The following is a 139,455-nucleotide window of genomic DNA, read 5'->3' on the forward strand; positions in this document are numbered from 1 at the left end:
ATTTAACCACTTCTGCCTACAAATATTTTCTTACTCTTTGTGCTTCATTTAAGCGTAGTTTCCCGCTTGAAAGTTAGGTCATTTCATACAAATATGAAAATAGATTGCCTTAAAACTTATAACCGAAATTCACCAATGATATTTATGAAGTAAGCACTGGAGCAAATTTTACAGTTTAACATGTGCAGACCTCTGAACAACATTTCGGAGAAATGCAGAAATTTGACAGAATGACATCCAGAATTAGTCTCTCTCTGCGTTATTGATATTGAACGGATGCAATTTTATTAAGCTGGAATATTTTCCGTATTTTCGTTTACGCTATTCGTTTCTTCCCATCTACTTCCTAAAGTAAAACAATTTTAACTAGGGAAAATGATCCTTTAAAATCTCTAAAATTTCACGGCCAATCTAGCTTCATTGATTTAAAATTTACTGACGGTCGTTCCAAGACATCTGACTAGCAATTACGTTAAGTCCAGATCGTTAATATTGGCGTAGGAACTGTTTGGATTTAAGATGTTTGATCGGAGGTGAAGTTAATTACCGATGCTGTCTGACACTGAGGGTACATAGCCATTACGGAAATATTCTTATAGCTGTTCAAGAAAGATCGGAAACCTGAAAATACAGATTTACATTCCTTGTGTCTGCGAACAGGAGTTGTTAATATATTAACATCTCTTGCCCTCAGTTCAACACACGCAGCTGCGAATCTGAGCCTTAAGCGAAATTATAAAAGATTGCTCTAATGCAATGGATAAAGTGATTATGATGATGTGCTATCCATTCTCGAGCATTATCTGTATTTCTTCTAATGTCTTCCCATTTGTTTCTGGAACAAAGAAGTAAACGTAGAGTGATGCGAGCAGAGAACATAACGAGAACACGAAGAACGCTCCGTAGTTTCCAAGGGCATCTGTGATGTCTCCGAAAAATCTGGTGACCAGGAAGGACATGAACCACGACACGAAGGCAGCCATCGGCATTGCGACGGCCTTCAAATTCGGAGCGAACACTTCACCCGCTACGGTGAAAGGCAGTCCTCCGTAGCCTGGAACAGGCGACGGGCGTCGATAAATAAGACATAATGCGTTAAACACCCAGCTTCTCAATGGGAAACGAGCCAATAAATATATCTACAGTAGCTGGGAGTAATCTGTCTTACTGAAGTAAAAATTAAGCTACACAATGACAAACACACAACCGAAACAGAGTATGCTCAAACCAACACACTAACAGCAACACACAAGATCTGAAGCTGACAGGGGGTGTAAACAGAATGGCGTTCAGTAAAAAAGTACCAATCCTTACACATTCCGACTAATTCATTACAATACCCTATTTATGCTTATATTGTTCCTATTGGTCCTATTGGTTTGTCACACTGCTCCTAGTCGTCTCCCTGAAAATTGTCCTATTAATATAAACATCTCCCTGGGTACGGTTTCCTCACTCAAATTTCCCAGCATATTTAATACTTTGTTTCTTACCTGTGGCCATCTGTTGACCAACACATGTAGAATCGAATTTCAAATATTTTTGATGAAAAATAGGTCGTTTCAGATCACCCAAAAGCTACCGATAGACTTCTATTGACTGTAGTCTCCGATCAAATTATATTTGAGTATCTATAGTTTACTGTAAGTAGTTTACTGTAAGCATTTTACTGTAAGCATTCTACCGATTTTTGCTGCAGTAAATAGCTTTAAATGCACTTAGAGATAATAGAAAGAAGCAGGAAAAGAGAAGAAAGAAAGAAAGAAGCAGGAAAAGAGAAGAAAGAAAGAAAGAAGCAGGAAAAGAGAAGAAAGAAAGAAAGAAGCAGGAAAAGAGAAGAAAGAAAGAAAGAAGCAGGAAAAGAGAAGAAAGAAGCAGGAAAAGAGAAGAAAGAAGCAGGAAAAGAGAAGAAAGAAGCAGGAAAAGAGAAGAAAGAAGCAGGAAAAGAGAAGAAAGAAGCAGGAAAAGAGAAGAAAGAAGCAGGAAAAGAGAAGAAAGAAGCAGGAAAAGAGAAGAAAGAAGCAGGAAAAGAGAAGAAAGAAGCAGGAAAAGAGAAGAAAGAAGCAGGAAAAGAGAAGAAAGAAGCAGGAAAAGAGAAGAAAGAAGCAGGAAAAGAGAAGAAAGAAGCAGGAAAAGAGAAGAAAGAAGCAGGAAAAGAAGAAAGGAAAAAGAAAAAACAGTGATGGCCTCATGAACTTGTGCAGTTTTTATGAGGTAACATGCTAGTGATAAGGAGTAACAGAAGGTTGGAATTTAACGCCAAGTTGACATCAAGGACACTGACAAGTCTCCACTTGAGTTGGATGGAAAGCTTATTGAAAACGATCTATTGAAGAAACACTGGCATTTCTTTAGAGAAATTTGAGGTAATGACGGAAAACAAATCTGGATGACCGGACGAACCGCAGAACTCCACTCCGTGCAGAGGGCTGTGTGTTCCATTACGTAAGACTGAATAGTTGCGTTTACGTTATCTATCTACAGGTGTAGGTTGGCTATCATTTTAAATATCCAATAATGTCAACTTGCATACTACCGAACACATTCTCCTACAGACAAACTTTAATAATCCTGCGTAAGCTGCGAATATGCTGAATTATTTTTCAACGGATACGCCGGTACTGACCTGGAGTATAGACGAAGATGTAGAAAACAAGGGCAGTCAGAGGAAGCCAGCCGATGTCCTCAGTGTTGTGGCCCGCTTCGCTGAGGTAGAAGAAAGCCCCAAAAACTGCCTGCAACATTTCCTTCGGCAATGTTATCAGTCTCTAGAATAAAACTTGGGGAGGGAACAATTAAAGTTCTTATTACGATACAGCTGGACTTAGTACCTCGAAAAATAAACATCACGACGTTATGATGACTAGACGACTTTGGTAGCGACAGCAATTAACCTGCGAATTTAATGAATGACTTATTTCAGTGAATTCTAAGAAATTTATTAAAATTGAATAACGTAGAAAGACTGAGGAACAAAACTGGCGATACATTATTAGAGCCATACGTGTTAACACAGGGATCAACTGGGGCTAGTTATCACCGCTTTCTGAAGCACGTACTGCCTATCTTGCTGGAGGATTTGCCATGTCAGGACTAGATTGTCACCTGTGCTTGCTTACTGTCTAGTCACAAAATGACTACCTGTAGAAAGCCTGAATAATCACCTTTTGCGAGATATTCAAGGAGAGAGTAATGAGGTTTGCATAGTACCGACAGGTGTGTAGAGCCAAGACGACTCCCGTGTCATGGCCAGCTGGGCTTGGATCCTCTGTTTAGAATCGATGGCGCGAACAGCCCGATCGATCGGTCCCACAGATTGACTGTGTGAGTCTGAGGGATTCCGTTATCTGGGAATTAATGTAAACTGATCCTGGTGCTCTTAAAGCACACATGTTCGCTGCGAGCTGAGATACGTTGCGTTGTATTGCTGGTATATGGCACTGTGCCGAGGAATAAACTGCATGTAGGGGTAGACACGGTCCGCAAGTATAGATGCATACTTGCGTTTATCCACTGTGCCATCCAGAATAAGTAGACCCGAGAAATATCTTCCAGCCTAGACGCTTTCGACTACTGTTGCAAGGTGTTTGCTTTCAGACTTTTCACGCCATACACGTCAACGGCCATGTGTCCAATGGCGCCTAAAACGATTCGTCTGGAAAGACCACCTGTCGCCAATCAGTGGGCGTCGAGTTGCGGTACTGGCGTGCATATTCCAGCTTTCGTCGCCGATTGACATCAGTCAGCATGAACCAGGTGCCTGGTGTGGAGACCCATACACAACAACGTTTGCCGAACGGTCGTTGAGGAGACACTTGGTAGCGCCTTTGTTTATCTAGGCGGTATCTTGATCAACTGTAGCACGTCTACTCGCCTGTACACATCTGATGCCATCGTTCACCCTGTCATCTATGGCCCGTGTTGCACTATTTTGCCTCGGCAACGAGTTTTCGTTAGTGTCATTTTGCCTTGCGTTGTATGCTTCAATTACTGTGGCATATTAACAGTTTACAGACTTAGCCGTTTCGGAAACGCTTCCACCCTTGTCCCGAAAGCCGATGGTCATGTTTTGAACGTCTGATCACACTGTTTCCGCATAACAACAGCGACTGCACTGTTTTCCGCACCCCCTCCACACGCTTTATACAGGGTGTTACAAAAAGGTACGGCTAAACTTTCAGGAAACATTCCTCACACACAAAGAAACAAAATGTTATGTGGACATGTGTCCGGAAACGCTTACTTTCCATGTTAGAGCTCATTTTATTACTTCTCCTCAAATCGCATTGATCGTGGAATGGAAACACACAGCAACAGAACGTACCAGCGTGACTTCAAACACTTTGTTACAGGAAATGTTCAAAATGTCCTCCGTTGGCGAGGATACATGCATCCACCCTCCGTCGCATGGAATCCCCGATGCGCTGATGCAGCCCTGGAGGATGGCGTATTGTATCACAGCCGTCCACAATACGAGCACGAAGTCTCTACTTTTAGTACCGGGGTTGCGTAGACAAGAGCTTTCAAATGCCCCCATAAATGAAAGTCAAGAGGGTTGAGGTCAGGAGAGCGTGGAGGCCATGGAATTGGTCCGCCTCTACCAATCCATCGGTCACCGAATCTGTTGTTGAGAAGCGTACGAACACTTCGACTGAAATGTGCAGGAGCTCCATCGTGCATGAACCACATGTTGTGTGGTACTTGTAAAGGCACATGTTCTAGCAGCACAGGTAGAGTATCCCGTATGAAATCATGATAACGTGCTCCATTTAGCGTAGGTGGAAGAACATGGGGCGCAATCAAGACATCACCAACAATGCCTGCCCAAACGCTCACAGAAAATATGGATTGCACAAATGCGTGCGGATTCTCGTCAGTCCACACATGTTGATTGTGAAGATTTACAATTTGATCGCGTTGGAATGAAGCCTCATCCGTAAAGAGAACATTTGCACTGAAATGAGGATTGACACATTGTTGGATGAACCATTCGCAGAAGTGTACCCGTGGAGGCCAATCAGCTGCTGATAGTGCCTGCACACGTTGTACATGATACGGAAACAACTGGTTCTCCCGTAGCACACTCCATACAGTGACGTGGTCAACGTTACCTTGTACAGCAGCAACTTCTCAGACGCTGACATTAGGGTTATTGTCAACTGCACGAAGAATTGCCTCGTCCATTGCAGGTGTCCTCGTCGTTCTAGGTCTTCCACAGTCGCGAGTCATAGGCTGGAATGTTCCGTGCTCCCTAAGACGCCGATCAATTGCTTCGAACGTCTTCCTGTCGGGGCACCTTCGTTCTGGAAATCTGTCTCGATACAAACGTACCGCGCCACGGCTATTGCTCCGTGCTAATCCATACATAAAATGGGCATCTGCCAACTCCGCATTTGTAAACATTGCACTGACTGCAAAACCACGTTCGTGATGAACACTAACCCGTTGATGCTACGTACTGATGTGCTTGATGCTAGTACTGTAGAGCAATGAGTCGCATGTCAACACAAGCACCGAAGTCAACATTACCTTTCTTCAATTGAGTCAGCTGGCGGTGAATCGAGGAAGTACAGTACATACCGACGAAACTAAAATGAGCTCTAACATGGAGATTAAGCGTTTCCGGACACAGGTCCACATAATATCTTTTCTTTATTCGTGTGTGAGGAAAGTTTCCTGAAAGTTTGGCCGTACCTTTTTGTAACACCCTGTATACCCTCCACTGTTGGTGCTGCCATCTGTGAGTGGTTATTGCATGTTAACGTGTAACATAGGCGGTTGTCACGTTAATGTTACTGGGCGGTATAATTACTTTGTTGTATGTGTAAGAAGCTTTTGTATTAGCCGGCGCGTTGGAATCTTCGTCAATTTCTTGCTTGAAGAGTAGTGTTAGTTTTATACCCTTTTCGCTTTAACAAATTGTTTAGGAGGGTTTCGTTATCAGGAGAGTCGTTACTGTGGAGTCAAAGTTTGGCAAAGGTACCATCATCTCTTCGTATGCAAACTACAATTATTTTTGTTCGATGTTGGTGTTCTTTGGGTGGCTTGTGCAGCACACTCTTTTCTCATACTGTCTGGAAAGTTCAGCTTTAGGGAACAGTACAGATATTTGGTTAGTTTGCTTCCTAATACACGCGCTGGCTATGTTGAGGGCAGAGAGCGGCTGGCGGCAGTGTGGCAAAATATTTTCACCTCCACTCAAGAAGAGGAACCAGTAACGACGAAGCCACCAACCACAGCCACCAGCCTGAATAACTGATGAAACTGTTTTCTATAATTCACGAACAGAATTGTTATTTACGGGAGTCAAAGCTGTCTGACGTGCGAATCAATAGTGCAGAGAGTAGTGAGTGATTTTCTCATACAGGCACTCCGATTGTGAAACCAATAAATTCTGTCTGTGGTGGTAGCAGTGGCGGATACAGAAAACCTCAAGGAAAGGACGCTAAAGATGTCTCTTAACAATATTTTTACTGAGAAATTACTACTATTAATACTTAATCAACTGGTCACTGTCGACTAATCTTCGCACTTGCACTTGCTACAACTAGGACTTTTTACTCATTCATTCTTCAGTCTTAATTTTCTGCTTCTGAATGCAAACTAGCTTCCTATTCGACGAATAGTCCGTATTTATAACGCTACTTATGGAAGGTTCTCTGTGCAAGAAAATAGAATATTCGCGACTTTTCCCGACGAAATGCCAGACAGAATAACGTATCGATATCACTGAAATGGCCGCGACTTTTCTCGTAGGTATACGTTAGCTATCTATGTGCCAGACAGAAACGTGTAAAATATGATAACGCGGACACGCGTACTACATAGGAAAGTACAACTACACGATAACTCTATTCAGTAGAGTTGACTGACGAAACGAACGAATAGCGTGCGGGCTGACTAGCCAGGGCGGCGCGGGTGGCTACGCGATCGGCCACACGAAGAGACACAGAGGGGTGGAGGGGGGGGGGGGCAGAAGGCGCGCGCGTCCCGTGCGGCCCCGATATTTGTCCGCCACTGGGTAGTCCTACCACAAAAGTCAGTGGGGGTGGGGGGGGGTGGGGTGAAAAGTATCAATGATGGCCCCTTGACGCGTTGCGCAACTTCCAATGATGTAATCGCATTTTTTGAAATAATGGAACGTAAGTTCCAGTAATTTATTTCCAAGTAAACAATCTGGTATAAATGTTGGCTTTTAAGCTTCATGGATTAACGTGTGACATAACGGATTGTAAGCTCTGCGGTTTATATGTTGAGAAGTTATTCTATTCTCTGATGTTCTGAAAGTTAATAGCTATGGTAGAAGCAGATGAGTTGCCAACGTGAAAATATAGTTTGTCGAAAGGGAATATTGGCCTGCTTTGACTAAGATTTAACTGAAGTCTGGAAACGTGTCTATAAAAATAAAAACTGACAATTTATCATGTGGCGAAAATTATACCAACCGACTGCAATGACAGAATTTGGTAGTAGTAGTTGTGGTCTTCAGTCAGGAGACTGGTTTGATGCAGCTCTCCATGCTACCCTATCCTGTGCAAGCTGCTTCATCTCCCAGTACTTACTGCAACCTGCATCCTTCTGAATCTGCTTAGCGTATTCATTTCTTGGTCTCCCTCTACGATTTTTACCCTCCACGCTGCCCTCCAATGCTAAATTTGTGATCACCTGATGCCTCAGAATATGTCCTACCAACCGGTCCCTCTTCCTTGTCAAGTTGTGCCACAAACTCCACTTCTTCCCAATCCTATTCAATACTTCCTCATTAGTTATGTGATCTACCCATCTAATCTTCAGCATTCTTCTGTAGCACCACATTTCGAAAGCTTCTATTCTCTTCTTGTCCAAACTATTTATCGTAAATGTTTCACTTCCATACACGGCTGCACTCCATACAAATACTTTCAGAAACGACTTCCTGACACTTAAATCTATACTAGATGTTAAACTTTTGTTCAGAAACGCTTTCCTTGCCATTGCCAGTCTACATTTTATATATTCTCTACTTCGACCATCAGTTATTTTGCTCCCCAAATAGCAAAACTCCTTTACTACTTTAAGTGTCATTTCCCCATCTAATTCCCTCAGCATCACCCGATTTAATTCGACTACATTTAATTATCCTCGTTTTGCTTTTGTTGATGTTCATCTTATACCCACCTTTCAAGCCACTGTCCATTCCGTTCAGCAGCTCTTCTAGGTCCTTTGCTGTCTGACAGAATTACAATGTCACCGGCGAACATCGAAGTTTTTATTTCTTCTCCATGGATTTTAATACCTACTCCGAATTTTTCTTTTGTTTCCTTTACTTCTCGCTCAATATACATATTGAATAACGTCGAGGAAAGGCTACAACCCTGTCTCACTCCCTTCTCACCCACTGCTTCCCTTTCATGCCCCTCGACTCTTAACTGCCATCTGGTTTCTGTACAAATTAAAAATAGCCTTTCGCTCCCTGTATTTTACCCCTGCCACCTTTAGAATTTGGAAGAGAGTATTCCAGTCAACATTGTCAAAAGCTTTCTGTGAGTCTACAAAAGTTAGATACGTAGGTTTGCGTTGCCTTAATCTAGCTTCTAAGATAAGTCGTAAGGTCAGTATTGCCTCAAGTGTTCCAATATTTCTACGGAATCCAAACTCATCTTCCCAGAGGTCGGCTTCTACCAGTTTTTCCATTCGTCTGTAAGGAATTCGCGTTAGTATTTTGCAGCTGTGACTTATTAAACTGATAGTACGGTAATTTTCACATCTGTCAACAGAATTTGACAATTATTCCATTTTTAAACTTGCCAGCGTCGAAGTGCTAATTGTTATAGCAACATTATTGCACTCTAGAGGCGCTGTTCCCTTGTCGCAAGCTGTGTAGTGTCGTCTGACGAGTCTATTTTCTCAAATGATGCACGCTGTCGAATGCGCGGATGGTTCATGAGGCGTTGAATACGCGGTATGTGGGAGATGTAAATGGCTCTGAGCACTATGGGACTTAACATCTGAGGTCATCAGTCCCTTTTTTTTTATCAGTCTGACTGACTGGTTTGATGCGGCCCGCCACGAATTCCTTTCCTGTGCTAACCTCTTCATCTCAGAGTAGCACTTGCAACCTACGTCCTCAATTATTTGCTTGACGTATTCCAATCTCTGTCTTCCTCTACAGTTTTTGCCCTCTACAGTTCCGTCTAGTACCGTGGAAGTCATTCCCTCATGTCTTAGCAGATGTCCTATCATCCTGTCCCTTCTCCTTAACAGTGTTTTCCACATATTCCTTTCCTCTCCGATTCTGCGTAGAACCTCATTTCTTATTAGTCAACCTAATTTTCAACATTCGTCTATAGCACCACAGCTCAAATGCTTCGATTCTCTTCTGTTCCGGTTTTCCCACAGTCCATGTTTCACTACCATACAATGCTGTACTCCAGACGTACATCCTCAGAAATTTCTTCCTCAAATTAAGGCCGGTATTTGATATTAGTAGACTTCTCTTGGCCAGAAATGCCTTTTTTGCCATAGCGAGTCTGCTTTTGATGTCCTCCTCGCTCCGTCCGTCATTGGTTATTTTACTGCCTAGGTAGCAAAATTCCTTAACTTCATTGACTTCGTGACCATCAATCCTGATGTTAAGTTTCTCGCTGTTCTCATTTCTACTACTTCTCATTGCCTTCGTCTTTCTCCGATTTACGCTCAAACCATACTGTGTACTCATTAGACTGTTCATTCCGTTCAGCAGATCATTTAATTCTTCTTCACTTTCACTCAGGATAGCAATGTCATCAGCAAATCTTATCATTGATATCCTTTCACCTTGTATTTTAATTCCACTCCTGAACCTTTCTTTTATTTCCATCATTGTTTCCTCGATGTACTGATTGAAGAGCAGGGGCGAAAGGCTACAGCCTTGTCTTACACCCATCTTAATACGAGCAGTTCGTTCTTGATCGTCCACTCTTATTATTCCCTCTTGGTTGCTGTACATATTGTATATGACCCGTCTCTCCCTATAGCTTACCCCTACTTTTTTCAGAATCTCGAACAGCTTGCACCATTTTATAGCCAAACTGGTCTTCACCTAGCGCATTCTCAATTTTCTTTTCCATTCTTCTGTATGTTATTCTTGTAAGCAGCTTCGATGCATGAGCTGTTAAGCTGACTGTGCGATAATTCTCGCACTTGTCAGCTCTTGCCGTCTTCGGAATCATGTGAATGATGCTTTTCCGAAAGTTAGATGGTATATCGCCAGACTCATATGCTACACACCAACGTGAATAGTCGTTTTGTTGCCACTTCCCCAATGATTTTAGAAATTCTGATGGAATGTTATCTATTCCTTCTGCCTTATTTGACCTACGTCCTCCAAAGCTCTTTTAAATTCCGATTCTAATACTGGATCCCCTATCTCTTCTAAATCGACTCCTGTTTCTTCTTCTATCACATCAGACAAATCTTCACCCTCATAGAGGCTTTCAATGTATTCTTTCCACCTATCTGCTCTCTCCTCTGCATTTAACAGTGGAATTCCCGTTGCACTCTTAATGTTACCACCGTTGCTTTTAATGTCACCAAAGGTTGTTTTGACTTTCCTGTATGCTGAGTCTGTCCTTCCGACAATCATATCTTTTTCGATGTCTTCACATTTTTCCTGCAGCCATTTCGTCTTAGCTTCCCTGCACTTCCTATTTATTTCATTCCTCAGCGACTTGTAGTTCTGTATTCCTGATTTTCCCGGAACATGTTTGTACTTCCTTCTTTCATCAATCAACTGAAGTATTTCTTCTGTTACCCATGGTTTCTTCGCAGCTACCTTCTTTGTACCTATGTTTTCCATCCCAACTTCTGTGATGGCCCTTTTTAGAGATGGCCATTCCTCTTCAACTGTACTGCCTACTGCGCTATTCCTTATTGCTGTATCTATAGCGTTAGAGAACTTCAAACGTATCTCGTAATTCCTTAGTACTTCCGTATCCCACTTCTTTGCGTATTGATTCTTCCTGACTAATGTCTTGAACTTCAGCCTAGTCTTCATCACTACTATATTGTGATCTGAGTCTATATCTGCTACTGGGTACGCCTTACAATCCAGTATCTGGTTTCGGAATCTGTCTGACCATGATGTAATCTAATTGAAATCTTCCCGTATCTCCCGGCTTTTTCCAAGTATACCTCCTCCTCTTGTTATTCTTGAACAGGGTATTCGCTATTACTAGCTGAAACTTGTTACGGAACTCAATTAGTCTTTCTCCTCTTTCATTCCTTGTCCCAAGCCCATTTTCTCCTGTAACCTTTTCTTCTACTCCTTCCGCTAGAACTGCATTCCAGTCGCCCATGACTATTAGATTTTCGTCCCCCTTTACATACTGCATTACCCTTTCAATATTCTCATACACTTTATCTGTTCATCTTCAGCTTGCGACGTCGGCATGTATACCCGAACTATCGTTGTCGGTGTTGGTCTGCTGTCGATTCTGATTAGAACAACCCGGTCACTGAACGGTTCACAGTAACACACCCTCTGCCCTACCTTCCTATTCATAACGAATCCTACACCTGTTACACCATTTTCTGCTGCTGTTGATATTACCCGATACTCATCTGACCAGAAATCCTTGTCTTCCTTCCACTTCACTGACCCCTACTATATCTAGATTGAGCCTTTGCATTTCCCTTTTCACATTTTCTAGCTTCCCTACCACGTTCAAGCTTCTGACATTTCACGCCCCGACTCGTAGAACGTTATCCTTTCGTTGATTATTCAATCTTTTTCTCATGGTAACCTCCCCCTTGGCAGTCCCCTCCCGGAGATCCGAATGGGGGACTATTCCGGAATCTTTTTCCAATGGAGAGACCATCATGACACTTCTTCCATTACAGGCCACATGTCCTGCGGATACACGTTACGTGACTTTAATGCAGTCGTTTCCATTGCCTTCTGCATCCTGATGTCGTTGATCATTGCTGATTCTTCCACCTTTAGGGGCAATTTCCCACCCCTAGGACAAGAGAGTGCCCTGAACCTCTATCCGCTCCGCCGCCCTCTTTGACAAGGCCATTGGCAGAATGAGGCTGACTTCTTATGCCGGAAGTCTTCAGCCATCAATGCTGATTATTTATCAAAATTTAGGCAGTGGCGGGGATCGAACCCGGGACCGAAGACGTTTTTATTATGAATCAAAGACGCTACCCCTAGACCACGGGCTACAACCTCATCAGTCCCATAGAACTTACAAGGGAACTTCCCCATCGCACCCCCCTCAGATTTAGTTATAACTTGGCACAGTGGATAGGCCTTGATAAACTGAACACAGATCAATTGAGAAAACAGGAAGAAGTTGTGTGGAACTGTGAAAAAATAAGCAAAATATGCAAACTGAGTAGTCCATGGGCCACATAAGCAATATCATAGACAACGTGTGCTTAGAAGCGCCGTGGTCCAGTGGTAGCGTGAGCAACTGCTGAACGAAAGATCCTTGGTTCAAATCTTCCCTCGACTGAAAATTTTACTTTATTTTTGCATAGTTATTATCTGTCCGTTCGTTCATTGACATCTCTCTTCACTGTAATAAGTTTAGTGTCTGTGTTTTGCGACCGCACTGCAAAACCGTGCGATTAGTAGACGAAAGGACGTGCCTCTCCAATGGGAACAGAAAATATTTGATCGTAAGGTCATAGGTCAACCGATTCCTCCACAGGGAAACGCATCTGATATATTCTATACGACACTGGTGACGGCATGTGCGTCACATGACAGGAATATGTTGTCGACCCACCTAACTTGTACACTTGGCGAATGGGTAAAAAGATTCTTCTACCTTGCCCGATTTAGGTTTTCTCGTGGATGTGATAATCACTCCCAAAAAAGTGATGAAAACAGAGTGTCACATAAACTGAAAATAAATTAAAAAATACACTTGTTTGAAGATTTGAACCTAGGACCTTTCGTTCCGCAGCTGCTCACATTACCACAAGACCACGGCGCTCCTGCGTTCCTATCGTCTTTAGTGTTGCTTATCTTCCCTTGAACTACTCAGTTTGTATATTTTGTTTATTTTTTCACAGTTCTACACAACTTCTTCCTGTTTTCTCAATTGATCTGTGTTCAGTTTTTCAAGGCCTATCCACTGTGCCAACTTACCGCTAAATCTGAGGGGGGTGCGATGGGGAGGTTCCCTTGTTAGAAGTACTTAAAGCTAACTAACCTAAGGACATCACACACATCCATGTCCGAGGCAGGATTCGAACCTGCGACTGTAGCGCCTAGAGCCGCTAGGCCACTCCGGCCGGCGTGGGAGATGTATGAGCTGGAAAAGGCTTGGTATGTTCTCCGTACCATGACTCGGGGCAACTTATTTACGTTATCGAGAACATGAAATGACATTTTTTATGTCAGCATTCTTGGTGACTAAGTGTTGCCGATTTTTATACTTTATGGTGAGTATGTTGACAACATTTCAATCTTCCAAAATAACAGATGCGTTCATAGGGCTGCACACATACATTCCAGGTGCAACGAATCATACCGCAACTCAAAGGGTCCGCTAATTCAACAGATGTTCATCCCACATAAAATATCTGGGGGCTCTTTGGGACAGTGAGTGAAAATAGCGATAAATATCGGTGCAGTTTCGGAGCTATAAATGATTAGTCTCAATGAGTGGCTTAAGATGGACGTGGCATATCTAAAGAAACATGTTAGCTCTCACCATTTTGGGAGGAGGGGGGGGGGGGGAGGGTAGTGTTAGGTGTTAATCTTTTGCTTGTGTCTTGTACTTAGGAGTATATCTTTCTTAGATCACTGAAATGTGCAAGACGAAACGCATCAGGCATGTTATGCGACAAAAGTAGTATCGAAACTTGAGACTAATTTGTATTCTAAGTTAGAGCAGCCAGCGTTAATCATGCTGAAGTATAGCCAGTTAGCATCCAGGAAGCGCAAATATTTCAAGACTGTTCTTGGGTCAGGAGGACAGCCGCCTAGGCACTCTTACGAGAGAGGGCGAGCCTGGTTTGAACAGTGCAGACCGAATCACCTTTGTTACTCCCGTAACTTTTTCGCGACAGACATTGGGTAGGACGCAACAACATCTGGCAGGAGTTTGACAAAGCTGTGAGGGCCCTCTGACTAATGTCTTAAGCAAACGCAGCGGAACTGAAGACCGCTGATGACTCGGGAAGAGCAGAATCAGTTCGGTCATTGCTAATGCCACAGAGCAGAGCCTCTCCTCGGTGACAGGTACTCCTCCACCAGTAGTTTTCTGTACTACAGGGTTATTACAAATGATTGAAGCGATTTCACAGCTCTACAATAACTATTATTTGAGATATTTTCACAATGATTTGCACACACATACAAAAACTCAAAAAGTTTTTTTAGGCATTCACAAATGTTCGATATGTGCCCCTTTAGTGATTCGGCAGACATCAAGCCGATAATCAAGTTCCTCCCACACTCGGCGCAGCATGTCCCCATGTTCGAAAGCATCGTTGATGCGAGCTCGCAGTTCTGTCACGTTTCTTAGTAGAGGAGGTTTAAACACTGAATCTTTCACATAACCCTACAGAAAGAAATCGCATGGGGTTAAGTCGGGAGAGCGTGGAGGCCATGACATGAATTGCTGATCATGATCTCCACCACGACCGATCCATCGGTTTTCCAGTCTCCTGTTTAAGAAATGCCGAACATCATGATGGAAGTGCGGTGGAGCACCATCCTGTTGAAAGATGAAGTCGGCGCTGTCGATCTCCAGTTGTGGCATGAGCCAATTTTCCAACATGTCCAGATACACGTGCCCTGTAACGTTTTTATCGCAGAAGAAAAAGGGGCCGTAAACTTTAAACCGTGAGATTGCACAAAACACGTTAACTTTTGGTGAATTGCGAATTTGCTGCACGAATGCGTGAGGATTCTCTACCGCCCAGATTCGCACATTGTGTCTGTTCACTTCAACATTAAGAAAAAATGTTGCTTCATCACTGAAAACAAGTTTCGCACTGAACGCATCCTCTTCCATGAGCTGCTGCAATCGCGCCGAAAATTCAAAGCGTTTGACTTTGTCATCGGGTGTCAGGGCTTGTAGCAATTGTAAACGGTAAGGCTTCTGCCTTAGCCTTTTCCGTAAGATTTTCCAAACCGTCGGCTGTGGTACGTTTAGCTCCCTGCTTGCTTTATTCGTCGACTTCCGCGGGCTACGCGTGAAACTTGCCCGCACGCGTTCAACAGTTTCTTCGCTCACTGCAGGCCGACCCGTTGATTTCCCCTTACAGAGGCATCCAGAAGCTTTAAACTGCGCATACCATCGCCGAATGGAGTTAGCAGTTGGTGGATCTTTGTTGAACTTCGTCCTGAAGTGTGGTTGCACTGTTACGACTGACTGATGTGAGTGCATTTCAAGCACGACATACGCTTTCTCGGCTCCTGTCGCTATTTTGTCTCACTGCGCTCTCGAGCGCTCTGGCGGCAGAAACCTGAAGTGCGGCTTCAGCCGAACAAAACTTTATGAGTTTTTCTACGTATCTGTAGTGTGTCGTGACCATATGTCAATGAATGGAGCTACAGCGAATTTATGAAATCGCTTCAATCATTTGTAATAGCCCTGTATCACTAGGATCGATAGCGTTCATGTCTTACACAAGTGATTCTCTGGTTACGGTATGGTAACCCTTTGTGTGAGAGATTGTTCTATTGTTGGTCTTGTGCTTGCTGCCACACGATACGATTAGCGATCCGAAACCACGGTTGATGGAGTCCAGCATCCAGTACTGATGCACAGCAGCCAAACCTGATGGACATTCCGGGGCTCTACTAACACGACTGCGGTCCAGAGCAGAAGCTGCCCTACACTGCGGCGACGCACAGGTCTGAAGGCCTACCGTAGGGATGGGCCAGGTTCAGCATTTAGCACGACTACACAGCATCCGACACTGCGGTCCACCTGCGAGCACAACGCAGGCAGTGACCTGGGAGGAACTGAGTACTCCTCGGTGTGTGAATAAAAAGCACACACGTCTTGGTCACCACTGTGTCCAAGCCCCGTTACCGACGGGGCGTCCATACCTCGCCAGTGGGGAGCTGAACAGCCAAAGCAGTGTGTCATCGATTTCCACTCTGCGCTGATGCAGGTTTCTCCGCAGCCGTGAGTCCGCAAATGGATTCAGCGGGTTCTTCTCTGGATCGCGTAACCGCCAGTCGAAGCGGAAGAATCAGCAACGCCTTTCATTTTTAGTAATAAATGTACTGTTTTATTGCGTGTAACGACGCCGCAAAGGTCCTCAAGTTACCAGTTCGGTAGAGGGCGGCCCCTACAGGCAAAAAATAAAACTACGCTTTATCGATTGCTCATAACGTAAGGAACGTTGTACTTTTGTCATGGGACGATTAGGTGTTATAGTACGACAATCACTGCGAATTCTGGCAGTGAATTTATCGAAAAATTGTCGAGTAAGTGTTCTAAATGATAGGTCGAAGTAGAGCTCTGGGCATACCAGTAGTTGCGACCACGCTGCAAATGTAACACTGCAGTTTGAGATGTTGCTGCTAAGTGCCGACAGTCGTGGCGTTCCTCTTCAGGCCAACACGCAGCCATTTTTACAGTTTATTTCAAGAACTGACGGGTGCAAAAGCATTATAACCTTTGAAAGGCCCTCCAAACGCTTTAAAAGAAGCCCACCACCCCTTTAAAACACTAAAGTTTTCATTCATTTTTGTCAGGTGAATTAAGAACCAAATGGCAGTAGCTTCGCCCCCTTCATGCTTGTGGAAAATATTGTGTCGATGTATCTGTTTACGGAGCGTATGGCGTGCTTGGAGCACAGAGAGGAGGAGGAGGAGGAGGAGGAGAAGAAGAAGCAAATAGACTAACAGGTGAAAACATTATGACCATTTGCTTGACACTTTGCCGTCCGCACGTCTCGGCAGCGCTAATTCGGAATACTTGGCTTGTCGCCGGCCACTTGTCACCTTTCCGTTGATGACTAGCTTCAGACACATTGACTTTTGCGCGCTTTAATTTTTCCGGAAATCCTTTATTTTGCCGAGTCGTTCCACAAACTCTAATTTTCTTTCCAAGTAACTTCTCTGCAAGTTCAACTCTGTTCTAATAATTATCCATGTGGAGGTGATGCCACTTTCCATAAGAATGTGTCAATAGTTCCATAACTGTTTTTGCTAAAGGTTGTCCAGCACCGGAATATATCTTGAATGAGGAAATGTATCCCGTACTCTAATCACACAGAATCCGAATGAGTGTACCATATTTCGTAATTTTCGACGGATTGTAAACTTTAAAATTTAACTGTCCACACCACGGTATCGTTCCTTCATCAAATGAAATGTTTTAACTTAGATTAAACGTTTCTTTAAACTTTTTGGAAAAATGAATTACGAATTGCTCTTTGAAAAGCCGGTCGGCATTATCCGGTTAATTGTTGTCGGAAAAAATTATAATATTTGTCTGAATCGGTTGCGAGACATCGTTTTGCGAAATATCCGTATATCAACGGATTCGTTGACCAATAATCATCGATCCTTGCTTTTTTACAGTTCCCGTAAGGATAGTAACCCCATACCATTTTCTATGTTCGGGTCTCGTAACGGCGACAAATTTGGCATTTTTTAAAATCCAGTTTCCTTCTATTGCCATTTTGTCTATTATACTCGTTGGTTTCGTTGCTAATATATTCAAATAGATAGTTTCCAATTTATAATTCTACGATATCCGCGACGCTCTATGTATCTTCGAGAAATGTGTGGGTACTCTGAGATCCTTCAAATTTATTATTGGTCCTCAGTAAATCATTATCTTCTTCGTCTGATTCATCCGAATCAGTTGGCAACCGTAGCGTTCGCCGAATTCTTCTTGGACGTATTTAACTAGCTTCCGACAATTCTGCTTCACTTTCATTTTTTATATCCGATGTCTTCTTCGCAATCGGCCAAGTCGTCAAGAACGTCAGACAAGATTTCCGCTCATTAATCGTAAATAATTGTATCGTCTCTTTCGTCTGCCATGATGAAAGCGCACAGGTACTTATAAAAACAAAACAAAAAAAACTTGTAGACGTGTGTAACTTCTTGTTACCTAAACAAAACAACAGAATGAGAAAGATACTATAGTGCTGTCGCCGGCCACTGAGCGATACTATGCAGACGACACCACTGTGGTGTCGCTGGCCGTTAACCGCTATTTCGCGCACACCACCACTGTGGTGTCGCCGGACGGCAAACTTAATTCTGTTGGTACAACTTGGGAAAGCAAAACTCAACAGTTCTGCGTGGCCCTATTTCAACAGTTCCTCGCTAGGTTTCTGGAGGTGTGTGAAACCAGATGTCTACGAACTTTAAGGCCTGTGGTTTGTAGGCGATTAGCTGCCTCGCGATTGCGTCTGTGTTTCACAGGGTTCGCCAGTTTGCTGGCTAGGATATCCACGTTAGTTCATTATCGCGCTCCTCTATCACTGTAGCTTTATTCCAGCCATCTAAGCGGACAGTTATCCTGCTGGAAGATGCCATAGACGTTGAGAGATATATCAGGCATGAAGGAGTGCTGGTGGTTCACAATATTGATTACGTAGAGAACATTTGTCATTGTGCCTTCCATTATTACAGATACTGTGGAAGCGCAAGTAAGTATCTCCACAGCTTAGCACTGCCATAGTGGTCTGCATCCGTGACCATGCGTATTTCGTACCCTGTTCAGACCTTTTTATACCTGTGTAACTACTTCATAGTAAAGGCGGCATTGTAGCACACACGATTCTGAGAAGAGAAGGGTACCGGCCGAGCCGCCTCCGATCGTTTCCGATGGAGGAAGGCAGGGTGATAGTGTGATGAGCTCGAAATGTCCGAAAAAAAAAAAATGTCGGCCCAAGGCGATGGAGATAGCAATAGGGTCCACGATGACATCCTCTGCAACTGTCAGGCGGGGAACTGTCTAACGGATCTTTTTCTCAGAGATCCATCTAAGGTTGGCCCACACGACAGAGGAAGGGGTGGAGCTGCTGAAAGAACTAGTGAATGAAATCCAGCTAGCTTTTTTTGCTATCCCTAAGAACGCGACGACACTTCTCACGCATCTGTTTATAATGAAAGCAGTTAGCCATTGTAGGAAGGCGGTTAAAAACGTGGAGAGCACGTCTCCAGGCGCGAATTGCGTCGCGGCATGTCTCGGTCCACCAAGGGACTGGGACACGGCGTCGTAAAGAGGAAGTGCGAGCAATGGAACGCTCTGTAGCAGTAAGGATAACGTTGGTGAGATTTCACCTGGTCATCACAACTGGGGAAATCTTGTTCTTCGAAGGTCGCCAGGGAGGAGTAAAGCTGCCAGTCAGTAATCTGCCATTTGGGTGTGCACGCAGGTGGAGTAGGTGTCAGGAAACTGATAGCACACGGTAAATAGTCACTCGAGTGGGTGTCAGAACGACCACTCAAGACGATGGGAAAGCTGGGCAGTACAGAAGGGTAGGTCCAGATGAGAAAAGGTGTGCGAGGAGTCAAAGGAATGTGGGTGCTCCAGTGTTACGACAGAAGATGTTGAGTTGATTAAAAAGATCAGCCAAGAGGGCATCTCTGACAGATTCTGCGAGAATCCCAAAGGGAATTATGTGCATAAAAGTCACCAAGTAGCAGAAATGGGGGAGGTAGCTGCCCAATAAGCTGGACGAAGTCAACACTTGTGACATCGAATGACAGACACATAAATGGTATAGAGGGAGAAAGTGAGAGGAGGGAAAAGGCGAACTTCAACAGCTTGATAACGGTTTGTCTATGAACGTTATCCCGTATGAGCACAATGACACCCCCATGAGATGGAATGCTGACCACAGGGGGAAGATCAAAACGAACTGGGAAGAAATGCAGAGGGTCAAAGTGGTCGTGAGGACAATTTTGTTTCCTGGAAGAAGAGTGTAAGGGGACGCTGTGATGCTAAAAGCAGCTGAAAATCCTCTTTGTGTGCCCGAAGACCGCAAACGTTCCATTGGAGGAGAGTCACGAAGAAATGAAGGAGGTGTCACCTAAGCGGCTGCCGACTGGCAGCCTGCGTAGACTCGCTGTTAAAGGGCATAGAAACAGGAGGATCCTGCTCCATGAGGCCCACACAAGCATCGGCTTTCTTGTGCTGTCGGTCTGTGGAGTCCAACGCAGAAAAACTGTTGGTGGTGCGCACCGGCGACACAGAGGGGCTGGGCTAAGGTATCACGTGGCAACACCGCAAAAGAGGATATTTGAGTTGCCTTTCCAATTAGTAGAGGAAGACACGGGAGGGACATAGGAAGTCTACACGTGAGTACTACTACTGTTCTTTCCGGGCTATCAGTTTTGTAGCTGGTGGCTTCGCCTCTTGAGGCGAGAGTTTGATCGATTGTTGCACAGCTGGACGGGTGGATGGCGATGCTACCTTGACACTGGACGATTTCACAACCTCAGAGCGGAATTTGAGGTCTTATGTCTCCGTGGCCATGTCTTTCATGGATCGAGAGGTAACAAGAACAGAACTGCAAGTGCCAGACGGGAGAACACAGGGTTTGGGATTAGCCAATAACGTTGCGAGCGACTGGGTAAGGGGGTTTTTCCTTTACCCAGATCTCTTGGATAGGCTGCTCATCAAGATACATGGGACAGTCCCGAAAGTTGATATAGCGAGGAGGAGGAGGAGGAGGAGGAGGAGGAGGAGGCGGCGGCGGCGGCGGCGGCGGCGGCGGCCAATCGCCCTCGTGTGCATGCCTACCACAGGTGATACATTTGGCTGCGTGTCCACAAGACGTTCTAGTGTGGCTGAAACGGTGACACTGGTAGGGCTTTCGGTTCGGTATGTAGGCCTACAGTTTGACTGTGAGACTTTCGGAGCCTACTTTTATCTTTGACAGAAGCACCACTCTATCCAAGGCGAGAAAAAGAGTGGGTGGGCATTAAGGAGGAATCTACCTTCATCACCTGATGGACGATAATCACACCCTGATCGGAGAGGTAAGACTATATGTCGGTCTCAGTCAGACTGCTGAGCAGCCTAGTGTAAATAACACCATGGGAAGAATTCAGATGTCTGAGGGCCTAGACACGAACAGGCTAGCAGTGGAGAAGCGAGGTGGCAAGCAGTTGTTGTGATTGAGAATCAGCAGTAGTCCCCAAAAGCGAAGTGCCATTCCATAAACGAGAGCAGTATTTCACAGGACCGGCAATAGCATGAACACCTTTCTGAATATTACACGGATTTACCGTTGTAAAGGACTGACTGTCTTCAGTATATGAAACCATGAGGAACCGTGGTGCAGCTGGAAGGATCTTTGAATCTTTAGACTCATTCCGTTTACATTTCGTAGACGTTGATTGTGAAGATAATTGGCTCATTGTGAGAATATCCCCATGGCTGCCAGTGTGTCTGATGGTACACTCCTTCCAACTGGGGGGCCACTTCCCAAGGGGTGCACCATCCTTAGGTGGTCGTTCACATCTCAGATCACACCACCTCAACACCTGACAGAGGGGCCAATCGGCAATTTGGGGAGGTAGCAACTCGGGCAATCACCCCTCCCTGGGCCTGGCCCAGTGTGTGCAAACTCTGCCTGTCGACACTGGGCTGGGAATTACGTGTTACCCAGTCACCTGTTACACGTCGGATGGGTGGGCCGGTCGTCAGGAGCGCACAGAGAGGAAGAACAAAAAGAGCAACCTCAAACGCCGAAGCGGAGGAACGCGAGGAGAAGGGGAACAAAGAAAGGAAAAGGGAACGAAAAACAGTGGTGAGACTGACTGCATGTCAGCTACAGACAATGAGGATTATTCCCAAGAACACCCCAGACATGTTCCCCAAGGGAGGGGAAAAAGAATAACAAGAGCATAGACATGCAGAACGGAAGAGAAAAGATGCTACAGAGACCGGGGCCCTATGGCAGCCAAGCACGAACCTGCCGAAGAGTGGCGAGCCCCATGGGGGAGTTCCTTAGTTATTTTATCTACCCATGTAACCTTCAGTGCTCTTCAGTGGCATCACATTTCAAGAACTACTTTTCTTCATTAAAATTATTTGCCACGTTTCACTTCCGTGCTGGGTTACATTCGATACAAATACTTTTGGAAGAGACTTCCTAACAGGTAAATTTATATTTAACGTTAGCGAATGTCTACTCTTCAGAAATTATTTTCTTGCAGTTTTCAGTCTACATTTTTTTGTCATCTTCACTTCAACCTTCGTCATTCTGCTACTCAAACAGCGAAATCAATCGGTTAGTTGTAGTATCATTTCCTAATCTAATTCCCTTAATGTCACCCGATTTGATTCGACCACATCCCATCACCATTATTTTATTTTGGTTCATGTTCATTTATCAATCTTTTTATAAACACTATCCCATTCAACTGCTCTTTTATGTCCTTTTCTGCCTGACAGAATTACCATATCATCGACGAACCTCGAAGTTTTTATTTCTTCTCACTGAACCTTTATTCCCTTTCCAAATCTCTCTTTTCATTAATGCTTGCTAAATACACAGATTGAACGCCATCAGGGATAGGCTACAATCATGTCTCACTTCCTTCTCAACCACTGTTTGCCTTCCATGTCCTTTGATGCACAGCTTAAATATTTGTCGATAAAAAGCAGCAATCAGTTCCACGAAAGAACATTTACTGCTTTACGGGTTTCAGGCACCTTGTGCCATTTTTCAGAATGTGCGAATGATCGCTAGTAACGCCCTTCTAGGTGCCTGAATCCGGTAAAGCCATAAAAACTTTGTGGTACTGGTTGCTGATTTTTTAAAAATACTTACAGTTGCAGAAGACGGACAAAGTTGTAAATAGTCTTTCGCTCTCTAGTTTCGCCCTACTACCTCCATAATTCGGAGTGTATTCCAATCGATATTATCAAAAGCTTTCTCCAAATCTTCAAAAGCTTAAACTTAGGTTTGTCTTTCTTTAACCTATGTTCTAAAACAAGTCGTAGGGTCTGTATACCCTCGCGTGTTTTAACGTTTGCCCAGAAGTCAAAATGATCTTCTCGAAGGTCGGAATCAATCAGTTTTTCTATTACTCTGAAAATAATTCGTATTAGTATTTTGTAACCATACCTTATTAAACTGATAGTTCGCTAATATTCACATCTATCAGCACCAACCTTCTTTGGAATTTGAATTATTAAATTCTTATTAAAATCAAAGTATTTCCTCTGCCCCTTGTCTTACACACCAGATGAAGTAATTTTGTAATAGCTGGCTCCTCCCACAAAATCAGCAGGTCTGAGGAAATATAGCCTGTTCCAGGGCCCTGTTTCGGGTTAGGTCTTTTAGTGTTCTTTCGAAACCTACTCGCAGTGTTTCCCATGTCATATTCACTCTTTCTTCTCTTTCGATAATACTGTCAATATGTGAAACCTATCCATCTCACTAGTTTCCCTCAGTCATTATTTAATGCTCTTGAAACTGTCGACAACCTCCAGTTCTTTCAACTTATGCAAGTGCCATCTCCTACATTTGCAACTGTTTCAGTTTTAACACCCAATTAACCATCGATAAATTATGACCAAAGTCAAAATCTGCCTGTGGTAATGTTTTGCTCTTCAAAATGTGGTTTTGAAGTATCTGCCATACCTATGTAATCATTGCGACACATTTCAGTTTCTCCAGGTCCCTTCCACGTACAGAATCTTCTTACATGATAGTTAAACCGAATGTTATCGATACTTAAATTATAATCCGTGCAAAATTTTACCAGCTGGGCCCGTTCCTTCCTCCCCCCCCTCCCCTCCCCCCCCCCCCCCACCGTCCACACACGCGTGTTTACTTCTCTATTCGTTTTCCTACTATCTAATTCCAGTCCATTGTCACAAAATTTCTTCTTAATTATGTGAATAATTTCTTTTATCTCATCATACATTCCATCAGCCTCTGCATGTTCGAACACGAACTCTGGCTGCTGTTTGTTCCTTGGGTAACTTGTCTACGACTAAGTGCTGACTATGGTTTCATAGAACCTTACCCACGTCGCTCTTTTCTTATTCCTATTTAATTTTTGTAACTCTCCTCTCTTTCTCCCCCCCGTGCTTACCTACCTAACCACAAGTAGACTAGATGCTTAATCAACGCTTCTTCTCATACTGTAGTATTCGAGCATTATATGAATTTTTTTCCTATTTATCTTCATTAACGAAGAATTTCCAGCATTAGGGCAAGATGCCATATATCACTTCAAACGAACTGGACACTTTCTGTATCAACTTTCAGTGGCTCAATTATGACGCTTTCATGTACACTACAGCATCATTAGCTGACACGCAGATTGTTGCACTCTACATGTCAGATGGTTTATGTATAGGAAGGATAGAAGCAGTCCTATTACACTTCCCTGGGACACCACTGATAGTATCCTTGTCTGAGGAATACTCACCCTCTAAGACAATGTACTGGGTTCTTTTATTTGAAAGGTCTTCATGCGACTCATTTCTGAACCTGTTGCATATGTTCAGGACTTTGTCAATTGAGTGCTGTACGGCACTGCACTAAACGCTTTCTGGAAATTTAAGACTATGGATTATGGCCATAGCCCTTCATGATTCGTGTGAGGAAGGGAAGTTGAGTTTCACACCAGAAATGCTAGGTTATGATGACAGTGGTGGTATTGTAACGCTCTAGGACCGGTGGCTTACCAGGGCGAGAGACATGCCCGTGGAGGAGAAGATGAGCAGGAACTTGCGGCCGAGGCGGTCCACCAGGAAGGGCACCAGGCACGACACGAGCAGCATGACGCCGCTGACGATGATGGGCGCCACCCGGCTGTCCACGTCGCCGCCCGCGGCGTCGAAGATGCTCTGCGTGTAGAAGAGCACCGCATTGATGCCCGCCAGCTGCTCGGCGCATACCACGCCCAGCGAGATGGCCAGCGCGCGGCGCGACCGCCGCGTCCGGAACACAGCCAGCAGAGAGCCCTCCGACAGCCGAGACTCTTCCACGGCTTTCTGCAATGGGACCACCAGTGTTATAGGCTGCAATGGTGGCAACTTGAAGGCCAGTGGAGCTGCAGATCCTTTTATAACAGTCAGTTCACCCCCCTTTCTCTCATGCAAACCCCAACTACGCGCGCGCCCAACTACGCGCGCGCCCAACTACGCGCGCGCCCAACTACGCGCGCGCCCAACTACGCGCGCGCCCAACTACGCGCGCGCCCAACTACGCGCGCGCCCAACTACGCGCGCGCCCAACTACGCGCGCGCCCAACTACGCGCGCGCCCAACTACGCGCGCGCCCAACTACGCGCGCGCCCAACTACGCGCGCGCCCAACTACGCGCGCGCCCAACTACGCGCGCGCCCAACTACGCGCGCGCCCAACTACGCGCGCGCCCAACTACGCGCGCGCCCAACTACGCGCGCGCCCAACTACGCGCGCGCCCAACTACGCGCGCGCCCAACTACGCGCGCGCCCAACTACGCGCGCGCCCAACTACGCGCGCGCCCAACTACGCGCGCACCCAACTACGCGCGCACCCAACTACGCGCGCACCCAACTACGCGCGCACCCAACTACGCGCGCACCCAACTACGCGCGCCGACTGAAGCGAGAAATGAAAATTTGTACCAAAGCTGTTCCAACCTGGGTCTCCCACTCACTAGGCAGATGCTCTAACGACTTCGCCACGTTGGCACAATGGCTCTGGACAGCTGCACAGACTATGCCAGCACACCTCCCTCAATCCAAATTCACGTTCACACCTCAATCCAGCTGGTATTCTCCCTAAACTCTAACAGCATTTCAGGGGCTCTGGAACTGGATTGGGTTTCAGACAGGAAACTCCGCTTCCTTCGATGCTCAGGTGCTATGCCAATAAGTTTGAGAGCATGTGCAATGCTATTCTGGTTTAGTGGGCCGTGGCCTGAATGGGAATTGGGACTCAGCATGGAGGCATACTATTGTAAGTAGGTGCAGTTGTGGAAAGCCACTGAACCATGGTGGTATAGTGGTCAGCACCTGTGCCTAGTGAGCTGGTGACCAGAGTTAAAATTGGCGTTGGTTCAAACACTCATTCGTCGCTTCGATCTGCGTATGTACACCTTTCTGAATTTGCCATCACCTTACGTTTACAGCACACTTAGAAACAACAACAACAACGAGACCGAAGCCTTACTCATAATAAATAATTAAAGTAGACCGCCAAAAAGGCGTTATACATAGCTAAACATCGGCATCAGAAGGAATTATAAAAACCATGTAATAATCGTATTTAATTACTAGATTACACTGTTTACGCGATCACACACTGCATATTTACCTTAACATCGTGGTGTTTTACGTGTTTAAACAAAGTTTTAAACAGAATGCTTGACAAACGAAAAATTATCGAACGTGATGAACAACTGCTTAATGATAGTGGCATGGCACAGCAAAGGTGGCGGGCGGCAGAAGGTATAGGTGGTTGCAAGGACGCTAGACAGGGATGATGTGAGAGCTTGAGGCGTATGAGATGTTTTATTGTGTTGGCGTAGGTGGGCTGCCAAAGTTTACATTTATTCAGTATTTGAATGCACCGACGAGCTGTTGGTACTTGATACCAAATATGTTCCAGTTGTTAGTAAATTCCTGGTATCTGGTACAGATCTAGTTTTCCTGATACTTTTGGGCAAAATTTTTTAATGGGGCTGTTTTGGTGAGTTATTTTTATCCCTTGTCTTCTGACAATATTTGAAATTTCTTACATTTGTGTTAACAAAAGAGAGCGACTTCAAAAACACACAAACCTCATAACCTTTAACTATTGATACAACGGAAAAGGTGCAACTATTAAATGGGCAAACAAATGAGTAACCACATCCTTTTGAGGTTAATGTAACGTGAGATAGAATGGTAAATTACCCATAGAATGCTGCTAGTCTTATGTAAGAGACATGTTGACTACCACGGAGAGATTTTCTAATTCAGAAATTGTACGTTCCTTTGAGTCAGGTAACATTACTTCCACATATACACAGCGAAATGAAAATGCGCGTGCGAAAAATCTGAAATTGATGGCCTTTCAACACCCGCATAGTTCATAAATCAGACACTCCGTTGCTCACCTTAAGGTGGATTGCAGAGAGTGTACGCAGAGCGCCAGCGACGGAAGCTTATGACTGCTGTCAAGAATGAACACGTCGACCGTGACATCTCCGGACTGTAGCCAGTGCTTACAGCCAGCGTCCAGTGCCGAACTTCACGTTGTCCCCACTCAGCAAGGCCTGCTTACACGTATTACCTGCCGCGGATGGGAATTCTACAAGAATGTATTAATCCAAGTCATCCTGAGGCCATAAAATAATCTACTACTCACTATATTCGAGTAAATATATATGACAAAATGTAGGCTGCTCGGCTATAGGCAACTTATTATCCAGTTGTAACGCCAATACAGTGTCAAAATTTTTTTTTTTCTCAAGTCAGATTTAGCGTTTCCTCTACATTTTCGATGAAGTGCATCTTAACCCTCGAAATACGAATGGGAGGGTTAACTTTGTGCTCGCCTTTTGAAATATTGTAAACTAGTTACGAGGGTAATCCCAAAATAAGGTTTCCTGTTTATTTCTACTATGGTTTACAGCTTGAACATTTAGCTAGTTTTCTCCTATTTTTTATAAGTACAGAACTCTGTGTAGCATTTGGTCACACTGTTATGAAGAGTGCTTCACGCACTGTGTGTAAACATGTACACGCCGCTCTGAGGCGCTCAGTCTTAGCTTGGCAGCCGTTGAGAATTTCTGTCGATGCATTTTTGTAGATGCTGTGGCAGTTTTTCCTGTACGTTATACCAGCTCGCCGCCATGCTGTTCAGAAAGTTATGAACCTCTTCTTTCACATCGTCGTCCGAGCTGAATCGCTTTCCGGCCAAATGTTCTTTTAACTTAGGGAACAGGTGATAGTCACTGGGCGCCAAATCAGGGCTACAGGGTGGGTGATTATGTTGCACTGGAACTGTTGCAGGAGAGCAACGGTTTGCCGAGCGATGTGTGGGCGAGCGTTGTCATGGAGAAAGTGTACGCCCTTGCTTAACATTCCTCTTCTCCGATTCTGAATTGCCCGTTGAGTTTTTTCAGAGTCTCTCAGTACCTGTCAGCGCTAATTGTGGTCCCAGTGGGTATGGAGTCGACCAACAATACGCCTTTCCTATCCCAAAAAACGATTGTCATGATTTTACCGACAGACTGTGTTTGTTTGAATTTCCTCGGCTTTGGTGAAGGAGGATGCCGCCACTGCCGTGATTGTTGCATGGTCTCAGGTGTAAAGTGGTTTGCCCAGGTTTCATCACCCGTGATAATTGAGTCCAGAAAGTTGTCCTGCTCGGCTGCAAGGCGGTAAAGAAATGCGCGGGAAGCATCAACTCGTTGCCGCATGTGGTCCTCAGTCAGCATGCGTGGCACCCATCTTGCGCACACCTTCCGGTAGTTCAATGTTTCCGTGAAAATTCAGTGAGCGGTGCTCTGGGGAAACCTGAGGAACTAACGTGCTTTGCTCAACCTTTAACACTGTCTCAGATATTGACGGTCCCCCGCTGCTTTGTTCGTCCTGTATTTCTGTCCGACCAGCTGCAAACACTCTACATCTACATCTACATCTATACTCCGCGAGCCACCTTACGGTGTGTGGCGGAGGGTCCTTATTGTACCACTATCTGATCCCCCCTTCCCTGTTCCATTCACGAATTGTGCGTGGAAAGAACGACTGCTTGTAAGTCTCCGTATTTGCTCTAATTTCTCGGATCTTTTCGTTGTGATCATTACGCGAGATATATGTGGGCGGTAGTAATATGTTGCCCATCTCTTCCCGGAATGTGCTCTCTCGTAATTTCGATAATAAACCTCTCCGTATTGCGTAACGCCTTTCTTGAAGTGTCCGCCACTGGAGCTTGTTCAGCATCTCCGTAACGCTCTCGCGCTGACTAAATGTCCCCATGACGAATCGCGCTGCTTTTCGCTGGATCATGTCTATCTCTTCTATTAATCCAACCTGGTAAGGGTCCCATACTGATGAGCAATACTCAAGAATCGGACGAACAAGCGTTTTGTAAGCTACTTCTTTCGTCGATGAGTCACATTTTCTTAGAATTCTTCCTATGAATCTCAACCTGGCGCCTGCTTTTCCCACTATTTGTTTTATGTGATCATTCCACTTCAGATCGCTCCGGATAGTAACTCCTAAGTATTTTACGGTCGTTACCGCTTCCAATGATTTACCACCTATGGCATAATCGTACTGGAATGGATTTCTGCCCCTATGTATGCGCATTATATTACATTTATCTACGTTTAGGGAAAGCTGCCAGCTGTCGCACCATGCATTAATCCTCTGCAGGTCCTCCTGGAGTACGTACGAGTCTTCTGATGTTGCTACTTTCTTGTAGACAACCGTGTCATCTGCAAATAGCCTCACGGAGCTACCGATGTTGTCAACTAAGTCATTTATGTATATTGTAAACAATAAAGGTCCTATCACGCTTCCCTGCGGTACTCCCGAAATTACCTCTACATCTGCAGATTTTGAACCGTTAAGAATGACATGTTGTGTTCTTTCTTCTAGGAAATCCTGAATCCAATCACAAACCTGGTCCGATATTCCGTAAGCTCGTATTTTTTTCACTAAACGTAAGTGCGGAACCGTATCAAATGCCTTCCTGACGTCCAGGAATACGGCATCAATCTGCTCGCCAGTGTCTACGGCACTGTGAATTTCTTGGGCAAATAGGGCGAGCTGAGTTTCACATGATCTCTGTTTGCGGAATCCATGTTGGTTATGATGAAGGAGATTTGTATTATCTAAGAACGTCATAATACGAGAACACAAAACATGTTCCATTATTCTACAACAGATTGACGTAAGCGAAATAGGCCTATAATTATTCGCATCTGATTTATGACCCTTCTTGAAAATGGGAACGACCTGCGCTTTCTTCCAGTCGCTAGGTACTTTACGTTCTTCCAGCGATCTACGATAAATTGCTGATAGAAAGGGGGCAAGTTCTTTAGCATAATCACTGTAGAATCTTAAGGGTATCTCGTCTGGTACGGATGCTTTTCCGCTACTAAGTGATAGCAGTTGTTTTTCAATTCCGATATCGTTTATTTCAATATTTTCCATTTTGGCGTCCGTGCGACGGCTGAAGTCAGGGACCGTGTTACGATTTTCCGCAGTGAAACAGTTTCGGAACACTGAATTCAGTATTTCTGCCTTTCTTCGGTCGTCCTCTGTTTCGGTGCCATCGTGGTCAACGAGTGACTGAATAGGGGATTTAGATCCGCTTACCGATTTTACATATGACCAAAACTTTTTAGGGTTCTTGTTTAGATTGTTTGCCAATGTTTTATGTTCGAATTCGTTGAATGCTTCTCTCATTGCTCTCTTTACGCTCTTTTTCGCTTCGTTCAGCTTTTCCTTATCAGCTATGATTCGACTACTCTTAAACCTATGATGAAGCTTTCTTTGTTTCCGTAGTACCTTTCGTACATGATTGTTATACCACGGTGGATCTTTCCCCTCGCTTTGGACCTTAGTAGGTACGAACTTATCTAAGGCGTACTGGACGATGTTTCTGAATTTTTTCCATTTTTGTTCCACATCCTCTTCCTCAGAAATGAACGTTTGATGGTGGTCACTCAGATATTCTGCGATTTGTGCCCTATCACTCTTGTTAAGCAAATATATTTTCCTTCCTTTCTTGGCATTTCTTATTACACTTGTAGTCATTGATGCAACCACTGACTTATGATCACTGATACCCTCTTCTACATTCACGGAGTCGAAAAGTTCCGGTCTATTTGTTGCTATGAGGTCTAAAACGTTAGCTTCACGAGTTGGTTCTCTAACTATCTGCTCGAAGTAATTCTCGGACAAGGCAGTCAGGATAATGTCACAAGAGTCTCTGTCCCTGGCTCCAGTTCTGATTGTGTGACTATCCCATTCTATACCTGGTAGATTGAAGTCTCCCCCTATTACAATAGTATGATCACGAAACTTCTTCACGACGTTCTGCAGGTTCTCTCTGAGGCGCTCAACTACTACGGTTGCTGATGCAGGTGGTCTATAGAAGCATCCGACTATCATATCTGACCCACCTTTGATACTTAACTTAACCCACATTATTTCACATTCGCATTCGCTAATAACTTCACTGGATATTATTGAATTCTTTACTGCTATAAATACTCCTCCACCATTGGCGTTTATCCTATCCTTGCGGTATATATTCCATTCTGTGTCTAGGATTTCGTTACTGTTCACTTCCGGTTTTAACCAACTTTCCGTTCCTAATACTATATGCGCACTATTTCCTTCAATAAGAGATACTAATTCAGGAACCTTGCCCTGGATACTCCTGCAGTTTACCAATATTACGTTAACTTTTCCTGTTTTTGGTCTCCGAGGACGGACATTCTTTATCAACGATGATAATGTCCTCTCTGGTAAGCCGTCAGGTATTTTATCGTTTCGCCCAAGGGGGGGTCCCTCTAACCTAAAAAACCCCCAAGTGCACGCCACACGTACTCTGCTACCCTAGTAGCTGCTTCCGGTGTGTAGTGCACGCCTGACCTGTCTAGGGGGGCCCTACAGTTCTCCACCCAATAACGGAGGTCGATGAATTTGCAACCATTATAGTCGCAGAGTCGTCTGAGCCTCTGGTTTAGACCCTCCACACGGCTCCAAACCAGAGGACCGCGATCGACTCTGGGCACTATGCTGCAGATATTAAGCTCAGCTTGCACTCCGCGTGCGATGCTGGTTGTCTTCACCAAATCAGCCAGCCGCCGGAAGGAACCAAGGATGGCCTCAGAACCCAAGCGGCAGGCGTCATTCGTTCCGACATGTGCTACTATCTGCAGCCGGTCACACCCAGTGCGTTCAATAGCTGCCGGAAGGGCCTCCTCCACATTACGGACGAGACCCCCCGGCAAGCACACCGAGCGCACACTGGCATTCTTCCCCGACCTACCCGCTATTTTCCTGAGGGGCTCCATAACCCGCCTAACGTTGGAGCTCCCTATAACTAATAGGCCCGCCCTCTGTGACTGTCGGGACTCTACACCACTTACGAACATTTTTGACATCTATGCACGACTCACCATACACTTCCGTTAGTTGCCGATGGATTTCAGTCGGTGCAGTGCCCTTTGCGTTCAACAACCGAATAACTGCGCGCAAGTCGCACTTCCCGGTAAAATCCGACGGGAGCTCCATTCTCCCATCCGACGGGAGTCCCATTCTCAACGGCTGCCAAGCCAAGACTGAGCGCCTCAGCGCGGCGTGTACATGTTTACACACAGTGCGTGAAGCACTCTTCATAACAGTGTGACCAAATGCTACACAGAGTTCTGTACTTATAAAAAATAGGAGGCCTTACTTTTGTCATTACCCTCGTATTTTGTATTTTTAAAATCTCAAAAAGTGTTGTTTGTAATGAATTATTCGATCTCATAAAACTGGACCCTAAAAATGTATAATTGTCAGTCGTAGATGTCACATTCCCCAGTGAACCTAATATTCACTGTTTTCAGATTCAAGACCTTACTGACATCAATATCTCTTTATAAAGCATGTAAGTCAACAACAGTTGACGAAATCTGCATTTTTTAAAATTCTTTAGGATGGGCATAGAGTACTCCCTCCCCATCCCTCACCCCACCCCTTTGTAATGCACATTACGAAAAGTATGTTGGTATTGCTAGGGTTAATTAAAAAATTTAATACTTACAGTGTTGATATCCAACTATTGTAACTGGTGGGATATGATAGCGGGAAGAGAACTGTGAAGACCACGACTAGTAAGTCTTCCTAACAGTGAGGCTGAAACCTGGCGTCCGTTGGTGCGCGCGCACGCGCTGGACACAGTAAGACGGTACGGCCGCTATGCGCTTCTTCAGCAGCACGTTTTAGTGGCGAGGCGTGCTCGTAAGCAGGGGACTGAGACCGCTTGCATTTATGAAGCGTCAGTTACAGCATGCGACTGTCTCGCGATCCTGAGATTCGTGGGCTGCAGTGGAGAGGGAAGGACACTATCAGAAGTTTACGCCGCTGTACGATATTAGTGAACTACGGCAAACTTCGGATATGGAGCAGTCCTGGACCGCTGTTGACACCGATCAACCTCTCCGTAAGATGACGACGATCGAGAACACCAGAATCACGAGACTGTAAGAATGACAATGTGATCTGTAATTTTAATTTAAATCCCAGCGGGTCTTCCGGAACAGTGATTTCCATAGAATACGAAGTCTGTTCAAAAAATTTCGCAACTTTCTCCACAACATTTTTCTACGTTTACCTTTCACTTACTTCGCACGATTTCCTTCGAAAGACTGTCTTCCCAACTGAAAACGCTCCTAACGCCGTTTCCATTCCCGAAAGCAGTCTTGGTATGCCACTTGTTGGATCGCGCAAACCGCTGTCTGAATTTCCTTTTATCTTGTCTATCGTTGATAATCTTCGTCCTTTCAACACGGCCTTCAAGTTTGTAAAAGGAAAGTCCACAGGGGTCAAGTCTATGGAGTACGGAGAAAGACAGCACAGTGATTTCGTTTTTTGTGTATTAATCATCCAACAGGAGGGATGAAAGTGCGGGTGCGTTATCTCGAAGCACGAGTGATGAATTGTCTCGCCGCATTTCAGGCCGTTTCACGCCATTTCCTTCTCAGTTTTTCTGCATCTATCTTTATCTACGTGATTACGTTGCTATTCACAATGAAGTGTCTGGCAGAGGGTTCAATGAACGACCTTCAAGCTGTCTCTACTGTTCCACTCTCTAACGGCACGCGGGAAAAACGAGCACTTAAATTTTTCTGTGCGAGCCCTGATTTCTCTTATTTTATCGTGATGATCATTTCTCCCTATGTAGGTGGTGCCAACAATGTTTTCGCAATCGGAGGAGAAAACTGGTGAGTGAAATTTCATAAGATCTCTTCGCAACGAAAAACGCCTTTGTTTTAATGATTGGCACTCCAATTCACGTGTAACGTCTGTGGCACTATCTCTTCTATTTCGCGATAATACAAAACGAGACGCCCTTTGTCGTACTTTTTCGATGTCATCCGTCAGTCCCACCTGATGCGGATCCCACACCACACAGCAATACTCCAGAATAGTGTGGACAAGCCTAGTGTAAGCAGTCTCTTTAGTAGACCTGTTGCACCTTCTAAGCGTTCTGCCAATGAATCGCAGTCTTTGGTTTGCTCTAGCCACAACACTATCTATACGATCGTTCCAATTTAGGGTATTTGTAATGATAAATCCCTACGTATTTAGTTGAATTTACAGCCTTCAGATTTGTATGACTTATCTCGTAATCGAAATTTAACGGCTTTCTTTTAGTACTCATGTGAATAACTTCACACCTTTATTTATTGAGGGTCAATTGCCACTTTTCGCACCATACAGCCATCTTATCTAAATCATTTTGCAGTTCGTTTTGGTCACCGGATGACTTTACAAGACTGTAGATGACAGCATCTGCACACAATCTAAGACGGCTACTCAGATTGTCACCTATGTCATTAATCAGGAACAATAAAGACCCTAAAACACTTCCTTGGGGAACGCCGGATATTACTTTGTTTTACTCGATGATTTTCCGTCTATTACTACGAACTGTAGCCTTTCTGACAGGAAATCACGAATCCAGTCGCACAACTGAGGCGATATTCCACAGGCACCCAGTTTGGTTAGAAGACTGCTTGTGTGGAACGGTGTCTAAAGCCTTCCGGAAATCTAAAAATATGGAAACAATTTGACATCCCTTCGATAGCACTCGTTACTTCATGAATATAAAGAGCTAGTTGTGTTTCACAAGAAAGATATTTTCTGAATCCGTGCTGACTGTGTGTCAAATCGTTTTCTTTGAGGTACTTCATAATGTCAAATACAGTTTATGTTCAAAAACCCTACCGCAAATCTACGTTAGTGATGTGGATCTGTAATTCAGCGGCTTACTGCTACTTCTCTTTTAAGGTATTGGTGTGACCTGAGCGATTTTCCTGTCTTTAGGTGTACGGATCTTTCTGTGAACGAGCGGTTGTATATAATTGCTAAATGTGGAGCTATTTTATCAGCATACTCTAAGAGGAACCTGACTGGCATACAATCTGGACCGGAGGCCTTGCCTTTGTTAAGTGATTTAAGCTGCTTCGTTACACCGAGGATATCCACTTCTCCATTTCTCATCTTGGCAGTTCTTGATTGGAATTCGGGATTATTTACTTCGTATTCTTTGGTGAAGGAGTTTCGGAAAACCGTGTTTAATAACTCTGCTTTAGTGGCACTGTCATCAGTGACTTCACCGTTGTTATCGCGCAGTGAAGGTATTGATTGCGTCTTGCCACTGGTGTGCTTTGTGTATGACCAGAATCTCTTTGCGTTTTCTGCCAGATTTCGAGAGAGAATTTCGTTGTGAAAATTTTTAAAAGCATCTCGCATTGAAGTACGCGCTTTAATTCTAACTTCGAAACTTTACCAGTCTTGGGGATTTTGCGTTCTTTTAAATTTGGCGTGCTTTTTTTCGTTGCTTCTGCAACAGCGATCTGACCCGTTTTGTGCGCGATGGGGTTCAGTACGATCACTTATTAATTTACGTGATTGAGATTATAGATAATCTCAATTTCTATCTATACTATCTCTTTGAAATCATTCTGTAACTTTTCTACGCTTACGTGATCAGATCGGAAGGAGAGAAGACTGTTTCTCAACAAGGCGTTAAGAGCATTTTTGTCAGCTTTTTTAAATGGATATACTTTGCGTTTCTTTTTGATGGTTGTAGGTGCTACGGAATTCAGCCTAGCAGCAACTGCCTTGTGGTCGCTAATTCCTGTATTTGCCGCGATACTCACTATTTGTCCAGGATTATTTGTTGCTAAGAGGTTAAGTGCGCTTTCGCAACCATTTACGCTTCATTGGGCACATGAACTAATTGTTCAAAATATTCTGAGAAAGCATTCAGTACAATTTAGGATGACGTTTTATGCCTGCCGCCGGCTTTAAAAGTATAATTTTTCTATCATATCGAGGGTAGATTAAAGTCACCACCGACTATAATTGTATGGGTGGGGTACCTATTTGTAATTAGACTAATGTTATTTTAAATCTTCAGCAACTATATCTTCTGAGTCGGGAGTCGGTAAAACGATCCACCGAACAGTTTAGTCCGATTGTCAGGTATAACCTCTATCCTTGCTATTTCGTAGGAACTACTTCAATTTCACCACAAAGCAAACTACCTCTGATAGCAATAAATATTCTAACTTATTTAATATATCCTTTCTGAACACTGTTAGAGCGTTTGAAAAAATTTCGGCTGAACTTATTTTCGGCCTTAGCCAGCTTTCTATATCTGTAAATATTTGAGCTTCAGTGCTTTCTGTTAGTGCTTTGAGCTCTGGTTCTTCCCGAACACTGCTACATCAATTTACAACTGCAATACCGACAGTTTCTACAACTACTTTACTGTGTTTTACATGCGCCCTTTTAGACGGACGCTCTTTCTGTGGTTCCCTGAGACTATCTAACCTAAAAACCTCTCAGTCCGTTCCACACAGCCTACGGTCTATCCGTGTAGCCGCAGGTGTCTCAACACGTCGCGGCAGTACCATCGATTAACAGTTCGTCCCTGTGGCACGAATTCACAATGAAATAATCCTTCAAAGAAAACTATTAGTATGACTGACCTGACCTGACTAGCGTTTTTTTCTTGCCTTGGAGAAAGTTTCCCGACGCACTATGTAGACAGGACCTTAGTCTCAACATCAGACTGACAGACTCACGTCTCAGCACCAGTTACGATGCACTTAAGGAACATCCCGTTCTCATTTGCGCGAGCCAGAGGCTCTTCACAGATTGCGAATTGAAGGTCTTTTGTCTTGACTCATTAACCTTGGGACCGACCTGGCGGCAACAATGCATTTCAAGATGCTGTGTCAGGATTTCATGACATGATCTAACTGAAATGTTACATTCTTCTGCAATCTCTCGGTCAGTCGGTCTTCTATCGGTTCGCACACACAATTTTCGTTGACATTCCTGACATGAGCTGCTTCGGCCGAGTTCAAAGGGCGTCCTGAGTGACGTCATCCTTAACTTCCGTCCAGCCATTTTTAAACCGTAACACCGAGTACGGATGAAGCACTCATCACCATAGGCTTCCTGCATTATTTGTTGTGTGTCTGAAGGTTTCCTTTAGTTTAACGTAAAATTTAATGCAGGGGCGTTGTTCCTCTAACTATGCCATCCCGAAATTCGCTAACTGTGTAACATAACGTTCTACTCAATGCAGCACTGAACGGCGGCTACCTGACGTATAACAATGAAACTTCTGGCAGTTACACAGTAAACGGGCGTGCGCAGGGATGCCAAACGCATTTCGCTCCGACACACTTGACGCTAAAATACAAATGTTCCGGAATTTGAGGATTTCTCGTATACTGTATTGCATCGGTGTAGATTGTGTGTGGGAAATTTGGTAGACTACGTTACCGACCTGTAAACTATTACTTCGGATGGGTTTCTGAGTCCAAGATTCCTACTGGCATGACCGAGTATCGGAAATGTGTGACAGAATTATCAAATATTGTTCTTCTGAATAACTCTTGAGCATCTAAATTAACAACCAGTTTGCATAGTTAACAGGCCTTCAGCTTAGTATTTTATTTGAAAATAATTTGAGTACTATCTGTAAACATACTGACAAATTGGCATATACAGTAGTACTACAGTGTAATTGTGTGTTGATGGCTTGTTGTGCTATATTTCAACGATGTTTCAACAATTTTTCTTTCACAGTGCGTTCGGTGGTTTGAAAGTTTCTTTCTATTCTGCTTAATTCATTTAAAAATAAAGGTGTGATGCTAAGCGCTAACGTGCTGCTATGTTCATGTATTCAATGGTATTGATACACCGGGTGATCAAAAAGTCAGTATAAATTTGAAAACTTAATAAACCACAGAATAATGTAGATAGATACAAATCGACACATATGCTTTGAATGACATGGGGTTTTATTAGAACAAAAAAAAAATTTCACAAAATGTCCGACATATGGCGCTGGACAGCAAAACGTCAGTGACCGCATGACAATCGTGTATAAAAGGAGCTGTAATGAGAGAGAGAATCAGATGCGCCAGCAGTCGCAGCATGTTGACGTTACCTGAAAAGGCGCTTTTAGTGAAGCTGTATTATTAGAATGGGGAATGACCTAGTTCAGCGTTACGATCCTATCGCCATAGGAAGGGGATTCGAACGGGTAAAGGTCCGTTGACAAATGCAGCTGTGGCGAGAATGAATTCGAAGTTCGAAGTCACGGGTTGTTTAGACGATAGACCCCGTAGTGGCCGACCGAGCACAAGGCGTAATGCTGCTGAGACAGTTCAGGAAGAAATGGAGACTGTAGCGGATTCGTCTATGCACGGGGAGTCAGCGCTCGAGCAGTCTTACGTCGCACCGGCATTCCATATACTGTCTGGTTGACACTTAGGCGTACCCTCCGATGCTATCCGTACAAAATCCATCGGCATCATGAACTGTTACCTGGCGATTTAGCGAAGCGGAGGGCATTTGCGGTGTGGGCGTTTCATAAGATGGTGGAAGATGATTGGTTGAGTAATGTGTTGTGGACCGACGAAGCTCATTTCACGCTCCGATGGTCTGTCAACGCCCACAACTGCAGAATGTGGGCTACCGAAAATCCTAGAACTGTCGTGAAAACTGCACTGCACGACGAGAAAGTCACGGTAGGGTTGGATTTACCACATCTACCATTATCGGGCCTTTTTTCTTCGAGAAAATACGTGATGCTGGTTTTGTAACTGCTACCGTGACGGGTGAGAGGTACGCCGATGTGTTACAGAATCGCATTATCCCCAGCCTGGCTGATAAACACCTGCTGGAACGTACGATGTTTATGCAGGACGGCGCTCCACCCCATATTGCTAGACGTGTGAAAGACCTCTTGCGCGCGTCGTTTGGTGATGATCGTGTGCTCAGCCGCCACTTTCGTCATGCTTAGCCTCCCAGGTCCCCAGACCTCAGTCCGTGCGATTGGCTTTGGAGTTACCTGAAGTTGCAAGTGTATCGTGATCGACCGACATCTGTAGGGATGCTGAAAGACAACATCCGACGCGAATGCCTCACCCTAACTCCGAACATGCTTTACAGTGCTGTTCACAACATTATTCCTCGACTACAGCTATTGTTGAGGAATGATGGTGGACATATTGAGCATCATCTTTGTCTTACTTTGTTACGCTAATTGCTATTTTGATCAGATGAAGCGCCATCTATCTGAAATTTTTTGAATTTTTGTATTTTTTGGATAAAACCCCATGTCATTCCAAGCATGTGTGTCAATTTGTACCCTCTATCTACATTATTCCGTGATTTATTCAGTTTTCAAATTTATACTGACTTTTTTAATCACCCGGTACTACAGCATTTACAGCACATTTTAGCTTATTAAGAATGTTCTGACCAAGTGGACGATAATAGTTTGAGCAGGAAGAGAATAGAAGCTTTCGAAATGTGGTGCTACAGAAGAATGCTGAAGATTAGATGTGTAGATCACATAGCTAATGAGGAGGTATTGAATAGAATTGGGGAGAAGAGGAGTTTGTGGCACAACTTGACTAGAAGAAGGGACCGGTTGGTAGGACATATTCTGAGGCATCAAGGGATCACAAATTTAGCATTGGAGGGCAGCGTAGAGGGTAAAAATCGTAGAGGGAGACCAAGAAATGAATACACTAAGCCGATTCGGAAGGATGTAGGTTGCAGTAGGTACTGGGAGATGAGGAAACTTGCACAGGATAGGGTAGCATGGAGAGCTGCATCAAACCAATCTCAGGACTGAAGACCACAACAACATAAATATATATTTCTGTTAAAGTTCAGTGTCAACTTTTTTCCTTTCAAATTAATTATAAAGAATGTTTTAGCCGATTAGGTTGACGCTGCAAGTCTCAACTGTAAATTCAATATGGTACACCATTTCGACTCTGCAGTATTCGAAATCGACAGACTTGCTTCCGAAGGTATTACGTACGCCGTCACACGGTCAAGTGCTTTAGCCAAGTACGGGGGCAATAAACAGTGACCGCAGACTACATATGAGGATTGGAGACAGATGGCAGTGGATACCTTTATCTCACGGAGCTCGAAGATGACGTCTTGATTGACGTCGCGTAACCAGCGCAGGGCTCGCTCCGCCGCGGCTTCCTCGCCGACAGCCAGCAGGTAGTAGGGCGACTCCGGCATCCAGACGAAGCACGCCACGAACAAGAGGGGCGTCGCCAGCCCGATGGCTGCCAGCGTCGTGTACGACACGAACGGCCCGGCGCAGTAGTCGATCATGAAGCCCACCGTTATCGACGTCTGCATCAGCGAACCCAAGGCCCCTCTAACGTCTGCCTGTCAACACAAGTTTCAGTTGCTGTACAGCTTTGATTCACTCACGCCTACTAGTAACAGTCCGTATAGATTTATTAATAATGCCACATATAAAAAATATGCACTACTGCCCATTAAAATTGCTACACCACGAAGATGACATGCTACAGACGCGAAATTTAACCGACAGAAAGAAGATGCTGCGATATGCAGATGATTAGCTTTTCGGAGCTTTCACACAAGGTTGGCGCCGGTGGCGGCACCTACAACGTGCTGACATGAACGTTTCCAACCGATTTCTCATATACAAACAGCAGTTGACCGCCGTTGCCTGGTGAAACGTTGTGATGCCTCGTGAAAGGAAGAGAAATGCGTACCATCACGTTTCCTATCGCGATTGCTGTTTATCCTATCGGGACATTGCTGCTCGCGTTGGTCGAGATCCAATGACTTGGCAGAATATGGAATCGGTGGGTTCAGGAGGGTAACAAGGAACGCCGTGCTGGATCCAACGGCCTCTTATCACTAGCAGTCGAGATGACAGGCATCTTATCCGCGTGGCTGTAACGGATTGTGCAGCCACGTCTCGATCCCTGAGTTAACAGATGGGGACGTTTGCAAAACAACAACCGTCTGCACCAACAGTTCGACGGCATTTACAGCAGCATGGACTATAAGCTCGGGGACCATGGCCGCGGTTACCCTTGACGCTGCATCACAGTCAGGAGCGCCTGCGATGGTGTACTCAGCGACGAACCTGGGCGCACGAATGGCAAAACGTCATTTTTTCGGATGACTCCAGGTTCTGATTACAGCATCATGATGGTCGCATCCGTGTTTGGCGACATCGCGGTGAACGCACATTGGAAGCGTGTATTCGTCATCGCCATACTGGCGTATCACCCGGCGTGATGGTATGAGGTGCCTTTGGTTACACGTCTCGGTCACCTCTTGTTCACATTGACGGCGCTTTGAACAGTGGACGTTACATTTCAGATGTGTTACGACCCGTGGCTCTATCCTTCATTCGATCCCTGCGAAACCCTACATTTCAGCAGGATGATGTTCGACCTCATGTTGGAGGTACTATACGGGCCTTTCTGGATACAGAAAATGTTCGACTCCTGCCCTCGCCAGCACATTCTCCAGATCTCTCACCAACTGAAAACGTCTGGTGAACGGTGGCCGAGCAACTGGCTCGTCTCAATACGCCAGTCACTACCCTTGACGAACTGTGGTATCGTGTTGAAGCTGCATGGGCAGCTGTACCTGTACACGCCATCCAAGCTCTGAGCCAATGCCCAGGCGTATCAAGGCCGTTATAACGGCCAGAGGTGGTGGTTCTGGGTACTGATTTCTCACGATATATGCACCTAAATTGCGTGAAAATGTAATCGTATGTCAGTTCTAGTATAACATATTTGTCCAATGAATATCGGTTTATCATCTGCATTTCTTATTGGTGTAGCAATTTTAATGGCCAGTAGTGTAAGTTTAGTATTAAACTCTCAAACATTCTTTGAAAGTAGTTTTAGCAACATTTTAATACAGCATTTAAGTTGAGCTCTGGATGGGAGAGTGTAATGTGACTGGAAACTATTTGTTCCTATCGTTGTCACAGCGTGATCGAACAAGTGCTGGTGTGGAAATAGAACGCACAAGTAATAATATTATGGCTGTCTGGTGTATACCATTTGCAGCGAGAGCAACGGACGCCTTCCACACCCCAGTATCAAGTGTCACATCTGTTAGCTGACATGTTTCTGAAGGTAGCCGCAACCCTGTTCTCAGTTGTTCGCCATACAGCTAGTTACTGGAATACTCCTTCCTCCCTCACGACTACTGCCTACAACTGGACTGTTCGCTTGAGTTTGCATCTGATGTGGCTGCAACAGGCATCCTAGCGACGTGCTGCAACTTTTTTTTCTGGCTCTTCGTGTCTTACCTCAAATTTATTTAGCTAGTCGCCGAATAAGCTTAGTCAACTCTCCCCTCTACACCACCCCTCCCACAAGAAGTCCAAATTATGCCACCTCTAGTTGTGCTTAAAGCACAAATTCTTGAGTCCTTTAAGTGTTCTTTCTGTCCACTACTACAGATCTTGTGTACCCCCTGGAAAGTCTCGGATGAAATTAGGTGCTTCCTTTTGAACTCCACTGCAGTTGCCCACATTAAGCCAGAATTTATAGTATCTACCAGTCTCAAAACAGTCTGCTAGAGCATTTACATTTGTCACCCACGACACTAAACCGATGTAGGGGTACTAATATTAACAAATATTTTAAATTTAACTTTGAACTAAGTCTAAAAGCCAATGGAAGTACACAGTGTGTGTACCAGTATGAAATTTACCGTTTCCTCTGTTACAGGTAATAGCTAAATAATTCCGAAAGAAAAAATTCTTGCTTAAAAGCTTAAAACAAATTGTAATGTGTCTGATCGTGCGTTTTAACAAAATTATCTATAGACACTACCGATCAGATATATGATTATATACGCTGCGGGCCTTGCCGAAAAGGAAAGAAATACTAGATTCTCTTTTAGCAAAATTCGTTCAGTTAAAGTTTCAGTTTAACTACTATATACATACAAAAAGTATCAATGCAAAATAGGTAGAGTAACTAATAAAACGAAAAAAAGTAATCTTAACGATATAAGAGTTGGGTTGTTGGGGGGGGGGGGGGGGGGGGAAGAGAGACCAGAGAGCTTAGAGATTAGGGAAGGATGTCGGCCGTGCCCTTTCAAGGGAACCATCCCGACCTTTGCATGGAGCGATTCAGGGAAATCACGGAAAACCTAAATCAGGAAAGCCCGACGCGCGATTGAACCGGCGTCCTCCCGAATACGAGTACAGTGTGCTAGCCACTGCGCCACCTCGCTCGGTAACGATATAAGAAATCCGTGAGTTTCCAATCTGGTCCTTCCATTGGAGACGCCATGATCTTCAGCCTGGTTTACTAGCCAGAGCACGTCACTTTACACTGAGATAGGTGGCAACCTGATCGCATCTACTATGTACTAAATACAGAGGAAACACTGGATGACCGGTTGATCAGGACGTTGTCCTGCTAGTACTACAGAAGTGTTTTCCAAACTGAGATGGTTAAATTTGTTTGAATTGAAGGACTCTTCTGCACCGGGTGCTGAATCTTAGTGCCTGTCTTAAGACCAGCGAAGCGATCGCACCCCAAACGTTTGGGGGCATCTTCCAATAACCCACTACTTTGCAATGCAACATGCAGCTAATCCTTCAATCCTTAGATATTTGGCTTCCATTATATCTTTCGAACTATTTACATTAGTTGTCCCTCGGATTTTAAATCGCAAAGTCATTAACAAGCACATCTCTCTTCCAGGTCAACAAATTAACGATCACAATGTTTCAAGTGTGGCGAGAGGCATCCCTCCCACACATGTCTTACAGTCAATCTGGTATGATCGAAAAAGTCTGCAATAAAATATAATCTTTGAGAGGAAGTATAAAAACTGTTATTGTTGATCATTTTCTTTTGGCTGTAGCCACAGTCACGTAAATTTTTTGAATGATGCCGCCGTTTGATTGTAACAATTTTTATTTTATTGTTATACGATCCAGATATCGGCCATAGCCATTTTCCAGTATAAAAACTGCCTTTAACACACACAAGTTTTTGTACTTGAAAATGGTTCAAGGTCAAAATCTGGATCGTGGAACGATACAATAAAAATTCACTGTAGTCGACATATTCATCTGTAGAGACTTCAGCAATTGTATACGAGTAGATATTTAACATAATTCTTATTTACAGTTCCGTTAATTCGATTATGTGTGACGATCACTCTGGACCATTTTCAGACCTACAAGTAAAATTAAATATGTGCAGAAGAATTGTACATAAATGTAGAATTTACCCAAGTAATTGCATCAGTAACCCATCTTGTCCACACAGAACAATGCATCAGAGCACTGCATTTTGAAACTGTGGTCAATGTTTTCGGTTTTAATTGCATAGATGATGTAGGTAGGGGGGAAGGGGAAAATGGAGTGAAGCTGATTGTGGTAGGGAAAAGGAACCAGGGAGATAATCTCATTTTGTTCATTGCATTTGTTCGGAACGGACGTCCCATGACACCCACTTAAGTTTTGTTGATCCATTCACTCAGTTTTTTTTTATTACAGAGGGCAGCTAACCCTCTGACAGAAAACGCTAAGCTACCATGCTGGCATGATTTGGCTATCCGTGCAAGACTCGTGGCCACACCCAAACCTGCGTATGTCTTCAACCACACGTGCTTGAAAGCACAACATCTGATCTGTATGGAAATACACATAATGGATGTGCGAGTACGGATCGTAGACGTATGGTTTCATGTCCATTATAATTATCCGGGCTGTTATGCCGTGGTCGGTTGATGAATTCTGAGGTGATTCCCAACGTTTCGTCTCCGACTGCGGGAGACATCTTCAAGGGGGTCCGTAGCTTGATGGAAGGTCCAACACACACTGGCTCGCTACTGACTGCCGCTAAATTCCGTGTCCGCGCGCCCCCGCGCCGCGGCGTGACGCACACGGACCGTTATTTGCACCGGGATTCGAACCACCACCCACAACAGAAGCGGGATGTTATCAAGACGTTAGCGGACAGAGCTAGAAATATTTGTGAACCTGAGTTGCTCTACGCTGAGATGGAACATCTCCACAATGCACTAACGAAGAACGGATATTCGTCCGCCGAAATAAAACGTGCGTTGAGGCAGCCACGCAGAAATCATACTGAAGTACAGGCTACTGCAAAATCTAAGGTTTTCCTGCCGTTTGTTAAAAATGTAACGGAAAGAATAGGGAGGATCTTGACGAAGCGGAATATTACCGTAATTTACAAGCCCACCGGGAAGATACAGGAATACCTTAGGCCTGCCAAGGACGCTCGCAAACCATTGGAAAAATCTGGAGTGTATAGGATCCCATGCAGCTGTGGTGATGTTTATGTGGGTACCACCAAAAGAACTGTTTCTAAACGTTTGGAAGAGCACAAGGGAAATTGTAGAAGAGGAGAAACGGAACGATCAGCTGTTGCGGAGCATGCTTTCCAGCCAGGGAACCACAATATTCGTTTCGAGGAGACGCAAATACTAGCGGCCACGAGCGGATACTACGAAAGGCTCTACAGGGAGGCAATCGAAATCGCTAAACACCCAAATAATTTCAACCGAAAGGAGGAGGGCGTCAAATTAAACGGCATATGGATGCCGGTGTTAAAGAAGATGTGTACCACCCGTCCACTACTGGGTGATGGCAACGGCGATCGACGGCACGGACAGCGGCCAATTGCACTGACGTTTTCAAAACACTTGACGTCACGCCGCGGCGCGGGGGCGCGCGGACACGGAATTTAGCGGCAGTCAGTAGCGAGCCAGTGTGTGTGTTGGACCTTTCATCAAGCTACGGACCCCCTTGATGTCTCCCGCAGTCGGAGACGAAACGTTGGGAATCACCTCAGAATTCATCAACCGACCACGGCATAACAGCCCGGATAATTATAATGGACATGATATTTCCGGCCGTGAAAGTCTACATTTTAGTATCAGACGTATGGTTGACGACATGTAGAAGCTTCGGTCTGGCAGTGAGTCTTGCATGGATAGCCAAATGGTAAGGCGACTGCTCACGATAGGCGGGAAATCCTGGTTCGAGTCGCAGTCCAGCACAGATTGTCATTCCATTCTACAGCTGATAGTAATCATTATTCGCAATTGTGAATTCTACTGATGTGTTTCGTAATGGCTGTGGTCACCGCAGTGCATCGTCATCAGAAAAACGCAGTCTCTGCAATATCGTAAAACCGCCAAAGTCAATAATGTAAATAACCGTCACTTAAAATACCAGAATGGATGCATAGAACTGTAAAAGGGTGATAAAATAGTAGATTTTGAAGTTGGAAATAAAGTAGCGAAAACAGAATAAGTATCTGAAGACATTCACAGTAACAATATTTGCTACTCACTATACAGCGGAGATGCTGAGTTGCGGAGAGGCACAACAAAAACACTGTCTGCCAACAAAGCCTTTGTCAGAGGTAGGAAACACACACATCTCTATGATATTGGAAGTGTAGGCCTAGAACAATTGTTATATACATGTTGAAAGACAGAAATCGTGAAATTACAGAAGTGGAATTGTGTAGAAGATATAGCACTGCATGAAGTATAATTAAATATGATGAATTACAAAAATGAACACATTGAAGGTACAAAGCCATAAGAAACGTAAAATGAAGTATGAAAGTTCAACTATGTGAAGCAACTGAAGTTATAGCGAACAGGGTGTGAGTTATGGTTAACTGTGTTTTCTCCTACTTGGTGGCGCTGTAAGGTGCGTAGTTTGGGTATGTACAGAGGCCAATCTGCATGCTGGCCTGCAGCTAGGACAGTGTGTGAGCTGATGCGCTGTCTTCGTCTCCTCTCGGTGATTGCGGCTGTTGATCACACGTCTGCTTCGGTGAGGTGGACGGTTGGAAGAGGCTTTCAAAGTTTCTAAAAAATGCACTGTTAATAAACTCGTTCAGTTGATTTATCGTGTTGCCAGGCTTTTGCAGATGGAGTGTAGCAAATCTCAATTTCTGCCAATATTGTCAGCAGGTATCCCTTAGGTTCATTGTGCAGCGCTTCCAAATGCGTATTAACAGTTCCAACAGCATGCTACGATGTTAAAAGCTGCTCACCAAACGCTGTTTTATTACTATGAAATGAAGCTTGCTCAGTGAAGTGTATCAAAGTGCCTGCCTCTTGTTAAACTCATGACATCCGTACCATTCCCTCCATGGTCCTCCTATACTCTCCCAATCAGCTTCACTCAAATTCTCACCGCCTCCCCCTACCATAACTGCAACATCTACTTGTACGTATCTAAAACGTTGACCTCAGTTGTAAAATACAGTACTCTGATATGTTGTTCTGAGTATACAAGACAGGTATCTGATGCACTTAGGTAAATTCTACATTTATGTGCAGTTATTTTCTTTTCTACTGTTGTAAAATGTTAGATGGTGCATATTTAATTTTACTTTGTTTTACATCTGAAGATGATGCAGAGTGATCGAAACATGTAACCGAATTAAAGTGTGCAACCGAGACGGAATAACAATTTAGAATTATCTTAAATATCTAACATAAAAATTATAGTCAAATGGTGGCAGCATCATTAAAAAATATCATCTTGGGTATTAATAAACCGCTTCAGCTGTATTTAGTCGTTTATTTTTTATCTCTACCGGTTTCATGGCACTAAAAGCCACATCATCTGGTGAACGTATAACTACAGCATTAAAAATAAAAGTTTTAGTTACATGTTCACCTGAATATGGGGCTTCTAGTGCCATGAAACCGGTAACCGTCAAAAAATAAATGATTAAATACAGCTGAATTTATTCTATCGCAACTATCGAGGTTCACGGCGTTGGCTCGCAGGGCGCATTCTTCGCTGCCTCGGCCACGCGATGTATTTGGTTTTGGGGCCTCGGCGTCGGCATCTCAATCAGCTGCGCGGCATCTCAATCAGCTGCGCCTCTGTCGTCGCACGGGTTCTGCCGCTCCCCGTCTGCTTTCAGCGACGGTGCCGTCCGGTCAGCGCCCTGGGGACCCATCTACTGGCTCGCCTCATCCCCAGGTGTTACCGACGATGCCTTCCATTTTGCCCCATGGCGACGCACCGCTGCCGCCTCCGCCGCCGCCGCCGCCGCCGCCGCCTGTTCTCCCGCCGGCGACGCCCGCAGTGGACGCTTCGCTGCAGCCGCCAAGCGCCTCCCTGGGTCACGCGCCGCTGATCGCTTCCCGTGACCAGCTGTCCTCCGCCATGGAACTCTTGCCCGCTCCGGACCATATGACGTCATCGCGCGTCGGATACCCCGACGCAATGGAGGTCGACCCTTCGGCCCCTCCTGTCTCTTTACGGGCGCATACACCGCATGTTGACGTGCACCCTGGACTAGGTTTTCAGGCGTTCCCTAGGTCCCCTCGGACCGAATGGCCGGGTGCGGGTGCGGGTAGCACAGCCTCGCCTGTTAGGCTCCCCACCTCATCGCATACGTCAACATGGGGTCCTCCCCACGGCGGGCGGAAGCCTTATAACACGACCGTTCGCCGATTTGCGGGGGAGGAATGTGGTGTCACCGCCAGACACCACACTTGCTAGGTGGTAGTTTTAAATCGGCCGCGGTCCATTAGTACATGTCGGACCCGCGTGTCGCCACTGTGTGATCGCAGATCGAGCGCCACCACAAGGCAGGTCTCGAGATACGGACTAGCACTCGCCCCAGTTGTACGGACGACTTTGCTAGCGACTACATGGACGAAGCATTGTTCATTAGCCGAGCCAATAGTTAGAATAGCCTTCAGCTAAGTCAATGGCTACGACCTAGCAAGGCGCCATTAGTAACATTGCATGTATCTAAAGAGTCTCACTTGTATAGCCACAATCTCCAGATGTACAACAAGGATGGATTAAAGTTAAGTATTCTAGAAGCTACGTACTTTTCTTTATAGAATTCATTACGTATCCTGTTTCAGACCTCACGCACCCTGCTTTGGCTTAGCGCGTGCCTTTCGGCTTCCTCTCATTGTGTCTAGGCTGTCTTGTCTAGACACAACAGAATTGTTTTGTTAATACCCAAGACGATTAGCCGTAGTTGTGGTAGACCTACCTACAAGATGTCTGTAAAAAAATGTTCGACTTCTTTCGTTGTAGGCCAGTATTAAGAATAAGATATCCTTAAGGCCATGTAACTGTTGGAGTGCTATAAGAAGAGAGCATTCCACTAGGGTGTGAGCCACCGACGCAGCACAGCTACACCAAGAAATGGATGGGTGAGGGGAAGCGTGTCACTACGTAGCATGAAGACATGGGTCAGTATAGTGTCCAACATAGGCCAGCATAAAATCATGGACTCCCTCTGAATTGAGTAGGATGATGAATGCTACACAGCAGTGGTCTCCTTGATGCCTCGAAGGCTGTTAGAGGGAGAGAAAGCACGCCATTCACCAATTTCAGCTGAGAGACTGCCTGTCGCAGAAGCTTTCGTTGGTCAGGTCCCGTATCTCAGACAAGAAGGTATTTACGTCGCTTCAATAGTTCGGCGATAAACTGTCTCATTCTTCTGGATCCCTGTGACTCAAGATTCTCACTGATAGTGGACATTGAGTCGTGACGGTAGAATTAGGTAATAATAGCGCGCAGACTGCTAGCTCACAATGTCCAAGAGAAAGGTCGTGGTCTTATTGACAAAACAGAGGGCTCTGGCAATAGTCATCAGTAGACCACGGATTTTTAGGTCGTAAAAAAGTATGTTTTAGGCACCTAAAATAGGCTGTTTCAGTAGTTCATTTAGGCTATATAAAACCTGAAATAGGCTCTAATAAAAATTATGCAGAGAAAATAAAAATAAATTAAAATACACAGTGTTCACAGTATGAACATCTTTTTAGTCATTAAAACAAGGAGAATGAATATTTACACCGTTACAGAGCACAGCAATCTACAACATTAATGTTGAACATAACTCCAAATTTTTTGAGTTCCTGCAAGATAAATATCTCCGTAAAAAAGACGTGGCAATGGTTTAATTAATAAATTTGTTGTTTCACACATTCTGACCATAGTTAGCTTCACAATAAATAACCAAAATCTTTTCTAGGTTTTCTAGTGAATAACTGTGGCGCTTGACAGTCAGAATCTATTTATACGCTGAAAAAGAACGTTCTACATCAACAGATGTGACAGGGGCGTACTTCATTTTCGGCACATGTTGGACAGGAATACTGCAGTCAGAAGTGCTGGATTTTCCACTAACAAAGGGAGGCCGCCAACTGTGAAATTCAGATTCGATTCATACTGCGCATAATAAAAGCTCATGGCCAGAGGCGTAATGTGGCAAAGCACCAAGATGCACTTCTCAGCCGTTGTCGAAAAAATCGACAGTTAAAAGAAACCATTGCGGTGAAATACTCTCGACGATTAGTAATTTTCTACAGGGTCGTGGCGCAGTGGTAAGCTCTCGGGTTCGTAATCTGAAGGTCGCCGGAATGAATTGCTTATGCATGTTGGTGAAGGCGGCTCGGTCTCCAATTGTACCGCCTCCATTTTTCCGTTTTTTTTAACAGGGTGTACCAAAGCTCTCCCGTCCGCACTGATTTTCGACAATGTTATAAGTTGCGCTAGGGACCGCATCTACCTTCTTTCGAAGTTAGCAGGCAACTACGCTGTTATGCGGCGGCTCGTTTCGGCCCATTCAACATCTGTCATTCAAGTGTAACGAGCGAGTAACGGAGTTTATTTTTCATACCTGCCACAGCAAATTTGTGTTCGTGGGGTCTCTATTCTAATTCGAACGTTTGACTTACGCTATACGTATTCGTTTCGGAATATCGTTTCTACGTCTTCCGTTAACTATACGTGATTAACATTATGAATACAATTAATAACATTTGTGAAATACAACTTTGTTTGCGGAAAACATAATGATGTTCGAAGTCGCCAGTTTTTCCACGACAAACGATTTTCAACAACTTATTATATGCATAATTGTTGCAACTGATTGCCGGGAATTATATATATATATATATATATATATATATATATATATTTGAATTATGAATAACAAATACTTAAAAAAAAAGTTGCATAGGGCGAGATTCGATCCGGCGACCTTCGGACTACGAACCCGAGCGCTTACCGCTGCGCCACGACGCTGAATAGCATTTTTGATCGTAGAGAGTATTTCAGCGCAACGGTTTCTTTTAACTGTCGATTTTCTCGACAACGGCTGAGAAGTGCATCTTGGTGTTTTGCCACATTACACCTCTGGCCATGAGCTTTTATTATGCGCAGTATGAATCGAATCTGAATTTCACAATTGGCGGCCTCCCCTTGTAAGTATGTCGGCAGCTGCACACAACTCCTTCAGGCGAGTGTTGTTCTGCAAAACCGTTTGCATTTTTGCCCGTACTTTTTCCCCTACTTCACCTGGCGCTTCATTAATTTTCATTTTGACTTCTTCAAGCAAAGAAATATTGTCGTAGATAGGTCTCCCTGAGCCTTCGAATTGTGAAATTATTCTTGCCATAAATGTGTAGTGGGCACTAACGTAAGATAAGTCACGTTTTAAAGAAGAATCTTTGAGTAACTCCATTGCTCCTCCGGTATATTTTCAACCGCCTTCTGGACAGTTGAGAGATACGTACTATAGTATTCTGCTGCTATCAGCGACGTACCCCAGCGTGTGACAACAGGTTCTGGCTTCATGTGGACATCTGGAAGCTGTTCTTTGAATGCCTGTATTCTTGATGGTGCCTTAAAAATTTTCTTCACCATGGGATATTACTTTATTTACTTTAGGAAATTGTAGCCTTACTTGCCCTGCTATGCGGTTGATCCCATGCACTACACAAGTTACGTGCAGCATCAATGGGTAGAATACTTTTAATAGTTGAAACGCTGCTATCATATATGCAGCAGCATCAGTGACGGCCACAAGCACCTTATTCTCATCCACTCCGTTTGGGTATAGCACCTTAAGCGCATTGTTCACAAACTGTGCTATTGTTTGTTGGTTAGATTTTGCAAGCTGTTTTGAGTAATCAAATGAGCCCTGGATGGAGCATCTGGATCTAGCTTGCCAATAATCAGGTTTGCATTGTAACGGCCAAGACTGTCAGTAGTTCATCCACAGAAATCCATATACAAGATTATCCAACATCTTCTCGGATTCTGTGCAATGCAGCATTGTAAGCTGAATCCACATAATTCTTACGTAAAGTTGACTCTGCAGGAATATACTGATGGCAGTACTTCTCAAGAAAACCTCTGAAAATAGGGTTTTCTAGTTTCCGAAATGGGATGTTTGCTGCCACAAGTGCATGACACAAAGCACTGCAGAACTTGTTTTTTTCGGAGGATTTACCAGAGTTATTGGTTAAAAGAGTTTGCTTCAATTTTGACTTTCGTTCAACATTAGCTTTATGTGCGATTCCATCTGCATCCTGAGTTAAGTGAGATTTCTTAACACTCGAAACCTAATACGAGAGAAAAGGGAAATGCAATTTAGAATCGCATATAAAGAGTATTTCGTATTACTAAAGGATAGCGATAAAAAAGAATCCTAAGTGACAGGAAAATAAGAAGTCTCAGAAAAACATCAACTAACCTCCTAGTTGCATGCTTGGCAGAAAATAATTTTCCCAATTGTTGTATAAAGCGGAAAATCTTGCAGCCACTGCCTTATGTAAGTAGACTTTGAACTAGCTCTTTTCGGCATGGCGTAGTATTCGCACAGAAACTAGAATTTATTTTCCACTTGAACGTCAGTAACACTTAACACGTCGGTCGCTACACAATGTACCGATTTGTTTTCGCTGCGAAAAAGTGAACGATGACTTGCTTTTTTTTCCTTTTACTGCGGTGCATGAAAGCGGTAGGGGAAGTACCGTACTCATTGCTGGACATATAGCACCTGACAGATGGCCGCCCCTTCTGAACAAGCGAAAGGAATCTACCGGTGCTTTGCTCACTACTGGCAAATTATTTTTGGAACCGGAAAATTCACGTATAATACCTTTCACGAAACAGTAGTTTGATAGGACTACCTGTAGGTAGCAGCGAGAAAATGCGCGAAGGGCAGTAATTTAGCTATAGAGGGCGTCTACGATTAACAGTGTGATTTTTTAATCCGTGCTCAGCTTAAGGCCTATGAAAAAGTTTCTTTGCAAAAATACACATCTGGCCAGAATCCTACGAACGAAATATTTTCAAATATAACATTTAGTACTCTCACGTTCGATTCTAATGTGTAACTCAGATCTTTGACCGGCTCCCATTCGCTCACCGAAGTTAAGCACTGTTGCGCTCGGCGCCTACTTGGATGGATGACCATTCAACCGTGCCGAGTGCTGTTGGTAGTAAGGCAAGCAAACGAATTGTAAACAGTCTCTAACGACCTTCGCCTTCGACGAGACGTAAAGCCCTAAGTTTACTACTTCTAATCTTTGAAAACACAAGAACTCTATGTCAGATTAACGAAATAGGTACTTTTTAGGATTTTGGTGCCGAAATAGGCAAAATTAGGCGTCAACGTCGAAATACGCAATTTTAGGTCCTATAGAACTAACGGTATTCAGTTTAGTTAGTCACGAAACGGTTAAGTACCAACTTATATGCAAATTGGAGCTTAGGAAAAAAAATAGGTTTTAACCTAAAGATTCGTGATCTATTTTTTACATATGAATAATAAAACACCTACAAAGAGTATTTGGTATTAACAGGGATAGCGATACACAAAAATAAAGAAAGACCGAAGTGTTAGGCAAATACGAAGCATGAGCGCATATCAACTAGCCTCCTTGCTGCACGCTGGGCAGAAAATATTTTTTCCATCTGTCGTATAGTGTGGAAAAACTTGGAGCCACTGTCATATGATGAAATAGGCACTTTTTAGGATATTAAAGCCGAAATAGGCAAAAATTGGCACTAACGTCGATATAGGCTTTTTTAGGTCCTATAGAATTAATGCTATTAAGTGTAAATAGTCATGAAACGCATAAGTAAAAATTTTTATGCAAATAGGAGCTCAGGAACAAAATAGGTTTTTACCTAAAATCCGGGGTCTAGCCATCAGTTATACCGGCAAGGCAACAGCTCATGTCCCGTTTTTCAGGTATCCGTAGAGCCATCGATATAAAGAATTTCAGCCTCTTGGGACTTACGGATAACAGATGTACTGATGGATAATGAGATGGTTGGTTGGTTGTTTGGGGAAGGAGACCAGACAGCGTGGTCATCGGTCTCATCGGATTAGGGAAGGAAGTCGGCCGTGCCGTTTCAGAGGAACCATCCCGGCATTTCCCTGGAGTGATTTAGGGAAATCACGGAAAACCTAAATCAGGATGGCCGGACGCGGGATTGAACCGTCGTCCTCCCGAATGCGAGTCCAGTGTCTAACCACTGCGCCACCTCGCTCGGTAGGGATATGAGAGAAGTAACTTTTAGGGCCGAGGGAGGTATGTAGTCTAACCTGCGCTAGGGTGAAGTGCATGATATGATTCACTTGATGCAGTCAAATGGGAGAAAGATCTGCACCTAGTATTTACAGTTGTATTCTAATTTGGAAACTTCCTATAGACGAGCGTCAAGGTTATGGGGGGGGGGGGGGGGGGGGGGGGAGATTAAACGCCTGGGAGGGGAAGAATGGGAGTTCAGGAGGTTTGGGAATGGCGGACAGATGCAAACTAGTAGCTGATGACACTAATGTAGCAACGACACGATTCCAGACTCCATTGGAGGACTGTCTTCTGGACTTTTTCAATAAGCTGCAGTGATAAACCATACTCAAGATGGTGAACTGGTTATAGCAGACAGAATGTTGATGGTGATGCTAAGACATACATGAAGCATTAACAGCCCAGTCATGATAAACCAGAGCCCTATTGAAACACAGTAGAGAGGAGCAATCCTATCCCCAGGAGGTATCACTCAAACTTGAATTCATTGAGCTTCCGTAAACAACTTTATACGAGCTGACATGTTTGGCAGAACTTCGAGGTGCTGGGTTCCTATGAATAATTTCAGTTGTTTGCTTGGTTTAAAAGAGTGGGAGGGGTGGGGGTAGGAGGGAGGGACCAAACTACTAGGTTATTGGTCCCTTGTTCCTAATAAAACAATGCCACAAGTGTGAGAATAAAACAGACGAAACATACGACACAAAACGGAAACAAAGGAAAACCACAAGAACGAAGGAAAACCAACGAACACTAAAAGGAACAAAAGAGGACAAGAAAGCAACAGACTAGAAACAGCAGAGAAACAAGAAAGCCGATTATAGTGGCTGGCCCACCACGAGAACCACGAGAATAAAAAGGAGAAGCCAGCCATGCTCCAACACATTAAAACCTCCACCCCAAAAGCACTAGGGTGGATGACACAGAGGGACGAAGGACATGTACTACAACTTAGACCAAATGATAAAATCCACCCACACAAATAAAAAGTAAAACAATCAGTCAATGAGGCGTTGTCAGATAACTGAAGATGTCGTCGATGGGCAGTCAAAGTGGGACAGTGCACCAGAACACGGGCCACCGTCAACCGGGCGCCATACCAACACTGAGCAGCTCTTCACGGCGCACGAGGTAACTGTGGGTCGCCCAAGCGTGGCCAATGCAGAGCCAGCAGAGGAAAACTGATTCCCTGCGAGAGGCCTGCATGGAAGACTTCCACACATTCGTAGTCTCCTTAATGACATGCAGTTCGTTGTGCGAACTGTTATGCCATTCCGTCTCGCAAAGCCGAGAAACCTTGCGGCATAAGCCGGAACACAGGTCAGGTTCAGAGATGCCCATCTCCAGAAGCGGTTTCTGCGTATCCTGTTTGGCCAGCCCGTCGGCGAGTTCGTTGCCTGGGATTCCGACGTGACCTGGGGTCCACACAAAGACCACTGATCGACCAGACCATTCCAGGACATATAGGGACTCCTGGATGGTCGCTATCAAAGGATGACGAGGGTAGCACTGGTCGAGAGCTTGTAAGCTGCTCATGGAGTCAGTAAACAGAAGAAACGACTCACCAAGGCATGAACGGATGTGCTCCAGAGAATCAGCCATAGAGCCATCAGTGTAGACCACTTCGTGGCCTCAGTACTTGTCTACAGTTGAGAGACAGTGGCAGCAGAGAGCTGCGGGGTTAACGGAATCCTTATGGCCATGCGAAAGGTTTAGGCAAAACTGCGACCTAGGTGTACACGATGGAGGTTTACGTGAATGGATCTCAAGTATATCTGGTAAAGGCAAGGACTCCAGTTCAGAAAGAAGGGATCGGACATGAACTGGGCCGCCAATGCGGGAGATGAACTGCTGTGGGTGGGAAAAGGAGACGGTGATTCAGATGTGCAGGAGAACTAAGAACATGTGCTATGTAACTGACCAGCAGCTGTGAATTGTCTAACCTGCAATGGACGCACTCCAGCTTCTACAAGGACGCTGGTCACCAGACTCTTCCTAAAAGCTCCTGTCCCTAGGCGAACGCCACAGTGGTGCACTGGGCCGAGGAAACGCAATGCTGAGGGCTCCACCGAACCATAAACCAGACTGAGGAAAGGCAGGATTGAACAAGGGCTCTGTAGAACTGCATAAGCTTAGAGTGAACTGCAACTCAGTGTTGTCAGTCAGTGGAGGGAATCAAGGTGCTGCCAGCACTTCCGCTTAAACTGACGAAGGTGAGGAAGCCAAGTCAATCGGAGTGAGTGGATCGTCATTAAGGTAAAGTTCTGGTTCTGGATGAACGGTACGACGCCGACATAAATGCGTGAGGCACGTCTTTAAGGCCGAAAACTGGAAGCCATGGGCTAGGGCCCATGGCTGCACCTTGTGGATGGCTCCCTCGAGGCGCCACTCAGCAACGCCAGTACTGGTGGAGCAGGACGAAATGCCGAAGTCGTCTGCACACAGAGAAGGTGAGACTGACGGCCCTACAGTTGCTGCTAGACCGTTAACGGCCACTAAAAATAGAGATACTCAATACAGAGCCCTGCGGGACTCCTTTCTCCTGGATATGGGGGAACGATGGGAGTCACCAATTTCGACACGGAAGTACAAAGCGACAGGAAATTCTGGATAAAAATCGGGAGTGGGCCTTAGGGACCCCACTCGTAGAACGTGGCAAGGATGTGATGTCGCCAGGTCGTGTCATACGCTTTTCGTAAATAAAAAAAGACGACAACCAGGTGTTGGCGTCTGGGAAAGGCTTTTCGGATGGCAGACCCTAGGGACACGAGATTGTCAGTGGTAGAGCGACCTGGCGGAAGCCGCCCTGACATGGATCCAGTAGGCTACGTGACTCCAGGACCCAATCCAACTGCTGACACCATACATTCCAGCAGCTTAAAAATAACGTTGGTGAGGCTGATGGGGCAATAGCTATACACATGAAGTGGGTTTTTACTGGGTTTGAGCACTGGAATGTTGGTGCTCTCCAACCATTCCGATGGAAAGACGCCATCGCACCAGATCCGGCTGAAGGTGACGAGAAGATGTCACTTGTCAGATGAGAGATGTTAAATCATCTGGCTGTGGATGTGATCAGGCCCAGCAGCTGTGTTGGGGCAATGTGCAAGGGCACTAAGGAGCTCCCACTCTGTAAATGGGGCGTTCTAGTGTTCACTGTGGCATGTAGTGAACGAGAGGAGTTTCTCTTCCATCCGCCATTTGATAGTGCGAAAGGCTCGAGCATAGTGCTCAGCCAAGTACTCGGCAATCGCGTTTGCGTCGGTAGATAACACCAGGAACACCTGTTGGGGTCTGGTACTCGAAATCACGACTGATCTTTGCCCAGACTCGGGAAGGTGACGTATGGCACCCAATGGTCGAGACATCTCTCTCCCAACACTCCTGCTTCCATTGTTTGGTAAGTTGGAGAACGCGAGCACAGAGCAGTTTAAAGGCCATGAGGAGCTTCAGGGAATGGTGCCGCTTATGCCGTTGTAGAGCTCGCCGACGCTCCTTAATTGCTTCAGCGACTACCAAGGGACTGCCTTTCGCTGGCGGCATGCTGAAGAGCGAGGGATAGCGTTTTCTGCCACAGAAACTATTGTTTTAGTGAACTGCTCAACCATCACATCTATGTTCCCATGTGAAGGAGATTCAACGGTGAGAGCAGAGGTGAAAGTTCTCCAGTCCGCCTTGTTTAAAGCCCATCTGGGCAGGCGTCCATGCGCCTGACGCTAGGGCAGTGACAGGAAAATGGGGAAGTGGTCACTACCACACAGGTCGTGATGTGCTCTCCAGTGGATTGATGGGAGAAGCCCTAAGCTGCAAATTGATAAATAAATGCTGAGTAACTAACTCGAGCCACACTGAAATGTATGGCGGCCCAAGTATTTAAGAGGCAGAGGTCTAATTGAGACAGTAAAGTTTCGACATCTCTGCCTCGGCCAGTAGGCACGGAGCCATCCCACAAGGGGTTACTGGCGTTAGAATCTCCCAAAAGCAGCAAAGCTTTAGGGAGTTGATTAATCAGTGCAATTAATACATTCAGGTATACTGCACCATCTGGAAGAAGAAATACATTGCAGACAGTTATTTCCTGCGTCCAATTTCCAGAGGTGTTTGGAGGGGCACAGGTTCACTACAGACTGAGTTTAAGACATTGATGCGAACTCCACCTGACATTCTATTACAATCTCTGTGGTTCCTGTAGTATCCCCTACAGCCACATAGGTGTAGGGGTCCGCATTGCCAGGAACCAGGTTTCCTGGAGGGCAATGCAGGAAGCAGGTGTAAAGCTTAACAGCTGCCGTAGCTCAGCCAGGCGGTGGGAAAACCCGCCGCAATTCCACTGGACGATGACATCGTGAGACTGGAAAGGCACGGAACATTTGATGAGGCAGTTTACACCTCGGGGGCACCTGCTGTCACCGACTTTTTGCCTGAGCTATCTGTATTCATTCTGTCTGAGGGTCCAGGGAGATCTAGGTCCTCAGTGGACGCCAGAATCTCCACTCATCCGCAGACACAGAGCTTGGAGGTAGCAGTGGTGTGGGTGCCACCGCAATTCCTTTGGTCTTGGGGACCTTCTTTTTGGATTTTTCTCGCTGTGCCTTGAGTTTCCCTGGCTGGGAGTACTTCACTGATTCAGTCTCTAGGATGAAGGATGAGTGTGAAGCCCTGTGACCTACTTCTGGGCTCTTCAGCCACTGGTGGTTGTCGTCTTTACCACTAGAAGAAACCTGGGAAGGGAGTGAACCAAGGGACTCCTTACTAGCGAGAGCAGCCTAAGAAGTTGTACACTTCTCCAGCATAGAATGAGGGACGGATGTCCTCATTGGGGGGGGGGTTCTCCTGAAGTTGGTGATGCAGGAGCAACAGGGAGGTAAGTGCCCCCACCATCAAGGGGGCAGGTGTCGTCTTCTGGCCCCTAGAGGGGACTGGCAGAGCTGATGGGGCTAGAACTGTTGTAGCAGTGGCATAAGATGATATTATGCATAGAGGATGTAGATGTTTTCAAATGTCCACATAGCCTCAGTGTAGGTCAGTCGGTCCAGGTTGTTCTATTCCATGATTTTCCTTTGTTTCTGGAGAATCCTGCAGTCTGGCGACCAAGGCGAATGGTGCTCTCCACAGTTGACACAGATGGGTGGGGCACATGCGTATTGTGATGTGATGGAAGTCCACAATCTCGACATGTGACATGAAGTACAGCAGGAAGACACGGCTAAGCTTCCAGCACTTAAATCACCGAATTGGGGGAGGGATTCTGGGTTTTACATCACAGCAGTAGAGCATCACCCTGACCTTATCGGGTAATGTATCACCCTTGTAGGCCAAGATGAAGGCACCGGTGGCAACCTGATTATCCCTTGGACCCCAGTGGACACTCCAAACAAAATGTACACGTCGTCATTCGAAGTTGGCACACAGCTCGTCATCGGGCTGCAGATGAAGGTCCCCGTGAAATATGATACCCTGCACCATATTTAACCTCTTATGGGGCGTGATGGTTACAGAAACATCCCCCAGCTTGTCACAAGCGAGCAACGCCTGCGACAGGGCAGAGGATGCTGTTTTGATCAAGACTGACCCAGATTTCATTTTGGACAAGCCCCCACCTCCCAAACTTATCCTCTAAATGCTCAACAAAAAACTGAGCCTTCATCATCATGAAAGATTCCCCATCAGTTCTAGAACATACAAGATACCAAGGTGAATAAGATCGGCTGCCGTCTTTAGCCTGACGTTCCTCCCATGGTGTGGCATGGGAGAGAAACAATTTGAGGTCTTACTTCTGTGCACTGAATTGAGCCCATGAATGCTTAGAGACTGGTGGTGTTTGACCAACAGCAAGAGATGATCTTCTACACTTCAACGCATGTCCTCTACCCTGATGCCACCCACTCTGAGCAGGGGCCCTCCCCACAGGCGCCACCCAGCCACAGCAAAGGCCACATGGCAGGATGGCCATTGCCAGGAGTCCCTATGTCCCAGGGAGATGGGCATCTACCCCTTGGCTTATGTGGGGAGTTAAAGGCGCAGGTACCAGCAGAGGAATCTTTGTGTGGACAGGAGGCTACAACCAAAATGGTACATGGCGGCCCCACCACAACAGACAGGCTACTGTGCTGGGTATCAAGTGCAACCAAGTAAACAAGTCCATTATCGTCAGCGTAGAAAACGATACTGCACAGTTGATGGAAAAATACGCACCTAGGAGGGTGACCTCGCCCAACAGTCCGAGAAAGAGCAGAAGTGCAGATCCACGTTGAAGGACATGGACACGATGCACCATGTAAGGCATCCTTACCCAGTTGGCTCGCTCTTTGGGAAAATTTTGAAAAATGGAGGTCAAACCCTACAGGGGACCATCACAAAGGCCGAAATGTGAGAGACTCCTTTTGATCGCCTCTTACGAGTGGCAGGAATACCTCGGACCTATTCTAACCTCCGGACTCGCAGAGAGGGTAATTTAAATCTCAGGTGGATTACAGTATGATGACAAAAATTGCATTACAGTTATTCTGGTAGAAGGAAATGATGCCTGCCATATGGCCCCCTTTGAGTTGACACTCAGAGAGCACTCCACCGAATTCTTTGAACATGCACACCTTTTTAGTCAATAAGCCATTTCCTGCCAACACTCATAGTACCCGCTGAGGATGTCGCTTCCTGCCATCCCCCTGAGAAATATCTTTCACAAAGGGAGTTAGGAAATACGAACATGTGTAAGTCGCTCCAGTATGAAATCTGTAGGATATGTCCAGATCACCACGATTTAACTCTATTAAGGGAAGGTTGGCTCATTACCTCCAGTCTGGAGCATAGTCCCTCTTCCCTGGAAACCGGGAAAATTCATCTGGCTTTCACGATAACGACCAGCATTAAGTGACTGGTGCATCCAAGAATGCGTGCTGCAGGGGGCTCTCGAGAATAAGCTTACGTAAGACCTAGGTGACAGCTAGCAATAGAGGTACCTGTGCAATCTCCGCGGAGTAGATGGGCAGCACGGCGTAGACGAGCCCGACGCCGATGCCGGAGAAGAAGCGCACGGCGCACAGCCAGAGCGGCTGCTGCCGCACGAAGAGCAGCGCCACCCAGGAGGCGGCGAGCGGCAGCGCCGACAGCAGCGCCGCGGTGCGGCGGCCCGCGCGGTCCGCCGCCCAGCCGCCCAGCCAGGGGCCCAGCGCCGCCCCCAGCGACGGCAGAGACCCCACCCACGAGGCCTGCGCGCCGCCCAGCCCCGGCAGCAGCGGAAGCGCCGGCGACGACCACGCCATGACCGCGCCCGCAGACACCGTCGCCAGGTTCACTGAGAGAGAAACACTGTTACAGAAGTCCTCTTCAGTCCATTTGCCAACAACGTCTCTTGGTGATGGTATCACATAGTTCGTCACTTTAGATACAATGTCTCAGTCCGAAATGTTTATGCTTGATTGGCTGGTTGAGTGGGGATGGGGGAAGGGACCAAAGAGCGAGGTCATCGGTCCCGCGATCTAAGGTGACAGAAACTAAGGGAGGAAGAAAGCAAACAGCGCAGTTCAGTCGCTGGGAAAGGAAAATAAGCGAACAAAGAGGCAAAAAGAAGTAACGTCGGGGTGGTAGGAAGAGTAAAAAACAGGAGGGGGAGATGGGGAAGGACGAGAGCAGGAGGCGCCCTAAAGGCATTTAACACTAGCAACACCGCTGATGCAGGCACCAGACCATGATCGTGACGGTGGTGATAGCACAAGGGGAAGAAGACACGAAAAGGATTAACAGAACAGCACAAAAGACCAGACAAAACGTATGAGAAAGTGAGAAAAACCTGGTCAGCATGGAGGCAAGGCCAAAGGCCTCTCAAACCAAGAATGCTGAGTCCTCCAATTCCAGAATGTAATTCAGGTACTTAAATCTGGGAGGACAAACTACTTTCATGAAGAAAACTGAGGACAGACAACCGTGCAAGAGTTGTCCACTAACACGTGGACAAGGAAGGTGGTAGGGCATATTTAGTGTGAAGGGCCAAAAGGTAAGGGCAGTCCAGCAACATATGTATCACTGAGGGTGCCTCTGGAACAACAAATGGGAGGGGGCGGGGGAGGACTGCTCATTAGGGATTAAAATGTCATGGGTCAACCTACTATGGCTAATACAAACATGGCAGAGCATTATAGATTCCCACTGGGAGGGGCGGGGGGGGGGGGGGAAGGGGAGGCAGAGAGAGAGAGAGAGAGAGAGAGAGAGAGAGAGAGAGAGAGAGAGAGAGAGAGAGAGATATGCTACTTGGTGGGAGTCTCCATGATGACATGAAGCATATTAGAGGGGTGGCTCCCAATAGTCAGCCCAGCACTGAGCAAGAAGGAATTTCATGTATAGCCACAAATCTACCTCACTCATAGAGAATGGAGGTAGATGGCTGCCCAAGCGATCAGCAAGCTAATTATGTGGGAAACCTGTGAGGCTGGGGACAAAAAGGGAATAAACATAACAAGCAGCTTGGTCAAGGTCAGCGAGAAGGTCATGGAAGGGATGGTGGGAGTAATACTGGATGATAGACTGAAGGCCACTCATCAAGTGCATATCTAACAAGACTTGGGTGAGCGAAGACTGCTCAATAGTGCAGATGTCGCACTAAATGGCCACCAGTTTCACAGTAATCACACCACACAAGGCAAGCTAGGTATCATGTTCCATGCCAACAGAAGACATGTAGGCATATCCATGTGATTGGTGGATTTAGAGCCATTTGTGTAAAAGCAATGCCATCCTTGAACTCCCATAAGAGTGGGTGGAGAGAACAATGAAATCACTACTGCAGCGATGGAGGCTTCTGAACTCCAGATGGGACCCATCCAAATCTGGGGCCAAGGAGCTAACTAAGGAAGGGCATTTGGGGAAGAAACGGGAAACATGACATAGGTAAGATGGAAATCGTGACAAAAGTTCGGTAAAGCCCAACCAGTAAACCTATCTGAAGCCAAGGAGCAAGCAGGTGATGTGAAGCTGTGAAAAGAAGAAAAGATGGAGGAGCAGGGAAAGAGCAGATAGCGATGGCATAGGAAACTAGGAGCTGAGATCACTCAACAAACCAGGGGGATTCCAGCATCAATCAGAAGGCTATGAATAAGGAGATAGCAAAAGGCACCAGTGGCCAAATGGATATCACCGTGGTGGACTGGGTCTAAGAGGAGTAGTGTGGAAGGGGCAGCTGAACCACAAACTTGACAAGTTTAGGCCAGACAGGACAGAAGGCAGGCCTGATAAAGGCAGAGAAGTGTCAAGGAATCTGTGTCACAAGACATGATGGACATTGAGTTTACTAAAACACTCTGTCTTAGGTGACCAAGCAACCTTGTTAAAACTAACATGCAAGAAACATGACTAAGGAACGATGGTCAGGAGTTCAGCAGCGAGATAGAACTCATCAGGATGGAGATAACTGAAAACCATGTCCCAGTGTCCAAACTGACGCATGCCAGATGGCACACAGGCGCTGTCACTCCACAGAGTGGGAACTAACTCAGATACAAGTATCTGTACACAGAGCAGCAGTGATCAATAATTCATCAGAGACCGAGTCCATTAATATGAGAAACAGAATGACAATATGAGCCCTGTGGAACACCATTCTCCTAGGTCTGCAGAGAGCAGAGAAAGTTGCCAACCTAAATTCTGAACGAAAAGTGTGACAGGAATTGGCGAATGAAGACTGGGAGGAGGCCATGAAGACCACACTCATGGAGTGTAAGATGTGATGGCACCAAGCCATGTCATAGGCCTTATGAAGGTCGAAGAATACTGCAACAAGATGGTGGCACTGAGAAAAGGTCTGCTGAACAGCAGGTTCCAATCAAAACAGATCATCATAGAGCTTCCCTCCCAAAAGCTGCACTGATAAGGGAAGAAAAAGTCCCCAGATTCGAGGATGTAAGAGCTGATTAGCCACCATCCATTCAAATAACTGAAAGGGGACGTTGGCCAGTCTGGTCGATCAGTAACTATTGAGGAATGACGGGTCCTTACTAAGCTAAAGGACAGGAATCAATACTGTCGGTCAATTGAGAGAGGAAAATGCCTTGGAGCAAAATACAGTTGAAGACCTGGAGAAGAAACTTATGGAGGATTGAGAAGAAGGAATTGGCTATGGATGGAATTGGGGCCAGGGAATGAATCGTGCAATAGAAGAGGGCCAGAAGTAATTACCATTCAATAGAAGGTTCATTGTAGGATTACACCTGACATGAGGTAAAACCTAAGTCGAAAGCCTTAGACCGCTGTTCCTGGAGGATGAAGATGGCTAGACAGGAGGCTGACGCTGATTTCATTGCAGAATGGTTCACAAAGTGTTCCAAGAGAATCTAAGCATTTGTACAAAAGCCACCCAGTAGGACAATGCCATGGACAACCTATAAAGGAGCAGAGCAAAGCCACACCTGTGACAAAGGGATAGAAAAATGTAAGGAGGAACAAAGCATTCCCTAGACACCCACTTTGATTGATTAAGTAATGGGCTTCGGCGCTATGACTTTTGAAGGTAATAACATAGGGGGAGACACGTGCCACTTATGGCATTTCATAGCGAAAAAGCAATCACGGATGACAATGAAAATTGGCTTTATTGCCGTAAAACATCAAATAAGAAGATTTACCCTCTAACTTAAGGACAAACATTTAGCGACTAATATCTGGGTAGACTGGACTGCACGTCACAAAAGGGCTTATTTGCAGCAACATAAGAATCCACACCGACAGGATGATGTCTGGAACACTAAGGATTGAGTACAGCTTCCATCATTGAAGCTTCCATCATTGAAGCTTCCATCATTGAAGCTTCCATCATTGAAGCTTCCATCATTGAAGCTTCCATCATTGAAGCTTCCATCATTGAAGCTTCCATCATTGAAGCTTCCATCATTGAAGCTTCCATCATTGAAGCTTCCATCATTGAAGCTTCCATTGGCATAGCTGCAGAGAGACGCACCTGAAGTGTGCGCCCGGTGACAACAACGGATACATGAGTGTTACAATGTCATCTCTTCAGAAGGGTCTCAGTTGTGTGTGCAGCATGTGGATGGAAGTATGTACGTGGGGAGCCTCTGATGACAACTAACACTGCCCGATTACATATATTGAAACACGTATGTAACATAGCAGCGATGGCGAGGCATTGTAGCATCTGTGACCAGAGAGTATGCGCTTGACCGCGCGAGTGTTGCGAGCGGCTCTCAGTCTGTCAGTCAGTCGTTGCGAGTCTGTAGCTCTGTCTAGTTGAGGGCAGTTCTCTGTCAGTAGTCGTCGCGAGCAGTAGCTCTGTTCAGTGGCGTGCAGTACGCCAGTAGTCGTCATGCAGAGCGGTCGATCAGTGGTAGCAGTCCAGTGGGGTTGTGTGATGTGGTCTGGCGACAACACTGGTCAAGATGCTGAATGAGGTATACTGTTAATTAAGATAATCATCGGATAATGTAAAGTTTAACTATTGTAACTAATTTTCAACAAGTGCCCCCAATAATAATTTTGATTTCAAAAGCAATTTTACATAAAATTTTCATTTAATTGAAGTAACTATTTCGTTCCATTTCCCCTAAACAAAAGTTTCAGTTTTCAATTAGATTACAAAAAAAAAAGAGGGAATATTATTATTTGCAATGCAGTTCCTCCAAGCGGTGCGCAACAACAAGAGCAGAAATTTGACTAGGTGTTGCAATGAGGTAAGAATTTAATTTTGATTTTTTGCACAGGGCCAAAGACCGATATTTCGGTTTAATTGAATCATTATTATCACTGAGATTTTCTTATCACTGAATGGACTTTAATTTTTTATGAAGAACTTATACTTGAGTCAGATTGCGAATTTCACATTTTGTTGTCTTTGTCGGTACATTTGATTGCAGGGAGGTTATTCTTGGGTCCCACTTATTATTATATTTTTTATTTAAATATTTCTGAGGGGACGATATTGCCGCTTGGCTCCATTTTCATATAATATTGTCAATTAAATTTTTGTGGGGAGGTTACACTTGGCGACACCCAGTCCAGGATCGAATTTCGTTGAGAGTCTTTTGAGGGACAGTCAGATATCTGCTCTTATTTGCTTAAATATAATTAGGATTTGGCGCAACGCTTTTATTAACTTGTGACTTTCTTTCTACAGGTCAACGGCAACTCGTTGCTCTGTTGTATTTGTGTGTTGCTTTTGCATTGTGCTTATTTATTTTGTGAAAAATTGTGACTATAGTAAAAATGCCGCGAAAGACTGAATAGTGTATCGCGAGGTATTATGAACGAAATTACCGACTTAAACAACGTGACCGATAGTAATTGTGACAATCCTGCGTTCACTGACAACCAGTGCATTCCAACCAATAATGATGACTTTTACCCTGATAATGAACAAACGAACTCAATTGTCTCGTCTGTTAATTTGACGACAATTGATGACGCGGGACGCTCTATTGTAATGAGCGCTGCCCAGCCTAACACACCCGGTTTGAAAAATTCTCGTGACGAACAGACAAATTTGTCTAATGAAAGTGGTCAGTGTACCGAAAATACGACGGACTCGAGTGAGAAACCTTTTTGTAAATTACAGAATGACCAAATGGTCACACAAAACGCGACAATGGCAAATACACCGTCACATTGTACAGAGAATAGAAATGCTGACTTTGAGTCGAATCAAATTATAGCATTATTGCTACAAATGATTAAAAAACTTGATGAACAGCACAAAGAATTTATAGAATGGAACAAAGAATTTTCTGAAAGTCTTGAACAGCAGAACGAAAAACACGACAACGTTAATGAACAGAAGAAACAAGTTAGTGAACAGAATACAGCTATTACCGTGCAATGCCAGGACATTAAAGAACAATTACGTGAGGATACTGAGGCTTGTGCTAAAAACAGTAATAAAGAAGTTGGCACTGTTGCACAAGAATTAAATAGCACACGTGTAGGCACAACAGAATCACATAAAGACGAAGTTAATGCAGTCACTGAACAATGTTCAGCAAACGCAACAGTGATACACGAAATTAATGCAGTCACTGAAGAATGCCCTAAAAACGAAGTACAGATTCGCGACGAAATTAATTTAGAGTCAGTGGAAGTTTCACACACTCCGAATACGGAAGATGACGAGAAATTTGCACGACAGATCAACCAAATTGACGAAATTGTTACAGTAACAGAGTTGAAAACTATTTCAGTCACCAATACGTCACAGAATCCGCCACTTTGCGAGCATTTGTCAGAGTCACGCAGCGCGTATCATGTGAGCAATTTACAGAGAATACGCGAATTAAGATCCGAAAAGCCACGCGACTTAAAATCTGAAAAGCTACGTAACTTGAAATACGAAATGACACAGACAAACAGATTCACACACAAACCCGAACGTGTTATCAAATTCAGTGACGAGAACGTTGATTATAAGCAATATTTGTAAGAAAATGTAAAGAATTTAATAATGCCAGAACACAGATACACGATTTGCACTGTATACGACAATTTATCTTTGTACATTCACCGCTATTACCTGTAATGCAGAAACTAGCTTTGAACCAGATGCGACAATTTATTTTTGTATTTACAACAGCATTGCCTATAATGCACAAATTTGAATTAGCACGGATACAACAATTTGCCTTTGCAATTTTACCGCTAATGGCTTTAACACAAAAGCTAAAATTTATTTGCAGTGCGTAAATGACCTCAGGGGATTCATTACGCTTTAATGAATATGTGCCGTAGCGAGCATAGGGCCCCGAGCTGTAGTAGTGCTGTTTCATCTTTAGTTTTCTGCACTGCTGCCTTCTCTTCTACTATCCCTTATATCTATCAAAACTGCTCTTTAACTATTGCTCTATCTAGAATTAAGAAATATTGTACTGAAAACCCGGTATGACAAATATTTTACCGAATGTGACAATTTTCATTAGGCACTCCAGAATCACGAGAACTTAAATAACAGATAAAAATCGTAATCATCAGTATGTGTAAAATTAACAGCAAACGCATTTTTTGGTAACAATAGACGTTTTCCACCACAATAGCATGAAAGTCAGCCGCTTAGCATACGTAACCAACAATGCAGTCTACAAGGTCAACCAAACTTTAATGTTTCGCCGCGTGCACGTATAGTCCCAGCTCCAACAAATAGTAACGCATGGCAGCAAAGAAATAACTACGTACAGACAACACTCAATTTCAACTCGTATCGCAATACACCGTATAGGAATGACTATCACGTCAGACGTAAAAATAATGAGCACAATTCTCGGCGTACATTTAATAACAGTCGATCTTATGAGCAGCAAGAACATCAGCAACAACAAATAATCATGAATGAAACAGACAATAGGTGTCATCCATAGCATAACACGTCAGTAAGAAATAACAGAACAGTTCATATAGTGGATATGCCACAACATTCTCCGTAAATAATAACACATACGATAGTTTTTAACCAGATACAGCACAGATTGCATATTACAGTAACGCAAACATTACTTTTGACACGCAGAATTTTGTTCACAAGAATGTTATTTGAAACATGCTTTGTTGAATGCTCCACTGTTATCGCATCCAGATCTTACCAGAAATTTCTCCATTGCCACCGACAGTTCCAACACCGCTTTAGGCGTACATATTTTCCAGGAAATTGAAGAAGATGGTTCAATAGTTATTAAAAACATCGCATTTGCAAGTCGCATTTTGTCACCTGCTGAACGAAATTACTCCGTTACAGAACTGGAAACATTATGTGTTGTATGGGCTTTTACGAGATTTAGGCACTTTCTTTATGGCAGACATACCACCGTTTACACAGATCACAGAGCGATACAATTTTTACTTTCGGCTAAATTCACACACGATAGATTAAGTAGATGGAAACTTTATTTACAAGAATTTAATTTTACGATTGTTCACATTCCCGGCACACAAAATGTTATAGCAGACGCACTATCGCGTTCTCTCGGCAACAATCAGCAAGACGTAGCAACCAACTTCTGCAAAACAAATTTCAGTGTCATGTACATTCAGCAAGTTGCATTTGAAAACTTTATTTCATCGTCATTACAGGACATAGCGCAAGAGCAAAATAAAGACAATGTGTGGAAAGAAATTAAACACCTTTGGCAAGATAGGAAAAATGTTACGATTAGGAACCACTACACTGTACGCAATGACATTCTGTTTCGCCGCTCTCATCCTGACAGCAACAATTGGTTATTATGCATTCCTGACGAACTGGTTAACAAATTAATTTGGTACACTCATTTAAGTTACGCACATTACGGAGCACGAAAATGTTTTCTTATACTGAGACAGAACTGTTATTTTACCAACATGGAAAAACGTATACGACGAGTTTTAGCGTCTTGTAAAATTTGCCAGAAAGCTAAATCAGACACCACTTCACATATTCCTCCATTTTTTTTTTTTTTTGTGGTTTTAGGGCGCACAACTTCACTGGTCATTAGCGCCCTGACTACTCAGAATGCACCGCGAGGCACAAGTTGACCACAACAACTAAAAGGGAAAACACCATAAAAGACAGACTGACAGGCATAGGATTAAAAAACAGCATCATCAAATGTCCTTAGCGAGGTTTGTCAAATTGATAAAACGAAGAACACGAGAAGCTGCTCGTGGGTCATCCGCTAAAATGGCATCGAAAGTATTTGGCAGGTTAAGATCGAGGCGCAGTGTGTTAAGATCTGGACAGGACATTAAAATGTGTCTAACCGTCAGCAAGTGCCCACATGGGCAGAACGGCGCCGGCGCAGCCGTCAGCAGATGGCGATGGCTGAACCGGCAGTGTCCAATTCTTAACCGGGCTAAAACGACCTCCTCCCGCCGAGAAGGGCGTGAGGAGGACGTCAAAGCCACGGGAAGAGGTTTTAAGGCCCGAAGCTTGTTGTCGGTAAGTGCAGCCCAATCGGCATGCCACAGAGATAAGATGCGCCGACAAATCACCCTGCTAAAATCGGACGAAGGGACGCAACAAGAAGCTGTCCGAGGCTGGAGGACCGCAGCCTTGGCCGCGGCATCTGCAGCTTCGTTCCCAGGGATACCGACATGGCCAGGAACCCACATAAAGCTAACTGGAGAACCGACGTCCACCAGCTGCTGAAGAGCGTTGGATCCGGTGTACGAAAGGGTGAACCGGGTACGGATCACTGAGGCTCTGGATGGCGCTCAGGGAATCTGAGCAGATGACATAAGCAGAATGTCGGTGGCGGCAGATGTAAAGAACAGCCTGGTAGAGGGCAAAGAGCTCAGCTGTGAAGACAGAACAATGGCCATGGAGCCGGTATTTGAAACTTTGTGCCTCGACAATAAAGGAACACCCGACCCCGTCATTGGTCTTAGAGCCATCTGTATAAATGAAAGTCATGTCGATGAACTTCGAACGAAGTTCCAAAAAACGGGAGTGGTAGACCGAACCGGGGGTGACCTCTTTTGGGAGCGAGCTGAGGTCAAGGTGAACGCGGACCTGAGCCTGGAGCCAAGGTGGCGTGCGGCTCTCGCCCACTCGAAAGGTTGCAGGGAGTGAAAAATTAAGGTGTTGAAGGAGGCGACGAAATCGAACTCCAGGGGGTAGCAGGGCAGAGACATACAACCCGTATTGACGGTCAAGAGAGTCGTCAAAAAAGGAACGATAAGACGGATGGTCGGGTATTGACAGTAGCCGACAGGCATACCGACAAAGCAGTATATCGCGCCGGTAGATGAGTGGCAATTCGCCAGCGTCAGCATGAAGACTCTCTACGGGACTGGTATAAAATGCTCCGATCGCAAGTCGTAAACCCCGATGTTGTATGGAGTTGAGGCGGCGTAAGATGGATGGCCGTGCAGAGGAGTATACGAAGCTCCCATAATCCAGCTTGGAGCGGACGATCGACCGATATAGACGAAGTAGGACGGTTCGATCCGCTCCCCACGACAGACCACTGAGAACACGGAGGACATTTAAAGAACGGGTACAACGGGCGGCCAAATATGACACATGTGGAGACCAGCTAAGTTTCCTGTCAAATGTAAGGCCTAAAAATTTGGTTGTCTCCACGATTGGGAGAGCAACGGGACCGAGTCGTAAGGACGGTGGGAGGAACTCTTTGTAGCGCCAGAAGTTAATACAGACCGTCTTCTCGGCAGAAAAACGGAAGCCATTGGCGACACTCCAGGAGTAAAGACGGTCAAGAGAACGCTGAAGACAGCGCTCCAGGACACGTGTACACTGCGCGCTGCAATAGATGGTAAAATCGTCCACGAAAAGGGAGCCTGATACATCAGCTGGGAGGCAATCCATTATTGGATTGATCGCGATGGCGAAGAGAGCGACGCTCAAAACTGAGCCCTGTGGCACCCCATTCTCCTGGCGAAAGGTGTCGGACAGGACAGAACCCACACATACCCTGAACTGTCGATCCATTAAAAAGGAACGAATAAAAAGAGGGAGGCGACCGCGAAGGCCCCATGTATGCATGGTGCGGAGAATGCCCGCCTTCCAACAGGTGTCGTAAGCCTTCTCCAAATCAAAGAACACAGCCGCGGTCGGGCGCTTCCGCAAGAAGTTATTCATAATGAAGGTCGACAAGGTAACCAGATGGTCAACAGCAGAGCGGCGCCTACGAAATCCACATTGTACATTGGTAAGTAGGCGTCGAGACTCGAGCAGCCAAACCAATCGAGAGTTAACCATTCGCTCCATCACTTTACAGACACAGCTGGTAAGCGAGATAGGTCGATAACTGGAAGGCAAGTGCTTGTCCTTCCCCGGCTTAGGAATCGGGACAACAATAGACTCGCGCCAGCATGCGGGAACATGTCCCTCAATCCAGATGCGATTGTATGTACGAAGAAGAAAACCTTTACCCGCAGGAGAAAGGTTCTTCAGCATCTGAATATGAATAGAATCTGGCCCTGGAGCAGAGGACCGTGATCGGCCAAGCGCGTTTTCGAGTTCCCGCATGGTGAATGGGGCATTATAACTTTCACAATTCGAGGAGCGGAAGTTAGGTGGCCTAGCCTCCTCTGCCTGTTTGCGGGGGAGGAAGGCAGGGTGGTAATGAGCGGAGCTCGAAACCTCTGCGAAAAAGCGGCCGAAGGCATTGGAGACAGCCTCAGGGGCCACAAAGACGTCATTCGCGACCTTCAAGCCAGAAACTGGTGAGTGGACCTTAGTGCCAGATAGCCGGCGCAGGCTACCCCAGACAACAGAAGGAGTAAAACTGTTGAAGGTACTTGTGAAAGCAGCCCAGCTGGCTTTCTTGCTTTCTTTGATAATACGACGACACTGAGCACGTAATCGTTTATAATTGATATAATTCGCCACTGTAGGGTGGCGTTTAAATGTGCGTAAAGCACGTCGACGAGCACGTAAAGCGTCTCTACATGCTGCGGTCCACCAGGGGACCGGTACGCGACGTGGAGAAGGAGGGTGAGGGATGGAATATTCAGCAGCAGCGAGAATGACTTCCGTGAGGTGTGCGACCTGACGATCGCAACTTGGAAAGGGTTGATCCTGAAAGGCCGCCCTGGAAGAGAAGAGCCCCCAGTCTGCCTTGGAGATGGTCCAATTAGAGAAGCACGGAGAGGGGGTATGCTGCAGGAGATGGATAACACACGGGAAGTGGTCGCTCGAATATGTATCAGAAAGTGCATACCACTCAAACTGGCGTGCAAGTTGGGGAGTACATAGAGAGAGGTCTAAATGGGAATAGGTGTGAGATGTGTCCGAAAGAAAAGTAGGGGCGCCAGTAGTGAGGCAGACAAGATCGAGCTGGTTGAAAAGGTCTGCTAACAAGGAGCCCCTCGGGCAGGATGCTGGAGAGCCCCAAAGGGGATGGTGGGCATTGAAGTCTCCAGTTAACAAAAATGGTGCAGGTAGCTGAGCAATAAGTTGCATCACGTCTGCCCTGGTAACGGCAGATGACGATGGAGTGTAAACGGTACAAAAGGAAAACGTAAAAGTGGGGAGAGTAATGCGGATGGCAACTGCCTGCAGGCCGGTGTGCAACGTCATGGGATCATAGTAAATATCATCCCGGACCAGCAACATAACCCCTCCATGAGCTGGGATACCTACCACAGGGAGTAGGTCAAAACGCACAGAGGTGTAGTGTGCCAAGGCAATTTGATCGCATGGGCGTAGCTTCGTTTCCTGGAGGGCTACGACGAGCGGACGGTGCAAGCGGAGCAGCAACTTCAAGTCCTCTCGGTTGGAGCGAATGCTGCGAATATTCCAGTGAATAAGTGCCATCGTAAGAAAAGGAAGATGAGAGAAGTGGTCACCTCAAAGGCCGCTTAGGGCGTGGCTTCGAGCGAGCACTGCCGCCGCTATCAGTAGGCGGACAGTCATCGTCCATTGGGTCTATAGGGTCATCGGCCATCTCGGGAGGATGGCCGGGAGGGGGAGCTTCCTCCGCCAGTGAAAGGCCAGATGTACGGCTACCAGCGGTGCGGCCAGGCGAAACGGATGACGGCCTGGGGCGGCAACCGCTGGGTGGCGCAGGAGAAGAAAGGCGCCGTGGCGGAGAAGGAGAACTGTGCTTCCTATGCGCCTTTTTGGAAGGACGTGTAGTGGAAGTACCGGTCGAAGGCTGGGAGGTCGAGGTACGGAGGAAGTCTGCAAGGGATGGTTCTTTCTTGAAGGCCCGTGCATCTGACTTCGATGTATTCGTCTTAGCAGAAGCTGAGGAAGGTGCTCGTGTCTGTGGGGTGATGGGAGGAAGAGGAGACGTCGACCGCGCGATCTTAGCACTGGCCGAACGGACGACCGTGGTGCTGAAGGTGAGATCGCATGTCTGGGTTGCTACCTCCCGGGTAGTCCGAGGAGAGGCGAGGACAGTACTGTATTTCCCCGCTGGGAGCAGCGTGGGCTTCCTACTAGCCAATAGCTTGCGAGCAGCCGAGGTGGACACTTTCTCTTTGACCCGAATTTCTTGGATACAGCGTTCTTCCTTATAGACAGGACAGTCGCGGGAGGATGCGGCATGGTCACCCTGACAGTTCACACAACGAGGAGACGGAGGTGGACAGTCACCCTCATGGGCATCCCTGCCACAAGTGACACATTTAGCCGCATTGGAACAAGACTGTCGAGTGTGATTGAAACGCTGACACTGGTAGCAGCGCGTAGGTGTCGGGACATAGGGGCGAACAGAAATAACCTCGTAGCCCGCCTTGATGCGCGATGGCAGCTTAACACTATCGAAGGTCAAGAAAATTGTCCGGGTCGGTACAAGGTCATTGTTGACCTTTTTCATGACCCTATGGACAGCCGTCACGCCCTGCTCAGCGAGGAATGATTGAAGCTCCTCGTCAGTCAATCCGTCGAGGGAGCTAGTATAGACTACACCACGAGACGAATTCAAAGTTCGGTGGGCCTCCACCCGGACAGGGAACGTGTACAGGAGGGTGGCCCGAAGCAGTTTTTGTGCCTGAAAGGCACTCTCAGTTTCTAGTAGTAAGGTGCCGTTACACAACCTGGTACAAGATTTGACAGATCCGGCTATGGCATCTACGCCCTTCTGAGTAACGAAAGGGTTGACAGAGGAAAAATCCTTTCCGTCCTCAGATCGAGAAACTATGAGGAACTGTGGGGCAGGCGGTAGTACTTTTGTCACTGTTGGCTGGTCACGTTTCCGTTTTTGGGTCGAAGTCGAAAGAGATGGAGTAGAATCCATTGCGGAGGAATCCCCCATGATTGCCAGCGTCTCCGATGGCGCGCTCCTTCCTTGTGGGGACCCTCTCAGAGGGCACTCCCGCCTTAGGTGAATGTTTACACCTCAGGTCACACCTCCCGAGAAACAGACGGAGGGACCAATCGGCATGGTCAGAAGGTATCAGCTCAGGCAATCACCCCTCCCCGGGCCTGGCCTTTACCAGGGGGTACGCGCGTGCCTTACATGTCTACCCAGGGCGGGGAATTACGCGTTACCCCGTCACCGGCTACGCGTGCGAACGCGTGGGTCGGCCTTCAGGCACGCACAGGGAGGAAGGAAGAAGAGGAAAAGGAGGAGAGAGAGGGAGAGAGAGGACAGACTGTCTCTAACGCCGAGGCGGAGACCAGAGAAGGCAAGGAGAAGAAGGCAATGAGAAAGCAAGGAGAAGAAGGCAGTGAGAAGGCAAGGAGAAAAAGGCAGTGAGAAGGCAAGGAGAAAAAGGCAGTGAGAAGGCAAGGAGAAAAAGGCAGTGAGAAGGCAAGGAGAAAAAGGCAGTGAGAAGGCAAGGAGAAAAAGGCAGTGAGAAGGCAAGGAGAAAAAGGCAGTGAGAAGGCAAGGAGAAAAAGGCAGTGAGAAGGCAAGGAGAAAAAGGCAGTGAGAAGGCAAGGAGAAAAAGGCAGTGAGAAGGCAAGGAGAAAAAGGCAATGAGAAGGCAAGGAGAAAAAGGCAATGAGAAGGCAAGGAGAAAAAGGCAATGAGAAGGCAAGGAGAAAAAGGCAATGAGAAGGCAAGGAGAAAAAGGCAATGAGAAGGCAAGGAGAAGTCAAGGGAAAGAGTAAGGAAGACAGTGAGGTGGAGAAGAGCAAAGAAAGGAACCAACAAAAGGAAGGAAGAAACGAGAAGTGAAAAACCAAAAAGACCACGATGATAGGTCGTGGAACCGTCCGTCTCCGGACGCAGGCGCTAACTACCCCCGTGAGGGGGATGGACTCCTTTTAGTCGCCTCTTACGACAGGCAGGAATACCGCGGGCCTATTCTAATCCCCGGACCCGCAGGGGGCATATTCCTCCATTGTATCCCATTATACCTGTTAAATTAAGACACATGGCCGCTGTAGATATTTTTGGTCCGATTCCGAGAACTAACAGAGGTTTTTGCTACATCTTTGTCGCTGTTGAACTCACTTCAAAATTTGTTACTTTCACTCCATTACGTAAAGCTACTGCTAAAACTGTTTCGAAAGCATTTGTAAAACATTTTCTATTTCATGTAGGGCATGTGATGAAAGTAATTTCCGACAATGGATCACAATTTCGTAGTAGTGTATGGACACGCATGTTACAAGCCAGAAACATTTCTCCGATCTATATATCCAAGTACCACGCTTCTTCGAACCCCTGTGAACGGTTAATGAAAGAAATTGGTAAACTGTGCCGAATATACTGCCACAAAAGACATATTGATTGGGATACACACATACTCTCATTCCAAGATGTAATTAACTCCATTCCAAATGAATCCACTATGCTATCTCCGTCTGTTATATTGAAAAACGTTGAACCACCAAACAAAATTAAAGAATTAGTGAACTTTCCTAAATGTCGTCGACTAAGACACCACGAAATAATTGACATTGCGCTGAACAACATCAAACGTGCCGCAGAGCGCCGGAGAAGACGGCAAAAACAGGTTTGTAGACGCCGAGACTTTCACGTTGGACAGAAAATATTAGTACGTACACATTATTTATCCAGTAAATTAAAAGGTAAGTGCAGTAAATTTGAACTTCTATACGCAGGTCCATATCGGATTCGCAGCATCCCTCACCCCAATGTTGTACACGTCGAAACTTTGAGAACCAGAAAATCGAAAGGCAATCACCATATCTCAAACATTAAACCGTTTATTGAATGAAGACACTTTATGATTCAACACACTATGATGTTATTTATTAATGCAATTATTTCACTTGACTAATTACTGATGATTATCGCATTTTTTCTTGGCAAGTGCCCGGCAAGGTAAGGTTAGCAGGTCGCTTTTCTTGTCGTTACACATCAGACCGTGCACATTTTCCACATTTTTTGTGTATATGATTGTACTCCAGTTTTGTTTGTATGCACTGTGAAATAGTTAAGATATAACACACCTGCTGACTTTGACATTTTTTGCCTTATGACATCTCAACATCGTGACTTTTACATTTTGCTGCTGCATTGTATTATTCTGTGTACATTTTTGCATCTGAACACTGTCAATGTCTTTGACATATTACGTTTTCTGTCATGTTATGCTGTATGGTTAATTATGACACCATAAACCAGTCATTATTTAGTGGGTATATGATTTAAATGCAGGACATTAATCTTTGTTCATCAATTTCAGAAAGAAATGATGCGTATAAGAAATAAATTCAACAGAAATGGGAATTTCACCTACGGAATAAACGAAAGAAGATGCAATAACTTTATGAGGAAGAGTAAATGGATCAGGATTAACAAGCATTAACAAGAATATACTATACTCATCGTATAATAGCAGTCTTAACTAATTATTTCTTTCAGAATACAAGGTGATTGATGCAGGCTGTCAGACTGAACTACACATCTTAGTTTTAGTGATGAAATATGCTAGAGATAAGGAATAGTTGTATAATGAGTAATGAAGTGATTTTTTGCAGATGATAATGAATACTGATGAATATTGATGAAGGATATGGTATTATGAATAATGAAGTTTTTATTTACAGGTGATGATAATAATGAAGTTATAATAATATGGATAATGAAGTGATTGATAATGAAGTTTTTTTCTTTACAGATGAGGATAATGTTGGAGTTTTATATTTATGCTATGTAGTTATTTAAGTACTTGTTGCAGTTTGTTTTGACAGCAGGTGTTATATTGCATAGTAGGATGACGGAAAGTTTTGGAAAGGACAGCTATGGAACACATTTTTATACACATTTCACTACCTGTTAATTCGAAGTTCACTACTTTTCAGCATAGTGTGCGTTTCTTCTTTCAGGTCAATAATCCATTTTGTATTTTTTCCAGGAGAAGCTTTTCATGGTACTTACTAAAACTGTTACTTATTATACCTGTTCTAGTACTTGCATTTTTATTTTTTTTTACCCATTTGTGTTTACCATTTATAAATGTAATCACATATACTGCCTTGTTACATAACCTTGCTACAGCTGACTCATGACGAATGACGTTACCTATCCTCATTTGCAGCAATAGGTCAAAAGTAAAAAGTGTTATGCCTCAGCAATTAATTATCGATCCCAACGCAATGCATTGCTAACAAAAAAAAATGTATTAACAGTCCCAAATAGTGATACCAGTTTGAGAAAATTCTGAATAATACTGATTAGCTCTGAATAGTATGTCACTTGAGTAATGACTTCTTAATGAGACAACAAAAATACACATATATATAAAATAATGCTTAGTAACTGGCTAGTAATTGCCACTGTTATTGTAATGAGACTACTTATAATCCCCATGATTATTAATGCTATGACTATAATTAACTGATTTTTAATGATGACTTCGTAATGATCTGAATAATACTGAATGAGGAACAATGCTTTATACTATTCGATACCTGATGGCCACTGAGTGCCAATAATTAGTGTCACTTAATGAATTGTTATTAATTATGCCATTAATTAGCTCTTGTTTTCAATGTTCATACTTTATAATTGGAAATGAATGTGACTGTTTAATAATGCTTTGTAATTAGAAAGCTAATGATTATTACTATTGAAATGACAAATGATTAACTATGCCATACTTTGTAACTGGAAAAGAATGCGATTGTTTCATGATGCTTTGTAATTAGGAGAAGGTTAATGATTAATACTATATTGAAATGACAAATGATTAATTACTTATGCTATACTTTGTAACTGGAAAAGAATGCGATTATTTAATAATGCTTTGTAACTAGGAAAAGAAGATTACTGATTCTATGTAAAACAATTAATGAACATTTTTCTGTAATACTACATACATGGTACAGAAATGTTCAATAACTGGGCTATGAATGCCGCAAACTACTACTGTAATTGACAATATTATGTGACTTAATGTCCTTCACCTTATGAGCTAACTACCCTGAATTACTGCAATGTCCATTTGTCCTGTTTATCCTAGTGATCATGGAGCACTATATTTGGTTTCGCACTAATTCTACGTTGATGTGCCGTGTAAGAGCGTGGTGTTGACACAACATGCTGTCCACCACCGTGAGCGATGAAGACGTTATTATGGTCCCACTGTTTGGTGTACCTAATATACTGCCAAAATAAAAAAAAATGGAATATTACTACGACAGTTCAGTGTCTTGGCTACGCTGATAAATTCTGAGGGGAAAAGAACTTCAAGTTGTGTCACTTGGTGTTGTACTTCTGTGGAAAGATATGGACTTTCAAAACAGCTGTGTGCAATCTAAAGTGCTACAACCATGATGCAATCCTTCCCTTTCCTATCCTAATTCTTGTCACATAGTGAAAATCATTTTTGCTAACATTATTTATGTTCATGGCTATACATTTTTTCAATTCGCTAAACTCCAGTGCGAGTACACTTATGTCACTGGTCGACATGATTTTTTTTGCTATTATGTTTATTTATTGCCAAAATGCTAAAGACATATTTTTTTGATTTGTTCTGAAGTACAGTGTAAGTGCACTTTTGTCTTTTATATTGTATATACATTTTTTATTTTCTGAACTACAGTGCATGAGCACTTCTGTTAGGTGTTAATATGTTTTCTACTGAACTTCAGTGCCTGTACACTTTTCTCATTTTTCAATATGATTTCTACTATTCTGTATATTCAATACTTTAATGCGTATGCACTTATGTCATTTGTTACTAATTTTACATACATTTCATCAATTACTGATATGTTCTCAACTGCAGTGCATGTGCACTCATGTCACTTGTCAACATAATATTTTGCCAGTCTGTTTATTTGTTCTGAATATGCTAAAGAATTTTTTTTCAGTGCCTGTGCACTTTGTTATCTGTCAAATAATTTGTATATACATTTTTCTGATTTGCTACTATGTTTTGTACTCACATTTTGTCTTTGTCTGATATATTTGGCAAGTCCAAATGACTCACCATCGCTGCCAAATTTTTGCGCCCCCAGTGGAGGGTTATGAAACACGTATGTAACATAGCAGCGATGGCGAGGCATTGTAGCATCTGTGACCAGAGAGTATGCGCTTGACTGCGCGAGTGTTGCGAGCGGCGCTCAGTCTGTCAGTCGTTGCGAGTCTGTAGCTCTGTCTAGTTGAGGGCAGTTCTCTGTCAGAAGTCGTCGCGAGCAGTAGCTCTGTTCAGTGGCGTGCAGTACGCCAGTAGTCGTCATGCAGAGCGGTCGATCAGTGGTAGCAGTCCAGTGGGGTTGTGTGATGTGGTCTGGCGACAACACTGGTCAAGATGCTGAATGAGGTATACTGTTAATTAAGATAATCATCGGATAATGTAAAGTTTAACTATTGTAACTAATTTTCAACAAGTGCCCCCAATAATAATTTTGATTTCAAAAGCAATTTTACATAAAATTTTCATTTAATTGAAGTAACTATTTCGTTCCATTTCCCCTAAACAAAAGTTTCAGTTTTCAATTAGATTACAAAAAAAAAAGAGGGAATATTATTATTTGCAATGCAGTTCCTCCAAGCGGTGCGCAACAACAAGAGCAGAAATTTGACTAGGTGTTGCAATGAGGTAAGAATTTAATTTTGATTTTTTGCACAGGGCCAAAGACCGATATTTCGGTTTAATTGAATCATTATTATCACTGAGATTTTCTTATCACTGAATGGACTTTAATTTTTTATGAAGAACTTATACTTGAGTCAGATTGCGAATTTCACATTTTGTTGTCTTTGTCGGTACATTTGATTGCAGGGAGGTTATTCTTGGGTCCCACTTATTATTATATTTTTTATTTAAATATTTCTGAGGGGACGATATTGCCGCTTGGCTCCATTTTCATATAATATTGTCAATTAAATTTTTGTTGGGAGGTTACAATATGTCATTGTGCTACAGGCACAACAGTTGAGTAATGTTACATATTGACATTGGGTACGCAACTATCACTTCAGGCAGTTGTTAATTTGGTCATTAGTGTTTAAATTTATATCGTGTTAAGATATATGGTTGTGCCGTATCTTTAAAGTCTCCGTGATATTCATCTTGCAACAATATACCGGTGCTGTCCAATCTCGATGGTAAGGGTATATGCCTGTTGCTATAGCCGCTAGTTTCTCCGAATCTGAAGCCCATTGCAAGTATTAGGTCGTTTGTTGTCAAAGACTTGAACGCGCCTTAGTATCAGACATGATTCATGAACTCAAGAGTTGATGCTATACGGAAAAGTACCAGCACCTATCATCAGAGTTCAGTTGGTCTCTAACCATGCTGGGTTGCAGCTTTTGGTCCTGCCAGACGTTACTGAAATTTACTTTGTAGCACATTAAGTACTTTTCACTCCGAACCCTATACAGAGGGTGGACTAAGTAAGGACCTCTACGTAATTTGCAGCCAAATGGCGGCGAGATGGTGAGGTAGCAAAAGGAGTCTGAACTGTGGAAATTTGATGGCAAGTGGTGCGCTCTTAACAGCTGCAAATCATGCTTTGACCTGCTAGATGGGGTTAAAATAGTCACTGTAAGCCAATAACAATAGTAAACGCTGTGTATCCGTCTAATTACATTCAGAAATATCAGATCCAACCACCGAACTTGAGAGCTAACAGGCAATGCACCGACTTCAAGTCGTCCGTTGCAACTTTCGCAGACATTTCTGCAAGCCAGTTTGCCACAGGGGCAGCATATGAATATTGTCGTTGCCTGTTTCTACCTACAGAAAGCGCTGCCTCATGAAACTAGTTACTCTCAGTATCGGTATTGTTAATGGTGCTGGAAAATACCTGTCTGCAGCTGTGACGTCGGGTCTCTCTAGAGCTGACTACTCGGTGGTGATGGTTGTCCCCGTGGGTATAACATGGAACGGCGTCCGTCGCCCACGACAACACCGCCCTGTAACTAGTGGAAAAAAATTCTTCGCGTGGTTTGGTCGTATTTCAGATACTGTCTTTTGTGACTAGTGTCAATATTTCAATAGAGCAACACGTCAGAGTGTAAACCGCCATTGCTTCTTCACTGATAAACGCCGCTATTGCACTCCTTGATAACGCGATGAATCCATTGACCTGAAGTGATGACCACGAGTTTTCTTTTGTTGTGAGTCCGCGACAGACTAACAAATGGCTAACTGTAGTTCTTTTTATTATGCCCGGTTAGATAATTGATGTTGAATATTAATAATATTCAGTCTTGAATCTTCACTCCATCACCCAAGTCGTGGCCAAATTATCGAATTTCGAGGATGTTAAGTTGATAAAATTGTTAACCCGTCGTCAAGACGTCGCTACGTCGCGTGTTTAACAACTACACGACGAAATTCCAGAGATAACTCTCTTCTATGGTAATTGTTATCTTTGGCCAACTTACCATCTGGGCCTTAACCTTCGTTATTAATTATTTTGCAATTCTTTGTTTTTGTTGCGTATCCTATCATTCTGTCGTGCAGTCTATTTCATGATAAATATTTTTCACATAACAGTCCTGTTCATCAAATTAACGCAAGTATAAATTTTGCCGTCAGTAGCTGCCGTCACTGTCAGGATGACTAATTTTCCTACTTCTTTTACAACAAAGGGTTTTTATTAGGGTTTCTGTAATTGGGGTGTTATACATTCCTAATAGTCTGGCCACAACAATTCACTTGCACTGTTATTCTCTTCGAGCTCGTAACAGAACAACATTACACTTTATTTTCAGTAATGTGCAGTATGTAGTGATACACAGACATTGTCGGTTATATCGATACTTTATGTGAAACAAATGGCGTTACGTAGGTGAGTACGTATTTTATATTTAATACCTTATTGCATTACAGCATTGTCGTATACAGGGTGTTACAAAAAGCTACGGTCAAACTTTCAGGAAACATTCCTCACACACAAAGAAAATGTTATGTGGACATGTGTCCGGAAATGCTTACTTTCCATGTTAGAGCTCATTTTATTACTTCTCTTCAAATCACATTAATCATGGAATGGAAACACACAGCAACAGAACCTACCAGCGTGACTTCGAACACTTTGTTACAGGAAATGTTCAAAATGTCCTCCGTTAGCGAGGATACATGCATCCACTCTTCGTCGCATGGAATCCCTGATGCGCTGATGCAGCCCTGGGGAATGGCGTATCGTATCACAGCCGTCCACAATACGAGCACAAGAAGTCTCTACATTTGGTACCGGGCTTGCGTAAACAAGAGCTTTCAAATGCCCCCATAAATGAAAGTCAAGAGGGTTGAGGTCAGGAGAGCGTGGAGGCCACGGAATTGGTCCGCCTCTACCAATCCATCGGTCACCGAATCTGTTGTTGAGAAGCGTACGAACACTTCGACTGAAATGTACAGGAGCTCCATCGTGCATGAACCACATGTTGTGTGGTACTTGTAAAGGTACATGTTCTAGCAGCACAAGGTAGAGTATCCAGTATGAAATCATGGCGGTGAATCGAGGACGTACAGTACATACAGACGAAACTAAAATGAGCTCTAACATGGAAATTAAGCGTTTCCGGACACATGTCCACGTAACATCTTTTCTTTATTTGTGTGAGGAATGTTTCCTGAAAGTTTGGCCGTACCTTTTTGTAACGCCCTGTATTCAATTATTTTCAATAATTGAAACTGTAGTCTGTCCTCTTGAGGAAAGACGAATTTATTGTAACGAAAAGAAAACTGTAGCGAAAACTGAAGAACTGCGGGAACCGTTGCCATTCTTATCTACGACGCCTTTTACCTTTCTTTTCACTATCTGGAGGATTTTTGCTGGGCGAGTTGCACAGCAGGCAGACAGTAGCGGAGTCAGTCGTTACCAGTCAAATTTTGAAATTAGCTCACGTAATGTGCTCTCTACGAGAAATATTTGTGCATATATGGTGCAATTATTGAAGAAATTTTATATTTAGAATTGTTACCGGAGGGAGAAGCATTTGAGTATAGCATTCTTGTTAGCAATATAGCAATAATTGTACTAAATTTTGTCACTGTCTTTTACAAATACGTTCTAGATACTTTTCAGGTATAGTTTATTAACTAACATTTAACCGACAATAAGAAATGTTGTGATAATTTAAAAAGAAAATTACGGAGCAACTATTAAAGATGGCGCCGTCATATTCATCGCCTAACTGGACTTCCTCTAGCTTAACAAATTTACCGTATACGCCCACTATGCCGCCACCACAAAGACTTCACCCCTAAATTTGGAAGAAGGAATGAATAAAAAATTTACCCAAAAATAGGACGCACTGTGAGTTCTGGATTACCAAAAATTTACTTGGACTTACAAGTGAGATGTAGGTGTGTACAGTGAACATTTGTTTTAACATATAATACAACGCATCAGCCATCTAGCATACCGGTACCATATTTCCTCATCACTGTCACAAACCATTTTCTTCGTTCTCCCCTCACAAGGCATATTCCTGCTGCCACCCAAAGCATTCGACATGCAATGTTTCTTGACGCCCTTGAGGATTTCTGTTGATATGGAGGACTATGAAGCAAGAATTCACTTGCACATAAGGCTGGCTGGTGGCTTCTTAATCTTATCAGACGATTTAAGAGCAGGTCTTCTTCCAGGACCCCATCTGAATACACTTTTGGAGTTTGTTCTTTAACTGCTTGTTGTTGGCTAAATTTAGCACCTGTAGTTTTGAAAACATTCCCCTGGATATTACATCAAGCTCAGTCTTTTACACCAAGTTTATATTTCAGCAGTTAAACGTCCCTCAAAAGATTCAAAACTAACATGGTTCTCTTAGCAAACAATGGCCCAAGTCTTCGACTCGAAACTTTAGACAGCCAGTCAACGAACAGTTGTGTTGTCATCAGGCCCCTTCATTGGCAGCGAATCATCATGGCCTTAGAAAATTTTCTTTGAGCATAGTTTCTCTCTTCCGAATGACGCAACTTTCCTCCATCGGCTGTAACAACTAACATTAGTTATTCTATTTTTAATTCCCGGTTCCTCTTAATGGGATAATTTTGCCCATTTCACGTCTACTGACATTGCTAGGCATGTCAAAATAGTCATTTCGTCAGCACTGCCAGTCTGAAGAAATGAGTGAGTGACTTTCGCAACTGGATGACACCTCTGGTAGTTAACCAGTTTCCTCTTGAAACCTCCTGACATTCTGTATAGTAGTGTAATGTGTCAGGGAACAAGGCAATATTTCTCCATATAAACCCATCAAGCCAGCCAGAATTCTGAAGGAATCCAAAGTCTCAAGATAGACTACCAGTTCATACTTCCTTGCGATCTCTGTTGGTTGTGACATAATGCACCGCTGTAAATTTGAAGGTTGCATTCTAACTGAGCCGAATTCCTTGGCTTTATGGTGCTGCTCGCTCTAAAATGGTCGTTCATATCGGCATAAATCAAGCCTTCTAACCAGTATCCAACAAAAGCAGTTTTAAGCTAACGAAAGAATATTGGTAGACCTACATAATATTAACGCCAATAAAATACCAGGAAAAGTTGGATCTGTTGCGTGGCAAAATGCCTGCCGACAGTTTCGGTTACAACTGTAACTGGACATTCACCTCTAAGATTACTTTTCCTCAACAGTAGTTGTCGATACCAAGTATTTTTCCAATTTTGTACAGGTCAGTATTATCTCAGTTGCTTTTCTGAAAACTTTCGTATAATTTTATGAACAGTATGTTACATATCAAGATAAAATTCATGAAAATTACCATATGTAATGTTTTAGTCTTTGCGATAATCGATAAGAATAGTTCTGAATTCACAGTTAAAGATGTTTTTTAGAATCATTTAATTACGAATTATTTGCACACTTGAAATTTCTATTATTAATTACGGAATCCTGTACTGGTTATTATGTTTATTTCTGGATTCATTTACGAAAAATCGAAAGTAGTACTGTAAAAGAAACAAGTAGAAATTCATTTGTTAAGAAAAATTGTAAACCCTTTGGAATATGGTTATTTCCGCAGAGTGTGAGAGTCTTAAGTATACCTCTGATGTGACTGGACATTTTTGTATTTTTTTACGAACAATGTGATTCCGGATTTTTTAATCTGAAAAATCCGGAGACTGTATGGCATACTGAAATGTGAGAAAATAGATTTACATAAAAACAAAATTCCGCAAAACACTCTTCAAATTTATTTAGATCAATCCAACCGTGAGGAACTAAAATGTAACATTTTCAGCTTCAGGAATCAGACCCGTAGACTAGAATAACTGTAGCCAACTCTACGTGACAAGCAAAGTAAACTAGAAAGTTTATTATAATTTTCGCTTCTCTCAAATCTTCATAAGAGACTAATTTGGACAATAAATGGAGTTAGGAAGGAGTGGAATTTTTTTTTTTTTACTGCAAGGATATGAAAAGCGGTAGCGGATGTAAGTTGCAATTTAAGTTTTCGAAGGTGAAATCTTGGTAATACATTTCGCCTTACTTTTGGGATAATATAGTAATAAGACAAAACGAGTAGCTTAGTTTCTGTTTGAAAAAATTTGATTGTAAAAGTGATTGACAAATGTCTTTGTAGTTCATTCTCATCCTTGAATTCAAGCTGCATTCCTTCCAGGAAAATTTATTAAATATTTCAATTTCAGTTAAAATAACTTCTGAAAATTGGTACCTTCAGGACTGGCGATAGTTTTTATAGACACTCATTTTTAAAGGGAAAATACTCAAGATGAGTTTGTGAGTGTTTTGGACGCAGTTTCAAATACGGACACTATGGTTTAATGGAAAATACTGGTAATTTATCAGTAACGAAGGTAGGAAGTGACGTGCATGAAAATGTGATTGTTGCAGAACGAACCATCTTAAAATCGACTAAAACGTTGGTGATGGTAAAGATAGCCAGAACACTCATTTTTGCAAGAAAATGCAGAAGATGGAAACAAAAACATCCATGACGTGGTTAGATATGAGATACCGCTAAGGGAGGTTCTTTTGATCTCAACACCCCTCCGAGTTAATTTCGAGGAACCCTGCAGAGTCAATGCTTATCGGCACAGCATTATTGTTCCCTTTAGTTGGAGACTTAACGATGCATTTAAAATGGATACTTGGTAAGATTGTTTTAGAGTGGGTTAAGAACATCGTTTACCGGCTGCGACTGCGGCGAACTGCCTCAAGATTCCACTGTGCCACGCTGGGGCTCTCATGTCGAGGCTGCTGCGGAAGATTCCTTCGGCTGCTGCAGTTTCTGCTGCTGGTGGGCCAGCGCCGACAAGGCTGCTGTCTCTTACTGGCGCCTGGCGCTCATCTCAGGAAGCAGGCAGACCTCGCTGGAAGCATACGGAAATACTCGTCTTACGCACCATTCTTGCAAAAAATACACTATTGGCCATTAAAACTGCTACACCAAGAAGAAATGCAGATGATAAACGGGTATTCATTGGACAAATATATTATACTAGAACTGACATGTGATTACATTTTCACGCAATTTGCGTGCATAGATCCTGAGAAATCAGTACCCAGAACAACTACCTCTGGCCGTAATAACGGCCTTGATGCGCCTAGGCATTGAGTCAAATAGCTTGGATGGCGTGCACAGGTACAGCTGCCCATGCAGCTTCAACACGAAACCACAGTTAATCAAGAGTACTGACTGGTGTATTGTGACGAGCCAGTTGCTCGGCCGCTATTGACCACACGTTTTCAGTTCGTGAGAGATCTGGAGAATGTGCTGGCTAGGGCAGCAGTCGAACATTTTCTGTATCGAGAAAGGCCCGCACAGGACCTGCAACATGCGGTCGTGCATTATCCTGCTGAAATGTACAGTTTCGCAGGGATCGAATGAAGAGTACAGCCACGAATCGTAACACATCTGAAATGTAACGTCCACTGTTCAAAGTGCCGTCAATGCGAACAAGAGGTGACCGAGACGTGTAACCAATGGCACCCCATATCATCACGCCGGGTGATACGCCAGTATGGCGATGACGAATACACGCTTCCAATGTGCGTTCACCACGATGTCGCCAAACACGGATGCTACCATCATGGTATTGTAAACAGAACCTGGATTCATCCGAAAAAATGACGTTTTGCCATTCGTGCACCCGGGTTCGTCGTTGAGTACACAATCACAGGCCCTCCTGTCTGTGATGCAGCGTCAAGGGTAACCGCAGCCATGGTCCCCGAGCTGATAGTCCATGCTGCTGCAAACGTCCCCATCTGTTGACTCAGGGATCGAGACGTGGCTGCACGATCCGTTACAGCCGTGCGGATAAGATGCCTGTCATCTCGACTGCTAATAATACGAGGCCGTTGGTATCCAGCGCGGCGTTCCGTATTACCCTCCTGAACCCACCAATTCCATATTCTGTTAACAGTCATTGGATCTCGACCAACGCGATCAGCAATGTCGCGATACGGTAAACCGCAATCACGATAGGTTACAATCCGACCTTTATCAAAGTCGGAAACGTGATGGTACGCATTTCTCCTCCTTACAAGAGGCATCACAACGTTTCACCAGGCAACGCCGATCAAGTGCTGTTTGTGTGTAAGAAATCTGTTGGAAACTTTTCTCATGTCAGCACGTTGTAGGTGTCGCCACCGGCGCCAACCTTGTGTGCATGCTCTGAAAAGCTAATCATTTGCAGATCGCAGTACTTTCTTCCTGTCAAATTTCGCGTCTGTAGCACGTCATCTTCTTGGTGTAGCAATTTTAATGGCCAGCAGTGTATATCAACTACAGGGTAATTTTACTAACGGAAATCATACGACAAACATTTTTACACAAACGATGTTTAAAATACGCGTGAGTTTAGGATAGCCGAGACTTTTGCATTTGAGGATAAATGGGGCAACTTCATCCCAAAATCCTACAGCTCGGAAGTGAGTCATTACTTCGAAGTTTCCTAAAAAAAGTTGAAGTTCCATAAGATACCTCTCAGAAACTAAAATATTTTTATTTTCTGATTTTTAAAACGTTATATACCTCGAAATGGGAGTGTGTGATATGTAACGAAAGGTAAAAAACTAATAAAAACGAGCGAGACAAATCTGAAATCATTTTTAATAAAAACCTTGTACACAATACATCCGACTATATTAGTAACGGGACCTTAAACGTTTTGAGAAATGATGAAGTGGAAAGACTTGACTGTCGGCTATTACATTAATGCCCGAAATTCTTAAACTACTAAAACATTTTTTCATAAGTATGATCAGAATATAAAAATTTTTGATTCTTTATAAATCTCCGTCCTGAATATTCTAAAAACTGCTTGGAATGTTAGTTGGTCATTGCACTTATGGAAGCTACAATCAGAGTGGGCCACATATTGTGGTGCAAAATTTGAGAAATTTTTATGTTAGCTCTACTCTAAAACTAAAAAAATACTGAACACTTAAAAATTTAAATTGATTGCTGATGTCTAGTAAATGTAATGCAAAACTGGTATATTTTAGGCAAAATAACTATCACGACTTATAAGTGTGTGGAAAACAACTGTCCAAGTAAAAGCATTTTATAAAAAAAAACAGATGCAAAAAAATAGCTTTGCTGTATGTTCTTGTCTTTCTGACATTATTCACAACTTTTTATTGTCTTATGATTTTACTTCTTTACGACAATTCACGAATTAAAATTATATACACTGTAACAGTCAACACCGCGATGTTGAAAAGAGCATTTTTTTCATTTGCTCCTGACTGAACTGAATTGGCGCATGTACAAGGATGATGCAACCAGAGCAGTACGTGGGAAATGGGAACTACACACTGATATGTTGATGGCCATTTCAAATAATTTGTCGAACCATAAGGTGTCAAAGGAGACAGTTACAGCTTGCAGCTCATGTGAGAGACTATTTGTCTCATACACCAATGATTGTTATACACACAAGAAATGTAGTTTCTCACTGTAAAGTTTTCTAGCACTGCTGCTACGTTCGCAGGCTTGAATCCTGCCTCGGGCATGGATGTATGATGTCCATAGGTTAAGTTAGGTTTAAGTAGTTCTAAGTTCTAGGGGACTGATGACCTCAGATGTTAAGTCCCGTAGTGCTTAGAGCCATTTGAATCATTTGAAAGTTTTCGAACATATACTGACGTCCCTGCATTTCACACACAGTAACAAGCGGCATTTCGTGGAGAACTGTTCCTGCAATGTATATACCACGCCAAGACGCAACCCAGCAGTGACTTTACAATTTCTACCACCGGCTCCATAGCAAACCACTCTTGTCTCTTTTATAAACGGAATTCCCCTAATGTACTTTCATTTAGAAGACAGATTCGTGTTTTTTAGTAGTTTTGTAATGGTGTGTGTTTTGATATGTCATCTCTTATACCATCGACAGCTTCATGCTGGAGAATCTTTGTGACGGTACGTCACATAAATAGACTTTTTTATCGGTTGTAAACCGTAGTTAACGCATTTTATGAATATAATTAGTATATAAGATACAATTAATGTTATTGAAACAACTGATATGTAGCGATAATTTAAGAGTATCATCTTTATTTAATGTTTTTGAAAATAAAAGGATCGAAAGAGACGCGATTATACGGCCGAGGAGGAAGGACGTACTTTATGGTGCACACACTGTTTTGTTTCGCTATACGGAAGGCAGCCATTGAGTGGCTTCAAAAATGGTTCAAATGGCTCTGAGCACTATGGGACTTAACATCCGAGGTCATCAGTCCCCTAAAACTTAGAGCTACTTAAACCTAATTAACCTAAGGGCATCACACACATCCAAGCCCGAGGCAGGATTCGAACCTGCGACCGTAGCGGTCACGCGGTTCCAGACTGAAGCGCCTAGAACCGCTCGGCCACCCGGCCGGCTGAGTGGCTTCACATATGTAAGTTCTTCGGTAGTTTACTAAAATAAACTAATTGTTTTCACAAAATAAATTTCTTTGTAATAGTTGTCACCTCAAATGGTCGGAGCGGCTAATTGATTTTAATAAGCATTTTTTCAGTAACTTGCGCTGCGAGAAGCTCATCTTGCGATGCAGCCTCTGGTCGGTCATTACGCGCCGAAGTATTAATTTGTTTTTCAGTGTTAACAGTAAATGTAAACGCGAGAGATTTCGCTGTAAGAACCTTTCTAAATTGCAACACATAATTTACGTTAAAGTTCATTTTTTAAATTATACAAATTCCATGAGTTCAGTAAGTTTTATCTTGGCCGCTCCACGGCAACAATCTAAATTCTTTCGAGCCTTGCTTTGCAATCAATAAACAGAAACTAACAAAATTACATTCAATTCAGTTAACGGCAACTATATTTTAGTCATAACGTTCAAAATCTAAAGTTGGTACATGAATAACAGCAGCCCTTCAAGAACCCGTTTCATGTTTACTTACGCACGTAAGTAAAAGTGATAAGAAACGATAATATCCCTGAGAGAAAGAATCAGTATCTAACAAAAGAAAAATTCATGCTGATAAATTAAAAATAAAAATATATATGTAATTATTTGTATATAACATAAATGGCACCGACGTCACATCTTGTTGCAAGATGTTTACAGAGAACTTTTTGAAACTTTCTGGCAGATTAAAACTGTGTGCCAGACCGAGACTCGAACTCGGGACCTTTGCCTTTCGCGGGCAAGTGCTCTACCATCTGAGCTACCGAACCAAGACTCACGCCCGGTACTCACAACTTTACTTCTGCCAGTATCTCGTCTCCTACCTTCCAAACTTTACAGAAGCTCTCCTGATAGAGCACTTGCCCGCGAAAGGCAAAGGTCCCGAGTTCGAGTCTCGGTCGGGCACACAGTTTTAATCTGCCAGGAAGTTTCATATCAGCGCACACTCCGCTGCAGACTGAAAATTTCATTATGGAGAGAACTTTTTGTCGTAACTCCCGCATAGTGCTTTCCAAGCTCAAAGTGATTTTAAAAATGAGGTGCTGCGCCATCACTCACTCACATTTATAAAATGTATGACCCCGTATGCTATGTCATCAATTATTATGCTGACAGCATAGCATGCGTGTGCACTGTCATGAATGAGATGATCACTGACAATAGCAAAATTGTAAGATTTTCCAAGGGAATCAGCAACACATATGAATGTTGACACTTATGATGTGTGCCAGTGGTAACTTTGAACCTCGTTCTGCAAACAGACTAGTTCTCAGCAAAGTCGAAAAGAACAAAGTGGCAGTGCTATGGGATATGGCTGGTTTTACTTCTGCTATGGCCTGTGTCTGAATCCTTCCAATGCCTGACCTCTGTAACAAACTTCCATAGTTCCACTGTCTTATTCACCAACTTTCCTCCGCCTCACAATGCATAGGTTGCGTCATTATCAGTATCCTACAGGATACTGATGGAGAGCAAAAAGCTCGGCCGTAAAGCTGGAACATTGGTCGAGGAGCCGGTATTTAAAGGTGGCGGCCCCGACGACAAAGGCACAGCCGACACCATCATCTTACAGTGGATGCCCACGGTAGGAATTATAACGTGCCCAAATACCTTTTCATTATTTTAAGAGCTTTTGAAATTAAATAATGTGCGGACGCGTGTATGTATTTCAGTGTCTGCTGCTTAGAGTAGCAATCTGGTATACCTTCTCGGTATAGGTGGCCGCCAAGATAGTGTTTAGGGTTTGAAACCACGTGCCACATTGGGTGTACGTGTCACTATCTGCAGGTTCAGTATCTATTGCATCTACATTATTGTTGATTGTGCAAAACTTGTGCTTCTTACCTTGTCCCCATTTTTTAAGAGTGGATACATTAGGGGTTACAATAGGAATGTTATCATTCAACGCATCAACAATTTCACAGCCAGGAATATGAACATCTGCACTGTCTTCTTCAGTTTCACACTCTGATGACTGATCGTTCAGGTGGTTTATCACTAAATTTCTCGTAACAAGTATGGCAGTTCCTACACATGGTGGTGATAACACAGTTACTTGAGGACCAAGGTATTTTTGCAATACCTCTGACAGATTTCCGATAATTGTGAAGTGGTTTTCACTTCTTAAACGCCACCTTCTTGTGTATTTTTTCCTAATCCATACCCCTCACACTTTTACTGTATTTCCTCACTGACTGTCCCTAGCAAAAACATCAAACGAGCACAAAACTATGCAGAGTGAGTCTTGTGCAAGCTCTCACTCGCTTATTATAAACAGAACAGAGCTGGAAGCAGTATTGCTAACATTCATATTTTACACTGAAAATTCAGTGGTACGAAATACGCTGAAGGTTCAAACATTTTTAACTCATTACACACAAAAATACTGCCCATTTTGATTGCAATAACTACTAACATATTATCCAAACAATATATTGTGCCATTTTCATAAGTTTTGTGATGGCGGCTTTCGAGTAAATAATACCTAAAGCCTCGTAAAAATGCGGTTTTTTTTTAAATTTTAGTAATAAATGTTTGTATAACACAGGTAGCTAGAGCAGACAAGACATTGTTTATAGTCATGTCAGTTTATCTGGTAATTAGGAAGTTAACGTTCTGTAACTTTCCTGAACAGAAAAAATTAAAGTAGACAAAATTAAATACTTTGTGCGCGCGTGCGCTAATGTGGCGAGACGCGCTTCTTGATTTGAGATGCAAAAAATTGCCGAGAACTTTACGATTGATGATTCGGATTAACGTCGCAGTGTGTATATGAAAATTCAAGTGATCATTATGAACAGAAAGATCATACGGTTTGAGTATTAATAAATGGAGAAGATTAAGGAGGTGGAACAGGATGATAGGAAATTTGTTAAGACATCAGGGAATAACTTATGGTACTAAAGGGACCTGCAGACAGCAAAAGCTGTAGAGGGAGAGAGTTTGGAATACATTCAGTAAATAATTCAGGACATAGGCTGCAAGTACTACTGTGAGACGAAGAGGTTGCCGCAGAAGATGACTTCGTGGCAGGTCGCATCAGACGAGTCAGAAGACTGATGACTCAGAATGGACTGTGTCACAAATGCTTTCGCGAGTAGTAGTATTTATTACTACCGCATGAATGAAATTGCTTTTACATGTAACCGCACTGCGAAAGCCCAGGCTCCATATAAGTGTGAAATATGTCTTACAGGGGGAGGCCGCCAATTGTGAAATTCAGATTCGATTCATACGGCGCATAATAAAAGCTCATGGCCAGAGGTGTAATGTGGCAAAGCACCAAGATGCACTTCTCAGCCGTTGTCGAGAAAATCGACAGTTAAAAGAAACCGTTGCGGTGAAATACTTTCGACGATTAGTAATTTTCTACAGCGTCGTGGCGCAGCGGTAAGCGCTCGGGTTCGTAATCCGAAGGTCGCCGGATCGAATCTCGCGCCATGCAATTTTTTTTATTATTAGTTTTTTGTAATTCAAGTATATATATATATAAATGAATTGCTTATGCATGTTGGTGAAGGCGGATCGCTCTCCAATTGTACCGCCTCCGTTTTTCCGTTTTTTTTAACAGGGTGTACCAAAGCTCTCCCGTCCGCACTGATTTTCGACGATGTTATATAAGTTGCGCTAGGGACCGCATCTACCTTCTTTCGAAGTTAGCAGGCAAGTACGCTGTTATGCGGCGGCTCGTTTCGGCCCATTCAACATCTGTCATTCAAGTGTAACGAGCGAGTAACGGAGTTTGTATTTCATACCTGCCACAGCAAATTTGTGTTCGTGGGGTCTCTATTCTAATTCGAACGTTTGACTTACGCTATACGTATTCGTTTCAGAATATCGTTTCTACGTCATCCGTTAACTATGCGTGGTTAACATTATGGAGACAATTGTGAAATACAACTTTGTTTGCGGAAAACATAATGATGTTCGAAGTAGCCAGTTTTTGCACGACAAACGACTTTCAACAACTTATTATATGCATAATTGTTGCAACTAATTGCCGGGAATTATATATGAATTATAAAAAACAAATACTAAAGAAAAAGGTTGCATAGCGCGAGATTCGATCCGGCGACCTTCGGATTACGAACCAGAGCGCTTACCGCTGCGCCACGGCGCTGCAGAGAATTATAAATCGTAGAGAGTATTTCACCTCAACGGTTTCTTTTAACTGTCGATTTTCTCGACGACGGCTGAGAAGTGCATCTTGGTGCTTTGCCACGTTACACCTCTGGCCATGAGCTTTTATTATGCGCAGTATGAATCTAATCTGAATTTCGCAAGTGGCGGCCTCCCCTTGTTAATGAACAGCAGAGTGTGTGACGCCGTAACTGTCGCGGTAAAGGTAATTACAACTGGATAAGGTGTAAGAACGGTTTTACTGATAATTTGCGATTGTCATAATCATATGTAAACGTGACTAACAGTTATATCATGGTCGAAAATAATCACGAACAGTGTACAAAGTACTGAAACGAGAACTAGGTGTGTATAAGGAGTAATAAACGGGAACATACTAAGCCTGCGGATTGTCACCAACAATCACGTCTATTCAGGCAGTGGGTTGTTAAACGCCACTGCGGATTTCTTTGTTGCCTGACTGAGAAAAAGACTTCACCAGTATACTTCACCGTGGAAATACAATAAGTAGAGTTGCTGTAAGTCCGCAGCTCGTGGTCGTGCGGTAGCGTTCTCGCTTCCCACGCCCGGGTTCCTGGGTTCGATTCCCGGCGGGGTCAGGGTTTTCTCTGCCTCGCGATGACTGGGTGTTGTGTGCTGCCCTTAGGTCAGTTAGGTTTAAGTAGTTCTAAGTTCTAGGGGACTGATGACCATAGATGTTAAGTCCCATAGTGCTCAGAGCCATTTTTTGAGAGTTGCTGTAATAACTTCGTCTGCAACATCACGAGACGCCGCCGTCAGCTCAACACGCCGTCACGCCTCTCCAACAACAAATAGATAAGCTGCATCGCCGTGTGCGCTCCCCAGTTCAAGAGTAACAATTCAGCAGTTCAGATTGTAGATTGATTGTTTCATTATAAAGCTCTTTTATTTATTTTCCTTAACTTTTGCTTCGTAAATAAAACTGCTTGATGTGAACTATTAACTCTCAATATAACTTTGCTGACCCACCATTGTTTTAAGTATTATTCTTTTACTTCAACTATTTCTCTCTTAAATTAATGTTGCTGCTGTTGCAGGTGTGTCTGCCTTTTGGAGGGAACGGTTACAAACGCGGATGTAGTGTTGTCTTCGAAGAGAGTTGGCATACCTTAATGTGTGGTACGGTCGCGCTCGTAAATCGCGGCTTTGACCATTAGTTACTGGGCACCGGCCAATAAAATTAAAGCTTCTTATTCGCTATCGGTCTAAGCTTCATGGCGAGGGCAAATTGAATTTGACAGCTGTTAAGCCATGCAGGTTATGTTTACATCGTACTTAGTCATGTTAACACACATTCACGAGTAGTAACTTTGTTATTAATGATTACAGGAAAAAGTGAACAGATGTATAGTGTTATATTAAAGTGTATACGGATTAGTAATAGAATTGTGTGTGACATATATAATTTAGTGACTAGGTTGAATCACATTCTCCACATCCAGACAATTTGGAAGTTGTTCTGGAGCGAAATAATCAGACATCAACTCACTTAGGTTATTTCTAACACCTCGTACAAATACACGGTCTGTAATCCCACGAATTACACCCCTGAGAACCGTTTTCTCCACAAGGTGAAAAACTAAAGAAGTTATAAAGTGTCAAGTACTTGGGAAGTGTGGAGGAAGATCAGCAAACACGGCAGAAGCATTCATGTGAAGTGTTAGGAGCCTGGCCTTGAACAAAGGCGTTCCATAGAAAGCAAAGAAGTGATATGTAGAAGTTATTAAGTCGCAGTATTGACCTATGAATAGGATTGGTTAGTCGGTTGGATGATTATAGGGACCAAACTAGCAGGTCCCCAGTCCCTCTTTCGTCCAACAGATAGGTCTACGTGACTGCACACCAGAGATGGCCTATCGCGCAAAATCTGGGGAAGAAAACCTCCAATGTCTACTAAAGGCCAACAGAGGGACAAAAAAGAAGAAAGGGAGACAGAGGAAGAAAAGCAAGCAAGGTGCCCTATCTAGGGAGCAGCCAGAGGCCCCCGAAAGCAGAATGCAATGAATGGACATACATCCTACAGTGGAGTGGGTCCTCGTGACAGAAGATGACCATGGGTCAGCCAAGTATGGCCGATGCGGGGCCTGCAAAGGAAGGTAAAGTCTTTGTGAGAGGTCTGCTTGTAGGACCTCCAGAGATTTGTAGTCTGCTTTAACATCTGTAGTTTATTTGGTGAAGTTAGAGTTAGCTATTCTGTATGTCATATTTCTAAAACTTGACAGCATAATAACGATCAGAGGTCTGTTACCAGAATACCGATCTCAAGAGGCTGTTTTCTGGTAGCCAGTTTGGCCAATCGGTGAGTTCATTCTCCATGATCCCAACATGGCCCAGGGTCCAGACAAAGATCTGAGCGTCCACATTGTTCTAGGGCATACAGGAAATCCTGGATAGCAACGACCAAGGGATGGCAAAGGGTAGCACCGTTGGAGTGTTTGCAAGCTGCTCAAGGAGTCGCTGCAGATGAGAAAGGACCCACCAGCGCAGGAACGGATATACTCAAGAGCCCGAGATTTGGATACCACCTCCGCAGTGAAAACACTACAGCCATCCAGCAAGGTGACCAGTTCATTACACCCGCATGTTTATAAGAGAAGCCTGCACGATCAGTAACCATCGAGCCATCAGTGTAGACAACTTCTGAACCCTGGGATGCGCCAAGGACGGAGAAAAATTGGCAGTGAAGGGCCTCGGCAGGGACAAAGTCTTTTAGACCTTGTGACAGGTCAAGACAAGGCTGTGGCCGAGGGGTGCACCATGGGGGTCCTTATTTTAAGCTAGATGAAATATTGCTACAAGCCACGACCCTGAAATGTGTGTGCATTCAGTTATATTATATGGATATTTTGTTTCTTCGAATAAGTGAAGGACTGTCAGATCTAGTCTAGATGATTGTTCAAATGTATCTCATGATAAGACGCGAAGTTTTGGATGCGAATGGTTCATCCAGTTTCTGGGATCAGCTATTTTAGGCACATTACGTGGGGTTCTAAGCTTTCGATATTACGTACGCACTTTGAGTAACTCACATCCAAATCAGCATAAGAAACTTAACTCCTACAATAATTCTTAAAAACACTTGTCATTCAACGAGCTCATTCCTATTATGTAATACATATACCTTTCTAAGTCCATCTAACTTTCCATCACCAACCTTTTAAGAATAAATGACATGGTTGGAACTGACAATTCGCAGTGTGCCACAGACTGGGTAAATCAGGTGTTCAAGCAATTTAATATTGAAGGAGACACCAACACCTGTGGAATAAACAGCCATTATCTGTGCTGCTCCGGCGCGGAAGGCAGTGAGAGTACAGACCCGGTTTTTATTAGTTTATTTATCCCTTACGCGGTACTTAGGCTGAATAGATTTTGAAGGCAGAAGGAAGGATGATTACCACAAGCATCTCGTCGACCTGTAGGGCATAAAAGTAGCAATACTTCAGTTAATCAGTTTAGCCAAGTGGGAAGTTTAAATCCTTGTGTGACATGCTTAAGCAACCATTCAGTTTAAGTGATTTCACGAAGCTGCTCAAGACATCTGGGAGGAACTCTTAACACAGTTCCTATATAGGAGTCTTCTATTTTTAAATTATCAGTATGTAATGTCAGAACAAAAACATTAACATTGCAGGTAGATTTAGTAATTGATTATCACGAGAACAATCAAGAAATATCAGAAATCGCTGAAGACTATTCCTTTGCACAACAAAAAATGCTCTACTTAATGATTTCATTTCCGCTACGAAGGAGAAGTAAAGTACATTGTTCTGTAGTTAACTGGTCTCAAGGAAGAGATATATTTGGGACTCTTCTTGGAATAATTCTCAGTGTTTTCCATAAACCACAAAAAATCTAGATCGCCTTTTTGCACCCACGCCGTCCTGATATACGGTCAGGAGTAGTATAGAAATAGTAGCTATATTGCCATCTCCCTCGTCTCTATACCCGAGTCACAGTGGACGCTAACTTCAGGAGGTTTGCAGCTGATCCTAAAAGCAAGATATTCGGTTTCACGAATGTTTCACCGGATAAACTTCTTTAAAGCCTTGTGTTCCATCACAAAATGCATTACAGGAAAAATTTCTCCGTTTTATTGAGTTCCCTTTAAATATCTGAAATAGCCTTTAAGGCGTTCAATGCTCGAACACGAACTCTGAAAGAGCCGTTGTTCACTCAATTTTTTTCTCCTCGTAGAGCGGTGATAAGATACTGGACCGAAAGAAGCGTGAATATAAGGCAAGCAAATTAAAATCAGACACTTTAAATTCTATCTTCGAAGAGAATTTCGGCTTATCTAAAGAACATACACAAACTTGCTGTAGCACGGACTTTCGGACAAATTATGCGTATTGACATATGGATGTAAAAACAGGCAGCATTAAAAGTGATTTCTGTCTGAACAAAACTTGTTACACCAAACAATCAGGGTTTTATGCCGGTTACATGCTCTTCCAAGCTCATATGAAAGCGTCGGGGGTATAGCTCAGTGGTAGAGCATTCGACTGCAGATCGAGAGGTCCCCGGTTCAAACCCGGGTGCCCCCTTACATTTTGAACAATTTTATTCTATCGTTCATTAATCACACGCAGCCAAATGTTTCACCTTTACTATTAAAGAACAAAAGCTAGTGAGCTTTCGTGGACAATCTAAAGTAACAGATTGCACGTGCACATAATTATAGTAGAAAGTAAGGATGCTCTTATTACTGCACGGTCAATATTTGGGCCTACAGCAGGTTTGTGACATTAAAGTAACGTGTAATTTCTTTATAAAATAGTTGCACCGACGAAAGAAATGACATAGGTATGTTGTTTGCTATTCTGGACGTAAAGTGTAAGATACGAAAAGAACAAAAGATACCTGTGACTTTAGTCAAACTGCCGAAGAGTTGAAGTTAATAGTTTACCAGAATTTATATATGCAGCCGATTTCCTCAGTTGCATAAAGATTTCTCGGTTTACTTGTCGCGTCTCATTCGAGTAAAATTCTAAGCTTTCGACGAAATCCGTCATCTTCGTCAGGGACTAAAACTGACTGTCGTGAGCTAACAAGGTTCCCTCTTAGACCCCATTGGCTCGATTACGTCAGTTTTAGTCTCTGACGAAGGTGGTGGATATCATCGAAAGCCTTGAATTTTGTCCGACTTTGACGCGGCAAGTGAACCGAGAAATTTTTATGCGAAGACGGCGTCGCGAGAAACTTCGTAGCCAATATGCTCAGTTACTTCTTGCCTAACACTCACGTAAATCTATTGTCTTAGCAGTTGAATGTTTTTGACAAATTCACTTGCGGAAAGGTGCATGGCATTCTTATCTACATGAACATTTTTATGAAATTACGTAAATTCCCAAGTGACTCATCGATTCTGAGTTCTATTTCCACTTCCCCTTTCCCCAACATTTGCTGAAAGTCAGAGCTGTGAAACCGAACTGATAAGCAGGCACATTCACAGACAAATCATTGCTTTTCTTTTCGTGTTTTCGGTAGGATTCTCGTCACATATAATCCACTCTTCCCCTTACGTCACGTGGCGAGAGAAAGAGGAAATACATTTTAATTCCGATACTAAATGTTTAGCACGACGTATCTAAACATTATTCACGTTCAGATATGTATATAACCGATTCTGTTCAAAGCAGATTAAAGGCCTAACGATCCCAAATACTACTTGCAGTAGAACACCCAAACACTGAGCGAAATGTTGTGAAACTAAGCGAGTATTAAGGCACGGGTATGGTGCGAAGGGGAAGGAATTTACAGTCTACAATTGCTGGCGACACGCTCTTCCCACCAACTAAATGTTTTTGAACTTGAGTCAAGTCAACAGAAATGAAACACGGCAAATGGAGAGCACTTCTTATACCAGTGGTGAATGGGTCGCTTGAAACATTGTTCTGTTCATTTCAAGCGAGCCAGTCTTCGGTAATATTAAGTGTTCTCTTTTTACTTTGTGGTTGCAAGATTCCTAAGTGATTTTATGTCGCAACTTCAGGTACATGGTAACACGTAGACTTCTAGAAGCATGCTTCAGGGTTACACATCAAACAGCTTAAACAGGTAATTCTAAAAAATTGACAGGCTTAACTACACACTTGGGGCCACTGAGTGCCGTGTAGGATTACATGCTAGCAAGTTAGAAGTTCCTATAAGTTATTCCGGCAATAGTGGAACATAAGGAAATGCGTGAAACCTGAAGACAGTTCAAGCACGTCGTCTTAATCTACTGACAGATTTTTTTATAAAAATCTCAAGGGGGGCAAACCTAATAGCACAATATCATTCCTGTTTTGCTGAAAAGCTACGGAAGAAGAGGGTAGGATCTACCATGAAATCTGAATCTTCCCTGAAAGCCACGATAGACAATTACTGTAATGTATATAGGAGATAATGGGAAGTTACACCCCCTGCTTCTAAAAAATAAACCGAACTATGTTGTGTAGCTGTACCACTTTTCGGCGGGATTTAATTAACGTTTAGATTCTTGGACATCGGATAGGGTAAAATCCATTGCCTACCTATAAAAAAGGTAGGGCCTAGTATTATATATCTTCCTTGCCATTTCATTGGCTACAATGATTGGAACATTTTTATGTAATGGAATATGATTCGTTACCGGTAGTTTCCTTAATGTTTTAGTGATATTTGACTTCTTAATGTCGCCACTTAATTGCGTAAGTAACATTATGCTCACAGCAACAAGCGCAAGCCACCTATTATGTAAGACTCCCGAGTGATTTCGAATCTTAAGGAAGTTAGATGAGGTGAGAAAATTTTCCAATTGCACAACAGAATTACGACCGTAATAGACACTATCAAGAATTTTGCGAAGCAATCCACAAACTTTTTCCATTTCTGGTGAGACAATACTACTTTCGCTTACGTCAGCGTTAGTCCAGTTTCATAATATCGCAAGTTTTTTCAGGAATCACAGCAGCAACTTTGATGACAAACGTTTTTGTATTATGTTCATAAAGCGCGAAAATTTCACAGAACTGTGTTGCTTGTATTAGCTCGTTTAATTGCAACGATCCTGTAACCGACTTTTCACACACCACTTGCAAACTATACAATTTTGGACGCCATACCTGAGTAGAATCTACAAGACATCTAAAAACATTCTATCTGTTGCTTGGTAGAGTTACTGAATATGCTTTTGTAAACATACAGATAAATTCAGCCTCGCGTCACTGAACAAAATTTATCAAAGAAATGTAGAACAGCATAACATAGAAAAGACTAAAATGAAAAAAACGGGACTGAAGAGTTAAAACAACAGTACGACACTCTCTCAACCGGTACATGTTACAGGTTGACAGGTGTGTACTGACGAACATCGTTACTCCCTCCATTCATATAATACTGGCTCTTTGTGCTACACCACTTAAACCCCGACTAAGATCGCTTGTCTGAACGAAAGTTCACGTAATGACCAGAACTGTGACAGCTTATTTAACGAATATATAACCCTTCTTCGCATTTAATTCAGTACCGTGATCAGTAATAAGTCACAGTTCTTTTTCGTAGCAAATTCATCATTATATAAACAATATCCTCAGAATTAAACGTATTGCGAGTATAAATAAACCCGTAGTTTTTAATTTGTTCTATGAACTACACTGATTTAATTATAGCTTAACAACACTTACCGACCACTCAGCAGCAAGGGGGTTGGAGTTGCGAGTGTCCTGTTTGGCCAGGGGTTCGTTACGTAAACAACTGGCAAATCCCCTGCAGACGCTGCTCCACGTCGGGCCTTAGAGGAAATATCGATACTGCTCACAGATGCTTAAGAACTTACAGTGCACCAGCATCGTTAGAGAGTAGAGAAATTCTTATCACCGTATCACCGTCCTTCGCGAGCAAACGTAAATCGCTCGGAATTGCAGGGCTATGGAAATTTAAAATACAAACACAACCGTTCGTTAATGGTGACATCATATACTACACGAGAATAACAAGAAATGTAACACGTTATGCAGTGCGTGCCTTTTTTTGCCGCTCCCTTTCGCGAACCTTTGTAAAATTTTCAGGAATATCATCTATCTGTTAGACCTATTTATCCTGATTTGGGGCAGTTATTACATTTTTATGAAAGTAATTTTTCTTCTCGAACAAAACGGGCACTGTGCTGTCTTGAGTTGGCTCTAGAATACACAATGTTCAAAACACCAATAAGATTCATATTTATTAAATTACACTTCTCAAAAAAGCATGAAGAGTTTTGTGACGACTGTATTGCACCTACGATGTTTCTTCCTTTGTGTCTACCTTGTCGTAAAGCATGTAAGGCAGAAAGTGAATCTGAAACGAGGTAATGAATTTCAAAAACGGTAAAGATGCTAGAAGAAAAGTTCTGGCATTACGCCTGAAAATCGAAGCAATAAAATAAAATAAAAATAAATCAAATTAAATTAAACAAGAATCAAGGCATGTTGTTAGGATTTATTTAGAGAAGTGTTCTACGATGTAAAATTGTGCAGAGTATTTGAGATCCTCAGGGAACTGGTATAACGCTATAAGGAAAGGGAGGAACTCTACAGTACATTCAAGTACATAAGAATGGAAGACGAAGAGAGTGTGCTCAAATTTAAATTGCCTAAAGGTACAGATACAATTTATCTCGACTACTGTTCAACCTGTATACCGAAAGACAGCAACGAAAATAAAATAAAACACGACTAGTGGGATTTATATTCTGAATAGAAGAACATTTATGACAGGATTCGCTGATGATATTACTGCCTTGTTCAGAGTGAAGAAGAGTTAAAAGACTTCTGAGCACAGAATATGGACTGAGAGTTAAAAAATATAGACGAGAGTATTGATTAGCAGCAAAAATAAGACTAACGATAAACTAAACATTAAGAAATTCGTCACTATATAGCAGATGAAGGAGTTCTGTTACCTTGGATGCAAGATATGAATGGCAGACGGAAGCAAGGAGGATATAAGGTGACTAGTATTGGAAAAGAGGGCATATCTCGTGAAATAACGTGTACTAGTATCAAACATAAGCCTTTAATTGAGAGAGAAATGTTCGATGTGTGGTTACAAAGAAACCAGACTCCTACTCTTTATTTACTTAGACAACTGTAATGTCGTCACCTGCAATATAGTCCCCTCTCCTGATCCCTGCACCGCTCCATGCGAACTGTTGAAAGCAGTGCTGCGAGTCTTTTTCTGTTATGCTATTGAGGAGGCTCGTCGCTTTTTCCTTCGCTGCGTCCACGGATTCGAACCTGGTTCCTTTGAGTACAGACTTCGTTTTTGGGAAGAGAAAGAAGTCGCATGGTGCCAGGTCAGGCGAGCACAGTGGATGTTCCATCACTGGAAAGTTATTTTTCGCCGAAGACCTCTTCACAGACATTGCGTTACGGGGCGGCGCGTTCTGATGAAGAATGCATGAGCGATTTCTCTACAGATCTGGTCTCCTTCGTCGCATACGTTCACGGAGGGACTTCAGAAAGTTGCATAATAATCTTGGTTGACAGTCTGACCTTCAGGCACCCAATCAAAGTAGATATCTCCTAGGATATCGAAGGAAACAATCATCCTTGCTTTGAATTTTGATTTACTCATGCTCGTTTTCTTCTTCGTAGGGAACTGAGGACCCTTCCAGTGCACGCATTGTCGCTTAGTCTCTGGATCGTATTGGAATATACATGTTTCATCACACGTAATTGTTTTGCTCAGGTAATAAGGGTCATTTTCAATGTTTTCAACAGTGTCAACACACCAGTCCACTCGATGTTGCTTTTGTTCGTTTGTGAGGATTCTTGGCACCACTTCACCACAAACTTTTGTCATGCCCGGATCACCGTGTAAAATCTACCTAATGCTTTCTTTATTGGTGCAGGCAAGTTCTGAAATTGCTCGAAAGCTCAGGCCACAGTCTTCTCAAACATTAGACTGACCTTCTCCACATCCTCTTCAGTTTTCGAAGTGAATCGTCTTCGACGTCTTCCCTATCGTCCTGGAACCTCTAAACCCACTCAAAAACTTGCGTACGAGATAGACACATCACCATAAATTTGTTTCAACAAATCGTAAGTTTCGGAGGTGTATTTTCCAAGTTTTGTGAGGAATGTGATGTTGATGCGTTGTTCCATTGTAGGGCGTAGCACAAATCCCACGGAGCTCAGACACACGCCCCGTTTCTAAGAAAGCTCACAGCCAGCCTGACTAGCAGAGCAGTGTGGAATTTTGTATGTGTATCAATGAGAGTGTCATGGTCATTCCCCCCCTTTTCCCTTTGTCACTGACGAAGCCGGAAATGCACGCAGCAACCAATCCGATTTCTTTATTGCCACACCTCATACGTCTAGAGAACAGCGTGGTTCAAACATGAACTGTGGGAAAGTCGGGAAAAAAGAGGATCAAAGAGTTTGAGATATGGCGTTACAGAAAGGTGCTGAGAAGTAGTGAGAACTGTCTGCGAAGTGATTATGCAGACGGAGTTAATCAGAAGAAGGAATCCGGATGATACGTTAGTTGACAACAGTGAATAACGGCCTACGGATTAGGGGAAGTCGTTTAAGACAGAAACTGTAAAGGAAAAAAATAGAGTTTACAATAAATGTAACAATACATTCAGCAACTGAGAAATTACTCTGAGCTGAAGAAATTCTCACTAGTCAGGAGGCTGATGCCAGATAAAAGAAAAGAGAGTGAGAAATAGAAAGTATTACACACCACTACTAATACCGAGGAAATCTGCTACGAATACCCGCAAATTCTAATTTGGTTGCTAACTTGTGAAATACTGGAGATTTAGGATGGAAAAATCGACACAGTTACGAGGAAATAGTACACAACCCCCCGGTTACCATAGCTAGACAACCGAACCGTTGATTTTCATACACAGAAGAAGTAAAATGAAGTGCGTTACATGCGAAAATAATCAGTCGACGAGAAATGAGTTGAGTATTGAGAAATCTTTGTCACTGCCCATCTATGGCATTTTTTACGACTCGAGGCCGTAATGTTCCTTGAAATTCCGGTCAAACCAAGAACTTTTTAAGCTGTTGATATATTTTCTTCAGTACTGCTTATTTACTACCGAGCGAGGTGGCGCAGTGGTTAGCACACTGGACTCGCATTCGGAAGGACGACGGTTCAATCCCGCGTCCGACCATCCTGATTTAGGTTTTCCGTGATTTCCCTAAATCGCTCCAGGCAAATGCCGGGATGGTTCCTTTGAAAGGGCACGGCCGACTTCCTTCCCCATCCTTCCCTAACCCTATGAGACCGATAACCTCGCTGTTTGGTCTCTTCCCCCAAACAACCAACCAACCAACCTACCCTACCTGCTGCGTATGTTTCTTCGCCTTCCTTACATACCTACCTGATTTCTTCCGTCCGCTTGTTCTCTGTTACGCGTGCACTAATACGTTTCTTGTTGGTTAAAACGTTATCGCCCTACGTCACGATGTGCCCCCCACATGTCAATCTTCTCATCAGTACCACGTTTGAAATTGATTCTACGCTCCCATACACACCGTATCACGATCCTTATGTCTAGACTTTAGCTTTTTTTCCATAGTCCAACTGATATAGACACTCTTCCTCAGGGGGATCGACTCTTGCATGTAATGTTGACTTTCTGATTTTCACAATTTGGCATTTCTCATTATATACTTCTTTCCATTTTTTTGTCTTTGCAAGACTTCATAGTATTTACAGTGTCCACGACCAGTATTTCACTCCCTTGTTAGCCTGTAGCTTACCTGTTCTTCTCCAGATGCCGTAAGCCGTGTATAGTCTCCATGCCTTGACATCTGACGTTTCAGCCAGTAGCTTAGTCTTGAGGTCAGCATTCACTGTAAATTCACTAACATTCTTCTCTACTATCTGAACATCTTTTTCAGTCTGTATCGTCTTCAATGCTGTAACGTCGGCAAAGGCTCTGAATCTGCTGTTGGGTTACATCTGCGGTAGTGAACTTCACAGGACACAAACAGGCCACTCCTAATATGGGGAAGTGTCGGCCTTCGTAACTGCTATACTGGTGTTCTACTCCTACACAGCATCGTAGCACGACTTCTCCACCGTAGCTGCCCTGTTTGGGTAAAGTTGAAGTTCGCAATTAAAAAAAGAAAAAAAATACTTCTCTTCGTTGTACGTCTTTGAGTTTCTCAATTTCTTCACCTGTCGAAGGTGTCATCCCAGATAACGCCTATGCTGGGTACTACTGACGCGTAGCCACACACAGAGTCTTTAAAAACAAACTACGGTGCGTTACTTCTCCACTTTCAAAACCAGGCTTTGACTGGCTATGGTGACGTTAGTATACAACTTGCTATAGTATGCATCCTCAAGTCCCACGAAAGCACAGCAGTTTTTTCAAAGTTGTAGTTTTACGTTACAAAACATTCGATTTCTGACACTTTATGACTGTCTTCAAGGTATATCAAAAGTAAGTAGTCGATTACTTCCTTTAGAAAGTGTGAACCATTCCATGATGTTGTAAATATAAAACCTAACAGAGTTACTCGTATACTGTGTGATCTGTAGATCTACCTGTGCTACATTATTTACTATGCGGTCATCTGAGAGCTTCTTGTCTGGTGTACGCTGAACTTTTCAATGTTTAATCTTTTGAACTGAAACTGATGTAAACTGAATTGCTATTCCTTATAACTCGTATAACTCGTGCCTCTGTGTAGTAATCATGTGCAACGGTAAGTCGTGTAGTTACGGAAACGCTACCTGGTAAATGAGTCGCCAAAACTGAAATTGTATAACTGTATGTTTGTTAACTTCAACCAATTAAATTACAAATCTAAAACTGAAAACTATATAAGCAGCCCTATTGTCACAGTGCTACCTTGCATGATGTCACAGTATTTGACTTGTAGTGCCAACACACAAAGCTAACATAATAAAGAAATGCTACATAGATTTACTCAAAGAATTTTGAAAGAAAAGATAATCAAATTCTCTAAAAATTCCATGTGACTTCACGTACACAATCTGACTAAACAAACTTCCAAACACTAAATGATACACATGCAACTATAACACTGCACTGTGAGAATAAGACTGAATATGAGATAACATCTGAAATGAACTTTACCTAAATAGAACTGGTAATGAATTTTGAAAACGAAAGTTGACTGGAAACGACCTAATGTATTGTATTAAAACGGGGACCTAGAAGAAACGACTAACGACGGAGAGGCTTCGTCCTGCCGTAGCCCTCAGTGGTTCACAACCCCACAACAGACCACAGCAGTCCACCCACCCCACCGCCGCCCCTCACCGAACCGTGCCCCCCCTCTCCCCCCCCCCCCCCCCGGCAACAAGCCACAGCAGTCCACCCACCCCACCGCCGCCCCTCACCGAACCGTGCCCCCCCCCTCCCCCCCGGTGACGTCTCATACCGGAGGAGTGTGTAACTCCAAATGTTTGTGGAGTAGAGTAATTTTGGTGTTCGCAAACGTAGAAATGGTGTTTGCGCAGCAGTCGCCGAGAGTGTAGCTGAGGTGGAATAAGGGGAACCAGCCCGCATTCGCCGAGGCAGATGGAAAACCGCCTAAAAACCACCCACAGACTGGCCGGCACACCGGACCTCGACACTAATTCGCCGGGTGGATTCGTACCGGGGACCGGCACGCCTTCCTACCCGGGAAGCGTTAGACCGCACGGCCAGTCGGGCGGGCCGCGAATGACACAACTGTGACGTGACTGTAATGTAAAACTGGCCCTAACAGATTTCATGTGGCTGACCTCTGGCAACGGAAAATCGTTACTGCTTGAAGAGATGAACATAAAATATGCAGCGCAGCAGTAACCAAGCTAAAATGGAAGAAAACATTGCGCAGTGCAATGCGAGAACATGCACTTAGTCTAAGTAGATCGTGTTTCTTCTTTTAAGCTGCTGTGTTCAGCTCTGTCCAACGTGGCGTGTGGAGATGGTGATGGACTTTGCATATACTAAATGACGGAAGGAAAACTGACCATTGTATTAGGATGTTTACATAGGCCACCAGCATCCGCAACAAACGTCGCAGACCGTTTCAGGGAAAGTCTTGAGTATATAGGAAATCAATATACAAATTATCCATTAGTTATAGGCGGAGACTTTAATCAGGTGTCCATTGACTGGGACAATTACACGTTTATCACAGGGGCAGAAGCAAAGACTCGTGTCAAGTTATTCTAGGAGCGCTCTCAACATACAACCTTGAGCAATTTAACCAACTCGAGATGGGAACATATTAGATATCTTGGCGACAAACAGACTTGACCTTTTTGAGGAAGTTAATCTAGAAGAAGATATTAGCGACCATAATGTCGTTGTGGCTTCTATGTCAGTGGAAATTGCAAAAAAACCAAAGCAACAGCGTAGAGTTTTCTTGTTTGGGAAAGCAAATAGAAGTGTCATTAATGAATATCTTGATTGTCAGCTCCAAGCATTCACCGCGGGACACAAAGATAGTGAGCATCTCTTGGAATTTAAAGGTATTTTCCACCACGTGCTAGAAAAATATGTGCCTAGCAAAAATATAGGGGAGGGGATGGATCCACCTTGGTTCAACAAACACATTAGGAAGTTACTGAGAAAGCAGAGAATTTTGCACCGTCGTTTTAAACGTAGTCACTGCCTCGCTGACAAACAGAAATTATGCAAAATGAAAGCAGCTGTCAAAACGTCAATGAGAGATTCTTTTTACGAATTCTATCTGCACATTTTAAAAATAACCCCAAAAAATTTTGGTCGTACGTAAAATCGATGAACGCTACAAATAATTCAATACCTTTTCTTGCTGACAGTACGGGTAATGTAATGGATGATGATAAACAGCAGGCCGAAATTCTAAACCTAGCTTTCAAAAACTAGTTTACTGTAGAGGACTGCAGTACAATTCCCCCTTGCAATTATCGAATAAAAGCAAGGATAGCTGACATAGTGTTCAGTGTATCTGAGATTGTAAAACAGTTAAGATCCTTGGACGCCAGGAATGCATCTAGCCCAGACGGTATCCCAGTAAGAATTTATGTCGACTATGCTACAAATATAGCACCAGTCTTATCCATCATCTACCACAGATCATTGGAACAGCGGAAAGTTCCACGGGACTGGAAGAAGGCCCAGATCATAACAATCTATAAAAGGGGTAGAAAATCGGATGCACATAATTAGCGGGCAAATTTCACTGACATCGATTTATTGTAGAATCAAGGAACATATTTTGTGTTCAGACATAATGACATTTCTAGACTCTGAGAAGCTCATTTGCAGAAACCAGCGCGGTTTCAGGAAACAGCGGTCATGCGAGACACACTTGGCCCTCTTTGTTCATGATATACAACAGGCTCTAGATACCGGCACCCAGGTTGATGCCATATTCCTCGACTTTGGAAAGGCGTTCGACTCAGTTCCGCACTGTCGCTTGCTCCAAAAAGTACGCGCTTACGGTCTATCGTATGACATATGCGGTTGGATAGAAAGTTTTCTAACAGACAGAGAGCAGTATGTCGTCCTGAATGGGGAGACTTCAATAGAAAGAAGCGTAACTTCAGGTGTGCCCCAGGGCAGCGTAATAGGTCCGCTGATTTTTATGATTTACATAAACTATCTGGTAGATGGTACTGACAGCGGCATTACACTGTTTGCCGATGATGCTGTCCTCTACAGGAAAGTAGTATTACACGAAGGTTGTGAACAAATAACTGAGAACTTGCAGAAAATAAGTGCCTGGTGTAATGACTGTCAGTTATCTCTCAATATTAGTAAGTGTAACCTACTGCGTATAACAAAGCGAAAATCCCCATGAAACACGTATGTAACGTAGCAGCGATGGTGAGGCACGTTAAAATCTTTGACCAGAGAGCCTATTATCGTAGTTAGTATGCGCTTGACCGCGCGAGCGTTGCGAGCAGTCTGTGAGTAGTAGTCGTGCAGTACAGTTGCGAGCAGTACTCTGTCAGTAGTCGTTGTGGAGTTCGCTAGTTGTCGTCATGTAGAGCAGTACGCTAGTAGTCGTTGTGCAAGGCAGTCGGTCGGTAGTCGTCGTGCAGTACTCTGTCAGTAGTCGTTGCGAGCAGTAGCTCTGTTCAGTTGCGTCCAGCAGTACAGTAGTAGTCGTCGTGGAGTGCGCTAGTGGTCGTCATGCAGAGCAGTCGGTCAGTAGTAGCAGCCCAGTGCGGTTGTGTGATGTAGTCTATCGGCAACACTGGTCAAGATGCTGAATGAGGTATACTGTTACTTAAGATAATCATCGGATAATGTAAAGTTTATTTATTGTAATTAATTTTCAACAAGTGCCCCCAATAATAATTTTGATTTCAAAAGCAATTTTACATAAAAATTTTACTTAATTGAAGTAACTATTTCGTTCCACTTCCCTTAAAGAAAAGTTTCAGTTTTCAGTTAAATTACAAAAAAAAAGGAATATTATTATTTGCAATGCAGTTCCTCCAAGCCGTGCGCAAGAATAAGAGCAGAAATTTGACTAGCAGTTACAATGAGGTAAGAATTTAATTCTGATTTTTTCACAGGGCCAAAGACCGATATTTCGGTTTAGTTGAATTATCATTATCACTGAGATTTTCTTATCACTGAGTAGACTTTAATTTTTTTTGTGTGAAGAATTTATATTTGAGTCAGATCGCGATTCTCACTTTTATTGTCACTAAATTTAATTGCTAGGGAGGTTATACTTGGCTCCCATTCATTTATTATTTCTGTCATTTAAATTTTGCTAGGGAGGTTATACTTAGCGCAATGTCCATTAGCAATCTTAAATAATATTGTCCTTTTAAAATTTTTGTGGGGAGGTTACACTTGGCGACACCCAGGCCAGGATCGAATTTCGTTGAGAATCTTTTGAACAACAATCAGATATCTGCTCTTGTTTGCTTAGATGTAATTAGGATTTGGCGCTACGCTTTTACTAATCTTGTGACTTTCTTTCTACAGGTCAACCGCAATTTGTTGCTTTGTTGTATTTGTGTGTTGCTTTTGCATTGTGCTTATTTATTTTGTGAATAATTTTGACTATTGTTGAAATGCCGCGAAAGACTGTGAATAGTGTATCGCGAAGTATTTTGAATGAAACTACCGACTCAAACAACTTTACCGATAGGACATGTGACACGCAGTGTAATGATGACAATCCTGCGTTCACTAACAATCAGTGCATTCCAACCATTAATGATGACTTTTATCTTAGTGATGAACAAACGAACTCAATTGTCTCCTCTGTTAATTTGACGACAATTGATGATGCGGGACGCTCTATTGTAATGAGCGCTGCCGAGCTTAACTCACCCGATTTGGAAAATTCAAATAACGTTCAGACAAATTCTTCTAATGAAAGTGATCAGGATACTCAAAGTAGGACGGATTTATTTAATTCCGGAACAGTGTCTGACAATGTACATCCGACTGATCAACGTTTTTGTAAATTACAGAATGACCAAATGGTCACACAAAACGCGACAATTGTAGATACACCGTCAAACAGTACAGAGAATAGAGCAGGTAATGCTACTGAAGCTCAAATTATAGCATTTTTGCAACAAATGTTTAAACAACTTCATGAAAAACTTGAAGAACGGAACAAACAATTTCGCGAAATAATTAATGAAAGTTTTAAACTGATGAACGAAAAACAAGACAACCTTAACGAACGGAACAGACAAGTTAGTGAACAGAATACAGCTGTTACCGTGCAATGCCAGGACATTAAAGAACAATTACGTGTGAATACTAAGACTTGTGCTAATAACAGTAATGAAAAGGTTGGCACTGTTGCACAAGAATTAAATAGTACACGTGTAAGCACAACAGAATTACATAAAGACGAAGTTAAAGCAGTCACTGAACAATGTTCAGCAAACGCAACACAGATACACGAAGTTAATGTAGTTACTGAACAATGCCGTAAAAACGCAGTACAGATAAGCGACGAGTTTAATTTAGAGCCACTGGAAGTTTCACACACTCCGAATATGGAAGTTGACGAGAAATTAGCAAGACAGATCAACCAAATTGACGAAAGTGTTACAGTAACAGATTCGAAAACTATTTCAGTCACCAATACGTCACAGAAACCGCCACGTTGCGAGCATTTGTCAGAGTCACGCAGCGTGTATAATGTGAACAATTTACAGGGACTACGCGACTTAAAATCCGAAAAGCCACGCGACTTAAAATCTGAAAAGCTACGCAACTTGAAATCCGAAATGACACAGACGAACAGATTCACACACAAACCTGAACGTGTTATCAAACTGAGTGACGAGAACGTAGATTTCGAGCAATTTGCATTTGTAAGAAAATCTAAGGAATTTAATAATGACAGCGTACAGGTACACGATTTGCACTGTATACGACAATTTATCTTTGTACATTCACCGCTATTACCTGTAATGCAGAAACTAGCTTTGAACCAGAGGCGACAATTTGCTATTGTATTTTCATCGGCATTACGTATTATGCAGAAACTGGAATTAGCAAGAATACAGCGATTTACTTTTGGAATTTTACCGCTATTGCTTGCAACGCAAAAGCTAAAATTTATTTGCAGTGCGTAAAAGACCTCAGGGGATTCATTACGCTTTAATGAATATGTGCCGTAGGGAGCATAGGGCCCCGAGCTGTAGTAGTGCTGTTTCATCTTTAGTTTTCTGCACTGCTGCCTTCTCTTCTACTATCCTTTATATCTATCAAAACTGCTCTTTAACTATTGCTCTACCTAGTATTAAGAAACGAGTAATGAAAACCGGATATGACAAATATTTTACCGAATGTGACAATTTTCAGTAGGCACTCCAGAATCACGAGAACTTAAATAACAGATAAAAATCGTAATCATCAGTATGTGTAAAATAAACAGCAAACGCATTTTTTGGTAACAATAGACGTTTTCCACCACAATAGCATGAAAGTCAGCCGCTTAGCATACGTAACCAACAATGGAATGTACAAGGTCAACCAAACTTTAATGTTTCGCCGCGTGCACGTATAGTCCCAGCTCCAACAAATAGTTACGCACAGCAGCAAAGAAATAACTACGTACAGATAACACACTATTTCAACTCGTATCGCAATGCGCCATATAGAAATTACTATCACGACAGACGTAAAAAAATGATGAGCACAATTTTCAGCGTACATTTAATAACAGTCGATCTTATGAGTAGCAACAACATCAGCAACAACAAATAATCATGAATGAAACAGACAATAGGTGTCATCCATAGCGTAACACGTCAGTAAGAAATAACAGAACAGTTCATATAGTGGATATGCCACAGCATCCTCCCGTAAATAATAGCACATACGACAAAATTTGACCAGACACAGTACACATTGCATATTCCAGTAACGTAAGCACTACTTTAGACACGCAGAATGTTATTCACGAAAATGTAATTACTTTTGACGACATCAGAGACACTCTTTTGCAGGAAAGACCAGTTGTTCAGAAAACCATTTCACATCCTGTCATCGAAATTAAAATTGGTTCATTGAAATTTTCAGCAGTAATCGATTCCGGATCACCTGTATCAGTAATAAATGAAGAAACTTTTAACGAGTGTAACAAAGAGAATACTTATCCGACATTACCTTTAGGCAAAACAAAAGTGAAGGGAGAAGTATCGAGTAAAGGAGTAGACGTTAAATTACAGACGCATTTATCATTTTGTATTGGAGGTCACACATTCCACTCAAATTTTTGGATTGTTCCTTTATTGACAACAGACGTAATTTTAGGTACGAATTTTCTGGTACAACACGACGCAGTTATCGATTTTCAAAATTCTTATTTAATGTTAAAGGATGAAAATATACAATTTGCTATAGAATTTTAGCACTCACTATCTGCGGAAGAACAAACAATTAACCGTACAGAGGTCATTTCCGCGTCACGTAACATAGACTGTAATCTCACATTGTTCACGGATACGTACGTACACAACTATAATACTCCAGACGAAGCTGACTACGACGTAATGCAATTGATTTCTGATAAGGTTAAAGAGAGCAGTGCAAATACAGACGACGAACGCACGCAACTACGCAAAATTCTTTTACAGCAAGCTACATGGACACGCATGTTACGAGCTAGAAACATTTCTCCGATCTATATATCCAAGTACCATGCTTCTTCGAACCCCTGTGAAAGATTAATGAAAGAAATTGGTAAGCTGTGCCGAATATACTGCCACAAAAGACATATTGATTGGGATACACTCATACTCTCATTCCAAGATGTAATTAATTCCATTCCAAATGAATCCACTATGCTATCTCCATCTGTTATACTGAAAAATGTTGAACCACCAAACAAAATTAAAGAATTAGTAAACTTCCCTAAATGTCGTCGACTAAGACACCACGAAATAATTGACATTGCGCTGAACAATTTCAAACGTGCCGCAGAGCGCCGGAGAAAACAGCAAAAACAGGTTTGTAGACGCCGCGACTTTCACGTTGGACAGAAGATATTAGTACGTACACACTATTTATCCAGCAAAATAAAAGGTAAGTGGAGTAAATGTGAACTTCTATACGCAGGTCCATATCGGATTCGCAGCATCCCTCACCCCAATGTTGTACACGTCGAAACTTTGAGAACCAGAAAATCGAAAGGCAACCACCATATCTCAAACATTAAACCGTTTATTGAATGAAGACACTTTATGATTCAACACACTATGATGTCATTTACATATGCAATTATTTCACCTGACTAATTACTGATGATTATCGTATTTTTTCTTGGCAAGTGCCCGACAAGGTAAGGTTAGCAGGTCGCTTTTCTTGTCGTTACACATCAGACTGTGCACATTTTCCATTTTTTTATGTACGATTGTATTCCAGATTTGTTTATATGCATTGTGAAATAGTTAAGATATAACACACCAGTCGACTTTGACATTTTTTGCCCTATGACATCTCCACATCGTGACTGTTTTACATTTTTTGCTGCTGCATTGTATTATTCTGTGTACATTTTTGCATCTGAACACTGTCAATGTCTTTGACATATTACGTTTTCTGTCATGTTATGCTGTATGGTTAATTATGTCACCATAAACCAGTCATTATTTAGTGGGTATATGATTTAAATGCAGGACATTAATCTTTGTTCATCAATTTCAGAAAGAAATGATGAGTGTAAGAAATAAATTCAACAGAAATGGGAATTTCACCTACGGAATAAACGAAAGAAGATGCAATAACTTTATGAGGAAGAGTAAATGGATCAGGATTAACAAACATTAACAAGAATATACTATACTAATCGTAGAATAGCAGTCTTAACTAATTTTTTCTTTCAGAATACAAGGTGATTGATGCAGGCTGTCAGACTGAACTACACATCTTAGTTTTAGTGATGAAATATGCTAGAGATAAGGAATAGTTGTGTAATGAGTAATGAAGTGATTTTTTTGCAGATGATAATGAATACTGAATGAAGTGATGGATAATGAAGCTTTTTTTCTTTACAGATGACGATAATGTTGAAGTTATATATTTAGGCTATGTAGTTGTTTAAGTATTTGTTGCAGTTTGTTTTGACAGCAAGTGTTATATTGCATAGTAGGATGACGGAAAGTTTTGGAAAGGACAGCTATGGAACACATTTTTATACACATTTCACTACCTGTTAATTCGAAGTTCACTACTTTTCAGCATAGTGTTCGTTTCTTCTTTCAGGTCAATAATCCATTTTGTATTTTTTTTCAGGAGAAGCTTTTCATGATACTTACTAAACCTGTTACTTATTATATCTGTTCTAGTACTTGCATTTTTATTTTTTTACCCACTTGTGTTTATCATTTATAAATGTGATCACATATACTGCCTTATTACATAACCTTGCTACAGCTGACTCATGACGAATGACGCTAACTATCCTCATTTGCAGCAATAGGTCAAAAGCACATAGTGTTATGCCTCAGCAATTAATTATCGATCCCAACGCAATGCATTGCTAACAAAAAAATGTATTAACAGTCCCAAATAGTGATACCAGTTCGAGAAAGTTCTGAGTAATGCTGAACAGCAATGACTAATATGTCACTTGGAAAATGACTAATTAATTATGCTATGCTTTGTAATTGGAAAAGAATGCGATTGTTTCATAATGCTTTGTAATTAGGAGAAGGCTAATGATTATTACTATATTGGAATGACAAATGATTAATTAACTGTAATTAGGAGAAGGCTAATGATTCTTAATTATGCTTTGTAACTGGAAAAGAATGTGACTGTTTAATAATGCTTTGTAATTAGGAAAAGGCTAATGATTATTACTATTGGAATGACAAATAATTAATTAACTATGCCATACTTTGTAACTGGAAAAGAATGCGATTGTTTCATAATGCTTTGTAATTAGGAAAAGGCTAATGATTATTACTATTGGAATGACAAATAATTAATTAACTATGCCATACTTTGTAACTGGAAAAGAATGCGATTGTTTCATAATGCTTTGTAATTAGGAGAAGGCTAATGATTCTTACTATATTGGAATGACAAATGATTGAAATGAATGCGACTGTTTAATAATGCTTTGTAATTAGGAGAAGGCTAATGATTCTTACTATTGAAATGACAAATGATTAATTAACTATGCTATACTTTGTAACTGGAAAAGAATGCGATTATTTAATAATGCTTTGTAACTAGGAAAGGAAGGCTACTGATTCTATGTAAAACAATTAATGAACGTTTTTCTGTAATACTACATACATGGTACAGAAATGTTCAATAACTGGGCTATGAATGCCGCAAACTACTAATGAAGACTGTAATTGTCAATGGTATGTGACATAATGTCCTTCACCTCATGAGCGAACTACCCTGAATTACTGCTATGTCCATTTGTCCTGTCTATCCTAGTGATCATGGAGCACTATCTTTGGTTTTGCACTAATTCTACGTTGGTGTGCCTTGTAAGAGCGTGGTGTTGACACGACATGCTGTCCACCACCGTGAGCGATGAAGACGTTATTATGGTCCCACTGTTTGGTGTACCTAATGTACTGCCAAAATGATAACATGGAACATTACTACGACAGTTCAGTGTCCTGGCTACACTGATAAATTCTGATGGGAAAAGAACTGCAAATTGTGTCACTTGGTGTTGTACTTCTGTGGAGAGATATGGACTTTCAGAACAGCTGTGTGCAATATAAAGTGCTACAACCATGATGCAATCCTTCCTTTTCCTATCCTAATTCTTGTCACATAGTGAAAATCATTTTTTGCTAACATTATTTATGTTCATGGGTTATACATTTTTTTCGATTCGCTGAACTCCAGTGCGAGAACACCTTTCTCATTTTTCAATATGATGATTTTTTTTTGCCATTATGTTTATTTATTGCGAAAATGCTAAAGACATTTTTTCGATTTGTTCTGAAATACAGTATATGTACACTCTTGTCTTTTATATTGTATATACATTTTTTTATTTTGAGGATATGTTCTGAACTACAGTGCATGTGCACTTATGTTAGGTGTTAATATGTTTTCTACTGAACTTCAGTGCCTGTGCACTTTTCTCATTTTTCAATATGATTTGTACTCATTCTGTATGTTCAATACTGTGCGTATGCACTTATGTCATTTGTTAAGAATTTTTTCGGTGCACTATGTTATCTGTCAAATAATTTGTATATACAATTTTCTGATTTACTACTATGTTTTGTAATCACTTTGTTTTTGTCTGATATATTTTCTACTCGGTGCGTGTGCACAACATTTAATTTATGTACTAAATTTGAATTGTAAAAATTTCTTGCGATGGAAAGTCCAAATGACTCACCATCGCTGCCAAATTTTTGCCCCCCCAGTGGAGGGTTATGAAACACGTATGTAACGTAGCAGCGATGGTGAGGCACGTTAAAATCTTTGACCAGAGAGCCTATTATCGTAGTTAGTATGCGCTTGACCGCGCGAGCGTTGCGAGCAGTCTGTGAGTAGTAGTCGTGCAGTACGGTTGCGAGCAGTACTCTGTTAGTAGTCGTTGTGGAGTTCGCTAGTTGTCGTCATGTAGAGCAGTACGCTAGTAGTCGTTGTGCAAGGCAGTCGGTCGGTAGTCGTCGAGCAGTACTCTGTCAGTAGTCATTGCGAGCAGTAGCTCTGTTCAGTTGCGTCCAGCAGTACGGTGGTAGCCGTCATGTAGAACTGTTCGCTAGTGGTCGTCATGCAGAGCAGTCGGTCAGTAGTAGCAGCCCAGTGCGGTTGTGTGATGTAGTCTGTCGGCAACACTGGTCAAGATGCTGAATGAGGTATACTGTTACTTAAGATAATCATCGGATAATGTAAAGTTTATTTATTGTAATTAATTCTCAACAAGTGCCCCCAATAATAATTTTGATTTCAAAAGAAATTTTACATAAAAATTTTATTTAATTGAAGTAACTATTTCGTTCCAGTTCCCTTAAAGTAATGTTTCAGTTTTCAGTTAAATTACAAAAAAAAGGAATATTATTATTTGCAATGCAGTTCCTCCAAGCCGTGCGCAAGAATAAGAGCAGAAATTTGACTAGCAGTTACAATGAGGTAAGAATTTAATTCTGATTTTTTTCACAGGGCCAAAGACCGATATTTCGGTTTAGTTGAATTATCATTATCACTGAGATTTTCTTATCAATGAGTAGACTTTAATTTTTTTTGTGTGAAGAATTTATATTTGAGTCAGATCGCGATTCTCACTTTTATTGTCACTAAATTTAATTGCTAGGGAGGTTATACTTGGCTCCCATTCATTTATTATTTCTGTCATTTAAATTTTGCTAGGGAGGTTATACTTAGCGCAATGTCCATTAGCAATCTTAAATAATATTGTCCTTTTAAAATTTTTGTGGGGAGGTTACACTTGGCGACACCCAGGCCAGGATGGAATTTCGTTGAGAATCTTTTGAACAACAGTCAGATATCTGCTCTTATTTGCTTAGATATAATTAGGATTTGGCGCTACGCTTTTACTAATCTTGTGACTTTCTTTCTACAGGTCAACCGCAATTTGTTGCTTTGTTGTATTTGTGTGTTGCTTTTGCATTGTGCTTATTTATTTTGTGAATAATTTTGACTATTGTTGAAATGCCGCAAAAGACTGTGAATAGTGTATCGCGAAGTATTTTGAATGAAACTACCGACTCAAACAACTTTACCGATAGGACATGTGACACGCAGTGTAATGATGACAATCCTGCGTTCACTAACAATCAGTGCATTCCAACCATTAATGATGACTTTTATCTTAGTGATGAACAAACGAACTCAATTGTCTCCTCTGTTAATTTGACGACAATTGATGATGCGGGACGCTCTATTGTAATGAGCGCTGCCGAGCTTAACTCACCCGATTTGGAAAATTCAAATAACGTTCAGACAAATTCTTCTAATGAAAGTGATCAGGATACTCAAAGTAGGACGGATTTATTTAATTCCGGAACAGTGTCTGACAATGTACATCCGACTGATCAACGTTTTTGTAACTTACAGAATGACCAAATGGTCACACAAAACGCGACAATTGTAGATACACCGTCAAACAGTACAGAGAATAGAGCAGGTAATGCTACTGAAGCTCAAATTATAGCATTTTTGCAACAAATGTTTAAACAACTTCATGAAAAACTTGAAGAACGGAACAAACAATTTCGCGAAATAATTAATGAAAGTTTTAAACTGACGAACGAAAAACAATACAACCTTAACGAACGGAACAGACAAGTTAGTGAACAGAATACAGCTGTTACCGTGCAATGCCAGGACATTAAAGAACAATTACGTGTGAATACTAAGACTTGTGCTAATAACAGTAATGAAAAGGTTGGCACTGTTGCACAAGAATTAAATAGTACACGTGTAAGCACAACAGAATTACATAAAGACGAAGTTAAAGCAGTCACTGAACAATGTTCAGCAAATGCAACACAGATACACGAAGTTAATGTAGTTACTGAACAATGCCGTAAAAACGCAGTACAGATAAGCGACGAGTTTAATTTAGAGCCACTGGAAGTTTCACACACTCCGAATATGGAAGTTGACGAGAAATTAGCAAGACAGATCAACCAAATTGACGAAAGTGTTACAGTAACAGATTCGAAAACTATTTCAGTCACCAATACGTCACAGAAACCGCCACGTTGCGAGCATTTGTCAGAGTCACGCAGCGTGTATAATGTGAACAATTTACAGAGACTACGCGACTTAAAATCCGAAAAGCCACACGACTTAAAATCTGAAAAGCTACGCAACTTGAAATCCGAAATGACACAGACGAACAGATTCACACACAAACCTGAACGTGTTATCAAACTGAGTGACGAGAACGTAGATTTCGAGCAATTTGCATTTGTAAGAAAATCTAAGGAATTTAATAATGACAGCGTACAGGTACACGATTTGCACTGTATACGACAATTTATCTTTGTACATTCACCGCTATTACCTGTAATGCAGAAACTACCTTTGAACCAGAGGCGACAATTTGCTATTGTATTTTCATCGGCATTACGTATTATGCAGAAACTGGAATTAGCAAGAATACAGCGATTTACTTTTGGAATTTTACCGCTATTGCTTGCAACACAAAAGCTAAAATTTATTTGCAGTGCGTAAAAGACCTCAGGGGATTCATTACGCTTTAATGAATATGTGCCGTAGGGAGCATAGGGCCCCGAGCTGTAGTAGTGCTGTTTCATCTTTAGTTTTCTGCACTGCTGCCTTCTCTTCTACTATCCTTTATATCTATCAAAACTGCTCTTTAACTATTGCTCTACCTAGTATTAAGAAACGAGTAATGAAAACCGGATATGACAAATATTTTACCGAATGTGACAATTTTCAGTAGGCACTCCAGAATCACGAGAACTTAAATAACAGATAAAAATCGTAATCATCAGTATGTGTAAAATTAACAGCAAACGCATTTTTTTGTAACAATAGACGTTTTCCACCACAATAGCATGAAAGTCAGCCGCTTAGCATACGTAACCAACAATGGAATGTACAAGGTCAACCAAACTTTAATGTTTCGCCGCGTGCACGTATAGTCCCAGCTCCAACAAATAGTAACGCATGGCAGCAAAGAAATAACTACATACAGATAACACACTATTTCAACTCGTATCGCAATGCGCCGTATAGAAATTACTGTCACGACAGACGTAAAAAAATGATGAGCACAATTTTCAGCGTACATTTAATAACAGTCGATCTTATGAGTAGCAACAACGTCAGCAACAACAAATAATCATGAATGAAACAGACAATAGGTGTCATCCATAGCGTAACACGTCAGTAAGAAATAACAGAACAGTTCATATAGTGGATATGCCACAGCATCCTCCCGTAAATAATAGCACGTACGACAAAATTTGACCAGACACAGTACACATTGCATATTCCAGTAACGTAAGCACTACTTTAGACACGCAGAATGTTATTCACGAAAATGTAATTACTTTTGACGACATCAGAGACACTCTTTTGCAGGAAAGACCAGTTGTTCAGAAAACCATTTCACATCCTGTCATCGAAATTAAAATTGGTTCATTGAAATTTTCAGCAGTAATCGATTCCGGATCACCTATATCAGTAATAAATGAAGAAACTTTTAACGAGTTTAACAAAGAGAATACTTATCCGACATTACCTTTAGGCAAAACAAAAGTGAAGGGAGAAGTATCGAGTAAAGGAGTAGACGTTAAATTACAGACGCATTTATCATTTTGTATTGGAGGTCACACATTCCACTCAAATTTTTGGATTGTTCCTTTATTGACAACAGACGTAATTTTATGTACGAATTTTCTGGTACAACACGACGCAGTTATCGATTTTCAAAATTCTTATTTAATGTTAAAGGATGAAAATATACAATTTGCTATAGAATTTTAGCACTCACTATCTGCGGAAGAACAAACAATTAACCGTACAGAGGTCATTTCCGCGTCACGTAACATAGACTGTAATCTCACATTGTTCACGGATACGTACGTACACAACTATAATACTCCAGACGAAGCTGACTACGACGTAATGCAATTGATTTCTGATAAGGTTAAAGAGAGCAGTGCAAATACAGACGACGAACGCACGCAACTACGCAAAATTCTTTTACAGCAAGCTACATGGACACGCATGTTACGAGCTAGAAACATTTCTCCGATCTATATATCCAAGTACCATGCTTCTTCGAACCCCTGTGAAAGATTAATGAAAGAAATTGGTAAGCTGTGCCGAATATACTGCCACAAAAGACATATTGATTGGGATACACTCATACTCTCATTCCAAGATGTAATTAATTCCATTCCAAATGAATCCACTATGCTATCTCCATCTGTTATACTGAAAAATGTTGAACCACCAAACAAAATTAAAGAATTAGTAAACTTCCCTAAATGTCGTCGACTAAGACACCACGAAATAATTGACATTGCGCTGAACAACATCAAACGTGCCGCAGAGCGCCGGAGAAAACAGCAAAAACAGGTTTGTAGACGCCGCGACTTTCACGTTGGACAGAAGATATTAGTACGTACACACTATTTATCCAGCAAAATAAAAGGTAAGTGCAGTAAATGTGAACTTCTATACGCAGGTCCATATCGGATTCGCAGCATCCCTCACCCCAATGTTGTACACGTCGAAACTTTGAGAACCAGAAAATCGAAAGGCAACCACCATATCTCAAACATTAAACCGTTTATTGAATGAAGACACTTTATGATTCAACACACTATGATGTCATTTACAAATGCAATTATTTCACCTGACTAATTACTGATGATTATCGTATTTTTTCTTGGCAAGTGCCCGACAAGGTAAGGTTAGCAGGTCGCTTTTCTTGTCGTTACACATCAGACTGTGCACATTTTCCATTTTTTTATGTACGATTGTATTCCAGATTTGTTTATATGCATTGTGAAATAGTTAAGATATAACACACCAGTCGACTTTGACATTTTTTGCCCTATGACATCTCCACATCGTGACTGTTTTACATTTTTTGCTGCTGCATTGTATTATTCTGTGTACATTTTTGCATCTGAACACTGTCAATGTCTTTGACATATTACGTTTTCTGTCATGTTATGCTGTATGGTTAATTATGTCACCATAAACCAGTCATTATTTAGTGGGTATATGATTTAAATGCAGGACATTAATCTTTGTTCATCAATTTCAGAAAGAAATGATGCGTGTAAGAAATAAATTCAACAGAAATGGGAATTTCACCTACGGAATAAACGAAAGAAGATGCAATAACTTTATGAGGAAGAGTAAATGGATCAGGATTAACAAACATTAACAAGAATATACTATACTAATCGTAGAATAGCAGTCTTAACTAATTTTTTCTTTCAGAATACAAGGTGATTGATGCAGGCTGTCAGACTGAACTACACATCTTAGTTTTAGTGATGAAATATGCTAGAGATAAGGAATAGTTGTGTAATGAGTAATGAAATGATTTTTTTGCAGATGATAATGAATACTGAATGAAGTGATGGATAATGAAGCTTTTTTTCTTTACAGATGACGATAATGTTGAAGTTATATATTTAGGCTATGTAGTTGTTTAAGTATTTGTTGCAGTTTGTTTTGACAGCAGGTGTTATATTGCATAGTAGGATGACGGAAAGTTTTGGAAAGGACAGCTATGGAACACATTTTTATACACATTTCACTACCTGTTAATTCGAAGTTCACTACTTTTCAGCATAGTGTTCGTTTCTTCTTTCAGGTCAATAATCCATTTTGTATTTTTTTTCAGGAGAAGCTTTTCATGATACTTACTAAACCTGTTACTTATTATATCTGTTCTAGTACTTGCATTTTTATTTTTTTACCCACTTGTGTTTATCATTTATAAATGTGATCACATATACTGCCTTATTACATAACCTTGCTACAGCTGACTCATGACGAATGACGCTAACTATCCTCATTTGCAGCAATAGGTCAAAAGCACATAGTGTTATGCCTCAGCAATTAATTATCGATCCCAACGCAATGCATTGCTAACAAAAAAATGTATTAACAGTCCCAAATAGTGATACCAGTTCGAGAAAGTTCTGAGTAATGCTGAACAGCAATGACTAATATGTCACTTGGAAAATGACTAATTAATTATGCTATGCTTTGTAATTGGAAAAGAATGCGATTGTTTCATAATGCTTTGTAATTAGGAGAAGGCTAATGATTATTACTATATTGGAATGACAAATGATTAATTAACTGTAATTAGGAGAAGGCTAATGATTCTTAATTATGCTTTGTAACTGGAAAAGAATGTGACTGTTTAATAATGCTTTGTAATTAGGAAAAGGCTAATGATTATTACTATTGGAATGACAAATAATTAATTAACTATGCCATACTTTGTAACTGGAAAAGAATGCGATTGTTTCATAATGCTTTGTAATTAGGAAAAGGCTAATGATTATTACTATTGGAATGACAAATAATTAATTAACTATGCCATACTTTGTAACTGGAAAAGAATGCGATTGTTTCATAATGCTTTGTAATTAGGAGAAGGCTAATGATTCTTACTATATTGGAATGACAAATGATTGAAATGAATGCGACTGTTTAATAATGCTTTGTAATTAGGAGAAGGCTAATGATTCTTACTATTGAAATGACAAATGATTAATTAACTATGCTATACTTTGTAACTGGAAAAGAATGCGATTATTTAATAATGCTTTGTAACTAGGAAAGGAAGGCTACTGATTCTATGTAAAACAATTAATGAACATTTTTCTGTAATACTACATACATGGTACAGAAATGTTCAATAACTGGGCTATGAATGCCGCAAACTACTAATGAAGACTGTAATTGTCAATGGTATGTGACATAATGTCCTTCACCTCATGAGCGAACTACCCTGAATTACTGCTATGTCCATTTGTCCTGTCTATCCTAGTGATCATGGAGCACTATCTTTGGTTTTGCACTAATTCTACGTTGGTGTGCCTTGTAAGAGCGTGGTGTTGACACGACATGCTGTCCACCACCGTGAGCGATGAAGACGTTATTATGGTCCCACTGTTTGGTGTACCTAATGTACTGCCAAAATGAGAACATGGAACATTACTACGACAGTTCAGTGTCTTGGCTACACTGATAAATTCTGATGGGAAAAGAACTGCAAATTGTGTCACTTGGTGTTGTACTTCTGTGGAGATATGGACTTTCAGAACAGCTGTGTGCAATCTAAAGTGCTACAACCATGATGCAATCCTTCCTTTTCCTATCCTAATTCTTGTCACATAGTGAAAATCATATTTTGCTAACATTATTTATGTTCATGGGTTATACATTTTTTTCGATTCGCTGAACTCCAGTGCGAGTACACCTTTCTCATTTTTCAATATGATGTTTTTTTTTGCCATTATGTTTATTTATTGCGAAAATGCTAAAGACATTTTTTCGATTTGTTCTGAAATACAGTATATGTACACTCTTGTCTTTTATATTGTATATACATTTTTTTATTTTGAGGATATGTTCTGAACTACAGTGCATGTGCACTTATGTTAGGTGTTAATATGTTTTCTACTGAACTTCAGTACCTGTGCACTTTTCTCATTTTTCAATATGATTTGTACTCATTCTGTATGTTCAATACTGTGCGTATGCACTTATGTCATTTGTTAAGAATTCTTTCGGTGCACTATGTTATCTGTCAAATAATTTGTATATACAATTTTCTGATTTACTACTATGTTTTGTAATCACTTTGTTTTTGTCTGATATATTTTGTACTCGGTGCGTGTGCACAACATTTAATTTATGTACTAAATTTGAATTGTAAAAATTTCTTGCGATGGCAAGTCCAAATGACTCACCATCGCTGCCAAATTTTTGCCCCCCCAGTGGAGGGTTATGAAACACGTATGTAACGTAGCAGCGATGGTGAGGCACGTTAAAATCTTTGACCAGAGAGCCTATTATCGTAGTTAGTATGCGCTTGACCGCGCGAGCGTTGCGAGCAGTCTGTGAGTAGTAGTCGTGCAGTACAGTTGCGAGCAGTACTCTGTCAGTAGTCGTTGTGGAGTTCGCTAGTTGTCGTTATGTAGAGCAGTACGCTAGTAGTCGTTGTGCAAGGCAGTCGGTCGGTAGTCGTCGTGCAGTACTCTGTCAGTAGTCGTTGCGAGCAGTAGCTCTGTTCAGTTGCGTCCAGCAGTACGGTGGTAGCCGTCATGTAGAACTGTTCGCTAGTGGTCGTCATGCAGAGCAGTCGGTCAGTAGTAGCAGCCCAGTGCGGTTGTGTGATGTAGTCTGTCGGCAACACTGGTCAAGATGCTGAATGAGGTATACTGTTACTTAAGATAATCATCGGATAATGTAAAGTTTATTTATTGTAATTAATTTTCAACAAGTGCCCCCAATAATAATTTTGATTTCAAAAGCAATTTTACATAAAAATTTTATTTAATTGAAGTAACTATTTCGTTCCACTTCCCTTAAAGTAAAGTTTCAGTTTTCAGTTAAATTACAAAAAAAAAAAGAATATTATTATTTGCAATGCAGTTCCTCCAAGCCGTGCGCAAGAATAAGAGCAGAAATTTGACTAGCAGTTACAATGAGGTAAGAATTTAATTTTGATTTTTTCACAGGGCCAAAGACCGATATTTCGGTTTAGTTGAATTATCATTATCACTGAGATTTTCTTATCACTGAGTAGACTTTAATTTTTTTTGTGTGAAGAATTTATATTTGAGTCAGATCGCGATTCTCACTTTTATTGTCACTAAATTTAATTGCTAGGGAGGTTATACTTGGCTCCCATTCATTTATTATTTCTGTCATTTAAATTTTGCTAGGGAGGTTATACTTAGCGCAATGTCCATTGCATTCTTAAATAATATTGTCCTTTTAAAATTTTTGTGGGGAGGTTACACCCATTAATGTACGAGTACAAATTAAATGTCCAGTCTTTGGAAGCGGTAACATACATCAAGTATCTGGGTGTGACTATGAAACGTCCCCGTAGAAAAATTATACATGACTGTGCTTAAACTGACACACAATATTTTTTAGCGCAACGCAATCTGACTTTCAATAATCCCTACAAGAGAATGGCCCTGACTAAATTAACCTATACGTTTCACACATCACTTACCTCACAAAAATCTTCGTTACTCGAACTACTGCAATACACCGAGCGCCACTACTGCCAGCTAAATAAAAGATTCAAACTACAGAAGGCACTAACTACTGATAGGCATAGTTAGCAAATGAAAGATTTTGATAGAGAACAAACAATATATTTACCTTAATAGTGTTCAAAAGTCATAATATATATAGCAGTCCATGATATCCAATATTACAAAGTTACTGTCTCTGATGGACACACGTCCAGATCGTCCGCTCCCAAAACTCCGCTATCTCACTCCCCACATCCACCACTGCTGGCGGCTCACCTCCAACTGCGCAACGCTACGCGCTGTTAACAGCCAACTGCCCAACACTACAATAGCCAACAACAATGCAAACCAGCCACAGACTGCACGCAGCACAGCCAGTGATTTTCATTCCGAGCGCTACGTGGCGTTACCAATAAAAAAACCTATACAGCCTACTTACAACTATTCATAATGATCTCAAATGGAACGATCAGATTACACAAGTAATTGGTAAAGCGAACTCTAGACTGCGGTTTATTGGTAGAATCCTGAAGCGATGCAGTCCTTGAACAAAGGAAATTGCTTACAATACGTTAGTTCGTCCAGTCTTACTGTTCGTCTGAATGGGACCCTTACCAGTTGGGTCTGATTCAAGAGATTGAGAAGGTCCAAAGAAGAGCGGCAAGATTCGTGACGTACATTTAGCCATCGCGAGAGCGTTACAAATCTCATAGAAAGTTTGAAGTGGGACACACTTGTAGATAGACGACGCGCTAAACGGAAGGGGCTGCTCACTAAATTCCGAAATCCGATCTTCGGCTAGGATGTAGAGTATATATTATTACCATTAACTTTCAAATCGCGCAATGATCGCCATTCAAAGATAAGGGGAATAAGAGCTCGTACTGAGGCGTTCAGACAGCCGTTTTTCCTTCGCGCGATCCACGAGTGGAACAGAGGGGGGTGGGGGGGGGGGTGGGGGGGAGTGGAGGGGGTGAATATGACTTTGGCGCGAATAGTCCCTCCACCGCACACCGCTTGGTGGCTAGCGAAGTATATTGTAGATGTAGACCTGTGGAAAAATTTTATTGCAAAACTAAAACTTGTTGTCTGCCTATTACAATCATCTTTATGATATTTATTTTTTGTAACAAATTTTACTCTGCCAAGTGATTAATTACTGAAACTGATAAAGGAGTGGTAAAATCTATAACCTCTGCGAGCAAGCCATGCACTTATTCACGCCGGAACAATGAAATTAAGTAACCCAGACGAATAAAGAAAAATGGTTCAAATGGCTCTGAGCACTATGGGACTCAACTGCTGAGGTCATTAGTCCCCTAGAACTTAGAACTACTTAAACCTAACTAACCTAAGGACATCACACACATCCATGCCCGAGGCAGGATTCGAACCTGCGACCGTAGCGGTCGCTCGGCTCCAGACTGTAGCGCCTAGAACCGCACGGCTACTCCGGCCGGCTCGTCCCACACTGGGTCCAGGGTTACAGTGCAGTTCGGACCCCAGTGGAAGATGTCTTGATTTATTTTCAGTCTTACTTCCATTGCCAATTGCAACATTAGGACTGCCTCTCTGGTGCCTTTACCTTTCCTAAAGCCAAACTGATCGTCATCTAAGACATCCTGAATTTTCTTATCTATTCCTCTGTGTATTATTCTTGTCAGTAACTTGGATGCATTAGCAGCTAAGGTGATTGTGCGATAATTCTCGCACTTGTCAGCTCTTGCAGTGTTTCGAACTGTGTGGATGATGTTTTTCCGGAAGTCTGATGGTATGTTGCCAGTGTCATACATTTTACACACAAGCGTGAGTAGTCGTTTTATTTTACAAAATTCTGATGTAATGTTATCGATCCCCTCTGCCTTATTTGATTTTAGGTCTTCCAAAGCTATTTCAAATTCCGATTCTAATACTGGATCCCCTATCTCTTCCCTATCGACTCCTGTTTTTTCTTGTCGTATCACGTCATCAGATAAGCCCTCCCCGTCATAAAGACTTCACAGTTCTCTTTACACCTGTCTGCTCTCTCCTCTGCATTTAACAATGGAATTCCCATTGCACTCTTAATGTTACCGCCCTTGCTTTTAATTTCACCGAAGGTTATTTTGACTTTTCTATATGTCGAGCCAGTTCTTCCGACAATCATTTCTTTTTAGATTTTTCATATACCCATTTCGCCTTAGTGCAGCAATGCAGCAACACCTGTGCCTGTTAATCTTCACTTCTCAAATTAATCTTTATCAAATCAAATTTCAAAATTCATTCTTCTCTGTATCTATATCTCCGTGCTCTGCAAGCTATTTCACACCACTCAGTACCACGGCCAACATAATATTCCCCCGCTAGCGTCTCTAGAATGCTACTGCAAGGACAAAGCCACTGGCAACGAAGAACCACACTGCTTGTACTCAAAACCTCTGTGGCGTGATATATCGACTGCTGAAAACAACTGTTTGAAAAATATTTAACCTACAAATATGAAATATGATACATCCAATAAAACTATGGAGCCTTCATCACTTTCCCTAAATACCAATGATAAACTAGAAACCTAACAACGGTTTTGTCACTATATGCTCACGTTAGTCTCAGGTCCAGTATTTCGAGGGAGGCAGTTAACTGACGATGTCTGCTATCGTTAATGGAAATATATTAACGAAGTGCACCCATTGAGAAGTTTATAATTATTTTGCATGTGGTGAAACAAATTTGTTCCAGGTATATATAAACAAAAAAGCATTGTATACTAAGCATAAACCGAATGAGTAGTGCTTTGCTGTCATTGAGAGCATCGTAGATATCCATAGGCGCTTGCAGAATGTCCCACTGTTCTTACTTCTGCTACTTCTCACATCTTTAGTCTTTCTTCGATTTGTATTGTGTATTTAAATCGGGGACCTAGAAACGACGGAGAGGGTTCGTCCCACCGTAGCCCTCAGTGGTTCACAATCCCACAACAGACCACAGCAGTCCACCCACACCACTGCCGTCCCACACTGGTTCAAAAATGGTTCAAATGGCTCTGAGCACTATGGGACTTAGCTTCTGAGGTCATCAGTCCTCTAGAACTTAGAACTACTTAAACCTAACTAACCTAAGGACATCACACACATCCATGCCCGAGGCAGGATTCGAACCTGCGACCGTAGCGGTCGCTCGGCTCCAGACTGTAGCGCCTAGAACCGCACGGCTACTCCGGCCGGCTCGTCCCACACTGGGTCCAGGGTTATAGTGCAGTTCGGACCCCAGTGGAAGATGTCTTGATTTATTTTCAGTCTTACTTCCATTGCCAATTGCAACATTAGGACTGCCTCTCTGGTGCCTTTACCTTTCCTAAAGCCAAACTGATCGTCATCTAAGACATCCTGAATTTTCTTATCTATTCCTCTGTGTATTATTCTTGTCAGTAACTTGGATGCATTAGCAGCTAAGGTGATTGTGCGATAATTCTCGCACTTGTCAGCTCTTGCAGTGTTTCGAACTGTGTGGATGATGTTTTTCCGGAAGTCTGATGGTATGTTGCCAGTGTCATACATTTTACACACAAGCGTGAGTAGTCGTTTTATTGCCATTTCCTCCAAAGATTTTACAAAATTCTGATTTAATGTTATCGATCCCCTCTGCCTTATTTGATTTTAGGTCTTCCAAAGCTATTTCAAATTCCGATTCTAATATTGGATCCCCTATCTCTTCCCTATCGACTCCTGTTTTTTCTTGTTGTATCACGTCATCAGATAAGTCCTCCCCGTCATAGAGACTTCACAGTTCTCTTTACACCTGTCTGCTCTCTCCTCTGCATTTAACAATGGAATTCCCATTGCACTCTTAATGTTACCGCCCTTGCTTTTAATTTCACCGAAGGTTATTTTGACTTTTCTATATGTCGAGCCAGTTCTTCCGACAATCATTTCTTTTTAGATTTTTCATATACCCATTTCGCCTTAGTGTCCCTGCCTGGACTGTGAGTTTGTAAAGAGTTTGTACTGAAGGAAGATCAGGGAAGTCAGGCAAGTACATAGGGTGGTGATAAAAAATTTCAACGTTTACATGACAGCAAGTTCATAGATAGTACAAAACGCTGTAACAGACATTTAATGGACCTAAAAGATAACGAATCGTTGATGGTGAGTCCGAGGAGACAGGTCAGACATGTAGACAGGCCATTTTTTGCGTAATGAAGGCTGTAAAACTTTATATCTCCGGGACACTACACTTCATACACATTGGCCTTGAGTAAAATCACTTGTGGGGTTGCAAATATTGCTCTGAAAGTTAGTCACATATGCGTTAAATGAGAGACATTTGTCACCTCTGAGTGTGCTGGATAAGCTAGGTTGGTCTGCCCAGATGGACACTGAGTTAAAATCTGAAGCAAGTCTGAACAGTGGTATAAGGGAGCTGATGCCGCAGCCGAAGTGACTGTCACATAATTCGTCAGCAGCTCAGCACATGAGAGGCTCTCAGTGCAGTATAGCTAACGCAGAATATCGCCTCCACCTAATGGACAATGCAGTGCAATCTAGCATGCAGGTAAGAATGATACAGTTCGTGCGTGTACGAATGTCTTGGGGAGCTTAAACACAGATAGAATTAATGTACATAGCGTCCTTCAGAATATTATCAGCTGTGGATAATGTCTTCATATGTAAATTCCTTTCAAATACTATTCATGTCCTTGCAGCCGATGCACATCGCAAATTTTATTAAATGCTGTTAATGCACTCAGATGTACGTTTTTAACAATGACTGGTTAATGGATTGTCTATAATCAACTTATGAACTACAAATGCGGTACCACAACTAGTACAGTCGTCCATTTTTACTGTAACGTGCATTCTAAGTCAAATCCTTAACGTCTTAGGCTATTGTTGTATATCTTTAGATGCGGAATGTGTTTCTTGTCAAATGGTTCAAATGGCTCTGAGCACTATGGGACTTAACATCTTAGGTCATCAGTCCCCTAGAACTTAGAACTACTTAAACCTAACTAACCTAAGGACAGCACACAACACCCAGTCATCACGAGGCAGAGAAAATCCCTGACCCCGCCGGGAATCGAACCCGGGAACCCGGGCGCGGGAAGCGAGAACGCTACCGCACGACCACGAGCTGCGGACAAGAAAGAGGATGAAAACTCTCTATCAGAATTTAAGAATATACACTCCTGAATTAATGAAATTAAGAGTTGTCCTGGTAATACTGGGTATTTGCCATGTTTTCTAATGCTTCTTTATTAATGGCAAATATACTGTAATTGACTCTACTATAATAGGACGACAGCCATTAAGCGCAGTGAGACTTTCGAAATCCCAAGCGTCTCATAAAAGTGGGCTCACAGTATAATGAATGAAGATGAAGCTCAGCTATCGTGAGTATGACGTTTTCGACTTCAGATCGAAAACCGTTTCAAGTAAGACACTCAAAATAATGTTTAATAATTCTGAATCAAGAAACAGTTGAAACTCGTCCAGTATACGGTTTTTTTGACTGCGAGTGGTTTTTGTGTAAGAGGGAGAGCTTGAAAAGTATTATGTTTACAATTCTTGTAATGTAAATCTCTCACGAGGTTACCTTAGTATCAGTATAAAACTGCGGAAGTAGTTATAAGATTTTTTTCAAACACAGATAGCAAACATATTTAATAATCACTTATTAAATGTAGTAGAAAATATCGCGACGAACAGCTGAAGAGAAAAATCACAGCAGGATGTTGAAACAGAGACGCTCATAAAATTCGATCATCTTCCCATACAATAAGCCCAGTCTTATCTGATATACGTAATGCATCAGTAACACATGGAAGTTTTCCAGAGAGATTGAAATATGCCACTGTTAAAACCGTCTGTAAGCACGATGATATGAGAGATGTCAACAACTATCGATCTGTTTCACTACTGCCATCATTTTCCAAAATTTTTGAGGTGATGAATTCCAGAATTGTATCTCACATGAGTAACAATAGTATCTTCAGGAAATCACAGTTTGGATTTCAGAAGTGTTGCTCAACTTAGAAAGCCTTTTGCATGTTCGCTCACCAAATATAAAAGGCATTAAATAACAAAATAGCCCCTGCTGGTGTTTTCTACGATCTGTATTGAAACACGTATGTTGTTTGGCGGCGATGGCGAGGCATTGCAGGCATTGTCGTTCCTAGTCTGCGCTTGACCGCGCGAGTATTGCGAACAGTAGTCTGTGGGTAGTCTGTCGGCAGTGCAGTTGTCTGTTGCACTCTGTCGGTAGCAGTAGTCGAGTTCAGTTGCGAATGGCAGTCTGTTAGCACTAGTAGTCGAGTTACGAGACAGTTCAGTTGCGGGTTAGCAGTTGTGTGTGAGCAGTCGGCGGGCGTCGACATGGGTCTCTGGTCAAGATGCTGAATGAGGTATATTGTTAATTATGGTAACAAAGCTGCATTGCGCACACCAGATAATGTAATGTATTTTTATTGTAATCAATTCTCAACAAGTGCCCCAATAATAATTTTGTTTTCAATGCATTCTGACAAAAGAACCATTTAATTGAACGAACGAATTCCTTCCATTTCCTTTAAAGAAAAGTTTCAGTTAAATTTCAAAAAAAAAAAAAAAATAATACTTGCAATGCGTTTCCTCCAAGCCATGGCCAACAATAAGAGCAGAACTTTGACATGCAGTTTCGAATGATGTAAGAAATTAATTATGATTTTTTGCACAGGGCCAAAGACTGATATTTCGGTCTAATTGAGTTATCATTATCACTGAGATTTTCTTATCACTGAATTGACTTTCATTTTGTGGGGAGCTTACACTAGGGTCAGATTGCTAATTTTTATTTAATTGTCATTGTCATTAAATTTATTTGCTGGGAAGTTACATTAGGTTGTATTCTAGTTAACATTCAATTATTGTGTTTCAAAATTTCTCTGGGAGGTTACACTTAGCACAATGTCCATTAGCATTTAAAATAATATCTTTTAAATTTTTGTGGGGAGGTTACACTTGGCGACCATTCATTTATTATTTCTGTCTTTCAAAATTTCTGTGGAGAGGTTACAGTATGAGACATCTGACTGTACGAATCACAATATTCTTCTGGATCAACTGAGGTTTTATGGACTCGACGGTACAGGCAAGAAACTGATAATTTCATGTCTAACCGAAAGAATGCAGAAAGCTGCCCTTAGTAACTTAACCAGTGTAGTTAGAGGACATTATTATGAACGGGGAGAATAGCCATATGAGGTTTCTCTAATGCTCAAGATTAAGTCTGTTATAGTTCCTCATATATATAAATGATGTTCCTTCTAACATACAAAAACCAGAATTAGTTGTTTTTTCGGATCACACTAGTACTGTAATCCACTCAAGGGTACATAAAGCAAGAGAAAAAACGATAAATAATGTTCTTAAAACTATCATTGTCTGATTGTCTGTGAATGGCCTCATCTTCTGTTTCAAGAAGACACAACATATTCATTTCTGCACATCTAGATATACTACACCAATGATTAGTGTAACACATGGTGAGCAAATAAAAAGTAAGGTAGAAATCTTAAAATTGTCATGTGTCCATATTGACAAGAATTTAAACCGGGAAAAACAAATATTTTGAACTCCTAAAGCAACTTAGTTCAGTAACATTTTCACTTAAGAATCATTGCGAATCTTGAGGAGAGAAAAATCAATAAGCTGACATATTTGGCGTATTTTCATTCAATAATGGCACATGGAATTACGTTCTGGGGGAACTCAGCTTTATATATGAGAGAAAACCTTTACTGCTCAGATACGTGTCCCAGGAATAATGTGTGTTGCGCACCCACAATCGTGTTGTAGAAATTTGTTTAACTGACTATTGCTTCATAGGATATTTATCCTGTTATGAAGTTTATTGTAAATAACCCATTGCAGTTCAGGTGGAACAATGATGAACACAATTACGTTCCTAGATGAAGAAATTACATTCTTTACACCACATCAATGTTGTCTCTAGCGCAAAAAGAGGTTCACAAAGCAGCAACCAAAATTTTTTATCAGTTACCAAACGATATCAAGTGTTTGTCAGACAGCAAAGTAAAATTTGAAACCAAACTGAAAAAGTTTCTCTTTGATGACTCCTTCTATTCCATAGAAGAATTTCTGTTATTGTAATGTGAAAAGGTGATGGATGGGAATTACTATCATACATCTGTATGCCTTTTCTTCTTAAAAAAAAAGAAATAAAGAAAAAAAACTTGTAAATGATCAACATGCAGCCATATTTACAAAATAGTTTTTGATGTGGATATAAAATGACTCGTTGCACGTCATTATGATTTACTGCGCAAATGATTCACGAAACATGAAACTAACTTACAAATTAGGTTTGAGTGCAAAAGGTCTCAGTGGTTTCAGTAAATGTAATGAAAAGCGTAAACCTACATTGTATTGAATTGAAGTGTTCATGCATTTAGGTAATTGAAAGTTGCTGATTAAGAAAAAATCCTTTATTGTTAAGTATTACAAGTATAATTTTTCATTGATAACTAGTTTCTGCTAAATTAACCATGTTCAGATCTTATAAAGTTTTTTTATAGTCTTCATTCTCCTGATGTGGCACATTGATGTTGTTGTCTGACATAGACAAATTGTATGGAGTCGATCTGCGTTTATTGAATCAAAATGTTTATTCAATAAATACAGATCATTTATCTCCAATTTGACTATGTGAAATAACAACGTATTTTTTTCCTGCAGGTGTTTCTAAAGCAAGAAGCGCTGCAAATGTACATAACTACAGTTATCTGAAATATTTTACATTTCTCTCCATTGAAAACATAAGACGTGTCCTACAAGATTCAGGTACCAATAGATTGTCACAACAAGGACTTTTAGCATTTCTGAAAATATTTTTCATTCACGGTTGTTGCCTTATGGAAGCTCACAGAAAATTCAAATGAAGTTTCATTATTCGCATTGTTCCTTCAAAACAGATCATGAAAGGACATGTAGAGAAATTATATCATGAGCACAATGTTAACCAACGTCTCCAAACACAGCTCGCTGTCCACAGAATTTCTAAACTGTTAGTCCATTACTAATAAACAGTACTCAGAAACTGACTCGCCACCATTGTCAACAGCTTGGCATCAACACATCATGCGTGAACGAAGGCGTAAAGGCTGACATACACACATAATTCAGCTTGTTCAGAGTTTACTACTAACTGGATCAACTAGAGGTTGCAAATTAATTCCACATGCTGTTCGAAAACTCAAATTTTTACAAGAAGCTAATGGTAATATACGAGGCTGACCGTATAAAAGAACCAACCAGAAACCACTTTCATGAATATATTTTCTTGGCCGACAAGTGAGTTTGATGTGCAATAATTGCCCATAGTGTGTTCCACGTTTTCTTTTTTTTTTTTTCTTTCGAAAGTAAAAAAGAGAGTACCGGTGCTCTGACTGCTGAATCTTATCGAGACATTCTCGACACTCCTTCCGCCATTGTTTGCTGTGGATGTTGCCTAACACGTGGTTCCAAAAAATTGGGCAACTGTTCACTGTGCCAGTTTCGAAGAGATGTTCCGGGAAGTGCGATTTCTGGATACGGCAACTTTAGCTGGCGGCCCGGATCACCGGATCTCACTATTCTGCATTGTTTTTCCTTTGGAGTCTTCGTCAAAGAAAGACTTAAGGTCTTGAGCTGTCACTGTAAACACAAGAGAAGATCCAAGAACGTGATGTTTCATGAATTCTTCTATGTCGAGATGTAAATCGGGCTACATGCTTAATATTGTCCCTCGCACATAGCCCCATTTGGCATCCACTATCTGCTACTCCACTCAAATGCAGATTTTATATTGACAGCCGCGAATAGTAATACTGCAGCTTTAGAAATAACAACGTATTTTGAGTTTTCTGAGTTGTTACTCTATTAGCGGGAAATTGTGACAATTCCTTGTCGAGACTGCTGTTCCTATCTGCAGTCAGAAATGGATACGGTCCTTTACATTACGGCATCGAAGTAATGTCTTCAATCTTTTTTCTGCAGCGTCCTCATTCAGCCCTTACCGAGCTGCTGAAATGCGGCGGTCTAACACCCTACCGCATGGATTCCGTGGGCGATTCGCAACACAGCAAACGTGGCAGCAGTACACGCGGCAGTCATTTGTCCCCATTTCCCATGTGGACCTCCTCGAGAATCTTGATGCACAACGGAATCACAACCATTTGTTTATGGAAAAAGGAAATCCATTATGACTTGCTGATTCTGCATACAGTGAGACACGAAGGAACTTCTGTACATTCGGAAGAACAAAGCGATGCTGTAGCGTAGAGTGTACAGCTATTCTTAATCCCAAATACGTCAGTCGAAAAAAGGAAAATACCACTTTCTGCGCTAGAAAAGAGAGGAAACAGTGTGATATCTCAAGGATGAAAAAGTGTGCTTCCCATGACTGAATCTATAGCTGCAACATTGCGCCATATTTAGTCACAGAGCTACGAATTCTACATTTCATACAGCAGCCTGCACAGCAATGTGACGAACTTCTAAACAGCAGATTTTCGGTATTGATGTCTTCCATTGGCCATCGACGTTTTTGTGAAAATGGATTAAAGTCGAGTCCCTTGCTAGAAGTAGCCTTCTACAAGTGCCATTTTGTGGACCATATGCTTATTCCACTGTATAGTATGCCTCCTACGAATGTTTGGTACTTGTTTGTGCGCTGCCAGTAGTGTGCTAGTTCTCGCAATAGCCACCATACTCGTTCTGAAGGAGCCTCGATACAGCTTCTCTAGGCGGACACCCGGACTCTCTGTCAACACCAGAGACGGTGGCTCAGCATCCCCAGACGAGATTCTTCCTCTCTGTCGCACTCATGTACCGAATTAAGGGGGGTAGGACTTCAAACTGGCTGACTTGGGGCAGGAGAGGCACCACAGGATATTTTAATTTCCACTGTCTATACTTTTACAAATAAATTCATAAAACTTTGTCAGCATGACCAGGAAGGGTTCAGGATTCACGCTCATAGCAGTGGAAGTTCAAAAATATAACAAAACATATTTTTTTTACATGTGAATCGTCATCATTTTTTCACTTACTATTGGCTGCATTCGTTGCTATAGGTACACTTTTCTTCATAAGTAAGGGATATCCTTCGATGAATTTTGCACA

General features: G+C 42.5%; 2 protein-coding genes and 1 non-coding gene across 3 annotated transcripts; 2 read left to right on the top strand and 1 right to left on the bottom strand.

Annotated features, from left to right (window-relative positions):
- Positions 1-1,712: 1,712 nt before the first annotated feature.
- LOC126474201 (nucleolar protein 58-like) lies at positions 1,713-2,183 on the top strand. The gene has a single exon (XM_050101664.1). The coding sequence runs from the start codon at positions 1,713-1,715 to the stop codon at positions 2,181-2,183; it is 471 nt and encodes a 156-aa protein (XP_049957621.1).
- A 420-nt stretch (positions 2,184-2,603) lies between these two features.
- LOC126474202 (facilitated trehalose transporter Tret1-2 homolog) lies at positions 2,604-106,928 on the bottom strand. Its single transcript, XM_050101665.1, has 6 exons — positions 106,888-106,928; positions 65,113-65,294; positions 61,325-61,743; positions 40,095-40,364; positions 24,618-24,926; positions 2,604-2,735 (listed from the first exon to the last, which is right to left on the bottom strand). Exons 1-6 carry the CDS (start codon positions 106,926-106,928, stop codon positions 2,604-2,606), a joined length of 1,353 nt encoding a protein of 450 aa, XP_049957622.1.
- On the top strand, positions 99,634-99,705 carry Trnac-gca (transfer RNA cysteine (anticodon GCA)). Its single transcript has one exon. It is a non-coding gene; the product is annotated as a tRNA-Cys (tRNA).
- Positions 106,929-139,455: the final 32,527 nt, after the last annotated feature.

This window comes from Schistocerca serialis, chromosome 4 (assembly GCF_023864345.2).
Source record: "Schistocerca serialis cubense isolate TAMUIC-IGC-003099 chromosome 4, iqSchSeri2.2, whole genome shotgun sequence".
Lineage (NCBI taxonomy): Eukaryota > Metazoa > Arthropoda > Insecta > Orthoptera > Acrididae > Schistocerca > Schistocerca serialis.

Coding starts and splice junctions, on each gene's coding strand:
- LOC126474201 (XM_050101664.1), top strand. CDS start 1,713: ATGCACTTAGAGATAATAGAAAGAAGCAGGAAAAGAGAAGAAAGAAAG.
- LOC126474202 (XM_050101665.1), bottom strand. CDS start 106,928: ATGGAGACTATACACGGCTTACGGCATCTGGAGAAGAACAG. Junction 40,365..61,324: donor ACTCCGCGGAGATTGCACAG/GTACCTCTATTG, acceptor TTGTGTTGACAG/GCAGACGTTAGAGGGGCCTT. Junction 24,927..40,094: donor TCGAGCTCCGTGAGATAAAG/GTATCCACTGCC, acceptor GTCCCATTGCAG/AAAGCCGTGGAAGAGTCTCG.